General features: G+C 33.7%; 20 protein-coding genes, 2 long non-coding RNA genes and 1 pseudogene across 38 annotated transcripts in view; 12 read left to right on the plus strand and 11 right to left on the minus strand.

The window, feature by feature from the left end:
• Window positions 1–20,500: 20,500 nt before the first annotated feature.
• Window positions 20,501–21,143, minus strand: LOC106334308. The gene is made up of 4 exons (XR_001268580.1): window positions 21,074–21,143; window positions 20,934–21,009; window positions 20,636–20,834; window positions 20,501–20,564 (listed from the first exon to the last, which is right to left on the minus strand). It is a non-coding gene; the product is annotated as an uncharacterized LOC106334308 (long non-coding RNA).
• Window positions 21,144–24,947: 3,804 nt separating this feature from the next.
• LOC106334658 (ABC transporter B family member 1) lies at window positions 24,948–30,396 on the plus strand. Its single transcript, XM_013772974.1, has 10 exons — window positions 24,948–25,370; window positions 25,447–25,501; window positions 25,585–25,760; window positions 25,833–26,033; window positions 26,152–26,411; window positions 26,501–26,817; window positions 26,900–27,123; window positions 27,418–27,791; window positions 27,861–28,578; window positions 28,911–30,396. The coding sequence occupies exons 1-10, from the start codon at window positions 24,948–24,950 to the stop codon at window positions 30,183–30,185; spliced, it is 4,023 nt and encodes a 1,340-aa protein (XP_013628428.1). The 3' UTR covers window positions 30,186–30,396.
• Window positions 30,397–32,364: 1,968 nt separating this feature from the next.
• LOC106332279 (zinc finger protein 593 homolog) lies at window positions 32,365–33,663 on the minus strand. Its single transcript, XM_013770754.1, has 4 exons — window positions 33,585–33,663; window positions 33,331–33,530; window positions 33,008–33,070; window positions 32,365–32,600 (listed from the first exon to the last, which is right to left on the minus strand). The coding sequence occupies exons 2-4, from the start codon at window positions 33,519–33,521 to the stop codon at window positions 32,498–32,500; spliced, it is 357 nt and encodes a 118-aa protein (XP_013626208.1). The 5' UTR covers window positions 33,522–33,530; window positions 33,585–33,663; the 3' UTR covers window positions 32,365–32,497.
• A 4,170-nt stretch (window positions 33,664–37,833) lies between these two features.
• Window positions 37,834–39,380, plus strand: LOC106332889 (annotated as a pseudogene).
• A 7,803-nt stretch (window positions 39,381–47,183) lies between these two features.
• On the minus strand, window positions 47,184–47,470 carry LOC106334244. Its single transcript, XM_013772549.1, has one exon. It carries the CDS (start codon window positions 47,388–47,390, stop codon window positions 47,229–47,231), a length of 162 nt encoding a protein of 53 aa, XP_013628003.1. The 5' UTR covers window positions 47,391–47,470; the 3' UTR covers window positions 47,184–47,228.
• Window positions 47,471–50,116: 2,646 nt separating this feature from the next.
• LOC106329880 (RNA polymerase sigma factor sigF, chloroplastic-like) lies at window positions 50,117–50,654 on the minus strand. Its single transcript, XM_013768489.1, has 2 exons — window positions 50,482–50,654; window positions 50,117–50,410 (listed from the first exon to the last, which is right to left on the minus strand). The coding sequence occupies exons 1-2, from the start codon at window positions 50,548–50,550 to the stop codon at window positions 50,117–50,119; spliced, it is 363 nt and encodes a 120-aa protein (XP_013623943.1). The 5' UTR covers window positions 50,551–50,654.
• Window positions 50,655–53,880: 3,226 nt separating this feature from the next.
• On the minus strand, window positions 53,881–56,057 carry LOC106332775. Of its 4 annotated transcripts, none has more exons than XR_001268172.1 (7): window positions 55,908–56,057; window positions 55,591–55,744; window positions 55,409–55,488; window positions 55,139–55,325; window positions 54,832–55,056; window positions 54,298–54,752; window positions 53,881–54,178 (listed from the first exon to the last, which is right to left on the minus strand). It is a non-coding gene; the product is annotated as an uncharacterized LOC106332775 (long non-coding RNA). The 4 variants fall into 4 exon arrangements; XR_001268173.1 differs by having other exon boundaries at window positions 54,298–54,430; window positions 54,523–54,752; window positions 54,832–55,325; XR_001268171.1 differs by having other exon boundaries at window positions 54,298–54,434; window positions 54,523–54,752; window positions 54,832–55,325.
• A 1,345-nt stretch (window positions 56,058–57,402) lies between these two features.
• LOC106328096 (translin) lies at window positions 57,403–59,366 on the plus strand. Its single transcript, XM_013766461.1, has 7 exons — window positions 57,403–57,820; window positions 58,048–58,144; window positions 58,231–58,346; window positions 58,610–58,654; window positions 58,746–58,771; window positions 58,859–58,994; window positions 59,086–59,366. The coding sequence occupies exons 1-7, from the start codon at window positions 57,439–57,441 to the stop codon at window positions 59,193–59,195; spliced, it is 912 nt and encodes a 303-aa protein (XP_013621915.1). The 5' UTR covers window positions 57,403–57,438; the 3' UTR covers window positions 59,196–59,366.
• Window positions 59,367–59,516: 150 nt separating this feature from the next.
• LOC106328095 lies at window positions 59,517–62,416 on the plus strand. Of its 4 annotated transcripts, none has more exons than XM_013766459.1 (10): window positions 59,517–59,700; window positions 60,228–60,328; window positions 60,487–60,637; window positions 60,733–60,785; window positions 60,879–60,969; window positions 61,068–61,377; window positions 61,467–61,533; window positions 61,615–61,851; window positions 61,950–62,003; window positions 62,080–62,416. In XM_013766459.1, the coding sequence occupies exons 2-10, from the start codon at window positions 60,242–60,244 to the stop codon at window positions 62,248–62,250; spliced, it is 1,221 nt and encodes a 406-aa protein (XP_013621913.1). In that variant the 5' UTR covers window positions 59,517–59,700; window positions 60,228–60,241; the 3' UTR covers window positions 62,251–62,416. The 4 variants fall into 4 exon arrangements, with proteins under 4 accessions (XP_013621913.1, XP_013621911.1, XP_013621914.1 ...); XM_013766457.1 differs by having other exon boundaries at window positions 59,519–59,700; window positions 60,454–60,637; XM_013766460.1 differs by having other exon boundaries at window positions 59,526–59,629.
• Window positions 62,417–68,246: 5,830 nt separating this feature from the next.
• On the plus strand, window positions 68,247–68,814 carry LOC106334005 (indole-3-acetic acid-induced protein ARG7-like). The gene has a single exon (XM_013772377.1). It carries the CDS (start codon window positions 68,307–68,309, stop codon window positions 68,679–68,681), a length of 375 nt encoding a protein of 124 aa, XP_013627831.1. The 5' UTR covers window positions 68,247–68,306; the 3' UTR covers window positions 68,682–68,814.
• A 3,435-nt stretch (window positions 68,815–72,249) lies between these two features.
• LOC106335944 (probable LRR receptor-like serine/threonine-protein kinase At1g67720) lies at window positions 72,250–77,174 on the plus strand. Of its 4 annotated transcripts, none has more exons than XM_013774633.1 (15): window positions 72,250–72,380; window positions 72,478–72,575; window positions 72,759–73,290; window positions 73,600–74,108; window positions 74,192–74,324; window positions 74,402–74,473; window positions 74,558–74,626; window positions 74,714–74,785; window positions 74,866–74,931; window positions 75,024–75,187; window positions 75,264–75,635; window positions 75,708–75,776; window positions 75,861–76,047; window positions 76,117–76,252; window positions 76,672–76,998. In XM_013774633.1, exons 2-15 carry the CDS (start codon window positions 72,482–72,484, stop codon window positions 76,996–76,998), a joined length of 2,802 nt encoding a protein of 933 aa, XP_013630087.1. In that variant the 5' UTR covers window positions 72,250–72,380; window positions 72,478–72,481. The 4 variants fall into 4 exon arrangements, with proteins under 4 accessions (XP_013630087.1, XP_013630089.1, XP_013630088.1 ...); XM_013774635.1 differs by having other exon boundaries at window positions 72,494–72,575; XM_013774634.1 differs by having other exon boundaries at window positions 72,250–72,575; window positions 75,267–75,635; window positions 76,672–77,174.
• A 2,364-nt stretch (window positions 77,175–79,538) lies between these two features.
• On the plus strand, window positions 79,539–81,275 carry LOC106331809 (nuclear transcription factor Y subunit B-8). Of its 2 annotated transcripts, none has more exons than XM_013770224.1 (7): window positions 79,539–79,703; window positions 79,768–80,004; window positions 80,133–80,262; window positions 80,392–80,397; window positions 80,508–80,582; window positions 80,699–80,755; window positions 81,063–81,275. In XM_013770224.1, exons 2-7 carry the CDS (start codon window positions 79,784–79,786, stop codon window positions 81,099–81,101), a joined length of 528 nt encoding a protein of 175 aa, XP_013625678.1. In that variant the 5' UTR covers window positions 79,539–79,703; window positions 79,768–79,783; the 3' UTR covers window positions 81,102–81,275. The 2 variants fall into 2 exon arrangements, with proteins under 2 accessions (XP_013625678.1, XP_013625677.1); XM_013770223.1 differs by having other exon boundaries at window positions 79,549–79,703; window positions 79,784–80,004.
• Window positions 81,276–81,488: 213 nt separating this feature from the next.
• Window positions 81,489–84,704, minus strand: LOC106336269 (interactor of constitutive active ROPs 2, chloroplastic-like). 2 transcript variants are annotated; one of them, XM_013775053.1, is made up of 4 exons: window positions 84,469–84,704; window positions 83,658–83,705; window positions 83,294–83,474; window positions 81,489–83,053 (listed from the first exon to the last, which is right to left on the minus strand). In XM_013775053.1, exons 2-4 carry the CDS (start codon window positions 83,675–83,677, stop codon window positions 81,659–81,661), a joined length of 1,596 nt encoding a protein of 531 aa, XP_013630507.1. In that variant the 5' UTR covers window positions 83,678–83,705; window positions 84,469–84,704; the 3' UTR covers window positions 81,489–81,658. The 2 variants fall into 2 exon arrangements, with proteins under 2 accessions (XP_013630507.1, XP_013630508.1); XM_013775054.1 differs by lacking the exon at window positions 84,469–84,704 and adding an exon at window positions 83,793–83,817.
• A 7,954-nt stretch (window positions 84,705–92,658) lies between these two features.
• Window positions 92,659–94,296, plus strand: LOC106328823 (cell number regulator 8). The gene is made up of 3 exons (XM_013767348.1): window positions 92,659–92,989; window positions 93,313–93,515; window positions 93,855–94,296. Exons 1-3 carry the CDS (start codon window positions 92,704–92,706, stop codon window positions 94,089–94,091), a joined length of 726 nt encoding a protein of 241 aa, XP_013622802.1. The 5' UTR covers window positions 92,659–92,703; the 3' UTR covers window positions 94,092–94,296.
• Window positions 94,297–97,540: 3,244 nt separating this feature from the next.
• Window positions 97,541–99,414, minus strand: LOC106329012 (peroxidase 21). The gene is made up of 5 exons (XM_013767575.1): window positions 99,285–99,414; window positions 98,939–99,087; window positions 98,675–98,863; window positions 98,408–98,576; window positions 97,541–98,072 (listed from the first exon to the last, which is right to left on the minus strand). Exons 1-5 carry the CDS (start codon window positions 99,361–99,363, stop codon window positions 97,666–97,668), a joined length of 993 nt encoding a protein of 330 aa, XP_013623029.1. The 5' UTR covers window positions 99,364–99,414; the 3' UTR covers window positions 97,541–97,665.
• A 4,719-nt stretch (window positions 99,415–104,133) lies between these two features.
• LOC106328296 (E3 ubiquitin-protein ligase MBR2) lies at window positions 104,134–107,930 on the minus strand. The gene is made up of 7 exons (XM_013766713.1): window positions 107,714–107,930; window positions 106,522–106,657; window positions 105,533–106,222; window positions 105,039–105,451; window positions 104,826–104,924; window positions 104,593–104,730; window positions 104,134–104,491 (listed from the first exon to the last, which is right to left on the minus strand). Exons 2-7 carry the CDS (start codon window positions 106,622–106,624, stop codon window positions 104,339–104,341), a joined length of 1,596 nt encoding a protein of 531 aa, XP_013622167.1. The 5' UTR covers window positions 106,625–106,657; window positions 107,714–107,930; the 3' UTR covers window positions 104,134–104,338.
• A 1,314-nt stretch (window positions 107,931–109,244) lies between these two features.
• Window positions 109,245–110,610, minus strand: LOC106328566 (aquaporin PIP2-2-like). The gene is made up of 4 exons (XM_013767039.1): window positions 110,251–110,610; window positions 109,862–110,157; window positions 109,620–109,760; window positions 109,245–109,529 (listed from the first exon to the last, which is right to left on the minus strand). The coding sequence occupies exons 1-4, from the start codon at window positions 110,549–110,551 to the stop codon at window positions 109,416–109,418; spliced, it is 852 nt and encodes a 283-aa protein (XP_013622493.1). The 5' UTR covers window positions 110,552–110,610; the 3' UTR covers window positions 109,245–109,415.
• Window positions 110,611–121,924: 11,314 nt separating this feature from the next.
• Window positions 121,925–123,374, plus strand: LOC106335633 (aquaporin PIP2-2). The gene is made up of 4 exons (XM_013774209.1): window positions 121,925–122,292; window positions 122,406–122,701; window positions 122,804–122,944; window positions 123,030–123,374. The coding sequence occupies exons 1-4, from the start codon at window positions 121,992–121,994 to the stop codon at window positions 123,147–123,149; spliced, it is 858 nt and encodes a 285-aa protein (XP_013629663.1). The 5' UTR covers window positions 121,925–121,991; the 3' UTR covers window positions 123,150–123,374.
• Window positions 123,375–123,672: 298 nt separating this feature from the next.
• LOC106335634 (60S ribosomal protein L12-2) lies at window positions 123,673–124,465 on the minus strand. Its single transcript, XM_013774211.1, has one exon. The coding sequence runs from the start codon at window positions 124,346–124,348 to the stop codon at window positions 123,848–123,850; it is 501 nt and encodes a 166-aa protein (XP_013629665.1). The 5' UTR covers window positions 124,349–124,465; the 3' UTR covers window positions 123,673–123,847.
• Window positions 124,466–132,313: 7,848 nt separating this feature from the next.
• Window positions 132,314–132,832, plus strand: LOC106329881. The gene has a single exon (XM_013768490.1). The coding sequence runs from the start codon at window positions 132,314–132,316 to the stop codon at window positions 132,830–132,832; it is 519 nt and encodes a 172-aa protein (XP_013623944.1).
• Window positions 132,833–133,467: 635 nt separating this feature from the next.
• Window positions 133,468–136,594, plus strand: LOC106329511. 6 transcript variants are annotated; one of them, XM_013768194.1, is made up of 4 exons: window positions 133,468–133,826; window positions 133,916–134,068; window positions 134,158–134,364; window positions 136,490–136,594. In XM_013768194.1, the coding sequence occupies exons 1-3, from the start codon at window positions 133,512–133,514 to the stop codon at window positions 134,356–134,358; spliced, it is 669 nt and encodes a 222-aa protein (XP_013623648.1). In that variant the 5' UTR covers window positions 133,468–133,511; the 3' UTR covers window positions 134,359–134,364; window positions 136,490–136,594. The 6 variants fall into 6 exon arrangements, with proteins under 6 accessions (XP_013623648.1, XP_013623647.1, XP_013623645.1 ...); XM_013768193.1 differs by lacking the exon at window positions 136,490–136,594 and adding an exon at window positions 136,075–136,133; XM_013768191.1 differs by lacking the exon at window positions 136,490–136,594 and adding an exon at window positions 134,953–135,465.
• Window positions 135,905–137,390, minus strand: LOC106329882. The gene is made up of 5 exons (XM_013768491.1): window positions 137,378–137,390; window positions 136,507–136,631; window positions 136,332–136,410; window positions 136,030–136,223; window positions 135,905–135,943 (listed from the first exon to the last, which is right to left on the minus strand). The coding sequence occupies exons 1-5, from the start codon at window positions 137,388–137,390 to the stop codon at window positions 135,905–135,907; spliced, it is 450 nt and encodes a 149-aa protein (XP_013623945.1).
• Window positions 137,391–137,729: 339 nt separating this feature from the next.
• LOC106332585 overlaps window positions 137,730–138,582 on the plus strand; it is a 1,001-nt gene continuing 148 nt past the window's right edge. The window contains exons 1-4 of the mRNA XM_013771059.1: window positions 137,730–137,997; window positions 138,156–138,267; window positions 138,351–138,416; window positions 138,500–138,582. The exon at window positions 138,500–138,582 is cut by the window's right edge and continues 148 nt beyond it. Of these exons, the coding sequence (XP_013626513.1) occupies window positions 137,837–137,997; window positions 138,156–138,267; window positions 138,351–138,416; window positions 138,500–138,582 (422 nt within the window). The 5' untranslated portion in view covers window positions 137,730–137,836. The remainder of the gene's footprint in view (window positions 137,998–138,155; window positions 138,268–138,350; window positions 138,417–138,499) is intronic.

The raw sequence follows: 138,582 nt of genomic DNA on the forward strand, positions 1-138,582 counted from the left end.
ATCTTGGGTTTTTTTAGCTCATTATGGAGAGAAAGTGAGAGATATGTTGTGTTTAGTTCACAAGAATGAAAAAAAAGAACGGTAAATCGATTTTGGGAGCATTAAGAGCTTCAAATTGGTTGTTCATGGTGGTTGTGGTATTGATGACAATGACAATCTTGTAATTACTTGAAGATGATGAGGGTGAGAGAGTAAAGATGTCATTTTCGAAAAAAAAAAAAATTGATGGCATTTTCGTAAATTATATGAACTTGTGGGGTGAATAGGACAAAACCAATTTTTTTTAAAAAATGAGGTTAGTTTTGTGTTTGACTTTAAGTTGTAGGTCAATTTTGCAAAAAATTCTTAATTATATATGTAATAGTTACTGAATTCTCAATTATTCAATATATATATTTATTATTTCGTAATAAAATGCAAAATAATTAATAATGCGTAAAAATAGTTTGTATATACGATCTTCCTTCCGTCGAAAACACGATTCTACGATTCTTAATCTAGTAAATTATTATAACAGCTGACAGATGAACAATAACCCTTTGCCATTATTTATCCATGAAAAAAAAAGATTTACTTAAACCTATGAGGGAAGTGGAGAAATAGAAAATCATAAAAAGCAAGTAGTGCGACACATCTTAACAAATCAAACAAAGATGAATTTAGAACTAACATGCCAACACATGCATCCCCACCCGAGTATGTAAGATCTATATATTTAATCAAAATATATTATACTATTAGTTCCAGTCGAACGAATTAGTTTATTTAACTTGAAATAAAATGTCTATTAGATAAAAGTAAGATATTAAATAATTGTACAATTTTTATAACAAATCTTATGAGCTGACGCCAAGACATGGTAGTTTGACCATTAGCCAGGTAAAAAATTAATGGCTAAAAGCCTAAAACGTTGTTTCCGTTAAGTGTATATAGTTTTATTATATAATATAATAAAACGTGACTTATAATTTCTCAATTATTGGAAATTATTTGTGAATGTAAGTGGTATATATATTAAAATAAGTTGTTGGTATAAATCTGAAGTATAACAGGCTATAAATATATGATATCTATAAGACTATATCCAGTATTTTTTTGTCAGTTTTATACATCTATATTATTAAAACTAAAATATATTTTGGTACCGTTTGCAAACATGTATAATAATATAAATGAAAAATGTTTGAAAACAAGGATATTAGTCTTTTAGTAATTTTTTTTATTAGTCATTGTACTGAGAATAAATTAAATACTTTTTTTGTATTTTTTTTTAAAATATTTTGTCACTGGATTTAAAATCAATTGACATTATTAATTACAATTCCAAAGCTTATCTAACCATATCGATATTTATATATTGACTATTATTAAAATTGTACGAATATTAACTAAATCGTTTGTATTAAAAAGAGATAACTTTTTTCTCATATTACATCAAATTGTATCAAATTATAAAAAATTAATATAATATATGTAAAAATAAAAAAAAATTATTATCAAACATTTATATTATAAAATAATATATTCCAGTCTCTATGTAAGTTAATAAACATAAAAATATACAATAGGTTTTGTTATAAAACCAACGGTTTATGAATTTACTTGGACATAAGTTAAATCAAACATTTGTGCGGAGACGCGGATCAAGTTCTACTAGTAATTATTAAATAAATATTAATGGCAATTACTGTTTGTATGTATACAGAAACGGGAAACCCAAAGTAGGTTTATATAAAAAACGAAACAAATGTAGGAATGTTCAGATAATTTCATAACAAAAAGTTTGATCCGAAAAATTAATAATTTATTACAAACCGCTCTATCAACACTACAGGATTATGTATTAAGGACGAAAAAGTCATCCTAATTTTTTTGGTAAGCATGCTTTCATTAATCTGATAATAGTTTACATTATCTAAAAAACAACTTATATTAGTGTTCTCTAATTTTATAAATTATTAACGTTCTAAATATACAGAGGCCAATGGTGTCTAGTTAGACGTTTTATACTACTATTAAGATTCTGTTTTACTATATATTGATTGAAATTTTTTTGCCACGAATCTGAACTTTACCTATAAAACAGGATCGTAATACAGCTAGTAAAGGAACCTAATAATACGTACGAACCTGACAATTAAGATGGAGATTCGCAGAACCAAGATTCCTTAATCTTTACAATAATGAAACAATCGTGAAGGCACTTACGAAATTTCCAGCCCACTTAGCATATAATTAGTAAATTAAACTTCAAAAACAAGGAGCCAATTATTAAGAGCAAAAGCATATTACTGAAATAAAGGAAAATAATTGACATTAAAAAAATAAGAGCACGTGTTGGAGATTATGAAGTTGTGCTGTGATTTGCGATTTCGATTTTGGTTGAAGGCACAAAAAAACGTCTTCTTCTTTCTCAATTATTGTGTTGGAGATTGATAGGGTTTACCTTCTAAGTTCGAACTTATGAATAATTTTTTTTTGTTAATCAGAAAAACACTAAACGAAAGCCTGAACTATTATCTAAGAACCAGCGATGGTAGTCTAGTGGCATTTGGGGAAAATAACCTCAATACGGCGAACTCGGGTTCTAACCCCGCTGACTACACGGATATGGGCTATTGCTTTCGGCTCATTTGAATGCCTAGAATAGGATCTATCTGTGGGTTATACCTCCATCCGGAGGTTAGGACTGTGTCTTTAATAGATCCAGGTTTAACATTTTTCTTTTCAAAAAAAAAAACTATTCTTTGAAGCATGTGGAATAGGGATATACATTTTATCCGTTAAATTTGATTCGATTTGTTATTCATTTTGATTTGATCCGAAAAATTCAGATATCCGTAAACTTTCGAATCAAAGCAAATACCAAAAAATCAATATCACTTAAAATCAAAACAAATCACAAATACGAAAATTTTAAGAAGCGGATATCCGTTATGCTCCAGCTATATATAAATACATGAATATCTTGATTAAATTTAGAATTTTTAATGTATAAGGTTGTGTAATTATTATTTTAATAATATGATTTAATAAACTTCATTTACATTATTAATTATAAAAAAAATAATCAAAAAATTATTAAAATTATGACTTTTTCTTAAGTTTTGTCTTATTATTGTCACCTAAGTTTAAAATTTATAAAACATGTAGTTTCACTATTTCTTTTAGTTTTTATTTTATATATCATGCAAAAAATATATTTCAAAGAACAAATTTATACCAAATTTTCTAGATTATTTGTATTAAGAAGCATATAAGAGATACTCGTAAATATCCGTAAATATCCATATATTTTCCGTATATCCGGTTTTTCGGATATTCATATTTTCGAAGTAAAGCAAATAAAAAAATTAGATATTCGAAACATACGAAACAAATCACAAATACTGAAAATTCTGCTAGTATTTGATCTTTGTCCACCCCTAATGCGAAAGTCCATTTTTGCTATAGACGCTTACAAATTGCTAACCATAATTAATTAAATAACAGTGGTGAAGAAACTTTTTTGGTTTGAAGCATGATTCCCTACTTACAAAATGAATGTTTAACTATTAGATGATCATGAGTTGGTTATTTTATCGGTTCGGTTTGGGTTCGATTTGGTTAATTCATTTCTAGAATTTTTCCAGTTGAAGTAAACCATAATTAGTTCGGTTTGGATCGATTTCGGTTCGGTTTGTATTTGGTTCGGTTTGCATTCGGTTTGGTTTGTATTTCGGTTTGGTTTAATCAGGTTCCCTTAGTTTAGTTTTTTAAGAGAAATCATGTTTTAATACATAAACCCATGGTCATGAAAGCATCATGTTGATGATTATGAAAAAATAAGCTATGTAAACTAAATCCAATATAAAACTGAAACAAAACTTTTAAAAACACATAAAAAAAATTAAGAACACAATTAAATCAAAGTTAACTAAAGTAAACATTTTTTTTTAAAAACATTGTTAACAATGTCTTTTAAAAATAAACTACGTAAATTAAATCCAATATATAATAAAAACTTTAAAAACCAACAAAAAATTTATAAGAACACAATTAAACTAAAATTAACTAAAGTAAATAGAAAATTAAAAAACTCAACATCCTTAATAAATTTAATAGACTTTGGTCTTACGATTTTAGTATATTGTATATTGCTATTCAAATAATAACAAAAACACATTGGTTATTCGGTTCGGTTTAATTCGGTTTGGATCGGTTTCGGTTTGTTTGGTTGGTTCGGGTTGGTAAAATCATAAACCGAACTTTTTGATAATAGACTTTGGTTTGGTTTGGTTTGGTTTAACTCGGTTCGGTTCGTTTTTTTTTTCACCGCTAGGAGAGTATGAATGATTCACCCTAAACCGTTTTTTACACACGATTGTTTCAATTTTCAACTTGGTATCAGAGTTTTTGTTGTAGTTGCTAATCCGTTCCATTTACTAAATTTTAGAAAACTCACTCACAATAAAACAAACCCATATATTTTTGTTAAATAATAAAAACATTTAATTATGCATATTTTCAAAATATAAACACCATTACCTATATATGTAATTATACTTCAACCAATAAAAAATAAATTGGATAATATTGTTAATAAATTTTGCATTAAAACTATATAAAAAAACATTTATAAAAAAACATTTATTTTGAGACAATGATTTTATTCTACAACGATATTTAAACTGAAACTGAGCGAGTATGGTATTTTACGATATCTCAACCGAAATCTCATCATATAGCCACTTGTGATTTGTGAATATCTTACACACTAGTCATTTAATTTGATGCTAAGGCGATGATGCTGTCTCGAGTGTACCATCAATAGAGTAAATAATGCAATATCTAACCTATACGAGCTAGAAAGTCAATAATGCAATCTAGGGAAGAATTTCAAGAACTTTTTTTTGTAGAAAAGAGGAGATTAGAGTTCCAAAAGAAAGTCAAGGGATAGATGTGTGAACAAGCAATATTAAGGAATGCAACTTTTGGAGTAATTTTCTAGACCTCGAAACATCCAGGAGACAAAGTGTGAAATATTTACCTATCCATCTTATTTTTTTCGATTAGACAATTGATACCTGTTTATATTATAATGGATGATATACTACTTGGAACCATTTGACTAATCAAGAATACGGTGACTTAGGACCCGACTAGTTGAAACGCAGCGGTTACGGTTGCAGTTGCGGAAATTTGCGGATGCGGGTGGTTGCGGTTTCTAGCGGTTTTAGGAAATTTATATGACTGGTTCTGTGGTTAGAAATTGGTGCGTTTGCGGGATACTTATGACTGGTTAACTACCAAATATAACACTGGTTAAATAATAAATTAACAATTACATTTTATATAATTATAAAAATATCAAAAATCATAATATTATAATAAATATGAAAATCATATTTAGAAAGTCATAGTTTTAAATTTTTAAAAATTATAGAAACTATTTTTATTTAAAAAAATTATAATATTAATTAAAATATAATAGATATATTTTATTATTTTTATAATTCCAATTTAATTTTTTTATTGAATATTTTTATTTTTGTATTTATATGGTTTTTGAAAAAAAGAAAAACAATTATCCTCCCGCAACCGCCCGCAACAGCAAACGCTAGCAGGAACCAACTTTTGATTTTAAGAGGTTCGGAACGGTTCGAAACGATTTGTAGCGGTTTGTATGATTGTTTTGAAACGCTGTCAACCGCTACTAACCGCAAAAGCTGTGTTTGCGGGTGGTAGCGGAGAAACCAGCCAGACCCTTAATGACTTAGAATTCTTATAACTAGGGACAGGTATTTTACTGTTAAATTAGATTTGATTCTTTATTCGTTTCGATTTAATCTAAAAACTATATATATCCATAAGTCATTAGAGCAAATAAAATATTAAAAATCATCATCCCTTAAAAACAAAACAAAGTAAATCACAAATATTAAAAAAAAATTAGGGTCAGATATCTGCTCCGCTAGGTTCTTAATACAAATAAAAGTGTATCACAATTAAATAGAGAGTTGTAAATGTATAATTTTATATAGTTATTATTTTAACATATAAATTTAATAATTTAATTAATAAAATTACTTAAAAAAGCATTAAACTAAGAAAGAAAAATAAAATATTTCAGAAAACTACAATTTTCTAAAATTTTAAATTTCATAAAAAAATAATCAAATTTTCTTAATTTATGGAATATATAGTTTCAGTGATTTTTACTTTTTGTTTTATATTATGTAAAATATATTTTTTGAAAACAAAATTTTTAGATTTACTTGTATTGAACAAAATATACGAGATATTGGTAAATATTCGCAAATATTTGTAAATTTTTTGGAAAATCGGATATCCGTTTTGTTCGAAGCAAAGAAAATTGGAAACTCAGATCCTTAAACTACGTAACACATCACAAATAGTAAAAATTACAGCACTTAGCACTATCTGCTATGTGTCCACCCGTACTTATAACATCTTCAACCCCAACATACATTTTTCACCTATAAAATTTGGAGTGAGAAATATTTTAGTTCTTTCCATTTTCCGTTTCCTTGTAAAATAAAAATAAGATTACTTCATATATAAAATAAAAAAGTTTTTTTTCATTACTCTATTTTCACTTTAAATTGAATACGATTTGACTAAAACTGAACTTCGCAGTAAAACTATTTCATTTTAATCTTTTATCAAAAAAAAAAAACTACTTCATTTAAAAAAAATGGTAAAATACATTAGAATGTTATTATTCCACAAATGTTGGTTCTAGTTATACTAATTTCATCACAACAAATTCCGGAGGAAAAAAACACTAAAACCAATTAAGTGTCTGACCAAACACCTTTTAACACTAATTTAATGTAAAAGTAGATTATGATCTGCGCTAAAATGCAGAATAATTTTTTTTAAAAAAACTCTATATAATCACATTTTTTCTTTTTTTTAAAATAGGTTTTGCCATGAATCTGTAACCCAAAGTTCGTATCAAACTCAAACAAAAAAATCTGATCCGTACCTGGTCCAAAATATAAAAAATCCCAGAATAGGTCTCGTAGAGTAGTTGACCACATATCGAATTGATCAAAAAAAAAAGAGTAGTTGATCAAAAAAAAAAGAGTAGTTGACCACATATCGAATTCAAAGTGTTATTAGCCGAACCCGAACGGACAACACAAGAAACCAAAAAAAATCGAAAAACAGATCCGAAAGTCCAAATTAATCACAAATATAAATATTTGAAACATAAATATGTACTTCAAATATTCAGCTCTATAATTATTTTGAAATTATATCTAAAATAAGTATTTAATTTTTTAATAAGTACCTTAAATATCCAATTATATATAAATAATTCTATTTCTTATGTTTTGCTTTTAAATTTTGGATTTAACTTCAGATATATCCGAACCAAACCCATATAACCTGAATCGGAACAATGTGGTAATTTTATAGATTTTAGGATATGATACAAATTAGAACCAAAATCGATGTATTATATCTGAACCCGATCTGTACTTACAAATTTACCAGAATGAGACCTAGGATGTGATATAAATTAGAACTAAATTTCCAAATACCCAACATGTATTCCAACGTGTACCTGAACGCTCAAGCCTAACTTAAAGTATGTTTTATGTTTTGTTCAATTAGTTTTATATTTGATAGTCATATATGATTCTTTTTCATATTAATAAATAAAATATAATTGATTATTTACTTAACAGTAGTGTTAATATAAATTGAAGTCATTATTAAAAAAATATAGATTAGTTATTTAGTTCCTTAATTTTAGGTTAGTGTATATATTTAACAATAATTAAGTTAGGCATAAATATAAATAATTAGAAAAGGTAGTTAAGTGTAATGGTCCAACTTAGAATATTTGTAAGTAGATAAAAAAATAAAACCCTAAATTAATAGATTAAATTACTTGGAATCGTTTGGCTACTGAATAATATGTTGACTTCATGAAATTTTCGGGTTTTCTTCCACGAATATTGGTTGCTCAGATCATATATTAAATTCAATTCCAACAAAATGATATATATAATCAGTGGTGGTAGTCCAGTGGCGCTTGAGGGATATAAATCCAATACGGCGAATTCTGGTTCAAACCCCACTGGTCAAACGGATATGGGTTATTGCTTTCGGTTCATTTGAATGCCCAGGATATGGTCTATCCATGGGATATACCTCTACCCGGAGGTTAGATCTGTGTCTTTAATAGATCCATGTTTAACCTTTTTAAGTTACAAAAAAAATGATCTAATACAATTAATTAATTTCGTGATCAACATTTGATTTATGCATAAATCATCACGAAAATAAGAGGGTTTGGGGAAACAATGAGTGTCACTGCACCACTTTTCAAGAGAGGTATTTGAGTGGGCATTCTAGTATTTTTTGTTTGTCTCTAAATCAAATTCTACTATAATCATATGCAATGTATGGTTTGTGTAGAAATAACTAAGAGGGAATGATGATGTATCCTTCCCCCCCCCCCCCCCCCGATATGCGATTTCCTTTATTTGACCCGTACGTTCGTACGGTAACTTATAATTTTATAAATGTATTAATTTTAATATTATCGGAAATATTTTAAATACTTGATTTACATTTTAGTGCTATATAACTATATAATCTTATTGGTTAGGTTTTGTTTGTTCGATACTATTAATATATAATAATTTATTTTTTATATTCCATGGGATTTAATGGCTCGGATATTTAGAATATACTTGATTAAAGAGGATGTGTGTATTTATCGGTATCTTACGATTAAAATTAGGAGTATTTTTAATTACAACATAACCAATAACGAAAATATAAATTTATCTAAAATCGATTGCGTAAAGTATCAAACTATGGTAAATTTAATTTGTTAGTTAGCTAAATTATAAGAAGTAGTAATTTTTATTTTAATTAAATAAGAAAAATGTAATACATGCTTAAAATTAAGCTTATTAATTATTTTAGTGGCATACGATTGTAAATAAGTTGTAAATTTAATAAATAATTCTTATTTGTACTTCTATTTTAATATTATAGATAATTTATGCAATTGTTAATTTATAATCTCATTGTTTGGGGTGGGAGTTTGGACCACGTAGCTTTACATTATCACATGATAGTTTTTTTTGCTTTTAGTTATAGTTTTCCGTAAGCGAGAGCACATTATCTTTCATTAATCATGCAGTATTTAAAATAAAATATAAAAAGGGTTAACGTTGCTGAATCTCATCAAAAATAAAAAATAAATATACATAAAGTAAGCATCTCATAAACGGAAAAGCATTATTCACCCTTATTGAGCAATGAAATCAAACTATTATATTAGATAGTTTATAAAATGAACGGTTAAATACTACATAATTATAAAGAAGATTGTTATATTGGATTAGACTACGATTTCTTAAAACTGTTTTCATATATATATATAACCTTAAGGTGCATCCAGCCTAGCCTATGATAGACTAGACTATTTAGTGTTGAGAGTAGCGTGGAATTTACGTTTTTATTTGTTTGACCGAATTAGTTTGTTTTGTAATCGATTTGACTTCTTCAGGATATATAAAATTATTCTCGTATGTTGTTTTTAAATATCGAGAATTTATCATTTTTCGAATGTACTTGTCATAATTTGTTCAAATAATTTATGAAAAAGGTATTTTGTTAGCTAAACTAAAAATCGAGTAAAAGATAGAAAGACAATTCTGATTACAAATTTACTATGGGACGTACGTATCGAAACTTTATTGGATTTGATCTTTATTTTCTTTTTCCGGCCTTGGTTTGTTGCATGCCATTAACTGTGTATGTTCCTCTTAGCTATTTGATATTAAATGCTTCTGGCGATACTTGAATTCAACTGTTTTAATTTTATCCACCTACGAATCCTCTTTGTATGTTTTCAAATTTTACAGACGAGACGAATTGTTTACTACTCCTTCCGTTTCATAATACTTGATGTTTTGTAATAGTGCATAAAGATTTAGAAAATTACATTTCTCCAAAAATATATTTTAAAGATATAATTTTAAAATCAGTTAAACAATTATAAAAAGACAATAAAAACTATTTGGTTGAACAGTTTCCAATAAAGTTAAAGTTAATTTTAAAATTTCAAAACTTCATGTAAATTGAAACAAAATAGTCATTCTAAAACATCATCTATATTGAAACGGAGGAAGTACTGTATTTTATTGATAATATACGTTTTTTACTAGGAAACTACATGCATTAGATTCTTTGATTTTAGAGTATAAATATGGTTCAACACCTCGGCAGCTCAAGTTTTAAAGACGATAGACTAAAGGTAAAGATAGAAACTTTGGAACTTTGATATTTCTTCTCAAAATATATATTCCATGCTCAATCCTTTTACATCCTACTTTGTCTCATATATATACTAAAGCAGAAGAGAGACTCTGTATCCTCCTTAGGTTAAGATGACAGCTCAGCGACGTGGTCCTCTAGCACTCCAAACCTGTTGCTTAGCTGCAGCTGAGCTGGTGAAACCGTACTCTTGTCTCCTCTTCCTTTATTCTTGACCGTTGCTTCACTTTGCCTTTTCTCTGTTTCAGTCTTGGGCTTTACTTGACTTGAACCATTGAAGTGGGCATGCGTTTGAATTTCATCTCTGGGCTTAATATCCCCGCGCAAACTCGAGGTGGGTGGAAAGTCAACTCCGAGTTTGAAACATTGAGAGTTGAAGTTGTGTTGTGACAATGATTTGGTGAAAATATCTGCAATTTGCTGAGTTGTCGGTATGTGTTTGACAAGCAGAGTTCCATTTGCTACTTTCTCGCGCGCAAAGTGATAGTGTGTGGCGAAATGTTTCGATTTCCTATGCAGAACCGGATTTGCTGTTAAGTGCACTGCCGAGAGATTGTCACAGTAAACTTCAGCTGGCTCTGGATGAGGTAGATTGATACTCTTCATCATCAGACTTATCCATTCAAGCTCAGCTGCTGTATCAGATAATGTCATGTACTCTGCCTCAGTTGATGATCTTGAAACCGAATCTTGCCTTTTTGCTGACCACGAAATCAGATTTGATCCCATAAATGTGCAGAAACCGCCAGTTGATCTCCTTGTGGCATTACAACCAGCCCAGTCACTGTCACAATAAGCTCGAACCTGAGAATTTGTATCAGACTCAAGAGTTAATCCCATCTCCAGTGTTCTTTTAACATATCTCAGAACTCTCTTCAAGAGGTGAAAGTCAGCTGCAGTAGGCTTATGCATCTTCTGACAAACAAGATTGACCGCAAATTGAATATCTGGTCTTGTAAGCGTGAGGTATTGCAATTTACCGGCTAGACTTCTAAAATATGTTGGATTTGAGAAGTCTTCATCTTGATGAGGCACTCTGTCTATTTGTAGAGGAAGGGGGTAGGCATTGGAGCACAATCCGACATACCTGCAGCTTGTAGAAGATTTGTTGCATACCTCTGTTGATTTAAGAACAAGCCAGTTGGAGTAAACTGTGCTTGTATACCAAGAAAGTAACTGAGAGGTCCCATATCTTTCATCTGAAATTGCTTGCTGAGACTCTTGAGCAGTTGTTGAATGAGGGGTTGATCATTTCCTGTGATCAACATGTCATCAACGTAGAGGAGAAGGAAGATAATGCTTTTATTTTTCTGATACACAAACAGAGAAACATCACTGCTGTTGCAGAGAAAACCAAACTCAATCAAAAATGAACTGAACTTATCAAACCATGCCCTTGGAGCTTGTTTTAGTTCATAGATCGCCTTGTGAAGCTTGCATACATACTGAGGATTTTCCTTGTCTTCAAATCCAGGAGGTTGTCTCATATAAACCGCTTCACTGAGATCACCATGCAAGAAAGCATTTTTGACATCTAGTTGCTTAATGTCCCATCTTTCAACCACTGCAATATGAAGTATCATTCGAACAGTAGCCGTACGAACAACAGGGCTGTAGGTTTCAAGAAAATCAACTCATTCCTCTTGCTCATCTCCTCTTGCAACAACTCTTGATCTGAACTTTGAGAATGTTCCATCAGCGTTTAATTTAACTCTGTGAACCCATTTACAACCAAGAAGATTGACACCTTCCGGGGGTGATACCAACGACCAAGTTTTAGTCTCATCACAGTTGGTTATCTCTTCAGTCATTGCTCCATTCCATCCAGGGTGATTCAGAGCCTCCTTGAGTGTTCGAGGTAGCTCAGGTATGCCTTTCACCGCAGATAAAGCATAACGAGGATTAGGTTTTCTGATTCCAGCTTTATCTCTTGTGACCATGCCATGATCGTTTTCTTGTTCTTCAACAGGTTCAGGAACTTGTGGAAGTGGAGACCCAGCTGGTGAGAGAGAATGTTGAGACTCATTACCAGATTCAGATTCGCTTGATTCTGCAGGATGAAGATCATGAGGAGCAACATTGTTGTCTATGGCTGTCTGCATTTGAGTATGGATGACAGAGGGTCGCATAATAGACTGACTCTCTTCTTCTCCAGCATTACTATCAGATGAATCAGCACTCACCGGTTGTGCTGAAGAAACAGTCTGTGATCTCCAAGCTGTACTCAAAGCAGTTGTTGGATCAGGAACCAGATGCTGATAAGTATCTCTGTAAGGAAGTCTATCTTCATCAAAAAGTACATGACGATTGATGTAAACTCTTCCTGTTGGTGGATGATAACATTTGTATCCTTTATACTTTTCATTGTAGCCAAGAAACACACACAAAAGAGATTTTGGATCAAATTTATTCTGTGAGTATGGCCTAAGGTAAGGATAACAGGCACAACCAAACACTAGGAGAGCAGTGTAGACTGGTGCTTTTCCATTCAACAACTCATATGGACTCACCATCTTGTCATTAACCAAACTAGGAAGGAGATTACCAAGAAAGGCTGATGTGAACAATGCTTCAACCCACAGTGTAGTTGGCAAGTGACTCTGAAAAAGCATAGACATGCCTAGTTCTGTGATGTATCTGTGACGCCTCTCTGCGATCCCGTTCTGCTCGGGTGTATGAGGGCAGGACATGATATGTTTTATACCACATTCAGAGAAGTGTTGCGCCATGTGTTTGTTGACGAATTTTCCACCACCATCAGACTGAAAAACTTTGATTTTCTGTTCATATTGTGTTTCTACTTGTTGTTGAAAAATTTTGAAGATTGAGAACACATCAGACTTAGATTTCATAGGATAAAACCAGCAGAATCTTGAATAATTGTCAATGAATACAACGTAGTATCTGAATCCTTGAACCGACACAACCGGAGCATGACCCCAAACATCTGAATGTATTCTTTCAAGAACTCTACTGGACTGAAAATCTGAACTAGAAAAAGGAAGTTTACATGTCTTGCCTAGTTGACATGCTTCACACAGCGACTTGATGGTCTTGTTTATTTTAATGGCTTTTGTTGAAGATAGATGTTGTAGAACTTGATCATTAGAATGCCCCAGCCTCTTATGCCACACTACATCACTCGAGCTTTGTTGTCTTGATGAGTAGAACGACATGAACTGAGGGCTGTCCAAGCAGTAGAGACCTTTAGTTTTGTTTCCCTGACTGAGAACCTTGTGGGTTGCCTTATCCAGAACACAAACAGATGTTGAGTCAAAAGTTACAGAGCAAGGATAATCATCTGTAAGCATTGATACCGACAAGAGTGATTTAATAATCTCAGGACAAACAAGCACATCAAGAAGAGGTAAGTTACCTGTCTGGGTTTGAATAGACGCAGAGCCTATATGAGTGATGGGTAGAAACTCTCCATTACCAACAATGACATGATCTGTTCCAGAATACTCTTGAGATGTCTCAAGATGCTGAGCTGAGTTGGTGACATGATGAGACGATCCACTGTCTGGATACCACTCTGTGCCTGCTTGATAGTTTGTGGTAAGAACATTGGCCTGCGGTTGGTGTTCTGCAACAGCAAAGTGAAGATCGAAGCGTCTGTAACACACATTTGCTGGGTGTCCATATTTACCACAAATCTAACAAGTAGGACGATTCCCTGCACCAGCACCAGCACCATTTGAAGAGCGTTGCGCACTTTGACCAAACTGCTGAGGAAAACCTCGGCCTTGTGTTGTGTAAGAACCACGACCTCGGTATCCTCCTCTGTATCCTCCTCTTCCACATCCAGAGTAGCCTCCTCGGTTTGTATAGAAAGCTTGATGTGGAGAAACGTCCATTGTTGGCTGATAAGACTGCAACTTGTCTTCAAATCCAGTGAGTTTGTAGAAAATATCTTCAAAACATGGAGCTGGATAGCTATCCATAGCATGCTCTATTACCGCAGTTACTGACTCTTACTCTTTTCCTAACCCATTAAGAACTCCATAAATATTTTCATTCTCAGTGATAGGACTATAGGAGCCCCAATAGAGTCAAGCTGGTCACAGAGAGACTTGATCTCAGCAAGATATGTAGTCATGGTCTTGGTTCCTTTCACAGTGGTTTGTACTCTTCTCTGTAAATCTAAGCGACGAGTTGCAGAGACTCTATTGTACTTTTTAGCAAGAGCCATCCATACCTCTAGTGAAGAATGAAGACCATAGACCGTCTTGAGCGCATCTTCTGTCAGAGTTCCATAGATCCAAGCAAGAATCAACTGATCTTTCTGCAACCACTTCATAAACTCAAGGTTTGGTTCTTCTGTGACTACGTCGCCGTTTCACACCGTATGCGTTTCATGAGGTCGAGGAGTGGCACCGGTTACGTATCCAGAAAGCATCTGACTTGCTAAGAACTGCTCGAACTGAAGCTTCCATAAAAGGTAGTTACCTTCTTTGAGCTTCAAGGTAACAACTTGTGTTATAGTGAGCACCGCCTTGTCATCTTGATTTCCATCCATCGTCAAGCCTCAGGTTCTAATCCCTGAAGCTCTGATACCATAAAGGTAGAAACTTTGGAACTTTGATATTTCTTCTCAAAATATATATTCCATGCTCAATCCTTTTACATCTTGCTTTGTCTCATATATATACTAAAGCAGAAGAGAGACTCTGTATCCTCCTTAGGTTAAGATGACAGCTCAGCGACGTGGTTCTCTAGCACTCCAAACATGTTGCTTAGCTGCAGCTGAGCTGGTGAAACCGTACTCTTGTCTCCTCTTCCTTTATTCTTGATCGTTGCTTCACTTTGCCTTTTCTCTGTTTCAGTCTTGGGCTTTACTTGACTTGAACCATTGAAGTGGGCCTGCGTTTGAATTTCATCTCTGGGCTTAATATAGACCGCCGAGATATCATCCTGGGTCATCGGCACCAAAGAAAATTCAGCAACCTAATGCAAGAATGGCTCGCTTTTGAGTAACATCATCGACTTGTTCAATGGATTTGGAATCATTTGACTAGACCTAACCTTGTTTTAATTTTTTTTGCCAAGGTTAACTCTAGATTGTCTGAAACCTGTTGTAACTTTAACAATCACGCTTCATTTATATGAAAGTTCACATTTTGGCAAAAAAAAGAGAGTATAAATATGGGTTAGTTATATTGATTATAATAACCAACTAATTAGTTTGTGATTAGCTATGTATTCCAATTTCGTTTCTTTCTTGAAAGATGACTTTGGTAAATTTTCGGCATGTAATCTTTGCATGAGCATCCACATAAAACCAAAAAAAAAAATCTTTTTTTGATCTTTAATACTCTTTCTATTTCAATTTAGTTGTCGTTGTAAAATAAAATTTTTGTTCAAAAATAAATGTTATTTTTAGAATTTTAATACAAAATTTATTAACAATATTCTCTAGTTTATTTTTCTATTGGTTGAAATATGGTTAGATATATAGGTAATGATTTTTTTCAGAAATATACAAAATTAAAAGTTTTTTTTAACGTACGTGCATAGACATAAAAATGATAACTAAAATGAAAATGAAAAAGAGCGATTATGTATTTCGAACATTTAGGGTTTTAAAATAAGTAGTTGTCGCATTAAATAATGATCAAGTACATGTGGTGAAATAAGTCTGAACAGGTAAGATAAGTCAAAGCATTCATGCCAATGTGTGTATAACAGAAATAAATATATATGTTTATATTCACATGATCACGATATCGTTTTCAGTGTGTTCAGATGTAAATAGAAAGAAGCTACCGAACCTAAATGCAAACACCAAGAGCCTGAAAATTTAGTTTCTACAAAAATAAAAGAATAACCTTTTGGTTCTTCAATTTATTACCACTTTCCATTTACGTGAGTGTCCTATGTACCAATTCGTGTCTCCATGAGGTTAATTTTAGTGTGTTGTCATTTTGACCTCCTGGTTATCTGACATTTATATTCCTACGGCTACAATAATGAATGTTTGTTTGTATAGTTTCATGAATAGTGTTTAACACTCCAAACACAAAAGAATGTTTCATACTAAAAAAAACAAAGAAAAAAACTACTCCCTCCGTTGTGTCGTTTTAGAAAAAAAATTTTGTTACAAAATAAGTGTAGTTTTCAATTTTCAATGCAAAATTTATTAATTTTATGCAAAATTTATTTTTCTATTGGTTGAAATATGGTTAGGTGTATAGATAATAGTGTTTTTTTATTGGAAATGTACAAAATTAATTGTTTCCTTAATCCGTGTGCCGAAACCTAAAACGACACTTATAATGAAACAGAAGGAGTACTATTTAGTTCCCCTTAAAAAGCTAAAGTATATTTTAAAGTGCTGATTAAAATCCAACACATATCCTAACAATGCAAATAAATCCTCTCAAAGTCAACATACAAATTTAGATCATAAAAGAGTAATCAGTAAACCGTAAACGAAAATTATAACCAAACAAAATTACCACTTATCTTTTTCTTAAAAAAAATCAGGAAGAGATCTTTAGTCCTAATTTCTTCTCTTAATCTGAAATCAGCATTTGCTTTGAAACTAAATCATGTTTAGTCAATTTTTTTATCAGAGTTTGAAGTAAAAATGCAACATAACCAATCCATGCACTTAACCACTAGCCTATATATACTAGTGGCAATTATATCTTGTTTGGATCCAAAAGTGGCTGATCTAATTTTGTTTCAGGTGATACAGATAAAGTAAACTAAAACAATATTCCAAATATGTATATATATATTGTCTGGTTATAATCTGTCGCGAATTTTGTAACGTTAGTGACATTTTTTTGTAAAAAATATCTTTAAATTATTTATGGGAGTAAAGATAAAGCATGCATGCATCAGAAAAAAATGTGTCAAGGGCATCTCCACCCATGACACAAAATTTGGTGTTGATATTACACCAAATTTAGTGTTTTGGTGTCAAACCTTTTTTTTCATCTCCAACCATGACATCAAATATTATACCAAAAGTAATAATTTTATATTTTTATTATTTAAAATTGATAAAAAATTGTTTTATCATATTTAGATATTATACTTGTTAAATTTTCGTAGTTATATGTTTATAAAATTTATTTACATTTATATTTTTCGGTTTAACAATATTATACATTTTATTTATTTATTTTATATAAAATATTATATTTTAAAATTTACAAACTATTAATTATGAAAGCACATAAGAAAATAATATCTTTATTTTAACAGAAAAATTATTAGTTAGTAATAAAAGTTTAATTATATAATAAAATAAAAATGTTATTTCTCTCTTTTGGTGAATTTACATAAAGTTTTACTTATTTACTATTAAATCTAACTTTAAAATAATGTAATAGTATTAATGGTTCATTATGATTAAAAATAACTGAAATAAATATTATGATCGATATTTTAAAATTAAAATACATTACAAGATAAAGTAAATGATAATATATAATCATTTAGTGATTTCCTATTTGAAAATAAAATAAAATATAAAATTTCTATGATATTTTATTTTATTCATATAAACAAAATGATAATAACCACTTAGTGATTTCTTACTTGTAAATAAAATAAAAAATATTTTAATTATGTAAAAGTAATTTAAGTAATTTAAAAATACAAAGAATACAATATATTTATGTTTATTTACAATTTTGAACTGATTAATAGTAATAATTCAATCATATTATTAAATTAAACATAATAAAATATGCATATAAATATTTGGTGTGATGAATAGTATTATACCAAATTTGGTGTAATACTATTCACTCTACACTAGTGGGATGTTTTCATTTTTAGTGTCTCATTGGAGATAAAATCACACTTTGGTGTTTTAGTGTCCCATTGGAGTTAATATGGTGCATAATTCGACTGATTCATAGACTTTTTTGGTCAAATTACAACATCATTTATTATAGTACTCGAAAATTGTTTTCTACTTCATTTTCAAAGTCAAACTAGGTTTTGATCCACTCGATATTTATTTCTTAAAAAGAATTATAAGAAACAAAATTTGATAATTATAAAATTATGTGTTTAAAGTTTGTAACATATAATACATTTATTGTTTTGTTGACCTGACCCATATCTATACGATATAATCGCTAAATCCGGTGATCCGTATATAAACCACCACTATTTAAGAATCCGGTAAATCTTGGGTTAAATCCAAAACCCGTTATTAACCTATCATCTGGCACTAATTGACTCGTGAAAACTAAGATATATCCAATAATATATAAACATCATTAAATTAAATAAATTATTTAATTTATGATTTTTTATTTTGAAATTTTATTACTATAAATCATTAAAAATACAGAAGACCAAAATATATTGATAGTTTTTCATTATTGATAATTTATTATAAATTTATCTTTTTAATTTTAATGGAAAAGATGACACCAAAAAACAATAAAAATTTTGTTTATTGGGACAAATCATTACTATTTTGGTCATCAGATTCATGAGACACATATAGAGAAGATGATATGTTAGTATAATTTATTTATATGAATTAGTATAATATAGTTATGTATGTATAAAAATTTGATACAGTATAACAAAAAATATAGTATATATGGTAAAAGTAATGTATGAATAGTTAGAGAGCATTAACTATTGTTAGTATAGTTAGAAAAATAATTGAAAATATAAGATAAGACCAAAATTTTAATTGGTTAGTTAATAGGTCCAGCAACTTTGTTTAAGGAATTTTTTTAGGATTTCTTCTTTTTTAATAATATAGACGTAAAATTTTGAGAGTTTACTTTTCAACCGGACAAGTTATATGGTCTATCTAAGTTAACCTAAATGTCAGGACTCAGGATCACAGAAGCTTCGCTGCAGTCTGTACATATTGTTTCCACTTAACTGTTTATTTACAAACCAAGTGGGCCAATGACTGTTGTGACTTTCTAAACAAAGGATTTTGCATTTTACTCGACCAAATACATGTAAACAAATTAAATAATTAATTACGTTCGGAAAAAGAATAAAACTACTAATTAAGAGAAAGTAGTGTAGGATTCTTTTATAAACAAACGGGGAATCACTGATGCAACTTTCTGTTAAAAACAGATTCTTTTATATATGAGTTAGTTTAGCTGAAAATACTTCAAACTTTATATATATGTAAATCGATATTCAAATTTTTACCAGATAATATTTTTCCAACCTAATTCAGAATAAGATATGTTTTTTTTTAATTTATGAAAATAGTGGAACAAAAAATAAAAGGTCCGTGAAACATGTCAGAGTGAGGAAAATGAGAGGGGACTAGAAGTCAACAAAGCCTTTAAAATTTAAATAAAGTTTAGAGCATCATTTTCCCAATATCCCCATTTGGTTTCTTAATGATTTATTTAATAGTAAAAATTAGTTAAGAAATTTAGTTAAAAAACCCATAGATTTTGTGTCCCATTGGGAGTTTCTTAATCAATGGTTCTTAAAACTTTTTTGCATAATTGAAATATTACTTACTCAAATATTTATGCATATTGTATCATAATACTATGAAATACGTTCTCGTGAATCTCATCTTTGAGCACAAGAAAAAGTCTTAGAAGGAAACACAACTTTCTTGTTCTCCAAGTTCAGTAGTATGCACAAAAAGATAGTATATGACCGCCAAAAAGTCCCCTTACATAAAAACTTTTCTTTTTTTTTATATTATGTATCGACAAATGATAGCAATTTCTAATGCAGAAAATTTTCATTTGGCCACATTTTTTATTAAGTTTTTGTTCTGAGAAATACCAGATGGATTCAGGTTTGAGGCCCTTGATGTTGTAGTAACAGAGTCAGATAAAGCAAGCTTTGCAAGTGTCTTAAACTCTCCAAGCTTTGATCCAGAAGAGAATCTTCATGGAGATAAAGAAGCCCTCTTGCAACTCCTTCTATGATTATACACCTCACGCCCCAAGTAAGTAGCCAACGTTTGTGTTCATCTACAGATTCACAAAGAAAAAAAAAGGATTTATTTTTCCCTAGTCTGATAAAAGTCTTATAATAAAAATACATTACAATTGGTCGTGCCAAGGCTTACCGAATATAAAGTGATCAAGACTTGAATTAGGGACATGCTCTTAAACAAGAATCTCTCCATCTCCTTCATTACAGAAGCCAAGAAGCTAAACCAGATTCCTATGTTGGAGTCTCGTTAAGAGTAAAACCTCATTCTTGAACTCTAAGTCTCCTTGTCCTGACCCTCCAGCTAATCTCTTTACCGCTATCTCTTGTCCGCTCGGTAAAATCCCCTGAAACCGGTATGACATCATCGAAAAATATAGATGTTTTGAAAACATATTTTACAATGAAAAGTTCATACCTTGTAGACAGATCCAAATTCACCTTGTCCAAGTTTATTTCCCGCTGAGAACTCATCGGTTGCGATTAAGATCATGCCGAGATCAAATCTTAACATAGATTGACCATCCGAATCAGACTAGAGCAAAAACATTGGCTTGGAGAGCTTTATCAATTTCATCAAAGGCAATAGCTTTAGCTTTTCCCTCTTCAGCAAGAACCTAAACAATAAGTAAAATCCATATCTCAACTTAAAAAAAAAAACAAAAGAGGTTCTCCTAATTAAAAAACTCTCATCAATGTAAAAAAAAAAGAATCACCTTTGTGATTGCAGCAGTTAAAGTAGTCTTCCCATGTTCTACATGCCCAATTGTTCCCACATTTACATGTGGTTTACTGCAAGAAAGAACACCATTATTAAATCAAGCTGCAACCAATTCAAAAATACAATCAAACTCACTTTCGAGTGGATGTGGCCATCGATCTCCACAGAGAAGTTCTGAAACTCAACAGAGGAGAGAGATCATCCGATCGAATGAGAGATCCACGGAGAAGGAGACAGAGATAGATTTATCGAGTAGAGAGGAGGCTTAACGAAGTGAGATGGGGTTTTAGCTTTCGTTTGAACCTTGTAGGTGTGAAGGAGAGAACGAAAAGCCATCGTCGTCCCGCGGAGAACACAGGAGGAGACGGAGAAGACGAGGCACGAAAGAGAAGAGGAGAGAGAGAAAAAAATGCCTCATTATTTAGTTTGCTGACACGTGGCTTAGAAACCCCCTTTGTAATCGGTCACAGAAATCCTATATTAAGGATCGATAACTGCAATTTTCTTTAGTTTTGATTTAATTAAATGCTTCATTATTTTTAAAAACCCTCTTAAGAACTCTGGTTAATGGTGCTCTTATTGGAAAAATACTTTCATGGGTTTTAATTTTTGAATTAAGTAAAATATACTTGATGTATATTTTTTGTAGTGGTGCAAATGATAATTAGATAGAGTTCAAAAAAAGGAACAAACCTTTTACCATGTAATTGTCTAACTCGTGCGATCACCAAAAATAGTTATTTTTTTTTTTTTGAAAAAAAACCCAAAAATAGTTATTTACAAACTATAAAAATGAGCAAAAATATATACAAGAAACTAACTTTGAAGAAGGTCACCATGTTTACTCGATTCGGTAAGAAACCATGACAAGAGTTATTTTCTTTTTCGATTATGACTTTTTTTTTTGCTAAGAATATAAATATCAATAACCGAAATGAGGATGAGGTGACAAAATGCTTATAACAAAATATAAACCTTTGTATTTGATCTAACGGCATAAAAATTAAAAATACGGAAATAAAGGTAATCGGCACTCTAGCCGTTCCGTTCGGTAGCAAACAAGACTAGAAGTACGGATACAAGCTTATAAGATTTGCGTGAGAGATCGAGCCAAAATCATCACTAAGAGAAACCAAAAGTCACAAGCACTAAAAAAGCAAAGCAAACAAGAAATGATTTCCTCTCACTGCTCGAAACATATACCATTCATCTGAATTACCGAGAAGGCCCGCTCAAAAACTGTTATTTGTTCTGAGTTGGAACAACGATCCGAACAAAAGGTCTGGCACAAAGACGAAACAGAAAAACTATGAGAACTTAAAAGCGCTTAACTAACTCAAACTGCGCTTATCCCCTCAGCCGGTGAAGAGAAAGGGGCAACATCACCACTCCTACGCCGTATTTTTTCATTTAGAAGCAAATGAAACACAAAAAATTTGTGAAGACTTTGTATCCTAAAATAGAAAAGATCTGCAATAAACCCCATCCAACAAGCGATGTCATATCGTAAACACAAGGTGGGGATCAGAGTTAACACCGACTAGAGTCCACCGAATCAGTACAAAAAGAGTGGGCCGATAGGCTGCCTCCTCAGCAGAATTGAAATTCCATTGCTATCAACTCAAGGAGAATCTCCTAGTTTACCTTGAACAAATGAGGCACAGAAGCGACATACGGTCCAATTCGAAGAGGTCATGAAAATAACGAGAGGAGCTCCACTCGAGTAGTAAAATTGAAACGGTTATCAGTTTTACTTTACATACCGTATGATCTATATGAGTTTTGCATACTATATGCCACTAATTATAATATGATGTCACATTGTTAGCTGTTCTAATCAATCAGATATACTCTGTCCTCTGTTATTACTTAATTAATTGATGATGACAGTCAAAACTGTTAATCTCGGATTTTCTAGGGAAGAACATTTTACACTATGTCACAATACCTACGTGTAGTTTAAATGCTTGAAGAAAAATAAAACTTAAGAAAATGGGGAGACAATTTAAATTAGGATCTCTAGAGGCGTGATTAAAGCAGCTGAACTTCTTTCCCATAAAATATGGCTTTCATTATTTATCTTCCGTACCACAGTGTCTTACTCTGACTCTGATTTTTCCTATTTCTTTCCATTAAATAATCACAAAAACAATTCACTATCATTCATGACTTTCGTTTCTCCATATAGATTAAACTAAACCGGTTAGATTCGTTTTTGAATACCAGGTGTCTGCTAATGTGAACCCCATTATCTTCTAATTTGGTTAATGCTAATTATTGTATTTAACTAACAATTATAAATAATTAAAAAAGAAAAGGCCGTAATTAAGGGAAAGAAGACAAGGAAAATGGAGAATGTGTGAACATAAATAAATATATATATATTTTTTTTGAATTATACACAGTTTCCCCAAAGAATTTTCAGGCCCAAAGAACTAATCTGTGTCGCTGCGGCCCGAATGTTAAATTTCGCAGTGGCCGGGAATCGAAACCAGGTGGCGGTACTCACAACTGTGAGCCCTTTACCACCAGAGCTAGAAACCCCGGTTGAACATAAATATTTTTCTTACACACTACCAACTTTTTACTCCTAAACTCCTTGATATGTGATATCCTGAAAACCAAACAAAAGAGTATTATCATAATGCAATGTCCAACAAAACTCAACCACCAAAACTTGCTTATAATTTTATAATCCCAAAGACATGATCGGTTTGAAATAAAGAATATTTTTATTTTATTGAGAAAAGAGTCAAAGACATCGTATATATCGTATATAATTCATTATTCTACCTTTAACATTATCGTTGATGGTTTAATCTTATGCTTTGCAGCATTTCTCACTGCAAAAACATTTACACCATGAAAGTTTAATTTTAAGGGGAGTTGCATTCGAGCTGTGGTTCATAGAACCATCCATCAATAACTTTGCAGATATGTTCGTCCACATCTGATAGATGAAACTCCAAGTGGAATCTCTCCAATCATGCAAAATTGATCCCAAAAGTTTTTTTATATAATAATAGAACAAAATTCTACAGGCAATTTATGAAGCAAATGGTTTTCATTGTAAGTTTTCTTTAGTTGGTGATGCAGATTATGACTACTACTGCCCGCATTTTCAAGATCTAACAACAAACATAATTGATAATAATTGTACCTACCATAGTTGGTCAATAAGAAAAGAAGTGAATGTTTTCTTCTTTTTCTGAATCTGATGTTAAGAAATTAATTATACAGAAAATAAGTAAAAATTCCCTTTTTACAGTGACAATTTTATATACAAAAGAGCAGAACTGTAGTGAGTCAAAAACTTATCTCCATTACAGAACAGTGTTCTATGTCGGATTCCATCAATCTCATTCTCTCTCTCTATCTCTTCCATCATCAGTCGCTTTCTATGTTTTCTACGTATTAAGAAACCGAAATAACAAAATAAATAATTTGCTAAACTTTCTTTTTGCAGCAAAATAAAAAAGACCCACTAAGCAAACAGATCCAAGAACATGGAAACAAATGTGGAAAAGGAAATCAAAAACATCAAGCGTGGGCTGAAAAAAGTGAAAACCACTGCACGAAAACTCAATTTTTGGCAATCTATATATTTTCTTTACAAAATTGGTCAAAAATAAATACACAAATTGAGTGACTAACCAGATGGTAAAAATCTGTGAGAAGAGCATAAATACACAAATTGACTGACCAATAGGATAGTACTATATAAAAAAAATATCAAACCGTTAAAAAGGTTAATAAATAGAGAATTAATTAAATAACAAAAACGGAAGTGGGATTAGTGTGGGAGAAAGCATATAGAGCGGAGGAAAACGAAGATGGGATTATAAAAATAAGTGTTGTGAAGAAGAAGCTACGGTGTCTTAATTTAATTTAAATTTTATATATATTTATAAGAAAAAATTTAAAAAGAATATTTCTTTTTTCTTTTTCTGAGAGCTGTTGTGGTTTTTGAGGCTCTCTATAAAGCAAAGTAGCAAAACATATACACAAAATGTCCCAAGAATCTGTTCAGATAGAAGAAGAAATAAAGTCATTAGAACAATGGCGTTGGTCCGAAATGCAAGGACTTGAGCTTCTCCCTGAACCTTCCTCAAATAGTAACAAAAACTCAAGAAACCCAGAAACAGAGCTCCAAGAACATCCGCCGGAGATGGAAAACGGCGGTGGTACTCCTCCTCCTCCTCCTCCGGCAACAGCGGAGGAGCCTAAAAAAGCAGAGATTCGTGGAGTTGCGTTCAAAGAGCTCTTCAGATTCGCAGATGGGTTAGATTATGTACTGATGACAATTGGCTCTGTTGGTGCTTTCGTCCATGGCTGCTCTTTGCCTCTGTTCCTCAGATTCTTCGCCGATCTCGTTAACTCCTTTGGTTCTAACGCTAATAACGTCGACAAGATGATGCAAGAAGTTCTCAAGGTACAACAAACTTTAAATCTCTCTGTTTTTGTCTCAAATCATTTACAACACTAATCTAATAACTTTCTTATTACAGTATGCGCTTTACTTTCTTGTCGTTGGTGCTGCAATCTGGGCTTCCTCCTGGGCAGGTGAAAGAGAAATTAAAAACTTTTATGTTTCTTGATCCGTGAGCAAGATTCGATTTAAAAAAAAAAACTCGTTGTGTTAGCAGAGATTTCGTGTTGGATGTGGACTGGAGAGAGACAAACAACGAAGATGAGGATAAAGTACTTAGAAGCTGCTTTAAACCAAGACATTCAGTTCTTCGACACAGAGGTTCGAACTTCAGATGTTGTCTCCGCCATTAACACCGACGCTGTTATGGTTCAAGACGCCATCAGCGAGAAAGTAAGCTAAAATTTTTTTATCTTTTTTTTCCTCTGTTCTTCTTCCTCATCTGATCTGAATCTTGAATCTTAGTTGGGTAATTTCATCCACTACATGGCTACTTTTGTGTCCGGATTCATCGTGGGTTTCACGGCGGTGTGGCAACTAGCGTTGGTGACTATCGCGGTGGTTCCGTTGATAGCTGTGATCGGAGGAATCCACACCACAACTCTCTCTAAGCTCTCTAACAAGAGTCAAGAGTCTCTTTCTCAAGCTGGTAATATCGTCGAACAGGTAGAGTGCACAGATCCCAAGAACAAAAAAAAAAGTTTCTCTTTTTTTTTCTTGATCCAGTGATCAAAATCATGTCTTTACACCTGGGTTTTGTTTTGTTTGGTTTTGTTCTGAGCAGACAGTGGTGCAGATCAGGGTAGTAATGGCTTTTGTCGGAGAATCAAGAGCCTCTCAAGCTTACTCATCAGCTTTGAAGACAGCTCAGAAACTCGGTTACAAAACAGGTTTCGCTAAAGGAATGGGACTTGGCGCGACTTACTTCGTCGTCTTCTGTTGCTACGCTCTCTTGCTCTGGTACGGTGGCTATCTCGTCCGTCACCATTTGACCAACGGTGGTCTCGCCATCGCCACCATGTTCGCCGTCATGATCGGTGGCTTGTAAGCACTCTTCTCCCTGTTTTGTTCATCGTTTGATTAAAAAGATCGTTTTATTTTATTTTATTGAGTTCTTGATTCTTGTTTTAAAGGGGGTTGGGACAATCAGTACCGAGCATGGCTGCGTTTGCGAAAGCAAAGGTTGCTGCTGCAAAGATCTTTAGAATCATTGATCACAAGCCGACGATAGAGCGTAACAGCGAGTCCGGCGTGGAGCTAGAGTCTGTCACGGGTCTTGTCGAGCTTAAAAACGTTGACTTTTCGTACCCTTCAAGACCAGATGTCAAGATCCTTAACGAGTTCACACTCTCTGTACCCGCCGGGAAGACTATAGCTTTGGTTGGGAGCAGTGGTTCGGGCAAAAGCACTGTCGTTTCGCTTATCGAGCGGTTTTACGACCCGACCTCAGGTTAAACTAAATCTCCAAAATGTTCTGTTACTTCTGCTCGAGCATTGTTCGTTTTAACACGTTTTGATCTTGATCTCTTCAGGACAAGTTTTACTAGACGGGCACGACCTGAAGACACTGAAACTTAAATGGTTAAGGCAACAGATCGGTCTTGTGAGCCAAGAACCAGCCTTGTTCGCCACTTCCATCAAAGAGAACATACTCTTAGGCCGTCCCGACGCAGATCAAGTCGAGGTAGAAGAGGCAGCTCGAGTCGCAAATGCTCATTCCTTCATCATCAAACTACCTGATGGCTTCGACACACAGGTCTGGGTCACATGGTTCATAAATGGTTTTAGAATCTGTGTTCTTTAAATTTTTCATTAGTTTAATGTATTTTCGAAAGTCAAAAGAGTGGTCATGAAAAAGCATTTATAACAGAGCCACATGGGTTTGGTCAACAACGCATGTGACAAGTAGTTTCAGTCATGTGTGTTGACGAAGTAGACACTTTTATATGTTTCATGTGCCTCTTTTATGATTCTTTAACTCGAAGACCATCCACCACTGTTACAGTTGATTTTATTCATACTCATTTGGTAATGTTAACATAACGTTCAGGTTGGGGAGAGAGGACTGCAACTTTCAGGTGGACAGAAGCAAAGAATAGCGATCGCAAGAGCCATGTTAAAGAACCCGGCGATACTTTTACTAGACGAGGCCACAAGCGCTTTGGATTCTGAATCAGAGAAGCTAGTGCAAGAAGCTTTGGATCGGTTCATGATCGGAAGGACAACACTCATCATCGCTCACCGCCTCTCCACCATCCGCAAAGCTGACCTTGTAGCTGTGCTTCAGCAAGGAAGCGTCTCTGAGATTGGAACACACGACGAGCTTTTCGCCAAGGGAGAGAATGGTATCTACTCCAAGCTTATTAAAATGCAAGAGGCAGCTCATGAAACCGCCATGAACAACGCAAGAAAGAGTAGTGCTAGGTATGTTCCGATTCATTTTGCTTTGGTTTGGGTGATATGCTTTAATGTTATTCTACTTTGTTGTTGCAGACCGTCTAGTGCTAGAAACTCGGTTAGCTCGCCGATAATAGCTCGGAACTCTTCTTATGGAAGGTCACCGTATTCGCGGAGACTTTCCGACTTCTCAACTACTGACTTCAGCCTCTCCGTCGAAGCTTCTTCCTACCCGAACTACCGACACGATAAGCTACCCTTCAAGGACCAAGCCAACTCCTTCTGGCGGCTAGCGAAAATGAACTCTCCGGAGTGGAAATACGCTCTCGTCGGTTCTGTAGGCTCTGTCATCTGCGGCTCGCTCAGCGCCTTCTTTGCATACGTCCTCAGCGCGGTCCTAAGCATCTACTACAACCCGGACCACAACTACATGATCAAGCAGATTGACAAGTACTGTTACCTCTTGATCGGTCTCTCTTCTGCGGCACTCATCTTCAACACGCTCCAGCATTCTTTCTGGGACATTGTGGGGGAGAATCTCACCAAGAGGGTCCGTGATAAGATGCTTACCGCTGTGCTCAAGAACGAGATGGCTTGGTTTGATCAAGAGGAGAATGAGAGCGCGAGAATCTCGGCGAGGTTGGCTCTTGATGCTAATAACGTGAGGTCAGCTATTGGAGATAGGATCTCTGTCATTGTGCAGAACACAGCGTTGATGCTTGTTGCTTGCACTGCTGGGTTTGTTCTGCAATGGAGACTTGCACTTGTCTTGGTCGCAGTCTTCCCTGTTGTTGTTGCTGCAACTGTCTTACAGGTTTGTCTTCTTGCCCATGTTTCTAAAACCGAAGGTTAACCGGATAATTATTTGGGTCACAAATCGAAACTTAAATTATATATACATATTAATTTTTAATATAATAGACCTAAAATAATTATAGTAAATATGATACATATTAGAATAAGAACATATAAAACATTAGAAATATTAACTAAATTTTTTGTTCATCCTTTTATGGATTTTTGATAATTTGATAGTTTTTTATCCCTTTCAATAAATTGAAGACCCAATCCGACTTTATGATTGGTTCATCGGACTGGTTCGGTTTTAAAAACATTTGTTCTCATTTGTTTTGTCTTTTTCATCAGAAAATGTTCATGACTGGATTCTCTGGAGACCTTGAAGCAGCGCATGCCAAGGGAACACAGCTGGCTGGTGAAGCCATAGCTAATGTCAGAACAGTAGCAGCTTTCAACTCAGAGGCAAAGATTGTTCGTCTCTACACTGCAAACCTCGAACCACCACTGAAACGCTGCTTCTGGAAAGGACAGATCGCTGGAAGTGGCTACGGTGTAGCTCAGTTCTGTCTCTACGCATCTTACGCTCTAGGGCTATGGTACGCGTCGTGGCTTGTGAAACACGGCATCTCCGACTTCTCCAAAACCATAAGAGTCTTCATGGTTCTGATGGTCTCAGCTAACGGTGCAGCAGAGACGCTCACACTAGCTCCTGATTTCATCAAAGGCGGTCAGGCAATGAGGTCTGTTTTCGAACTTCTTGATCGAAAAACCGAGATCGAACCGGATGATCTCGATACCACGCCGGTTCCAGACCGGTTACGCGGCGAAGTCGAGCTGAAACACATTGATTTCTCTTACCCGTCGAGACCAGACATACAAGTTTTCCGTGACCTTAGCCTTCGTGCTAGAGCTGGCAAGACTCTGGCCCTTGTCGGTCCGAGTGGGTGCGGTAAAAGTTCGGTCATCTCCCTCATCCAGAGATTCTACGAACCGTCCTCAGGCCGTGTCCTGATAGACGGGAAAGACATAAGGAAGTACAACTTGAAGGCCATAAGGAAACACATTGCCATAGTCCCTCAAGAGCCTTGCTTGTTCGGCACGACAATATACGAAAACATCGCATACGGACACGAATGCGCGACAGAAGCAGAGATCATCCAAGCCGCGACGCTAGCCAGCGCGCACAAGTTCATATCCGCGTTGCCTGATGGCTACAAGACTTATGTCGGCGAGAGAGGCGTTCAGCTGTCGGGAGGACAGAAACAGAGGATAGCGATAGCTCGTGCCTTGGTGAGGAAGGCAGAGATCATGCTGCTTGATGAGGCCACAAGTGCTCTTGATGCAGAGTCAGAGAGGTCGGTGCAAGAAGCATTGGACCAGGCTTGTTCTGGTAGAACGTCCATTGTCGTGGCTCATAGGTTGTCTACAATCAGGAACGCACATGTTATCGCGGTGATTGATGATGGTAAAGTTGCGGAACAAGGTTCGCATTCTCATCTTCTCAAGAACTATCCTGATGGAATCTACGCGAGGATGATACAGTTGCAGAGGTTTACGCATACTCAGGTGATTGGTATGACGTCAGGGTCGAGTTCTAGGGTTAATAAGGAAGATGATGCTTAGTACTTGCTACTTTGGTCATATAGAAGAAGAGAGAACAGAGTGAAAAAAAAAAGACAACACGTACTAGAACATGTTCTGTATAAACTCTGCGAGCTCATTTTTCTTCTTTTTATGTTGTAATTTTGAGGTTACTTTATTTTTGGAACTACGTTTCAGAATTGATATAGTGTTATTATTATTGTGTATTATTATGATTAATCTAATTATTGTTCATCTGTGTAATATCAATTTATCCCTAAGCAATCTACGAGCCTTCCTAGTGAAGTGAAGATGAAAACAGTGGCCGATGCATAACTCTAACGAAAGATAAAAATTTGAGATCAGTTTAATCTTGATCATAAAATTATATTGTCCGTGAATGGTTTAATTAAATGTTTATTAATAATTATACATTGCAAAATTTGGATGCAAACATTTAGCATATACAAATTAATGGGAAAAATGTTTCTAAAAAAATCTTTTGATTATGATGTGCAAATAGAATCGTCAGATATAAATTTTCAAGTGTGGTGTTAAATGTAAATAAAACCGCTTAACATAGGTCCTCGTGAAAAAGAATGTAGAATTTTCAGTCATCATATTATAATTTTCATAATTGTAATAGAATACTAAATCAGTTTTAAGAACCCGTATAGTCATTGAGTGCACACGATATTACACAGTATACATATTCATTTGGTTTGTTCTAGATTTCAGGATAAGCCTAACTTTAGAATCATGAGATCCGTTCTAGACAAAAGAAGTGACGAAATGTGATCTTTTAAGTTATGTAATCGTATAGTTTTGATGAGTTTTTGAATGTTTTGGGTCTACAACTTAATTTTAAAATCTTCTTGTGGAGAAATCATGGCTTTTTTTAAGTAGATCATGATTAGTAAAGTAAATATATACAAAAGCTGATAGAGTTTTTTTGACAATATTGTCGAAAAGGGATGCTTTGATGTATAGACACACGAACATACGTGGGGAACAAAATGATGAAGATGAGAAAACAAAAAATGAGGAAAAGAAGATGGGTCCAAAAAGGACATTAGACGAGATGATGATGATGATGAGAAAACACAAAGCAAAAGAACAAAAAGAAATGAAAAGACAACATTTTCTTTTGTGTTTATATGACTTTCTATGAGAAATTCTTGATTTCGTTTCTTTGTGTAATACACGCGTGCGACCATAAATACATGTATGCATTTAAATGATGATGATGGCGACTAGTTTGTTTTAGTTGTAATGCATTTCATAAGGGAAGTTATAGTGGAGGATAAGAATTAAGAAGCATGTAGCTCTTCATTCGGCACATGTGTAGGTTTATCCACAATCTTGTTCAACAAAACTTTTGGATATAGGAACGAGTAATCAAAAAAAAAATTTTGAACAACTGTGGGATCCGGCGACTGGGATCAACCAACTAATTCCGCGAGTCTGACGGCATTCTACGTATTCTCGCCGTTTAAAGCAGCTCGAATGGCCAGCAGAGATTAAACCAGGATTTCGCCGTATTAGATTTATTTTTCCTCAAACGAATAATCAAATTAGTTTAATCTAAATTTACATCTACAATATACACAAAAATAATAAGGTGTAAAGAATGAAAAATGTATTAAAAAAATTCATTTTTGACCACCAAAATGGAAAAGGTCAATACTTTAAGTCTTTAGGTTCAGAAAATAACATTTTAAAATGTGATTTTCCCATAATGTATATAACTAAAATCACTATTTAAACTGTCATTAAATTGAAAAATGTCATGTTTTGGTTTGGAGATATCTAGTAGTTTCATATTTTTTAATATATCTAATTAGTTTTCAATATTTTAGTCATCCAGATAGAAAAAAAAAGATCCATATTTGATCAACTGTCTGGATTGATTCATACAATTAATTAATTATCAGTATGAGATTCATTGCATTCCTATGCTTATGCATGAACATGTGATGTTGCGGGAACAATATCTACTGCTATTTTGAGGTTAACAACGACTTACCAGTTTTGTATATAGATCGTCGCATTTATAAGGTTAACGACTTGAATAGAAATATCGCATGTTTAGGTCCATTTTAGCAAGAAGCGTTAGAGAAGTGAGAGCAAGCTCATTAGCAAGTTTTTTTTTTCGTTAGCAAGCTTATTCGGCACCATTCACAAGTAGAATGTTTCAGTGACATTTTTGATAAACGGGTAATCAGAACAAAACAAAAAAAAACATATAATTAATTTAGGAATTATATAGTTTAACTACTAAGGACCATCTACCAACAACAATTAGGTTCCATAAACTGTAGACTAATGAGAAACAAAACAAAACTGAAGTAAACTCAAGCAGCCATGAGCTTTGGACCATTGTCCGGCATTCCCATTCCAGCGGCTAAATCTGCATCGAGTTGCGAGTGTGGCGCTGGTCCATTCATTATCTTCATACTGCAACAATCACAAACAATCCAAATGGAGAAAACAAAGTCAAATCAGTTCATGCACACACACACACACACAAGTTATTCAAACCACATTACTAATTATTAGGCTCAGTTAAACTTCTAATCCAGGGGGACATGCGTAGATCAAGAAAACAATCAAAGAAAGGTATAAGAAAATAACAATTGCTCATAATTTTTCAGAGCTTGATTAACATCACAAGCAGCACATATTTAAGTAATAAAAATAGCAATCGCTCAGACTTTTTGACAGCTTGAACATCAGACGAGCAGGACAGATATAATGTCGTTAAGTCTAGTGACCGTTTTCGATATTACTATTACTACAAAAACAAACTTCCACAAGAACAAAAAGGAGAACCAAAAAGAAAGACGAGGAAGGATCCTACTTACCGCTTCTTATGTTTCTTCGTCTTGAAATGATCATCTCGCACAGACGCCTTGGAGAAGTACCGACTGAAACATATCAAGTCACGACAAAAAAAAAACACAACTGCATCAGACAAAACACACATATGCCTGATTCAAACAAAACAAATGAATCAATCTGGAACAGAACCAGAAAAATAAATGTCAAGGAACCAAACAAAGATTAGAGAAACATATCATTTTATGACAAAAAACACAACTGAATCAGAGAAACACAGACGTCTGATTCAAACATAACATATCATCAGAAAAAAAAAAAAAAAACTAGAATTAATAAAACATCTTACTCGCAATGCAAGCAGTAGAATTGACCCATCCCAGGCAAATCCTCGTTCAGCTCCAAAGGCTTTGTCTCCGTCTCAGGTTTACGCAGCTCAGTGTACACTAAATCGTCGCCTTTGACTTCGAATTTGTCACGGCGAGCTGTTTTGTGAGACAAACGCCTCTTCTTCACCTTCCTCGTCGGACATCTACCCATTTTATATTCCTAAGTGTTGGTGAAATCGGAATCGGAATCGTCAGTGTGCGAATTGTCACTTACGGTTAGGAGGAGATGGAGACGACGATGCGGAAGAGAAACCCTAGAAGAGTCTTGCTTTGGGTATAAATTAACCTAATTTTGGCGGTTTGAATGTAACCCAATGTGGCTGACATGAGGCCCATCTTAATGAAAGGTTTTACAAAGGCCCATGGATTATTAACTCGGCCTCGTTTACATTTTTGACAGCACGAAAGGATTTGTTTGATGAGTCATTTAAAATTTTAAATCCTTTTTTTTTTTTTTTGACAACACGAGTCATTTAAATTTAAAATCTGATTTACACTATAAGATTATTATGGAAGAGTCATTTTATAAGTTTAATAGGTTGGATAAAATTTGGAATAAATATGAAGAGAAATAGATTTTTGGACTCTAAAAACACATGAAATAAAGACAAATCTTACAAATTCATATCTGTAATTTCATAATTATGTCATTTATTGGATCAGAAGAAACAAATTCAACACAACGCAACGAAACATGATTTTGACATAATGTAAAAGGAGGAATGGAACACAATTACGCTACTCTTTGAGACATTTTTTTACTGTTGATTCTGTTGAAAAAAACATATTTATACTGTTAATTCACTTGAAAAACATACTTTCTCCGCTTTTTTTATATGTGAGGATTGTGCACATAGATTAAACATTTAATTTTCTAAACAAAAACATTATTAATTGTTTACCTAACCACAATTTAACCAATAATAAAATAGAAACTATAATAACATTGGTCATCTATTAATAAATTTTACATTGAAATTTAAAAACGTCAAATAATTTGGAACAAAAAAAATTCCTCTAAAACGTCAAATATAAAAAAAAAAACTGAGGGAGTATTAATTTACTTTTCACTCACGGAACTCACATAGTTAACAAGACAGTTCCTCATGTTCTTATTAGATAGACACTTCTTCGCTGCTTCCATCGTTCCATGGATGTGAAATCTCAATCAAAGTTGTTTATAAAATCAATAGTTTCTCTATAAAGAACCATACTTATTTTGTATCCTTCTTTTTCATAATCTACCCAAAGAAATCAATAACCAGACTTTTTCATAATCTGGTTTTCATAACCAGACTTTTTCATAATCTACCAAAATCAATAGTTTCTCTATAAAGAAATCTCAATCAAAGTTGTTTATAAAATCACACTTCTTAGCTTCTTTTTCTTTGAAATGTGCATATAGTTAGATATTAATACATGCACATTCTTTTTGGTAGTTTGTTGATATATGCACCTTACACACACGTATTGTTAGAATTGCGTGAGCCCATGTCCAACTATATATTATCCGATTAGTACGATATTGTTCACTTTGGACCTAATTAGCTGGCTCGCATGGATTTACTTTTGGGCTTTTTCCCAAAAGGTCTCGTACTAATTAGAGTTGAATATCTCTTTATATATTAGACATTTTTTGTCTAATTCTCCAACATGGGACTTAGTTTTGATATATCACATTTTTCCCCTCAAATTAAGGACCATATTCATCTCGTGTCCCACGACTGACTTTCAGGATCTTCTGACTTGATCTCTGCCACATACCTCCAAATCTTAACTCGATGGGTCCAGTTCCTATTCGAAGGGTATTTTGGTCTTCTTGCAGATTTTTCGTCAACATGGCTCTGATACCAATTGTTGGAATTGTGTGAGCTCATGTCCAACTCTATATTATCCAATTAGTATGATATTGTTCAACTAGTATGATATTGTTCAACTAGTATGATATTGTTCAATTTAGACATAATTGGCCGGCCCGCATGAATTTACTTTTGGATTCTTTTCCAAAAAAAACTTCGTTAGAATTGGACATCTAAATTTTTCCAATTTGATACTTAGTACCACTTATAAAAATAGGTCAAACTACTCAAAAATTACAACCATGTGCGATTGTTTCTTCTTGTATTTTAAAATATGATCTGATCTTTTATGAGTTAAATGAGCTTATTATGTATCCAAATAAAATACCACTTATATATTTCAAGCATCACAGTTATCTTAGAAATCAAAGTAGCATAAATAATTAAATACAAAGATAGGAACGAATTTACAATACAAGATTATTTTACTATTATCTGAATCCACTGATTATAGTTTGTCCATTACTTTCGTAAACATTTTTTATGAGTGAATAGATCTAGCTATTAATAAAATAACCAAATGCATTTAACCTTATAAGACTACTAAAACCGGCATATTTACATTGCTTCTATGATTAGGTCGCATTCAAGACCGTGATATGTAACTGAAGTTGGTTTCTTACAGGATGTATAAGTTGAGTGTATATTTATATTTTTACCTTAAATTGATTCAGATTCGGCTAGTCTGGACTCTAGTCATCAAGTGGTCAAAGATGAGAATTGACACCCTTTTTGTTTTCAAAGGCAATACATCACATCTATCTTATTAAAACTCATGTACATATTAAATTTATTTGGAAACATGTATAGCAATTTTTTAAAAAGTTTGTTTGGAAACATAAATTGTAGTTTTAAAAAAAAAATTGTTTGAAAACATGGATAACAATTTAAGAAAAAAAGTTTGTTTAGAAACATAGATTATAATTTTTTAAAAAATAGGTTTGTTTGGAAACATAGATAGGAGTATATTAAGAGAAAAAAAGTAATGTGTTTATATTGTTAAGAAAATTTGGAAGTCCATTATACTATGAGAAACTATCTATCTGGTACCTAATCGGGTTCGGTTCAGATCTGTTTGGATTTCAGGTTTCCGGGGTCAAAGATTTCAGCATCATTCTAATATTTTTAAATTTCAGTTCGGATTCGCTTCGGATTTTTGCGGGTTCCGTACGAGTTCGGATAACCCATTTAAATTACTTTTAAAATTTTAAAATTCATTATATATTTATATACTTTAAATTTCTCAAAAACTATAAGCAAATAATATATTAAATATAAATTTGAATAACATAAGTCAGAATACCTAAACTTAACATATAAACTATTTTAGTTCAAATATTTGGATAGAGAATCAATAATTATTTTAAGTATTTTGCTGTTTTAAGAATACTTTTAATATTTTATATATTTACTATTGATTATTTGTATATATTTTTCAAGTATTTAAACCAGCTTAAAAGTATCATATATATTCTAGATGTTTTATATATATTAAATCTAAAAATAATTAATATATATAAGTATATAAATCTATTTCAGATACATTCGAGTATTCGGAATACTTCGGTTTGGTTTCGGTTCTCTAAAAACTAAAATTTTGAATAATTATGATATTTAATCAATTTCAATTTAGATTTGACACTACTTTTTCAGATCAATATCGGTTTGGTTCTTCACATTTGACTATTTTGCCTAACCCTTATAATATTGACATGAAAAACAAATATAAACATATTTTTAAAAATACATCCGGGCGATCAAAGTCTAGCGTAAGATTAATATATTATTTTTCAGGAACTAGGTGCCTTCGTGTCTCTTACCATCACTCATTCACTTGTGTCAAACGAGAGTCAAACGCACACTGTCGCTGACCTCAGCCCCTAACAAATACACACATGTATAGTATCATACTATATGAAGATGAATATTATCATGTAACATCAAACCATAAAATAATATTCAGTAACAAATATAATAGAGAAAAAGACAAAAATAGCACTAAATCAAGTTTTTGTTCCCAAACTAGCACTCAAAGTCAAAAGTCACAAAAATAGCACTTAATGTTTTATCAAAAGTCACAAATTTAGGGTTTAGAGTTAAAGGGTGGGGTTTAGGATTTAGGGTTTAGGGTTTAGGGTTTAGGATTTAGGATTTAGGGTTTAGGGTTTAGGGTTTAGGATTTAGGATTTAGGGTTTAGGGTTTAGGGTTTAGGATTTAGGATTTAGGGTTTAGGGTTTAGGGTTTAGGATTTAGGATTTAGGGTTTAGGGTTTAGGGTTTAGAGTTTAGGGTTTAGGGTTTAGGGTTTAAAGTTTAGGGTTTAGAGTTTAGGGTTTAGGGTTTAGAGTGGAGAAATGAGGTTTTAGGGATAAGATTTCAAATTTTGAAAAATAAAAAAATTAAAATTTTCAAAAAATAAACTTAGAAAGGTGCTATTTTGGTCATTTTAGTTTTTGAATGCTATTTTTGTGATATAAATTTAGAAATGTGCTATTTTGGAGATTTGCCCAATATAATAACAATAATCCCTCGCACAAACCAACTTTCCTCTTCCCTATAAATACACACACACATTTGCCTCCACTCCCTCTCGTTCAAACATTTCATAATCCTTCAATTACAATATTTTCTTTCAAAAAAAAATCCTTATCTCCAACCAAGAATGGGAGAGGTCAGTCAGTGGCTTTCTATTATTCTTTTGGCTTGATTTTGAAATTTTTGTTATCATAACTATTCTTGATGCATGTGTTTAATTATTTGTGTAGAAACAAGAAGGTGCCAAAGTTGAACAAGAGAAGCAGACAGCCACCGTAGTCGCTACTGAGACGACGGACAACAAGCCAAATAGCGCTGGAGGAGATTCTACGGAAGCCCCGGCCGCCGTGGCTGTTGCCTCCGCCTTTGTTTACAAAGTGGATATGCACTGCGGAGGCTGCGCAAAGAAGATCAAGCGAATGGTGAAGCACTTAGACGGAGTGAAAGATGTGACGGCGGATATGAGTGGTAACAAGCTCACAGTGGTTGGAAAGATCGATCCGGTGAAACTCCGGGGGAAGTTGGAGGAAAAAATGAAGAGAAAGGTGGTACTTACCAACCCACCACCACCATTACCGCTCAAAGTAGACGCATCTGCTGCTGCCGCCACCGCCGTTGGAGAGAAGAAATCCGACGGTGTAGATAAGGCAGCGGCTCCTCCTCCTCCTCCGGCCGCTCCCAGAGAGGTATGGATTTAATCATTATTATTTTACAGTAGCTACTAATAAAAAGTAGAACAAGAAACTAGTATGTATAACTGATTTGGCTTTATATTGTTTTTGTTCAGAGCTTGGTGGCTTTAAAGATCAGACTACATTGCGAGGGATGTATTGAGAAAATCAATAAAATAATATTGAAAATCAAAGGTAGGGAGATTAATAAACATACGAAGTTGATTTTTTTTTCCTACCTCCAAGTTAAGACTAAATTTAATGATGCTAAATACTTTATGTTATTAACTTGAAACAGGGGTTGAAACTGTGGATGTTAAAGAACTTGTGCCTCTCCTCACAAAGAAACTCAAAAGAACTGTCGAACCTCTTCTCCGGCCACAATAGACGACGGAGCCGCCGAGAATAATAAGACAGAAGCTGCTGCTCCTACCGCAGGAAACAAAGAAGGTCCTGCCTCCGGAGTTAGTGAAGCAAAGAAGGAAGGAAACGAACCCGGAGAGAACAAGAAAGGAGCTGAAAGCACCGGTGAGAATAAGAAAGAAGCTGAAGCCACCGGAGAGAAGAAGAAAGAGATTGGAGACGGCGGAGAGAAGAAGAAAGAGACTGGAGACGGCGTTGAGAAGAAGGAAAGTGGCGGTGGAGGAGGTACACCGGTGGCGATGGTGAATAAAATGGATTATTATGAATATTCGTATCCGACGGCTCCAATGTATTTGCAAGAAGGACACGTGTACAGTCAGACGTATTCGTTAGAAGAGAGTTATTCAGGTTCAGGATACAATTACATGAGTGAGAGTTACGTGCCATACTCGCATCCTAACATGAACGCGCCTCCTGGAATGTTCAGCGACGAGAACCCTAACGGTTGCTCCATTATGTAAATGTAAACATGGACTTTGAATTGTATATATACGAAAACTAAAGCTTGGAACATTAAAAAATGGCAACTTTTGATAAACTTTTGAAATTGATAAACCTAAAGTTCCTTTATTAGTTCGTTCATTTGAATAATTAAATGCCTTTGTTTCTCAAAAACAAAAACTAATGCTTTACTTAATTTTGCAGCAACTAGAAAAAACACTGTAAAATGATGAAAAGGAATATAATAGTAAAAAGGAATATAATAGTAAGTATTTGTTAAGACCAGAAGACCAAAAAAAATCACCTAGTGGTTCCGCTAGAGTTGGCCGTATTCTTAATCACCTTTTGGATCTTTGAAGTTTATGCAATTACCACTTTCTCTCTTGTGTTTACTTTGTGATTATCTCCTTTTAAAGCTTGATTATGCTTCAACTTATCATGAGTTTAAAGTGTATCCAAGATGATTTGTGACATCCTCTTGAATCTATGGGCTATGCTGATTTAGGCTGATTGAGTGAAAGGGTAAAATGTATAGTGTTAGATTACATGTTTCCTTGCTATCTAAGTGTTCTTATGGCTAGATTGGATTTGATCATTCTCAATCTAGATTTTAAATGGTTTTATGACTTAAAGTGTTTGTTAAAATGGTTGAATGAACTTAGTTATGCTCTAACTTGACTAACAAAATGGATTTAATGTTAAGATTACTAAATAATTATTAGACTTGTTTCAAATATATGTTTGAATGTGATCAGACCAAAGAAATTTAATGATTAATGCATGATTACATAGAGATCTTTGTCCTAGAAAAGAATAGATCTATCTCCGTGTTCTAGACTTGAGGATTTTTGATGATTGCTCGCTTGCTATCTTAACTTAGAACAGCATTACCAGAGCTCCTAAGCAATAGGGTCCTTAAGGAAAAATTATAAAATATTGGGTGGGTCCCACCAAAAAGAGAAATCGGTCACCGAAACCACAAAATAAAGACCGATCTTTTTTCTTTTCTTGCACTATTTGCGGATCCCACTGACACGTGGCAACCCGCGATTAATGCGCCTTTTAATTTTTTTTTTAATCAGACAAAAAAAATTAAAAAAACTTACCTATGAAACCGGCACACCCATTTCAGCGTTAATCATATGCTATTCGAACTTATTCAACTGAGATCAAATGCTTAAAAGCCCATGGGTCCTCTTTTAAACCATTGATTAAAAGCTTTTGATTATTTTATTTTCTTGAAACTAAAAGCTTTTGATTATTTGTCTTGGTATTCATCTGTTTGATTTAGAGTAATTTATAAACTCTTTGAGAACACTTATTAAAAATACATTAAATTTTTAGTGTTTGAATTTTTTTTTTTTGGTTGGTTTGACACCTCATATACTATATTGGTATTGAGAGTAAACTTAACCCACATAAAATACATGCGATAACGGCATCAAAGTTCTCTTTTCCTAAGATATCTATTTTCTACATTAAAATTTTGAAGATAGCGAGTACGTAAAAGACTAGGCTTGAAGTGATGTAATTCGAATATTTTGACGAGAAATTCATTAATAGATATCGTGAAAGCAGCCTTTATGGTCGCATTCAAGACCGTGATATATGTTTAATCATAAAGAATACAAGAACATATGTTGCGGGTAGCGTGGAAATCTCCTCTATAGGCAGATAATTGCATGTGTACATGTACGTGTTGCCAAACTGATGATCACTTCTTGTCGCAATAGAGAGAAAATAAAATAAACAAGAAAACTGATTTCCCATGCTATCGTCAACGCTTTCTTAAGCATATGACCCAATTTTTTTTTTTTTTTTTTTAAGCATATGACCCAAATGGCCAAATATTAGGTCTCACGTAACGATGAACTAGTGGGAGATGTTAAGAAAGCGACAATACAAATAAAGTAAAGAAGTTATATCACTCGGGGCTAAAGAAGATGAAATAAGCCAAACATCTTCTGTGTTACCAAAAAAAAAAAAAGAAGCCAAACATCTTCTATCTTCTATCGTTTAGCCTCAGTTTTCAAAAAGGTATGTCTTTACCTAAAAATGTATTTGGAATTTTTTGAATTTAATTAATATTAGAGAACCGGTATTAAATATCTACAAATATCATCAATTTATTTAAAGTAATATCATGCATCTGAATGATCAATTAGTCTATTTAATCAAAATGGGAATCCACTAAGATGTTTTGTCGTTGCTCAAACATATTGACAAATATTAAACTAGTACCTAATAATGATGATGATAATATGAATTAGGTGATAGGTTGCAAAATCCAATCAAAGGTCACCCATGTCTCCTTCATGGAAGTTGATCTGGCAACAGAAAATACAAGTAACTCAACGGTTAAATAAATTCAAAATTAGTGGATGTGTATTTTGTGGTTGCAAACTAAGTGGATGTGTATTTTATTGTTACTGCATTATGATTGTCACGTAGACATTGTCTGAAATGAAACAACAAGTGGATTGGCTCAAGTTATGGATAATAAGTGGATTGGCCCAAGTTGAAGACTTGATATGCTGATTATGTTAAGAGATGATAAGTTATCCAAACAAGTGAAAGAGACTCAAAGGAAGAGGGAACTGATTTGTTCATATTGTAACAAAAATACTTTAGAGCTCTACGGCTAACTCTACGTCGATCCGTTTTTTTTTTCATTTTTCAATTTATTCACTATAAACTCTACTAGATATATACTGCAAATAAATATAACTTTATTGAATAAAAGTCATTTCGTAGCCTCGAATCTGATATCGTTGTTGGTTTTACTAAGATTCTTATCGTAACTTTTATTCTCAAAAAAAAAAAACTTTTGTTCTCTAATTGTTCATAAATTCAAAATAGTTTTAAGATCAACATTTTAAATAGAAGTGTAATGCAATAAAAAAATGTATCTACAAGATCACTCACCTACCAGTCTTTTTTTGGTTTTATAATAGAATGAATTTGACTAAGACCACGTGGGCTCTTATAGGTCGTACTGAACTTCTTTTCAGAATTATTTTCCATCTCTGTTCTCTCCATCTTTATTTCTTCATTGCGTCAGTCAATGTTGTTACTCCATTATCTCTCTTTCGATTCCATGGTTGGAAATTTTCAGTATATATCCAGAGTTTGCAGCCGTACTAAATGATTTGTTAGCGTGTGGAAAAATACAATCTTCCTGAATAATCTCTTAACTATCATTAGTTGAGTAACATTATCATTTTCTTTTGTTTTTGTCATCATTTTCTTTTGTTTTTGTCATCATCACTTAGGAGGTTACCTTTGAAACTTCAAAGCAGTCACTGAGAATAATTAATTTTGTCTTTTACCCTCAACAAATCAAGTAATATGATCTCTTAGTTTTTTTTTTTTGCGTGTGTGTGTCAGCAATGCATCACTAAGTTTTGCTTCTTTTCTCATAGTGTCAAAGTTTGCTTCTAATTCCATAGTGTCAACATATTATTAATAGGCCATGTTATAAGTGAAGTGATTAATCTGTATATGCATGGAATATAGATGGAGTTGATTAAATTGTATTTTCATGTGTTTTACTATCCATTAACTTCTATAAAATTAGGTTTATACGAATGTTATTGTTGTGTCAACAAAATATTAATAGGTTTTGTTATAAGTGAAGTATTAATCTGTATATGCATGGAATGTAGATGGAGTTGATGATTAAATTGAATATTTATGTGTTTTTACTATCCATTAATTTCTAGATGAATGACCATCTAGTGGTTTATACTGATGTTATTGTTGTGTCAACAAAATATTAATAGGTTATGTTATAAGTAAAATAATTAATTATATGCATGGAATGTAGATGGAGTTGATTAAATTGTATATTCAGGTGTTTTACTATCCATGAACTTCTAGATAAATGACCATCTAGTGGCTTATACTGATGTCATTGTTGTATATCATTATCCAAATTCAAAGTTCAAACATCCACGTTTCAAATAGAAATAACAAAACTCCGTGGTAAATTTGATAATATTCACTATTCACGTTTCATTGTTGTTTCCCCGCTACACCAACAAATGCAACTTTTGCGGTTAGTAGCGGTTGTTGACGTTTTGCAACAATTACAGAAAACACTATAAATCGCTACAAATCTCTTTGAACCTCTAAAATTTAAAAGGTGGTTACAACTAGCGTTTGCGTTGCAAGAGGATAAAATATTTTTTTTAACCATATACATATAAAAATAAAAATATTTAGTTAAAATTTAATATTGAAATAATATAAATACTAAAATATATATAATATTTTAATTTATATTATTAAAACAAAAGTATTTTCTATAATTTTTTAAAAAAAATTAATAGTGTAATTTATAAATATAATTTTTATATCTGTTATAATAGTATGATTTTTAATATTTTTATAATTATATAAAATATAAATATTATTAATTTATTATTTAACCACTGTTGCGTTTGGTAGTTAACCAGTCGTAAATATCCCGCAAACACACCAATTTTTAACCGATGTACCACGTCATACAATTTTTTTAATAATGTTTTAAACCGCAACACCCGTATTCACAAACGCTCGCAACCGCACTCGCAATCGCTAGTTTTGAGTTTTACATGGTCCCCTTATTTAATATAGCAGAAAATGGGTAGTTAGTATCAACTCGATTTAATATATTACCGAAAAGCGTCAATATTGTATAGTAGTCATAGAAATTTAAGCAAAAGAACATTCGAATGTATACATAATTTCTTTTCTTTTTTTTTGCTAAAGGTATACATAATTTCTTAAGAAAATTATTTGTTGAAGGAAAAGTCATTTGCGACTATCTAGCCAGGGAATAGAGAAAGGACAAGATTATCACTTGCAGAAGAGACGGAGTCTATCTGCGATGATTCCGAACCTGATGATGATTTTGATGTGTTTTATTCTGAAGCAGAGAATTTTTCTATCTTTAGAATATGAGACAGCTTCTATTTTTATTCTCATTCAGTGATTTATGTAATGAATGGAAGCATTAAATTCGCGGAATTCATTTGCGTTTTTCTTGAAAACCGTTGTTGTCACCAATCAACTTATACAGCTGAGTTGGCTTGGGCACGGATCGGATATCCGAGTTTTTGAAGGTATTTGTGATTTTTTCGTATGTTATGAATATCTAATTTTTCGATTTGCTTTGCTTCGGAAAAATATAGATATTCGGAAAAACGGATATCCAGAAAATAAATAGATATTTGCGGATACTTACGAATACTTACGAATATCTCATATGTTTTCATTAATACAAATAATCTTAAAAATTTGATACAAATTTGTTTTGTAAAATAATTTTTTGCATGATATATATATGATAAAAATTAAAAGAAGTAGTGAATCTACATATTTTGTAAATTTTTTTAACTTAATTAACAATTATAATAACAAAAAAATTAAGAAAAAAAATATAATTGGCATAAATGTGTTTTTTTCCTTTTATGTAATACTTTTCTATAACTAATAATGTGAATATAATTTATCAAATCATATGTTAGAATAATAATTATATAATTTTATACATTAAAAACTTTAAATATAATCAAGATATACATATATTTATATATTGCTGGATCGGATCGGATATCCGGTTCTCAAAATTTTAATATTTGTGATTTGCTTCAATTTAAACAGATATTGATTTTTAGTATTTACTTTGCTTCGAAAATTTACGGATATCCAGAATTTTCGGATCGAATAGAAACGAATAACGAGTCGAATCAAATCTAATGGATAAAATGCCCAGCCCTACAGCCGAGTGCGTATTTCATGCTAGCTTTTAAAAAAAAACGCTTTATGTTACCAATCATCATTTTTTCTAACCATTTGCGTTTTTCCAAATAAAACAAAAAGAATAGTTCGCGTTTTTCGAAATAGTACATTTTTCAAAGGACCGCACATCTCATTTTACAATCAACCTATACCCAGCGATCCATTTACAAACCGCAGTCGACAACATTTTTCTATTTAAAAATTAATTAATTATTAACACTTTATTAACACCATATACTTTAATAAGTAACATGTTAAATATGCTCTTTAGTTTAAATTCCTGATAATTTTATCAATGATTTACTTTAAAAATGTTTTATAACTTTTAACTTATTTTATTGTTTTCAAATATAATCATAAAATAATTATACATAAAATACATAAACGATAGTCAGTTTGATTATAAAATGATTAAATTATTTCATATAAACTGAAAATACCAAAATTAAATTACCAAAACTAGGAACCATTAAATACCCAAAATAAATCATTTCCCATTTCATCTCGATTCCGGTTCGTTTATTTTGAGTAATTCAAGTAAAATATCGGCTACTTTAGTTATATTATATATCATTAATATTTTGATATATTCAGGTATCTTTTTTGTTCTCGGTTCGGTTCCAGTTATTTCAAATATATAATATAGAAACCGTTTGAGTATGTAAAGGTTTCAGTTTCTATTTCACTTATTTTGGTTTTGTTCATGTTTGAATCTTCGGTTCTCATTTTTTGCCCATGCATAAACCTATCCTACACTATAAATACTTAACAATAAGTTTAATCACTAAACACTAAATTCAAATGTAAAATATATATTTACTATATATTATATTATTTCTATCTAGTTACTGGTTTTTAAAATATTATGATATTATTACTAAGCAAACAAATTCAATTTTAAATTTTATTAATATATTTTTTACATTATTTTTTTCTATCAAAACATCATTATTTTTATCAAAACCGCACTACCTTTTCTATGAAATCCGCACTTGTCCCGCAAACCGCATGAACCGCAGCTGCACCGTACCGCATTACTTTTTTATGGAATCCACACTTGTCCCGCAAACCGCATGAACCGCAGTTGCACCGTACCGCACTCTAATTCCACACCGCTTATATTATCAAAACCGCGGTTACCATTCGGACCCTTAATATTGAAACATATTTTTTAATCCTTAGTTTTTAAATTAACAAAAGGAAATTTTGAATATGCAAAAAGGCCAAAAATAAACAATATATATATACAAAAGGCCAGAATTTCCCCACGTTTCATCTATTTCCGGTACTTTAGGGCTTCACGCTGATTGCTTTGGCAGAAAATACGTCATCGATTTGTGTCCAATTATTTTACAAAAACCCCTCAAAATAATTCTTGAATTACAAAATTGTAATTTGTAAAATAACCCTTCTTCTTATTTAAATTCTGCAATACATATTATGAATTTTAAACAAAATATCATATGAATTGGCACATTTGGTGATGTATAAATTGCTTGTAATTAATTTAACAAAATATAATTAAATTGCTACAGTTTGTGATGTATCTCGTAATCAAGTGCGTGTTCATGGATTCGATTTTGCCTTCTTACAATATTCTTTTTAAAATGTATACTTATAGCTAAAGTCGGTTGATGCTACGTAATTTTTTATAAAATGCTATATAAACGAGAAATATATTAATGTCTTTAAGTTTGCCAGAGGAAATTAATATATGGTCCTCTTAATCTTAGTCATATATGCAGAGTTGTTTTGTATACTGGTCTTCAAGTATGACAAAAAGTAAGATGAAGTTGCCTTTGACACACATAAAGAAATTTTACTTTAATGGTGTATCACTAAACTAAACACTCTCCTTTTCAAAAAAAAAAGTAAGATGAAGTTGCAACCAAAAAAGGAACTACTCTAACTATTACGTATGCACATAGATATATGCATATATTAATTCTAAAACTATGAAGATGAAAACCCCAGATAACCCAAAAGAACTTGACATACATTATGTGGATTTTGAATTCAGATAATGACACAATGAGTAAGTGCAAGAAAAACTACTAAATTACATTTCTTTCGAGCGAAAAAAAGAAGAAAAAATAGAGTAATAATTAAGTAGAAAAGGAAAATAATTTATCCAAAAAGAAGCAATCAAGAGTCGTTGCGGTCGTGGTTGTTGTCACGCCAGCAGACTAACATAGCGATACAACGGCGTAGAATATAAAACTTGGTTCTTTGTTTCTTCACGACATGACTGCACTTTTGCCCGAACGTTTTGCAAGGCTCGCACGTGCTATTCTCCTCTGGTGCCATTGATTGTTTCTTCTCTCCTAGTGCCAAAAACTCTTAAAAAAACAAAAAAAAAAGGTGCAGGAAAGGGAAGAGCTTGAAGGTTTCTGCTTATGAGCTTTGATTTAGTAGAAGAGACACAAATATGGAGAGTTTAGTATATAGTTGTCAAGTTGAGGGGGCAATCTTTGTCAAAAACTCAACAGTATGTTTTTTACTAAGGTCCAAGCCATCCAAACGCGGTGAGTATTTACTTTGTTTATGTTTGCATGATATTAAAAACTATTTTAAATTGCATCCTTTGACTCCAAAATATTGGAGACTTTTAAGTTGTTGTATGTTTTTTGTTTTATACTAGTTAGGAATAAACCAAGGAAACTTAAATCAAACAAAAATAGAATGAGTTATCATTCTTTTTGAGGTTGCTTTAAAATGATTCTATAGACACATGTTCTGAGGTCCCGGTAGTGGATATTGATATCCTTCAGCAAAAGGATAATGTTGACTCATCTTCAGCAGCTATCCATCAAAATGAAATACATCCCAAAGCAAAGCTCTCTCTTCCAACTCCAGATTATAGTGAGCCTCAGAAGCATATTACAAAGATTGAAGGTCTCGTACATGAACTTGAAATCACTCCGGCTTTGCAACCTACTTTAGAGCAGGAGAACTCCACTGCTTCGCCAAACTCTGTCACCACTTTGCCCATATTAGTAGATTCACAATCTACTCCCACTGCAACACCTATTATGGAGTCTCCTCCATCAATCATTACCAACACTAAGGTTTGTGAAACTTTAGTTGTTGATCCCTTAACCACATCATCTAACCCTTGCGCATTTGAGAGTCCTTCTCGGTTCGAAGTGTTAGGTGATGTGGATGAAGTTGTGACAGAGCCATCCAGCTCGCTCAGCTTGACAAGAGGTGGGAGAGAGACAAAACTTCCTATTAAATACCAAGATATGGAATGGAAGACTAATCGAGGGAGAGGAAAACGGGGTCGCCGTAGCCGTGGTTCTTATCACTAGATATTGTCTTTCATTGCTTTATTGGTTATTCTAGTCTTTACCTTTGTCGTTTCATAGGTTGAGATTCAATGATTCATGAAGCTTGTTTCATGCAAACTTTATCCAACTATAAGATTTATAGTCTTATCTTGTAATAGTTTATGTTTTTTAATTTGAAAGCATTTATTCAAAAAAAAATAAAAAATAATGTCACTAACTTCAAAGTAGTTGACATATAGTATATGATATTAGCATTTTGATATAAAATTTGAACGTTAATTTAAAATCAGTTTGAGTATTTAGTTTTTACCAAAATAACCCATTTAAGTATTTCTGGAAAAAAAACTGATCAAACAGATGTACTATATACAAAGCAAACCATGTATGACTATGAAAGATCAAACAAAAACACTATTGAGATACACTGTTATGTTATGTCGTAAGGGAAAGAAACAAGCACTATGCAGAGTTGAAATTTATTTTGTTTATTTATTTATTTAATTTGGTAGACATCTAATGTATATTTTTTGTCGACATCTATGTAAAATCAAGATTGAGCTAATTAATGTTCGAGGCAATTGCCGCATTGGCATGCGCCTGAACGTGAGTGGTCGTCCGTGTAAGCCGAACCCTACCATCTGTTACAACTGTTGTCTTCATTGCAATTTATTGGGTTCGTACTACATTACCTTTACACGCTTTTCCTGAAAATTTACGAATCAAATTTAAATTGCACCTTCAAAATATACATGTAAAAAAGCTCAGAGTACACAATTTCAACAATATACTATTTATGTTGCTTATTGCTTTCAGCATTATCAACCATATTCTGTAAAGATTAATTTGGTTGTGGATGTCAAGTCTCTAATTATTATAAAGAAAATAATATATATGTGGCTATCCAAAAATGTATATAACATTATTGTTTTTAACGTTGTTCAAACATGCTAATAGCCAATTTGTAGAGAGCAACTTTATCATTTCAAAATATACTTGTAGTGATTTTTCAAAAAAAAAAACAGTATAATAAAACTAGCCAACAGAAAATTTCAAAGCTCGTAAGTTTCAGAAGACTTTCAGAGGAAGTTTAATATCATGAAAATGTATACGAACACTAAAAAATTAAAGTTCATTCATTTCTATTTGTTTGTATTAGAATAAATGCGGGGGTGTTCTACTGTAGAATGAACATGTGAAAATGTTGCGTCAGAAGACAATTCAAAAGTTATAAATCACTCAGAGAACTTGCAATAGGATATAAACATATATAGCATATCTACCTCAAAATGGTTGAAAATATATACCCATTCTTCTACCACCAGTATATTTGTAATGAATTAAATTAGACGCTAATATTTTAAGATATTTTGTTTTTGGTGTAATATTTTACGATATTATATTGTTGAAAGTATTCTATAAAGCTTTATAACGGATCTACAAGAAAATATATTCATTCTTATAAATTCGATATTAATATAGTACATTTTTTAGTCAAATCAAAACATGCTATTGAGTTAGTAAATTATAAAGCAGCTCCAGTTTATATAATTTAAACAAGCATTATCACAATTCATTGAATTTTTAAAATCATTAAAAAATCAATGTAACCATGAAAGTGGATCTTGGATACAACTCTTATCCAAGAAAACACTATCATCAAAGGTATATATTATTGAGTATATTATTTTGTACACACACACCATATTGTTATTAATAGAAGAAAAAAACTATTGTCTCCATGAGCTAGACAAGAAAATCAGCATAAGCACTGAGTCCATGGCTGTTCATGTTCTGCTTAAGCTTGTACAATGCCCTGCTCTCTAGCTGCCTTACCCTCTCCTTAGACAGTCCATAAATTTCTCCTATCTCCGACAACGATCTCTGTTTCCCACCACCAATCCCAAATCTCAGCTTGATGATCCTTCTCTCCTTTGGACTCAGACTCAGTACGTTGAAAAGATTCCTTACATGGTTCCTCATTATCTGTTTCCCCACGCTCATTGCTGGTGTTTCAATCCCACTGTCTGGTGTTACTTCCTATAAACGAAGTAAACTGTTTTTAACATGTTGTACTCGGGTTAAAGTAACATCTTCTATAAGGGTTTTACCTGAAAAGCGGTGTCCTGATCAGACCAAATGGGCTGTTGCATTGAAAGAGGTGTTCTTGTATTGTACATAAGCTTATCCAGCTTCTCTGTTGGACACCAACGTGGCTAGCGAGTTGCTCTTTACTAGGACGGTAGTTTCCTTCCTGGATGCACGTTTTTCTGGCTTATGATACTTTGCCTAGTAGCATGTACACGTTCTCCTGTATTAACATGAGTAGGTTTTATACTAGTTCTTACTTTATCATCTACTAGTTGAGAAAGATCCATGGTTCTAAAAATATCTGTAGGCGGGAGCCTAGGCAGCAAATCGCTCCTAACCAAAGTGATTCTCTTTAAATCCGATTTGTTCGACTCAGAGCGGTTTAAACAATTCTAAATCGATTGTGATTTAAATAGAACTAAATTAATATAAATATGTTAAATTAAACAACAATGTTAGTTTAAATCCATAATTTTGTCTAATTTATTTTGTTTAGTATATCTTATTATATCTTATTTTAATAATTCTTCAAAATAATTTTATAATTAAACCCAAAACCCAAAATATCTTTTATATATATATATAAACTAATCAGCCCTGGGATGGGAACAGTTACATGAAACGGGGACGGGAAACAACAAACTTAAAAAATTTAGATACGGGTACGACATAGAAACAACAACCAAATTATAAGAAAATATAATAATATACATAAGTTAAAATATTAAAATCTGAAACACAAGTTTTAACAGAAGCAAACACATTTGATCAAAATACTAGACAACATCAGAAACAACAGTAAACACACTTGATCAAAATACTAGACAGCAACAGAAACAGTAGCAAACACACTTGATCAAAATACTAAACAGCAACAGAATAAGCTAATCATCTAGTAACTCATTTTTGAAATCCGGTTCATCTAGTGAAAGGTCAGCAAACTCCAAGAATCCTACATTTTCCGTAGAATCAAATCCATCTCCACCAACGTCCCACATCTTGGTCTTTTCAGCTTCATATTGATGAGAATTCCTTGATAGATATCTTAGGTTGTTGTGGATGAAAACCAACTGTTGAGCACGACTAGAATTTAACATGTTCTTTCTTAGTGAATGAATGAATGAGTAAGTACTCCAGTTACACTCAGCACATGAAGATGAACTAGGCTGTCCAAATAACTTAAAAGCTAAAGTTTAGAATAGAGGAGTTTGAACACCAAAGTTATCCCACCAACTTTTTGGATCCATAGTAGACATCACTGAAATTCATGTTAAATCTTCAAAAGGACCACTCTTCATCGAGAACAATGCATGCTCCTCCATAACTTTCATGTGATCCTCATTGCTTGGAAACAATCTTCGAAAGCACTTTATCCTTTCATGTAAATTTTCTGAATCTCTATGTGGACCTTTTCTTGCCAAATCTTCATTCAGCCAATCATCACTATAAAATCTACAAAATACAGAACATGTATATAAACATACATGTGACAGGAAAAATGAAATGATAAATCATATATTAAAATTTTAAAATCATACTTTGGATTTAAAGAATGAGCTAGACAATGTAGGGGAGTGTTATTTTTTATCCAGCGAGCCACCAAAATTTCATAAACAACATCGTAGAAGGGACTGAATTCAGACATTGAACGCTTTTCTCTCTCTTGTAAATCTCAGCTTTCACCTTTTCGATCATAGGATCCCACATCTCTTATACCAAGTGAAGACTTGGCTTGTCGGTGTCGCAAAATCTAAGCATCTCATATATAGATCTTGTGAAATCTATAATATAAGATACCTTTTCCCACCAGCCATCATCCACAATCTTCTCTTTAACAAAGCTTGCTTTCCCAATGTCATCATCTCTGTAAGTAGACCATTCTTCACTTATAACCATGGCTTGAAGACCCCTTTTGATAAGCTTCAATCTCTTAAGCATCACAATGATTGAGGCAAACCGTGTATCAGCAACCTTAAGTGATCTCAGCGGACAGAACTCACCAAAAATTGCTAGTCTCATGTTGTGGTTCATGATGAAGTTTTTTATTGCAAGGGCATCTCCATGAATTTCAGTATACACTCCTCATATGTTTCTTGATTTGCTTCCACATTCCTTGCTGCACAAATATTTTTCAAAGCGAGATTGAGAGTATGAACAATACATGGTGTCCAATAGATGTGAGGAAACCTCCCCTCGATAAGGTCTCCAGCCGCCTTACAATTTGGTGCATTATCAGTGATGACTTGTACAACGTTTTGATCACCCACTTGATGAATAACTTCTTCTAACAATTTAGCAATGAAGAATTTATCTTTTACCTCACCGAAACAGTTCTCAGCCTTGAGAAACATATGACCACTTCCAGAAGTAGCTAGGAAATTAATCAGAGGTTTTCTTACAGGATCGCTCCAACCATCACTCACAATCGTCACCCCTCTTTCCTTCCATGTCGATTTCAGTGGCACTAACAACTTCTCAACATTGTTCTTCTTTTGCTGCAATAAAGTTGTTCGGAGTTTATTATAACTTGGAGGTACATACCCATCGAGTTTGCTGGCAGCAGCAAACTGAGACCGATGATAGCTAGGATTTCTTGCAAGATTGAATGGCACACCTCCTGTTAAAGCATCCTTGCAATTTCTTGATCCAACTGATCTCTAGCTTGAATACCAAATGATGCAACGATTGGTGAAATACAAGATTTCCTCTTCTTAGAAAGAGATTCACACGGTAAATGAACTGCTCTACGTTCCGACTCAGATATCTTCAGCTCAAATTCATTTTTCAACTTCTGCATTGCAATCTTGTCAGCCATTGTTGATCTTCTACAGAGAGAAATCCCCTGCCCTTTCAGTGCAAGTAAATGCGCTTTGACTCTAGAATATGATCCTTGCCGAATCTCATTAACAAAACTGCACTTAAATCTCCATGTTCCTCTTGTTGCTCCTAGCTTCTCTAGTTTAGTTACATAATTCCATAGTGGAGGCTCTTCTTTTTCACTTGATGAATTGGTAGATCCATTACCAATGTTGACAGTTTCAGTTTGAGAGTTCATCTTCTTAATCTATCTAAAATCACAGGTAGAAAACATATGATACAACAAGTAAATCAGAAACACAAGAAGTCACATATGCTCATATACAGAAAACACAGAAAAAAAAATCAGAAAGTTGTATAAATGAAATATAATTCAAACCGTTTGAACCAAAATAAATAACAAAACACTAAAATCAGAAAGAGACAAGAACTTCTTACGTGTTGTGTCTTGTTGCTGACAAAGAGAGATATGGTTGACACTTGAGAAATCTATAATATAAGTTACGTTGTCACTAGAGAGAAATATGGTTGAGAGTCGAAGAGAAAGACATGGAGATGGGAGTGGAAGAGACTAATGTGGAAGTGGAAACGACTAAGAGACTATTATTGATAAACAACATCTTTTATTACATCTTTTAATACTTTCAGAATTAATAGAAACAATTTAAAACAAATATGGAATGGTTTAACGTTTACACTTCGTAACACCAAAAATCAAATAGATACGTCTCTTTTGTCTTGAAAATTCCCGAGACGTCTCCGGTCTCAGACCAAACCCGTCCCCGGTTAGTGATGCCGTCCCGGGTTCACGGCACATGTGTTGGGGACGTTTCCCAGCCGTACCCTTCCCCCTGGCGAACCCGGTACGCGAGACGGCACCCAAGTGGGTACCCGTGCAATCTAGTATATAAATCAATAATTAGTTAACGCCTAGGTTCCACCTAGAGCTTCTAGTTATAGCCTAGCAATTCCTTAACATTGGAAAGGTGTTAACATTTCCCTAGCAAGAGTGTACTTACTGGCAAACGGATTGTCCTGGAGTTTTGAAAAATAGACTTTCTTATGGATTGTCGAATCCACCAGTAGGCGTAAGTTGCGAATCTGCATCCGGATTGTGGTTTGAACTTCTCTACACTCTTCATTAGCCCCATGCTTCCTTCATAAGGAAGCATCATCAGATATGGCTCACAAGTTAGATCACTCTATTTAGAGGACAAGACCAATGTGTTTTGTTTGAAGCTAACCAGCAATAAGTCCTGAAAGTTGAGTCCACAGTTCTGATACTGTTTAGCTATATGGACTACCAGACGTAAGTTTGATGTGATCAGCCTTTCCCGGCTGGTTCTGCCACGGTGGATTTCAGATTTCAAGAGAGGACCACTTAGTCCCATAGCTTCAGCCCATTCTCCTAACGTTGGTTCACAGCCGTTTTGAGATTCTAGTTTAGCTTTACCTTCTCCAGCTTTATCAAATGCTGATTATATCAAAAGATTGCAGAAGTTTGCATCAGGGAAAAGCTTCCAAGGACACAGGGAATGGGTGAAGCATGAAACCTGTATATGTGTTATCAGTTCAGCTTCCTCATTAGCAGTTAGAAGTTGTTTTGTCTCAGGTCCCCACAAGAAGAGCTGGAGCGCATCATCAGTATCAAACCCTTGTTTCATCTTCTTCTTGGCATTAGTTTTCTGAGGAACATAAACCTCACTGTCCAAGCTGTTTGGTTTTGGAGCGCTTCTGTTCTTTGCTCGTCTCTCCAGTAGGCTCTTGGATTCGCTCTTCTGGTAAGGACATGGAAAAGCTATAACCAACATCCATAAAACAGAAATGTTTATAGCAAAACTGAAGATGAGATAGACAAACAAGGCTTAAAGAAGCAGCCTATATGGAAGTGCTTCAGAGTCTTGAGCTAACAATGCAGTAGCTTGCTTTGAAGCTGATAAAGCCTTGCGAGCTAGTGCAACCACATGCATCACAAGGCGGCTCCGCGTCTTCTAAGGGAGATATAACTGTTGGCAACTGCTTTTCAGCTGTTAAAGGAGATGTCAACCTGCAAAAATGAAAAAAAGGTTACATCATTAAGAAAATCAAAAGGATGAGTGAGATTTTACTTTAGAGAGAAAGAGACATTACAAATTCCATAAACCAGCAGACTGAAGCAACTGCTGTTCAAATTTCTCATCTTCATCAAACTGCCTCCTCTCCAGAGTCAGCTGAAATTTCAAGGAACCAAATAAGGGTCGGTATCACTTAATAATAGACTAGAAAGTTGAAAACTTTATGATTAAAGAGAATACGAGTGCTATTAAACGCACCTGAGACGTTCTGTCTTCTCTTAATGCAAGTGACAGAGGCGTAGACTCTTCTCGTGGCTCTTGTGAGAGAACAGACGCAGGGAAATGTCGAGATAGAGAAGCTAAATGACGTGAGTTAATAATAACAGGAGTTGCTGTTTAATTTGTTCATGTACTGCAAAATTCTCATCAACAAAAAAAAACACACATCAGAAAGGGCTAACACAAAAGTTATTCTCGAAAAAAAAAATCAAGAAACATTGTGAGGAGCCATGTCAAATCAATGGGAAGACTTAGCAATTGTAAAGAAGAAGAAGCAAAGGCACAAGTGTGTATACCAGAGGAAGGAGAAGAGAAGCCGCTTTTGAGATGTGTCTTCGTCGTAAACGTAAGGAGATGAAGAAACCAAGTTACTCGTAGCTTCCATTGAATGGCTAAGGACAACGAATCATAAACTCATGACGAGCAGATAAGGCACTAAACATGCTCTAAGCTCTCTCGTGCTGCTGCCATGGAACTCCAGGGTCCAAATTTTTGTTCCCTAAACCCAAAGAAGGAAACCCACGGTAAGGCCCAAATTTCCCAAAATGTAATTAGTATTAAGATTTTTTTTTGTCAACAATTAATATTTGGGAGAATTGGTGAAATAACCAAAACAAAAGTAAAAATTAAATTTTTAGAGAGAGATAGGAAGAGAGAGAATGGTGTTTTATTTTTTTGTTGGTTAGGGTGTAATTTCTTTTTAGGGAGAATTGGTGAAATAACCAAAACAAAAAAATATCATTAAACAAAATTTCCAAAAATTGTACACACAAAACATACAAAATTATCATTAATTAAATGATTTATTCTTTTTGAGTTGTTAATACAAAGCAGTGTTTTGAAATCCGACCCGGATCCGCGGTTGAACCGGTAAACCCGGTGACCCAGAAAAAATCCGGTTTGGGTTTTGTGAAAAATCCAATATTTAGAAACCCACAAAAACCCGTAAAAACCCAATAAAACCCGGAACATGATACCGGTTGAACCAATAAATAACTTTAACTTCATTTTTTAGTTTTTAATTATGTTTTTAGATTATGTTTTATATTATAAATTTCCAATTAAGAAATTAGGTGATGATTAAAAAAAAGTTAGGTTTTCCCTTTTCAATTTTATATTTGTAATTTTTAGATTTTGATGAAAATTTCACTATGCCATCTGAAGAAAATGAAATGAACGATGGTAGAGAGAACCAAAATTAGTTGATGTGATTTGGTGTTAGTTTATTTTCGTTATTGACAATTTATTACAATGATCTTTTACTTTTGGTTTATTTTGTATTTGAAGTTTAGTTTATTATTCACATTACACATTTAAATATTTATAAATTTTATATCTTGATTTTTTTAAATGTCATACATCTTACCTTGTTAGAGAAATTTTAAATAGTTTAAACTATTTTTTTGATATTTTGTATGTCAAATGAAAATAAAAATATAAAAACTAAAGTTAATTATTTTCTAAATGTTTTTAAACATAAAATATATATACATATCCAAACTATTATTTTACTTTCTTAAAAAACATTTACAAAATATTAAACTTTAGTTTCTATATTTTTATTTATATAGCTGATAGATTATTATATAATAAAATTAATTTATTTATTAATCTGCGGTTCAACTGCGGTCGACCCAGTGATCCAGCAACCCAGTAAGTCGTCCGGTTCAGTATCCGGGTCGGGTTTAAAAACATCGGTACAAAGTAAGACTTGAAATGTAAACATGTATATTATTTCGATTTGGATTGGTTAAGTAGTTCCGGTTTATTTTCATTACGGTTCATAAAGAAGAGAAAAAAAGGAAGCGGCGCAAGTTAACATAAGAAATGATGAACTCAGCGTACCGAAGCGTTCACTTGACAGCGTCTCGTCTGATAAACCCTAACCCCATCTCCTCTTCCCTTCTCCATCTTCTCCCTCTCTACTCCTGCACCCACGCTGCTCCTCCTCGCTCCTCTCCTCTCCGCCGTCGATTCTTAGCAACTCCTTCCTCTTCCTCTTTCTACATTCCTATGGCGGCAGGAGATGACCAGGTCCCTCCACCGGAGTCTCATTTGCTCGAGAAGCAGTTCGAGAGCTTCCGCGTTCAGCTCGAAGAGTCTGCAGCTTTGAGAGAGCAGATTCGCGCTGTGGTTATGGAGATTGAGTCCGCCACGAGGCTCATTCAAGCTAACCTCCTTCTCGTTCACCAGTCTCGACCCATTCCCGGTAAATGATTTAGTACTGCTCAGGGTACTTGTTCTTGAGGAAAGAATGAATCTTGGCGTCACTTGGTGTTCTGGGCTTGTCTCCGGACACGAGCTGTGTACTTGTTCTTGAGGAAAGATTGGATCTTTGAATCACGCATTGACATTTTGTGCTTAAAGGTTTTCACTTTGAAGCTGTATGGTTGTTACTTGTTACTAATGACGTTGCTGTTTCTGTTGATGGAGCAGAGATTATCGAGAAAGCTAAAGAAAAGATCGATGATTTGAAGAAGTTTTACGGTCGGCTTGCTGAGATCCTTCAGAAGTGTCCTGGACAGTACTATAGGTAGATCTAGTAGCTTCTACATGTGGTAAGAGTTTTGTTTCTTGAAATGGTTTAGTTAGTGATGAAGGTTTTTGTGATTTTATTAGGTACCATGGGGACTGGAGGAGTGAGACGCAGGCAGTGGTCTCCCAGCTTGCTTTTATGCACTGGCTAGAAACTGGAACTCTTCTTGTGCATGCCGAAGCTGAAGCAAAACTTGGGTGTATGTCTCTTGATCTCAGATTTACTCTTTCCATGCTGTCACGACAACCTTAAGATATGATTTTTCACAACTATTGAGTTATTGATCCTTACAATGGATGATGATGATGCCTAGGTTTGTTTTCATTATGTGGGTTTACTGCAAATCTGGAGTAGAAATCTTTTCTAATTACGTTCCTTTCTTGATGAAAATAAGCAAAACAAATGTTGGTCAAATCATCTGTCTCATTTAATTCCACTTCATTATATATCTATATATTTCAGTGAACAGTTTGGAGTTTGGACTGGAGACAGAAGATTATCTGACTGGTATGTTTCTTATAAAGAACTTGTAAATGGGTCTAGCTGGGAGTCCAATATATATTCTGATCTTCAAGCTTTTCTTTGTAAAAATTTGCAGGAATTTGCTTCATGTCAAACGATTTGGTATGATCATTAACCATCATCTCAGTTGGTTTAGGAAAACCTTTCAAAAAGTGAAAATCTTAAAATATGCAAATGATGTTGGAGCAGCCTAGGTACGTGGTGAATAGAGTAACAGCAGGAGACTATGACTGCCCGAGAAAGGTGATGAACTTCTTAACGGATCTTCATGCAGCCTTCCGCATGCTCAACCTCAGGAACGATTTTCTTCGCAAGAAATTCGACAGTAAGTCTACCTCTTTCCAAATTGTATGATATATATAGTAATACTTAGAGCTAAGTATGAGATGGTGGTGAACATAATGTTTTTTTGACAGGTATGAAATATGACCTAAGGAGAGTGGAAGAAGTATACTATGATGTTAAGATCCGAGGGTTGATTTCTGGTGAAGATCCTCCTCCTCCTAACGTCCAAGCCCAATCCTAATAAGTCTTCACTCTTTTACTCTCGTTGCGACTTTCTTTAGATCTTGATGTAACGGCAAGGAGTTTATTTCTGTAAAACCAAAACGGCATAGATTGTGTGTCTGGAAAACCAAAACGGCAACGAATAGACAGATCCTTTTAGTTTCCTGAAAACGACAAGTGTTTTACCGTACACTAAGTGAACAGTGGGCCTTGTAGCCCATGTTTATCTTTATAATCATCATTTAACGGCGTTAAAAGGAATCCGCAAACTTTTCCGTTAACCGAGTCAGAGTGAGAGGATAAACGTTCATGAAGAACACCTGTCGTAGTTGCGGACTTGAAACGCACGTTATATTATGACTTACGCCACTTTTGGATTTCAAACTCATTAAATAGAGCTCTTGGAATCCGCACAACACTCGTCCAGCACAAGAGTCGCAGTTCATCATCTCCGTCAGTGTTCCTCTCTCTGTCTCTCTCAAGATTCTATGTTGAATGATCTCCTCTACAGTTATACTTAACTAGTATGTATCTTAGATTCTCTTACTGATAGATCGCAAATGTATGTTTATCTGATTAGGAGTTGAGTTTAAGGATGTTAATTAAAGCTGAGATTTTTTACCAGTTAAATATTTGTTTTTTTCTTTCTAGTATTGTGTATGTGTATGTGTCAGTGGCCCACTTTCTAGGTAATTATCTTTTTGTTCTTTCTCTTTTCCATTGCATTCGATTTGTTGATGACTGTAATAAACAATTTGTAGCTGCTCTCAAAGTTTCGATTTTTGTGTTTATCGTAAAAGATAATCCGACAGATATCTTGTCTATTAAAATGTCTGTTCTTATTTTTATTTTTCAATCTGGAGGCAAAAAGTCATGTTTTTTTTTTTATATATTTTTGAGAGAACATGAGTCTTGTTGTGTATTTGTTTACTAGTATTTTAGTATTATATGGATTAGGAAAATTTCAAGCTAGGTTGGTGTATAGGGAACCTACATTGTAGCGTTCTTTTCGATTACTTGTGACCTGTATGTACTTTGTGAATATTTGTAGTGTAAGAAACAAACATGGACTGGACTGGAATAGTGCCTCCTTTTGGGATGGACCCGAGACCTTATTCTCCTGAAACTTTTGCTGGATTCAAGTGTCACAGTGTGAGAACATGTTCTTTCTTCTTCTTCTTCTTCTTCTTCACTTGTGCATTTGAATGAATGTATCTTTATGACTTCTAATCCATCTTTATTTTTTCTTATTTTACATACATCGCTTATCTTGCTAGGTTGTTGATGAGAATGTTTGCCATTCAATGAAGGACATGAAGAGCTTCTTTATGGAACCTAAGCATGACAATTTCGCCGTGGATAGTTTCTTAGGCCTTGGTATGGAGAATATGGGCTTAATAAGCTCCAAGATGGAAGAGTTTTCACTTGGACTTGACTTTAGCTTTCTCCCAGATGAGTATGGTAATTCTGTTAATGCTTGAATGCTTTGTAACATTGTGAGTGAGTGTATAGTATGATTGGTTCATGACGGAGCTGTCTTTCATTTTATCTTTAAGGTGGTCTAGATCCTTGGAGCAAGCAAGATAGAGAAGCAGGTTTAAAGCCAGAAGTATGTGTTCTCCTCTCCATTACATGCTTTCTTTCTTGGCCATTCATGAAAATTAACGAACATCCTTATATTGCTATATAACTCATCTCGTAGATTCTTGATGGGTTTCTGGATGAAGTTGAGGACGTGGAACATATCTACGCATCTCACCATCCTCCTTCAACTGCCAACCATTTCCTTCCAGGTAAAATCTTATGTGATTTTAATCATCTCAATGCTTCTCTGAGCAATACGGACGTGGTTTACACACTTTTACAATCTATTCGATAACTTTACTTGCAGAAACACAAGTCAAGAAGGAAGTATCTGAATTAGATGGTGAACCTTATGGTCTTATGACCTTCAGCACAGAATCTCATTCTCCTAGTGGAAGCATCGGACTCTCCGAGTGGTCAAAAGAAACAGCTGTTCCACATGCTGAATCCAGTGGAAATGTTAAAGATGGTTTTGCTACAACAAACTCAAACGAGATGCACTGGTCTTCTTATGAGTCAGAAGATGACAGGAAACCACTATCCACTTTACTACTAGGCTCTTGGGTTGGACGAGGCAGGAGTCGAAACAAGAACTTGCTCAACACCCGTTGTACTAGGTAAAATCTTGTCTTGTTCCATTCTTATAATCCCACATAAATCAGATTTACTAATGAAGCTTGTCTTGTTCCATTTTGCAATGTTGCAGTTTAGAGTCTTTCGGTGAAACAAAGTCTTGTTTGTCTTATGACTTCAGGCCTCGGAAAGAACCTCTGGTTTGCATTACTCTCTAAGACTATCCGAGTGTTTTCACATTATTTTGTTAATCTAATTTTAAGAACCTGATATTATTGAAGGAGAGTACATTGTCATCTGATGATCCAATAACTTCATCTGAGAGCGAAGATGACAAATCTGTAACAACAATCAAATCCAAAAGCAGAAGTGACAGGAGAAAGCATCAGAGGATGTGGACTATTGATGAAGTGGTGAAGTTGCTTGATGGTATCTCTCACTTTGGTCTTGGCAAATGGACTGATATAAAGAACCTCTTCTTTCACTCCGCATCGCACCGCACGCCTGTTGATATCAGAGTATCTTTTTTCACCATCCACCTCATCAAAACCAATCTCTTCCTTTTTTTAGTAGTGATTAGTGTCTCAGCTTTCTTCTCCTCAAACTTATTATGCAGGATAAATGGCGTAATTTACTGAATTACAGTAACAAGCATAATGGTGATGAAGAGGTTTGTCTTTTCTTTTCTTTCCTTTTGTTCAAGTTTTGAGAAATTCTCTGTTTAATACAGTTTTGTGAATTCTCAGGGTGCAGAAAAACAACGGTGGTCAGCGGGTCGCACTATCCCTAAGGATATACTACATCGTGTAAGAGAACTTGCTTCACTCCACTCCAAGTCATTGTGTGACTTTCATGGCTCCTCAAGAAACTCAAGTATGTCAAGGAAGAAGAAGAATAAGAATAAGAAGAGGAGTTGATAAGTGTTGATGGAGAAACTCTAGTAGATTAAAATCGATACTGAGTCATTTGAACTGTCCTCGAAAGTTTAGGTAGTCTGTAGGATATCAGTTTTATTTGCATCTTCTATGTGGATATATGAAAACGAGAATGAGTACTCCAATTTAGTAAAGCTTTCTTTCTGTATGGGAACTCTGGGAAACACGTTCTTATTGATGAAAAACACCAATTAGTCAATTACAGGATAAAATACGAGCTGTTAGAGTGAATCTCAGATCAGGTTCTCATAGCAATCTTAATCTTCATATCATGTCAATCATGACCAAAGGAAGATTCATGGCATCTCACACTTTCTACCACATCAGCAGAAAATACAAAGGACGATCTTATTTAAAAAACGAAACATTTCGAGAGCAAAACAAAGGACGATCTTAGTCAATGCAAATGTTGACTTCTTCTAATTTTCTTTTTTGAACTAATAGGAGCTTTGGATCTTCTTCCTTTTTTGTAACTGAGGCTAGGAGCTTGGATCTCAGAGCACTATTAATCCTAGCACTTCAGATGGGGTTCTTAATTTTTTTTTATTAAAAACAAAAAAAACAAACCAATCACAGACCGCCACGTGTTAGTGGGACCCGCAAAACAGTGCAAGCACTAAAAAACACCGCGTTTAAATAGAACGCAGAGGCGACAATGTTTAGTTTTTATGTGGGACCCACCTACTATTATAATAATTTTTTTAAGCTCTCCCACTTAAGTGTTCCCGTTGATGCTGCTCTTAGTGCTTTGATATCTCCCTAATCCCAAAACTCATCTGCACTAACGCTAAAGACATGATATCTCCCTACGAGCACAAGAGGACCAACCCCTAAATTCTAACGTATGTAAAATATTATTTTGTTCATTTCCTCTGTATTTACTGTCCTTCGCATTCATGGTTTCTTGCAGTAATCAGTGTCTACATTCTTGATGAGGAATAATACCTCTTAGAAATCGGAAACAAGAACGCATGTTGGCTAGAATAAGATTTTTTAAAAAACAATTTGCATATAAGATTACATAAATACCATGTAATTGGTTCAGTTTCAGATAAGTTTACATAAATATATTTTTGGAATTTTTGTTTTGAAATATGATTGTGTTAGATTGTATGATACTATATGTATGCTCGTTTTAGTTTAATTTTTTTATTTGTGTTTGGTGGTGTTGTCCCATCCCTACAAAAAGAATATCATTATTATTTTATTTTATGTTCTGTTAGAAGAATACTGTAGTATCAATAATTGAATCATCCTTAACGTAAATAAAGTACTATAATGTATACAGTAGTTTTAGAAACCTAAATACAGACAGAAATTTTTTGGTAATGATTATGGGTCCGTTTTTTAGCTAAAGACCACGAAAGCTGGAACTAGGCTGGAAATTTGATCCGGATCCGAAAATTCAAATTTATACTGATCTAAAAATATTTAATCCGAAACCGACTGAAAAATTATAAGTATTTAACTGGATCTAATTTTTTTTACCAAAAAATGGATCCAAAAAGAATTGACTCGAATAGATCTAAATTCAAAAAGTCCAACCTGAATAGACCCGACTTGATAAGAATTGATTCATGCAAACAAGTATATCCAAAACGATAACTTTATGTGTTATATTTTCTATATTTTAATTTATGATTTAGTTGAGTGTCTTTTTGTTTATGATCTTCATTATTATTTATGTAATATTTTTAAGTATGAAATTTTAAATCCCTAATTTAGAGTTTACAAATATTTAATTTCAATTAAAAATTATTTTATTTCAGTTATTAGTAGTTTATTTTGGTTATTAGATAAATATGATAGATTTCAGCTAAATTTAGATGGAATTTAAGTATTTCGAGTTCTAAATACCCAAACCACACCGAATTCGTTACGTACCCTAAAATTATATGTATTCTACAAGTATTTTAATTATAGATCCGAACCGACCCAATCCTGAAAGAAACCAATCTAAACCCGAAGAAAAAAAAAATTCAAATATTTAGTTGGGTCCAAATGTATAGGATCCAAATAATCTCGATCCAAAAGAAACCGATCGGAAGACCCAATGCCCAGAACTAGCTGGAACGGTCAATTCAAGTTCAAGTTCAGGTCGTTACAAGTTGAGTTGTGAATTATTGTAAATATATTAAAAATCATAATGTGGACTTTTTAAGATGATCCCTCGAATTGCATTTGCTTATATAAAAAGTAAATTATTTAATTGTTTTTGAATTGATTGTATAAGTGATTATGCAAAAGTAAAACCTTACATGAGGTGGTATTAACTTTACATATAAACAGACATGCAAGCTTATTGTGAGGTGATTCATGAGTTATAGCATTCATGATTCAAACGGTCTTTTATGTAACATTGGATATAACAGCAAACACTCTCTAACTTCTTTCTTGTGCCCCAATTCGATCGGAGGGGGGCAGTGGGGCACGATCTTCAGCTTGCTGGTCCATTTTTGAATTCCAGTCACTATCGAGTATAATAACAATGTCTGTTGTTTGCAAGTTCAAACCAAAGACTACCGGCAACGCACGTGTGCTAAGAACAACCATGAAGACTTGTGTGACTTGTGATGATGTTCAATGAAAAAATAGTTTGGCCCAGCTCAAAATAAAAATCAAATCGCAAAAAAATGAATCATAAATTTGTAACCTTAGAAAAAAATAAAGTTAATAGGAGAAAAATATATATTTAAGCCGTGTTCGTTTGTACATCTGGAAGATGCATCCAGATGGTCCATCTAGATGTCTTATCCAGATGCTCCATCTGGGTGTTGTTCGTTTTTTCATTTCGTCCATGCATCCAGATGAATCATCTGAATGCAACTATGTTCGTTTGCTTTTCATTTTTTAACTTCCATCTACATCCAGGTGGACTTGTTAATAAAATAATTAAAATATATTTTTTTACGTTTCGGCGGAAAAATAACATTTTTACGGTTTTGGGTTTTTGAGGAAAAATGTGTTTTTGGCGAAAAAGTGCATTTTTGTGGTTTTGGCGGAAAAATACGTTTTTATGGGCTTGGCGGAAAAATACGTTTTTGCGGTTTGGACGGGAAAAGTGTGTTTTGCGGTTTTGGCGGGAAAAGTGTTTTTGACGGGAAAAGTTTTTTTCACGATTTTAACGGAAAAAGTTTTTTTCGCGATTTTGGCGGGAAAAGTTTTTTCATGATTTTGGCGGGAAAAGCATTTTTGCGTTTTCGACGGGAAAATACATTTTTCCGGTTTTGGGTGGGAAAATACATTTTTTCGATTCTGGCGGGAAAATGCGTTTTTCCGGTTTTGGCGAGAAAATGCGTTTTTCCGGTTTGGGAAAATGTGTTTTTCCGGTTTTGGCGGGAAAATTCTGTTTTCCTGTTTTGGCGGGAAAATTGTGTTTTCCGGTTTTGGCGGGAAAATGCGTTTTTTCGGTTTTGGCAGGAAAAATCAATTTTTCGGTTTTGGCAGGAAAATTCCGTTTTCTGGTTTTGGCGGGAAAATTCCGTTTTCCGGTTTTGGCGAGAAAATGCTTTTTGCGGTTTTGGCCGAAAAATGCTTTTTGGAGTTTGGCGAGAAAATTCATTTTTTTTTTGGGTTTTGGCGAGAAAATGCGTTTTTTTTTTGTTTTGATGGGAAAATGCGTTTTTTCGGTTTTGGTCGAAAAGTGTGGCTTTACTGGTTTGGCCGAAAAATGTGTTTTTATGGAAATGTGTGTTTTACTTTTTTTTGCGGAAAACGCATCTTGCGGTTTTGGCGGGAAAATGTGTTTTTCAGTTTTTGCGAGAAAATGCATTTTTGGTTATAGCAGAAAAATATATATGCAAAAAATTAGAATTTAGGGTTTGAAAATAATATTTTGATTTTAAAAGGTCATTTTTGTCATTTATCATTTTGGACTGAACTAGATGCTTCTGCATCCAGATGCATCATCAACACTCACCTCCATTTGCGTGAGAATTTGAGATGAGTTTTTAAAAATTCAACTGGGTGATCCATCTGGATTTAACATTATAATGCATAAAACGAACATCGATTTCCATCTAGGTGAGCAAACGAACAGGGGCTAAGTTAGCACATGTTTCATGGTTTTGAGTTCAGTATTTCTTACCCAGCATATAAACAAAATTGTTATCCTTTATTATAAGCTGATAAACTTAATTAAAGATTAAATTTATATATTTTATAGTGTTTTATATATATTCTCATCCTAATAAAAAAGGTTTAGATCATTTTTAATTAGTAAATCTAAATTCCAAACCATGTACTCTAAACTTAGAAGGCAATTTCTACATGTTATTTGGCCCGATATTCTTTTTCTATCTTCAAGGAAAAGGGAGAAGTACTGTATAGATAACATCATAAGAGTTGCACATGCTTGCATTAAATTAAAGGCAGAAGTATCCAGCTTAGTTTCACAATAGCAGTCGTTGTTACTGAATTTGACAGACTCAAACCAACTGTACAAAACACACACACAACACAAACATTACAGAGAATCTGAGAGAGACATTTTGGAAGAGAAATGGTGTAACAATGAGGTTCTCTTACTCACTTAGAAGCAAACATATTTGTGAGTTCTTAAGGGGATGAACCCTAATCAATGATACTCTCTTTCTCTCTTATTTTGGACCCTCCAATATTGACACTTCTCCATCTATGTAACCTCCCAGGAGACAATAACCATTTCATCATCTCTATCTCTATCTTGTGAACTACATTCGTCCCCGTCTACTTGTACGGTGCTTTTTGATCGATTAAAACTCACATGTAAATGCTAAGTTACCTTATCATACAGATTCATAATCAGAGTTTATATCTGCCAAGTATAATCCTGCTCACATTTAGCAACATCATTGCAGAGTTCTGTAGTACTCCATGTAGACAAGTCAAGAAGTGATCTGATTCTAGAGCCAAGCATTTCTGCAGATCAAACTGATGCATGAATCATAAACCAGGGTCAACTTTTGATAGAATAGATTAATATACTTTACCTAAAAAGTTTTGTTGCTTTTTCATTTAAGTATTAGTTTTGAAGTTTTACTTTTTATATTCAATTTTAAGCAGTGTCTTTTTTTCTTTTAAGTTGCATTCCTACATAAAAATTTCAAATGATTAAAAGAAAACAACTTTAAGGAATTAACCTTAAATTCCAAGATATTCGTCTCCAAGAGTTAAGAAAAAACTTAGCATAGATCTTTAGTCTAATTCTTGCGGGAACACATGTTCCTATCAACTTTCTCCAAGAAGATTTAGACCCATCCCTGGACTCCTTCCTTCAGATCTTATCTCCTCTCTATCTCTGCTCTTATTCACTCATTGTCTTGTGGAGTAGTCTTAACCCCCCCCCCCCCCCCCCCCCCCAAAAAAAAAAAGATAGTCTTGGTCATTGAGTTTCGGGAAACCCAAGCTCCACGTCCTCTTCGCATAGCAGCTGACCATGCATTAGCCATTGTTGCATTTGAACCAAGACATGGCTGGGTGCCGCCGTGGCGGAATCCATTTCTTGATCACCACACTCTCTTGAATATCATCTACCATATGCATTTAATTTCACCGTCCAACTCCTGAGCCAAAAACACGAAATAGACTTCTTCTTCCTTCACATTCCTCAATATATCGTCTACCATCTGCATTTCACTTTGGTGATTTATTATCAAATAATAATAACAACTATTATCCACAAATTTAGTGTTTGCACGTATTAGCATAATAACCAATCACAAAGCTGTAAAAAATATTGAGAAATATTTGTATCCATTTTTCATGATCTGTCTAATTATAGAGTGTGTGTGTTCGTACAATTTCGTATGAAAATGCAACTTTATGAGCAAAAATGATTGAATAAAAGTACTGTATCATTTTAAAGTTGCCCATATCTCACCCCTTTTGGCTACCTGTCATGTTCAAACATTTAATGAGGAGCTCTGATAACTCTACTTCATATATATATAAACCCATTCTTCACCTTGTACTCTCATCCAAAGATACATCCTCTCATCACAACATTCTATCTATCTTATCTATAACTTACTATATATCAATCTTCTCCTCTTACTAAAATGAAGAGCAAGTTCATCAAGTCCTGCGAAAAGAAACTGAAAATGATGACATGCAAAGTCATAACCCCTTGTACGTTTTGCAAGACATGCTGCCAAAGAATTTACCAGGCGTTCGAGAAGAAAGCTGAGGTGATACCAAAGGATGTCCCTAAGGGACACTTGGTTGTCTATGTAGGTGAGGAGTCCAGGAGGTTTGTGATAAAGATCAGCTTGCTTACACACCCACTCTTCAAGGCATTGCTGGATCAAGCACAGGATGCTTACGGTTTCAGTGCTGACTCCAGACTATGGATTCCATGCGATGTGAGTACCTTCCTCCATGTTGTGCGTTGCGCTGGTGCTCCACGGCGTCAGAACAAGTGCATGTGTATCTAGGAAGGTTCTTGTACTGGGAACTCGAGACATTCATTGATTTATCCGGGTCCACGTTTCCCAAAGAGAATGTTGGTTAATGCTAAGCTATTGCACTACACTAAGAATGTAAAACTTTTTGTATTGAATGTCAATAATTCAGCTGGGAGAAATTGTTATTAGCTAAATGGCAAGCAATAAACTCATTTAAAGTTATGTATCACACTTCTCCATCTCCAACGCCACACATGAAGCCACTAATGCCCGAGCTTGTTACTCAATAGAACACATTAAAACATGAAAAGTGACTGAAGAAACATACAAGAGAGAAAGCACATAACAGTTTCACCTTCCCACACATCTCAAGACAAAGGCCGAGCCGTCTTGAGAGCATTGTATTGCTCCGGGAACACGTTTGCAAAACATATGGCAGATTCGGGTACGGGCATGAATGGAGATGAGAATCAACGTCCATCTAGTCTAATTAAAATTGAAGTACAAACTTGCCTAATTTTTAAGTGATTTCTTACAAATTTTTAGCTCCTTTTTAAAGTAATTTTAACCATTTCATTTATTATCTTTTCCAAATAATTCGACAATATTTATTACAGGAATATAAAATAAAACTTACATATTCTAAGTGGTTTATTACATTTTTACATATATTTTTCACTCTTTCTAATTACTTCATTAATTATATTTACCATAATAATTTGATAAAATTTAATTTTACGTGTTAACCATAACAATTTCACAAGTTTGAATGAAACTGATTCATTTATAAAAGAATTCAACCGGTTAATTTTTTTTTTATTTACAGAATCAGTTAGACATGGGTATCCATGTATTTCGTTGGTTATTACTCCATTTGTTTCTGAATAAGTATCAGTTTGATATTTTTCACACATATTAGGAAAGTGGCTGAAATATATGTAAGTTGTTATTAATTACACTTCTTTGACCAATAGTATTTGAGATAAATAAAATTATTTATAAAATCAATGCAATTTGTAATTAATTTTCAGCTGAAAGTAAGTATAATTTGCATTGTATTTGTAAAGTGACACTTTTTGTGTAACGAAAAAAAAAAAAGTTAGAATGATACTTATTATGAAATAGAGGGAATAAAAATTTTTGGATTGAGTTAGTTTGTATGAACCTAATAATATCCAAATAACTTATATGTTTATAAATGTCATCAAACAACTTATAAAAAAAAAGTAAAAATTAACACCTGCACGCCCCCATTACTTACCTAATTTTAAGTGATTTCTTACCTTTTTTTCATAAATCAAGTCCTTAATAGAAACCACCAAGTTTACACACAAAGAGATGGTTTAGTTTTTGTCGGAGTGTTCACACAATAAAAGGATCTTGTCATGCAGTGTTTGCCTCTTAACAATTTAGTACAGATGATCCAAATGGAGAGAAAATACAAATAGAGTTTTGACTGAATAAAATAATAACAATATTTCGAATACAATTAGGGTTTGAAACGTACTTAAAGAAGAGAAGATTCTAGCGCCTATTGGGAAATGCAAAAGAAACATACTCCATTTTAGTAATGCAAGAGACAGAGTGCTCATTGGCCGATGCGACAATGGTTTAGGAAGTCGATAAAACAGTTAAACACTCATATCTCAAGTTTGTCTAATCTTCCTAAACCCTATGGTGCCATCTTCTCAATGTTTGACGGTTGCTGGAGTATTATTAGTCTCAATGCAAAAAAAAAATATTTTACCTTTTAATTGATCCATGCATTTTATTGGCGTTTTCGAAAATAAAAATATTTTAGCCTTTTTACAATTTTCAATAGAGTAGCTTGACCAAAATAAAGTAAAAAACAAGTTCAACTATATCCGAATAAAATCTGACTATCTGTATAATTAAGATATTGATCACATCATGCTTAGGAATGATTAATTAAATTCTGGTGTTTAACCCTAATTGATATATCTAAATTTCTTATTCAAACCTTTTTCAAATCTATCTACAAGATCACACAACTTGAAGTCTTGAACATATCCATGCTCTGTTTTAATCTATCTACAAAATCTTTTTACCACTTATTTGCCAAAAAAATTATAACATTGATTGATGAATTTGGATTTGTCAATTTAGGCATGGGCGTTCGGATCTTCGGGTTGAGTTCGGGCCGATTCTTTCGGGTCCAGGTCTTTTTAGGTTCTAAATATTTAGACCCAATAGGTACGTAGAAATTTTCGGTTCGGGTTGGTTTTTCTCGGGTCCGGGTCAGTTCGGATCTATAATTAAAATACCCATAAAATACCCATAATTTTTTGGGTCCATATCGGGTCTGGATCCGGTTCGGATATTTAGGATTTGAAAAGAACATGATATACCCAATTCTATCAACTTTAGTTGAATATTTGTCATATATATCTAAAATTTTACAAAACAACTTAAATGAAACTATTAATAATTAAAATAAAATATTTTAAAACTCTAAATTTTACATTTTAAAGCATATTACTTAAAAATGTTAAAAAATAATAACAAATGTTGTTCACAAAAGATATTTCAACTAAATCATAAAATAATATATGTAAAATAGAAAAAACATCATAGTTTTAGATATACATGTTTTTAAGTCGAGTACAAATCGGTTCTTATCGGGTCGGGTCGGATCTATTCGGGCCGGTTCTTTTCGGGTCCGGATCTATTCGGATCGGTTCCTTTTCGGTTTTGGTTCTTTCGGGTAAAAAAAAATTAAACCCAAAAAATACGTGTAAATTTTTGGTTCAGTTCTGGATTGGGTATTTTTGGATCGGTTCCGGTTCGGGTATTCGGGTCCAGGTTAAAATGCCCAGGACTAACGAAGATGATATACATTTGTCTACATTATTGTTAATTAGAAAAGGACTACAATATTTCACTCAAGTTATATCTTACATTTTATTATGTTAAAACATTATGGAAAACACTGAATTTCAAGTTTTCTAAATTTCAAACATTATAAAACAATACAATATTTCACTCAAGTTATATCTTACACTAGGGTCCATTAGTTAACGATCAACTTTTCTATTTGATGTCGATAAAGAGAGTAATTAATGTTGTTTATTTCCTTCTTCTTCTTAGGATACCAAAAACACTTCGACGTATACGGTTCAAAACAAAAACCTATCTTTGTATCTGTGTCAATATAGTCAAGTATCTTTGACCAAAATAAAAAAAAATAAAAAATCAAGAATATACCGAATAAAAACTGAATTTCTGTCATTAATCAGATTTATGTTTAGCGTATGATATTTCAGAATCACGTAGTTTTAGAATATTATCGTTTTTATCTGTTACAAATTATCATATTCCCCTTAAATAAACATGTAGATAGAGATGACTATAAAAATTCGTTTAAATATCCGGAAATACGAGACGACACCGTTTTGGTAGAAACAGCAGTGGACTGAGAATCCTCTACGTTATGGAAAGTTGGACCACACATGATCTGGACCATTAAACTAAATGTGAAGCCATAAGAACCGTTAGATGTCAAAACTCGAAGCCAGTAGAGTCCAGGCGAAGATGGACCCCATGTTTTACCTTTAACACCTTTCTCTCTCTCTCCCTCCACTGCGGTGTAAAAGCTGCTCACATAAGAAAAGCAAACACTTAACGAGGAAGAAACAAACTCATCTCTTCCACGCCCCCTTAAGTGTTTTTAATTGTGTTAATCAGATCTCTCTCAAGAGTTTAAGACAAGTACTTAATAACTTTAGTTTCTGTTTCTGGGAATCTTCATTTATTCCCTAACTTTTCTGAGATCACATTCACTTTTTTTGTAAAACTGTTAAAACAGTGTTATGTCCGAGCAGGAGATGATGAGAGTCTCACTGCTTTTCTCGTGTCTGCTAGCTTCAGCTTGTCTCTTCACTTCCTCATCTGCTCAATCCGCAGGTAATTGTCTGTTTTTGAGTACTCTCTGATGTTTTCTTAGTAAGGTTTCTCGTTTATTTTGAAAATCTTGCCTTTTGTTAGTTCCCTGAGTTGAGATTTGAGAAAAAAATGGAAACTTTGTGGGAATTGAAATTGATTCTAACATAAGGACTCAAACTTTTGTTATTGTGATGATGGGGACAGGTTTTGTGAGCTTGGATTGTGGAGGTACAGAGCCCTTCACCGACGAACTCGGACTTAACTGGACACCTGATGATCATCTCCTCTATGGATCAACCGCTAACATATCTTCACTCAACGAAACAAAGACTCAGTACACAACTCTGAGACACTTCCCTGCCGATTCAAGAAAATACTGCTACACTCTCAATGTCACGAGCAGGAACCGTTACCTCGTGAGAGCCACTTTCCTTTACGGCAACTTCGACAGCAACAATGTGTATCCCAAATTCGATATCTCCCTGGGAGCAACTCATTGGACGACCATCGTTATCTCCGAAGCCGCCACGGTTGAAACGGCGGAGCTGGTGTTTCTGGCTTCTAGTCCTAGTGTTAGCGTTTGTTTGTCCAATGCCACGACGGGACAGCCGTTTATATCCACTCTTGAGCTTAGACAGTTGAATGGTTCAATGTATCTCACTGAGTTTGAAGACAAGTTTCATCTCAGTGTCTCCGCACGGATAAACTTCGGTGCAGAAACTGAAGATCCTGTGAGGTTAGTCCGTTTCCTTAGATAGATGTTTTAGAAAAAAAATATTTCACAATGTTTCTTATGAAAAAAATTGATAATTGCAAAAAATGATGCATTTATAATAGTGATTTAATGTGTTTCTTAATACTCCCACACATTAATAAAATCATTAAACTTTCTATTATACCCCTAATGAATACACTGTTTTATTAAATTTAAAATCTACAACAATATTTAAAATGAAACGGAGGGAATATATGTGAAGTGAGGTAGTAGTTCATAATCTGCTTCTTGAGTCCACATTGTGCTGAGAGAATAAGTTGTTGATTGCAGGTATCCGGATGATCCATATGACAGAATATGGGAATCTGATTTGCTAAAGAAGGCTAACTATCTCGTGGATGTTGCTGCTGGTACCATGAGAGTGTCAACCACATCACCTATCGACAACGGCGCGGTGATGGACAAACCTCCACAGAAGGTTATGCAGACGGCTGTGGTGGGTACCAACGGGTCCTTAACTTACAGGATGAATCTTGAAGGCTTCCCTGGTAACGGCCGGGCGTTCACATACTTCGCTGAGATAGAGGATCTGGCTGAAGATGAGTCGAGGAAGTTCAGGTTGATTCTGCCTGATCATCCTGAGTACAGCAAATCTATTGTTGACGTCAAGGAGAACACTCAGAGAGCGTACAAGGTTTACGAGCCTGGCTATGTAAACATAACCCTTCCTTATGTGCTCAACTTCCGGTTCGCTAAAACGGCTGATTCCTCGAGAGGACCTATTCTGAATGCTATGGAGATTAGTAAGTACCTGGAGAAGAGTGATGGTTCTGTTGATGGTGAGTTTTTTGCGTTTCTTTTTTTTTTGTGGGTTTAGTGTTTAGTCTTGTGGTGTCTTTAAGAGGGTTGATGGTGTTTGCAGCAAGTGTTATGGCTGATTTTGCATCTCTATATTCTTCAACTGTATGGGGTCAAGAAGGTGGTGACCCATGTTTACCGTCACCGTGGTCGTGGGTGACTTGCAGTTCTGATCCACAGCCAAGAGTTGTTGCTGTGTAAGTAGCTTTATTTGAAGCATGAGCATCTTATGATGGTTCATTATTTTTTACTTTGCCTTTGTTAATTGCTTCAGCAAGCTGTCGGATATGAACTTGACCGGAGAGATACCTTCTGAACTGACGCAGTTGACTGGTTTGGTTGAGTTGTAAGTTACTTTACTTTTGTTATCTTTAGAAACATATAGATGTGTTTCTCTGTTATTGATGTTGCAACTTCTTGTCCATGGCAGATTGCTTGATGGGAACTCTTTGACAGGTTCAATACCGGACTTCTCTAGGTGTCTAAACCTGAAAATAATGTAAACAACACACTCTCTTTAGGATCTTTCGGGTTGTCTATTTGTTTTGTATGTATGTTGATGAATTAAAATGTTTTGATGTGGCAGTCACCTAGAGAACAACCGACTAACAGGAAAGATCCCTTCCTCGCTGGCTAAGCTCCCAAATCTTACGGAACTGTAAGCAACTTAGAAAAGGATCTTAACTGATATGGTGGTTGGACAATGATTGTGTTCTTAACTTGCATGATGGTTTGCAGGTACTTGCAGAACAATATGTTAACGGGGGAAATACCATCCAGCCTGACCAAGAACGTGATCTCGAAGTAAGTCTTTTCGTCTGATTCAAGTACAGAGTTGAACTATTTTAGCTAGATCAGTACACTCATGTTTTCTTCTATGTGTGTATATTGTGCAGCTTCTCTGGGAACTATAATCTTAAAGAAGGTGGAGATAAAGGGAGGAAGCTCGGTGTCATCATTGGTGCATCAGTTGGTGCTATTGTTCTCCTAATCGTCACCATTATCTCTCTCATGTGCATGTGCAAATTAAAGGAGGATAACAAGATGAGGAAAACTTCAGGTATTTTGTTTTACTCTTTTGCATCTTGTGTTTGGATTAATGTTACTCACCTTTTTCGTTTTTGGTTTACTTTCAGCAGAGTTAACAACTCGTCCCACGCATGTTCAAAGAGCGTCATCTACCTTGAGTGAAGCTCATGGAGACGCTGCGCATTGCTTCACACTCTACGAGATCGAGGAAGCCACAAACAAGTTTGAGAAGAGGATTGGGTCAGGAGGTTTTGGTATTGTGTACTATGGCTTAACAAAAGATGGGAAAGAGATTGCAGTGAAGGTTCTTGGGAATAACTCGTACCAAGGAAAGAGAGAGTTCGCCAACGAGGTTACATTACTCTCAAGGATACATCATAGAAACCTTGTGCAGTTTCTTGGTTACTGCCAAGAAGAGGGAAGAAACATGCTCGTGTATGAGTTCATGCACAACGGGACTTTGAAGGAGCATCTTTACGGTAAAAACATATCCTTCTTACTCTTTATTTGCTGCAACAGTTTCGCTTTTAACGTTATGTTTTCTTGTTCAGGTGTGGTACCACGAGACAGGAGAATCAGTTGGATTAAACGGCTTGAGATAGCTGAAGATGCAGCCAGAGGTTCTTGCGAAACCTTATTACAAAACAAAACATAAAGAGTTCTTGATCTCTCTGAGTATCTGATTTTGAATGTGTTTGTTGTAGGGATCGAGTATCTTCACACAGGATGTGTTCCAGCGATCATACACAGGGATCTCAAGACAAGTAACATCTTACTTGATAAACATATGAGAGCAAAGGTTTCAGACTTCGGTTTGTCGAAACTCGCAGTTGATGGAACCTCACATGTCTCCAGCATTGTCCGTGGCACAGTTGGATACCTAGACCCTGAGTAAGCTATATGCGCATGAACTACATCACATATCTTTAACTTTGACACTAACATAATGCTGTTATTTAGGTACTATATCTCGCAGCAGTTAACGGAGAAGAGTGACGTATACAGCTTTGGAGTCATTCTTCTTGAGCTTATATCAGGCCAGGAAGCCATATCTAATGAAAACTTTGGTGTCAACTGCAGGAACATAGTCCAATGGGTTAGTTTTCATCTTCTAGTTTTCTTGCATTCAGGTTTTTGGTTTTTGTTTTGTTGAGTTCTAATATATAAAGGATTTGGACTTATCCACTTAGGCATGGGTATTTCGGGTATTGGTTTGGTTCGATTTAGTTTGGTTTTCAGTTTTTTTCGGTTCAAGAAATATAGGATCCGTGTGAAATTTGGTTTGGTTATTTCAGTTTTCGGTTACAAAGTTGGGAACCGGCTAATATGAAGATAATTCCGGGTCCAATTCACTTCCGGTTTCACTCCGGTTTTTGGTTAATTCTAGTTTAAAAAATCTGATACTATAATTTAAAGTTGAAAGTTAAGAAAAAATGGTATCATAGTTTGTTCGTTTGTTGGTCTAGAAAGAGTTTATTATCGGTCTTAAAGTGGATTCGGTTTGGTTTTGTGTAGGCCAAGATGCATATAGACAACGGGGACATAAGAGGGATCATAGATCCAGCACTAGCGGAAGATGACTACAGTCTCCAGTCAATGTGGAAGATCGCGGAGAAGGCGTTGCTGTGTGTAAAGCCTCACGGGAACATGAGACCGTCGATGTCGGAGGTGCAGAAGGATATACAAGACGCGATAAGGATGGAGAAGGAAGCTTTGGTGGGGAGAGGAGGGATGTCGGATGAGTTTTCAAGGAGCTCGGCGCATTCGTCGTCGTTCAACATGGGAATGCGTGATAACTATGTGTCTATTGATGAGTCTGTCTTGACGCCAACAGCTCGGTAGTAGAGGAGTAGAGGATTCGGGTTTGTATAGAATGCATGATGCTTGCATAATTGATATATTTTTTTTAGTTTTTGAGGGTAACAATATGGTTTTTGAGACTCGAGCTTGCCAGAAATGCGTCGAGCTGTTTTTTTTCTTTTATAACTTCTTGGTGATTTATTTGGGGTTGTGAAATATATTAATGTTATTATATTCCACGTTAAGTTTTAACTCGAAAATTATTTCTCGTTTTTTTTGTTTTATTATATTGTGAAACTGAATTCTGTGAATTTTATAGTCATTTTTATAATAGTTTTGATCGAGATGAACTTTTGAAATCTCAATATATTAATCATGAAGCATTATACATGTTTTGATATAGCTACGTGTGTCATAAATTATTAAAAAAATAAGTTGGTTAATATAAATATATAATATGTTTTTTTATTAAATTAAGTATCAAATTAATTAGTAGTGTACAAAAGAAATTTTTTTTTTCTTTAAATAAAAGCTACGGAATTACTTAATATGGCTAACATATATATGACAATTAATGATTATGAATAATACATATTTGATAACAATTTTTCTAACTTCTTTTTTTTGTTTAATTTTATACTATTAAAAAAAATTAAACGATCACGTTACGCATATAACAAAAAATAATTATATTTTTTCTTATATGTTATATTTTGAATTAAAAAAACGATTATAAATTACTAAAATTGGTAAAAGTCTCACTTTGAAAATTTTGTGATCAATAGTTTAACTTTTTTTTGTTCAAGCAAGATACAAATGATCATATATCGTAGGGGTGGGCGTTCGGATACACGTTCGGGTTCGTATCGGGTATTTCAGTATAAAGATATAGAACCCGTTTGGGTATTTCTACACTTCGAGTCGGGTTCGAGTATTATATGTTTGGGTTCTGATATTTTGGGTAGGGTTCAGATATTTAAATATTGAAGATAAAATAAATAAATTATTCATTGTTTAAGTTTTTTGTATTTAAAATATATTTTAACTTAAGTGGTTTTCTAATTTTTAAAAGATTAAACTATTAATAGGTTTGGAGATAAAGACAGTAATTTAGTTGTTGTTTTGAAATTTTAGATGAAACTTTTGTTAATGCAAGAAACAAGAGCTTGATATGTATTTTAATTGAGTAGCAAATGATTTTGTCCATAATTATATGAATATTAACTAATTTTGAGCAATAAACATCATTAATATATAAATTTTGAATAAAATGAGAGAAGTAAACTAGAAATATAGGGTTAAGTATACTTATGTTTGGTTATCTTCGGATATCCATTTGGGTTAGGATATTACACTTTCGGATTCAGATATTACCCGAACTGTGAAATAAGTAATTTTTGTTGTTGTTCTAGAATTAGATGATTTTTAGACCGAGCTGGTGAATATATGAGTCTGTACTTATATTCTATAACAACTTGATATATTAGATTTGAAAGCTAACCTGTTAATATAGTTTGCCGGTGGTTTTTTTTTCAAAATTTTGATTCTTAAATATGTATCTAGAGTGAAAATAATTTTTACAGATGTCTATTTTTTCAAATTGACACTTATGTAATTCACCGAATTCATAGAAAAAGTTAAGAAAAATAAACTTAACTCATATCAATGAAACAAAGACGAGAACGAAAACATAATTTTATAGAGGTAGAAAATAAAATCACTTATGGAGAGTCAATATTAAACAAATTGAGAGCATAAAACATAATCTCCTTTTGTCGTTATACAATCAATGTGCCTATTTGGTTCTTGTGATTTGTGTCAGCCGCAAAACTTAATTTCTTTCTGTGCATATGAAGTCTTAAAAATAATTAAAATAAGATAAAATACGTTAACTCTTCAACAACAATGATATATTTAAGAGACCAACATTTGTATTCGTCATTTTATAATCGATAAATATTGCAGTATTTCAAAATGTTCAAACCATTTAATAAATAAATATTATAAAAACTCATCCGCGCATGAGCGCGGATTATCATAGTATGATAGTAGTTGTCATCCTTAGAGAATGAAAAAGTAAAATCCTTCTATTTTCTCCTCCTCTGCAATAGAATAACTCTATTATAAAATAAACATTTGGGACAAAACATACCAGTTACTATATTTTTGTGAAAATTATAGGAAAAAAATAGATATGAGCGGGAGATTGTCTTACCGACCAGTATTATTTGTATATCCAGCAACAAAGGAATATAATTTAATCCGTCCATAATATCATGATTTCCTTTTAGACAGTGCTAACTAAGCAACATTTTTTATGTTAAAAAAATGATTTTACTTTGGTTATAACAAAAGTTGTTGAACGTTGTGTTATCTAATGCTTTTCAGTGCAAACCAAAATAAACCAACTTTTTTTATTTAAAAAAAACAACAAAAATCAGCTAAAATGGTTAAATAGTACTAGTAACTTTAAAGATTAGGAAGACAGGTGGCAAGAGTGGATTTGGTAGAATATGAACCAGCGAGGAAAAGAAGAAGAGAAAGAATATAAAATATTAAAGGAAAAAAACGAACGGTGGTGATAAAAAGAGAGAAAAGTCAGAAAACCTAAATATCTCAAATCGCAGAGGTTCTCATCTCTCCAGCGTCCGATCAATCTCTCTTCCCAGCATATCCTTGCTTCCTCCTCCAATCAACACACCTCTCTATTTCACTCCCGCGCCTTTTTTTTTCGAATTCTTCTTCTGGTAATTCAAACCATCTCCTCTCTCCATTTTTGCTTTTGTTTAATCTCTAATTGGGAGATGTTAGGGTTTGTTTGTGTTAGATGGCGGAGTCGCAGGCCAAGAGTCCCGGAGGCGGTGAGAGCGGCGGAGACCAAAGCCCTAGGTCGTCGTCGCACGTCCGCGAGCAAGACAGGTTTCTTCCGATTGCGAACATAAGCCGAATCATGAAAAGAGGGCTCCCTGCTAATGGTAAGATCGCTAAAGACGCCAAGGAGATTGTCCAGGAATGCGTCTCCGAGTTCATCAGCTTCATCACCAGCGAGTATGCCTCCCTTCTTCCTTCCTTTTTCTTTTTCTTTTTTTTTTGTTTTTTTTTGTTTTTGTGATTGAAAAAGTTAAAAGGTCTTTTTTTTGGGTTGATGAAATGATCATTTTTTTTTGGATGAGCAGAGCGAGTGATAAGTGCCAAAGAGAGAAACGGAAGACCATTAATGGAGATGATTTGCTTTGGGCTATGGCCACTTTAGGTTTTGAAGACTACATCGACCCCCTCAAGGTTTACCTCACTAGATATAGAGAGGTAATCTTCTGCTAGTTATGGAGGAGTACTTAGTCTTGATATTTCGTGAAAAGTTCTTTATTTTTTCAACTCACTTACTCTGTTTTTTTGTTTTGTTTTTATCTACGACTTGAACTTGGAAAATCACAGATGGAGGTCAGTGGTTCTTCTCTTCTACATTCCTAATACTTGTAAACATGTTGATTGTTTTTCGCGAATCATCTACTATTGTGGAAGTATTGATTCTTCGCTCATCTCCTCTTTAGGGCGACACAAAGGGATCAGCAAAAGGTGGGGATGCAAATGCAAAGAAAGGTGGCCAATCAAGCCAAAATGGCCAGGTACTTGTCTCCAATATCCCATCCCATGCCTTTTTGTCTTTGCATTGAAGAAATCTACCTGCGCGTTTCCCTTTAGTTAAGACTCATTTTAGTCTGACATAGAGTTTGTTTACCAGTTCTCGCAGCTTGCTCACCAAGGATCTTTCTCGCAAGGTCCTTACGGCAGCTCTCAAGTAACTTTTCCTCTCCTCTCTTTCACACACATAACGATACACACCCTTCTCTTCTTTCTTCTTGTTCACTTAGTATATCCCGCTTCGTTACTTACTCATCAGATTCTTAAGCGCCTCATTTCCTCTGTATCCATAGCTTAAACAGAATCACAACACCTTACAAATCAATAATCATTTTTCAGCTACACACATAACAACACAAATCGTTAAACCATGTAAAGCATCTTATGTTATGTGTGATTAGAGCTCTACAGAACAAAACTATGAAGTAAATATCCATATATATGACTTTGGTATGTAAATGTAGGGTCAGCATATGATGGTTCCAATGCCGGGCACAGACTAGTATCATGGTGTTCCCACACGGCTCGTCTGTATATTATTGTGTTGTTGTTGTAAAAGGATGCTTTTTTGCTATGCATAACTGTAACAATAATCATCTCATTGTTTGTTTGTTTTCCTTTGGATTGTTCTGAACAAGTCAAAGTATTCTTATTTATATTTGGTTTGTGGATTGTTTCATGCAAAACTAGAGTCTTAAAGGCCATTCCTATAATAGTAAGACGAACAACTGTTAATATTAGTCTGAATGAATCAACAACTGCTAGTAGGACCAAGTCTGGAAAGTCCCAAGCCACAAAGAAGGAGCCCCAGGCTGATTGTCTCAACTTCTAGCGCAGTGATGAGGCTAAGTAACCTGCAACTTAAGCTTTGATTTGCACTTGCTGTCCGGTTCACAAAACATAAATTGGTAACAACAAAGATGAGATTCATCAACATATGTCAGAGTTTGAGCTTAGTCAATAAGAAAAAAAGAAGTGAATATAGTTCGCACCAACAACGACAACAAAGCTTACAACATTAAAGACAACAATGGTAGTTTTTTTTTCCATACATTAGTTATCACTTCTGGCTCTTCTTCAGTAACACACCAAACTTCTTAAGCATACTCCCATTCTTCTTCTTCGGCGAAGACAAATCATCATCAGTTTCGTCCATATACGGCGACATCATGTTCACGTTCCTCCTCAACGGACTCTCCAGCGACCCCGTTCTCTCCACGTACTTCCCATTAACGTTCTTGTTACCATCAGAGATCATAGTAGCTGCTGCTTCTGCAGCTTTCCTCCACTGATCACACTGAACCTTGAGTCTCCTTAGCTCACCTTCTAGCTCCGTGTTACTGACTTGTGCTGCCCCTAGCTCTTCTATCGCTTTCTCACCTCTCTTCGCACTCTTATCCGCTTCTTCCTTCAGACTCTCAACCCTCTCTAAGGCCTTGTTCTTCTCGCTCTGCACCTTCTCCATCTCGCTCCTGAGGCTCTCGTTTTGGGACATTACACTCTGCAGCTCCATCTCCTTGTCCATCAGATTTGATTCCACCTTCTTGAGCTCTCCTGTAACCTCACGCCCTTCTGTTTCTTTGATTTTCAAGTTGAGCAACTCGTTTTCATCAGCCAGTATCCTCACCTTAGCTTCCTTATCCATTAACCTTTCATGCAAAGCCTCTCTTTCACCTTTGGCTCTCTTCAGTTCTTCCCCTAACTCAGCCTCTCTCTCATAAGCACTTCTTATCTGCAACGTGCTCTGGACATACTCTTCTTGGTACCTTCTCTCAGTCACTTCCACCGCAGATTTCAGGTGGCTAATCTCATCCCTCGCAGCGTTTACCTCTTCTTTGAGCTCTTCCACTGATGACGAGTCCTCCTCGAGCTGTCTCACGAGCTTCTCTAGCGACTTCACCTCCGATTTGGACTGCTCCAGCTCGGTTGTAAGGGCGTTACAAGCTTCCGACACCTTCATACCGTCCGAACGCAGCATCTCGAGCGTCAAGTTAGCTATCTCTAACTGCTTTTCGGTTGATGAAACAATCTCATGAGCTCTAGCTTCTCCTTCCTTTGCGTCATACAGTTCCCCTCTAAGTTCCTCAACAAGAGACAGCATCCTCAAGTTCTCAAGGGACTCAGATTCGGACAGCTGTGCTTTCAGTTTCTGAACTTCGCTCATTGCAGAAGCTAGAGAAGTTGAGTCCATGGCATGCTGTCTCTGCATTGCTTCGAGTTCGGACTGCCATGTTTTGTCTCGTTCCTGAGAGAGTTTGCGAAGCTCGTCGATTCTTGAGTCCTCGGAGGCGTTGATCTCCATTAGCTGATGTTTTGTCTCGTTTGCTTCGTCTTGAGCTTCTTTCTTTGAAGCTTCTGAAGCGTTTAGCTGTTCCTTTGCCTTCTTTAGCTCCTCTTGCAGGTGAGATATCTGAGATGCTACTTCGGGTGTTCTCCCTGTCCGTTTCTTCTGAATCTTGCATTACAAAAGCAACAGAAAATACAAACAACTCAACTACACAGACAACTTTTGATGTTTGATTAGCTGTTGTAAGAAGCAATACATAGACAAACTTAAACATCTAAGAGAGCTTTAGCAGAACCAAGATTTGAGCCCCATGCTCTCAACAACACAAGCTAATTCTTGTGAGACCAGTATGAGTCAAATCATATAGGTAATGATCAAGAAAAGCAAGGTGCAAAGAGCTATAAGTACCTCATTTACAGGGGTTCTTGGAGAACGGCGATCAGCAACTACCTTTGGGCTCTGAGCTTTTGGTGTCCTTGTTTTTGGGTTGGGAGATGAAACCGGATCAGTTTCTGCAGTTTTGAGCTTACGAGCAGTTCTAGGAGTTGCTGTAGGAGATTTCTTATGAGGCACCTCCAAAGATCCCGGCCTATCATAGTCACAATAAAAGCTAAAGCATAAGCAAAAAAAAAAAAGACAAAAGAGGCAAGTACAAGAACCATTAAAAACACCCCAAGAACCATTGAAACCAACATTTAAACGGATATTAACTCCAAAGACCCTAAGAGAAACATCATCAGAGAAAGCTTTAGACGAGAGTTAAGATTATCACCTCGGTTTTGGAGACTGCATTGCTTAGTATTAGAGTTTCAAATACCTCCTGTGAAGAAGAAGAACATGAATGTGTGAGAAAGAAGCAAGAAACACACACACAAATCTATATTATATGATAATTACAAACATATACAAGTATACAACAAACTCAACAGAAGTGCAAAGCTTAAGCAAGTATACAAGAAAGGGAAAAAAGCCTTAAAAACTACACAAATAACATTTTACCATAAAAAAAAAAAACTACACAAATAACATTAGCTTCAAAGAGACTCCATTTAAAACTAACTACCACTACCACCAAACCATTACAACAAGACAAACATTTAAAGAAACTGTTCACAGTCAAGAGAAAGGAGATGTTTCCATCTAATCACATAGATAAGCCGCAATTACAAGCAAAGAAAGTACATTTATATTCCACTTATGTCTTTTTTTAGTTGTCAAGTCATCTGTTTTGTCTTCAAATTTTGGAATCTTTCGTGGGAGAAAATAACAATTATTGTCATTTTCTCAGAAAAACAAATTTGAAAAACAACAGAAACCATTTGCTTTTTCTTTTCCTTGAAAGCATTATAAAAATATTTTTGGCTGAATCTTCAAAGTTCAAGAACAAAAAAAAAAGCTGTAAATTTTCAGAAGAGAGTAAACATGATAATTAACATAAACCCTCAGAGATTTACAGTTTCAGCAGCATAATAATTGCATAAATCAACTGATTAAGCACACATAAATTAGGATTTTTCAAACACACCAAAGAGAAAAACTAATTGAAAGAAGAGAAAGAAGTAGTGGTGTTCGATGTTTTTCACCTGCAAGCAAACCTGTGGCTTTTAGCTGCTTCCTCTTTTGGTCTGGACTGCTTGAAGAACAGAGAGAGATCGGAGATGCCAAAAAAATGGAAAGATTCACACGAACTAACTTCCAAGAGACTTTGTTATTCAGACAAAATGAGCTTCTGACATCATCTTCTTCCTCTTCCTCTTCCTCTCTCTGTCCCTAGTGTTGTTCTCTCGCTGGACTCGAACTGTTACAATTAAACTCCAGAAAGAGAAAGAGAGAAGAAAAATAGAGTACTATGAAATTATTATTTTACCCCTTCAATACCTTTTGTTTTATATCAAAATAGTCCCTGTTTTATTTACCCAGTTCTCTTTCCGATCTTGAATGATTTAAGTTGTCTAGAAGTACACGTGAGAACGTTATATTAATGTTAGGTTATGGATAATTAAGGTTTAGTATAAATCGAATAGTCCTGTTATGAAACGAGGTTGAGACTTTTGAGAAAACCGTAAAATGTAGTACTATTAATTTAATATATTATGGAGATAAATCATTTAAAAGTGATTTCATAAATACAGTAATTGAAAAGTTAGGAATACCTTATATACACACATGTATAAACAAAAAAATGATGTAAATGTATTTAACCTATCAGGTTTATTGGTAATTCTTAATGATGAAAATGTATTATATAGTACTTTTTTTTTTTGAAACACTGAAAATGTATTATATACATGCAACAAAAATCACGAGTATATTGGAAACCCCGAGTCATGAAACAAAAGCAGGTTAATGCTCTTTTACTATTAAAGTAGGAAATTGTATTATTTATTATGGTCAGAAACAATTGGGAATGTAAATGGAAGAATTTGCTACACCCTCTACATTTCCGTTTAACTGTGGTTGTAAGCTAAAATTTTCGTTTTAAAATAAGTGTCGTTTTATAATATCAATGCAAAATTCATTAACAATATTTTTTAGTTTAATTTTTTATTGATTTAAATATAATTAGGTGTATAGATAATACTCCATCAATTTTTAATTGTAATTAGTTTTGTTTAAAAACACGAATATTTAGAAAATTATTATTTAAAAGAATATATCATTTGACCAATTAATTCAACCAATTATTAAAAACCTAACATTACTTCATTGGTCACACAATATCCAATAAATGAAAAAGATGCATTGAAATTTGTAAACTACTTATATTGTGAAACAAACTATTTTTGCTAAAACTACTTACATTTAGAAACGGAGGGAGTAATGTTTTTATTTTGGAAATATACGATATTAAATATATATTTTAATCTGTGTACATAAACCTAAAACAACAATTAAAATAAAATAGAGGAAATATAACTTAAACAATTTTTTATGACTAATTCAAATGATTTAAGTAAATGTTGATGATTGTAGTTGTTCTAAATAGTAAGAATATTCAACATTTCGTATTTTTTAACTAGTTTAAGATTCAGCTTGATACCTATCTGATTATCAAACATAGGAAAAAATTGCCACAATTTGCAAAAAAAAGGCATGTTTACATCAAGAAACTTTTAGAAGAGTTTTTAAACTTTTTTTTAACTAGCCATTTAATAGTTTTTCATTAATTGATGAACTTTAACAATTGTTAGAATCACCTAATTACAAAAGAACTAAAACACGGTCAACAAAAAGTTCAATAGAAATTTGTTATTGCTTTGTCCAAAGGCGACAAGGCGTTATATTGTTCTAAAAATCGGCCGCTCTGTCGCCTGGACGTTACGCGTCACTCTTCCGTCCCGATTTATGTCAAATCGGTTAAAAAATCAGATATCCGATTTTCTCCGCCTAGACCGCCTAGCCGCTTAATCTATTTTTTTTTTTATTTTTTAATTTTTAATAATATTTTTATTTATTTATTTGATCTAAAATTTTATAAATATCATTTATATTCATAATTTTGATGAAAATTACACTATATTAAGTTTATATATTCTATTTGTGTGTTTTATACAATTTTAAACATGAAAATGTATTAATGTTATACACAATTAAAGATTAACATGTTTTATAACATAGTAAACAGTCTAAAAATTCCGCCCCGCATAATTTTCGATTAATCCATGATCTTTTCTTTAAGCGCTAGGCCCAATCCGACCGTCCGATTAGCGCCTAGCGCGTTTCCGAACAGAGACCGCTGTATACCAATAAAAGGTTGTCAGAAAGATACTACCAATACAAGGTTGTCAGAATTAAGATGCAAATATTTAAATACATTGACCATTAAACACTAACACCGAAAGAATACAATTCTCAATAGTTCAAAAAGAGAGAGAATACAATTCTCGTGGGATACTTTCATCAAGTTAGAAGAAACGAGGAGTAAACCAGTAAAACGAGATGTAAACTAAATGAATTGAAAGATAGGCGTCAGAGTCACGTGACATTTTCGGCCTTCATATGGCTGGTTAGTTTTTCTTTTTCTTGGTTAAAATATAAAAAATTTATAGAGAGAAAGCACACATATACAATAACAAAGAATTTAACTAAGCAACTACGGAGAAAAAGAAGAAAAACCAACACTTAAACCAACACTTCATATGGCTGGTTAGTTCGTGGAAGCACTTTAGCCTATTGGTTAAGGTTTAAAGGCTTCTACACCCAGGTCTGGGGTTCAAATCCCAGACTATGCAATTTCTTGCAGATTATAGGATGCGAAGCTTTCGGAGGTTCCAGAGTACTGTAAGCAAAGCCGTTCGTTGTGGTCGCCTGTTGTGGTGAGAGCCTGTCCATCGAGGATGTCGTACATGCAGAACCGTCTGTGGTTTCAAGTGTTTCGGGGAGAGCTTCATCGTGGAATCATTATTCGTGGAAGTATTCATCATTATCGCATATGTTGCAGGTAGTTGATCATCATATCTAATAGATTTAGAGATTATATGATGATGTAATGTGTTACCCAGCGTTAAAAAAAAAAATCTAGCAGTCAAATAAACAATAAAACCCGGAGCTACTAATCGAAAAACTGAAGTCGAAGCTTGACCAAAACCGAGCATTGCCAAATGGTGATGATACATTTGATGAAAACAGAGACCATGTCTTGGTAATTTTGTTTTCTCCGTAACGTTGCTCCAATTAACGTTGCTCCAATTGATTGATATCACCTCCATACAACTTTGCAAACTCAGTCTTCAGAAATCACGTTTCCCAACTACCACCGGCAGTAGGAGACACTGACCTCCAGAAACCACACAACTCTGCTCCAACAAGTAACTCCAAAAATGCCATCTGGAAAGACCCGTCAAGACTTCAAGTAGCCACACTTATTTGGCTCGACTTCGGAAACTAACGCGAGCCACAGCAAAAAAAAACAAGTACGGTGAAAGCCACATTTTGTTATTGTTGCTCCAAACCTACAACACGGACCGAAGATTAATCCACCGATGCAAGCCAAGCGATCCAACAGTAGTGATGGGATGATCAATCTTCACACGAGCCTCCTACGAAGAACCGTCACTCCAATGACCCAAAGGAACTCCGAGTAAACCGTCTCGCGCTAACACCGAGAACCCGGAGCTAGCTCCAGAGAGCCTCACAATGTATGGTTGATTAGTTGCTAACGCTAATATTATGAGTCACACAGCACAAGCCCCTATAGTTTTCTAATTATATTTTTAATTGTTTGAATAAATCAAGGTTTAGAAATGCCTTTCTCTGTATACTTTAGTATACTTTTGTATATATTAACTCCCATCCTCTACCTTTTTTGCCAAAAAGATGCACCTAATCCCTCCTATAGATTAACGCCTATATACACACATTAAAATAAAACTTTTAAATCAGTCAAATTAAATTCAAGAAATAGATACTCGAATCATATACAACAAAGCCAACTCCACGATAAATTATCCAACGAATGAACAGAAGTCGACCGCATAATGTCAAACTGTTAAGTTAAGATAGACTAATATCACTGACCCAACAAGCACATATAACAGCTATTGAAAAAAGGTAAGAAAAAAAGTTGAATCGGACTCCTAAAAACCGAAAAATATAGATTGGAAGAAAGATAAAACATCGATTAACTCATTTATTTTTTATTTTTTATGATTTAGTTTTTAATTTGTATATACTTTGGTGAAGTAGTACTCACATATCTCTCTCTGCTCCTGAAAGTTCCTTCTGTTCCTGAAAGTAAGATTTTTTAAAATGTTCACGTTTATTAAGAATTCAATAAATGTTTATAATTTAATTTTTCTTTTACTTTATTATACACTTTCCAATAATTTTTCACCAATGAAATTTAATCAATTCAAATATTTTCATTTAATGTTTCTTAAAAGTATAAAAAGTACCTTAAACAGATAGGAAATCTATCTTTGTGGAACAAGTAAAAAATCTAAAACATTTTATTTTCGGAAACGGAAGGAGTATCTTAATAGGTTAGGTATAGTAGTTTGGGACTCCATGCATTACTGTGTTTCTCTTGTCGGGGATCCTATGAATTCCCGGTTGCCACCGCAATAGGTAACCGAGAGTTAAATGCAACCAGCCTCTTTATTATACTCTATGGTCATAGTGTATGTAATTTGATTTATGACATTGATATCCCCAAATTTTGGTCGGTCCATGAACTGTTATTCCATGTGCACATGTTGTTTTGACGCTATTGACCTTGACAGTCCATTATTGTCCATATCTTAGACTAGATAATCTAATGACCACAATGTATGGCGTTAATTATAGATAACCGATGATCATGGGCTACTTAATTACATCCGACTATAATTATGTCAGTTAAAATAACTGATTTTAAATATATTTGTTGTGTGTGAAATAGTAATATAGATGACTGAGCTCAGTGAGAACTCGGACACGAATATGATCGGGTTTTGTGACAGAACTCTCCGAACAAAAGACAAGAAGACAATTTTCAAGAACACACAAATGGTTTGTAAGAACAATTTCAGTTTCTTAGTTTACACGTTAGAGGATTCAAAAACACGCTCATTCTTATCTTTGTAGTTTAAACACGTTCAAAAAGAGAAGTTTTCACTTTCGTCGTAGGATATATAAATTTTGGTGGTCGATGTATGGACCAGTAATTCGGATTGGTACAGTTAAATTATAAATAGGGTCATCAAATAGGATCGTCAAACAGGATCGAACAAAAACATATCACCATTCTTGTTTTTTTTTGCTACATAACTCAGATTATCAACATTCTTGTTTTGTTTGTGAAACAAAACGATGACCACAGCTTATATTTTCATATCGCGCGGTTTCAATCACAATAGTGGTTCTTAAATCTTAACTACATTACAAGGACTCTTGGCTATACAAATTAATAAAAAACATGCTATTATGATTAATACCATGCCACTTTAGCAACTATTCTTTTCTTTTTTTTCTATCAAACCTTTTTCCTGAATAAAGCTTAGCAGTTAGCCCCTAACCATAAAAAAAGTTGTTCACCAAAGTAGCTGCACTGGCTAAAGAACCCACACCATCAAAAGCCAAATGGGAAACATAAACACAACCGATATAATACGTAACACCAAAGCGGCTTAAGATAGAAACACAACAAGTGTAGAACTATTGAGATGAAGCCATAGAAATCAGAGGAGACATTCGCCGAACTACTGGCAAACACGTGCCGCATCAACAAATACATTAAAATCAAGAAATGTAGCTACAGAGGTGATCACGTACTATCTTGATGGGTATGGATAAAAAGTAGTTTTATTTTTTCTGCTGATTTTGCAACCGATATTTTGTTATTAATGATCCGATGCTACTATTTTTTACCAAACCAATCCATAGTTATTACATGACAACGTAAAACTCGGTAGCTATTACACACCGTTATCTATAATTTAGTTTTTATATACCTAAGCATAAAATAATATTAGTTTTTTCGCATTTGTTTTTTACATTTGGGAGAATTTTACTGATATTAAAAAAAGAGAAATTTCTTTAGATAATTTTTAGTTTATTTTCACAAAAATAAATCTATAAATATAAGGAGGAAAATGATCAAAGAGGTTTTATTGAAAAGTAAATATGTATTTATACTCTTAGGGTTAACTAATCTAAAACTTAGGGTTTAAAGTTAAGAGTTTGGAGTTTTGGGATAAGTTCAAATTTTTAAAAATAAAAAAATTAAAATTAAAATTTTCAAAATGAAAAAGTTCAACTTTATTTATCTTTCAATAAAGAAAATGACCAATATAGTCCATTTTTATTTTCAAAATTTAAATTTAAATTTATTTTAATTTGAAACTATATCTTCAAAACCCCATCTCTTAACTCTAAATCATAAATTTAGATTAGTTAACCCTATAATATTAATGTATATTTACTTTTTAGTAAAATTTATTTTGGTCATTTTTCTCGAGAGAGTTATTTATGTGATAAAAACTTAAAAATGACTATTGAATGAAATTTATGTTTATTTAACTAATAATCTTTAAAATAAATAAATGATTTATAAAAAAAAAAATTATTGTATAGTTAATGATATTAAAAATAAATATATTAAATTGCACTGAAATTTTCAAAATGATTTGTTTTATAACAAAAGAATATCAAAATTACATTTTCTTGAAAATAGCACTAATTTTTAAAAAATTGATTAACTTAAACATGAGGCAGGAGGAGTTGAAGTTCGCGAAAACCTATATTTTTGGCGGCGGAAAAACGCGAGGGAGACACCTAAAGAGACTCGCGTCATGGGTCAAGCGAGGATAAACCGGTCAAATAAACCCAAACCGGAAGCTAATCGGACCGCCAAAGATGCAACGGAAAGCCACCGACGTCCGAGACTGTTTGCGTGGAACCCCGTTTGGCGCAAATGGAGAAAATCAGAGAAGAGATCATCAGGTAAATTCTGATCAGGCTGCCGATCAAAACTGTTTCGCTCCCTCTCATCCGATCCAGGCTTCGCAAAAAGCCAGCTCGATCTGACCCTGCGGCCACCGGTTAACCGGAAGCTAATAGTATCTTCAGATGTGACGTATTCATTACACTTTGTCATTAAACTGGTCGACATGAATGGCGAGAGATGTTTGAGCTGACTTGTTCCATACATGGGAATTTGGGTTCAACTCCTCGGATCTTCCAACGGTTTAGTTTGTATTTCTCCACATGTCGATAAAGACCTTGTTTTCTTGTGTAACCCAACCACCAGAGAATCCAAGCTATTAATAGAGAGAAAAACTCCAGTCTTATGGATTTGGCTTCGATCACCTCACCAATGATTACAAAAGTAGTGAAGCTTGTTGCTGATTCTAACAATCTTCTCCACGCTTGCGTCTACTCCTTGAAGGCAAACTCGTGGAGATGGATCTGTGATTTGAATTACCACATCAACCGCTCCCTTCCTTCCCGGTGTGAAGCGGAGAGTGATATTAGCATTTGATATTGTAACCCAAGAGTTTCGAGAGATGACATTTCCTGATGAGAAATGTCCAAATAGTGTCGTTGGGAGTCTCAACGGGCGTCTCTGTGTTTTCAGTAGATCATACGATTTGCGTGATGATATTTGGGTGATGAATGAGTACGGTGTAGCAAGTTCGTGGACCATAATCCGGATCAGCTTGATGAAACCGGTGTGTTCGACCAAGAACAGTGATGAGGTTCTCCTGGCGCTTGATAAAGACATGGTGTTTTGATCAGCAAAGTACTTTATCTCGTACAAACCTTGCAAAAGAAATTATTATTATTATTATTATATATACGCAATTTTTTATAGATATCTAGAACCTCATTTATCATATGAAACTATGCCAGCATCTTGCTCTAATGTTATGTGAGAAATACTCTCCTAAGTGATCTTCTTTATTGAGTACGTGACAGATTCAAGTTCGTGAAACAGTCAGTGGAGACTGTTTTTGACGACTCGCCCAAGATATTAAGAGTTTGTAACTTTGTATCCCGTTTACTCCTAATGAAAACATGTTTATCTTTGTTTTTGTCTCTTTTTCCATAAAATTCTGTTGTTGTCTTGACTAGGCTCACGTTAGTCTCTTCTAGTGCTCTCACTCATATACAGTATGTAAAGAGAATTGTAAATCTTTTTTATATTTTCCCACGAGATGAAGTTCCTCGTGGACCTTAGATAGGCCGAGATCTTAACGGGCTTAGAAATATTTTTTTAAATCATAAAAGATAATACTCACGAAGGTGTTTTTTGACCATTTCCAATTCAAATCACTTGACCCGTAATAAGAGTCTATTTGTCATCTTCTCTTTCAGATCTAAAAGGTTTCTTTCTAAATATGGCGGGAGAAGACAACAACCGCGAAGCTCGACGAGGCGACGACCGTGAGGAATCGAGTCCTCTCTTGCAAGGCAACGACACCAAGATCTACTCGAAAGAGGACGCGAAGAAGGCGCCGATTGTGCCTCCTCCCGCGGCGGAGGAACACGGCTGGACGGCGGATGGATTGCCGGTGACCGATGGGAGCGTGATCGGCGAGCCGATCGGGAGAAATCAGTGGAACTCCGGTCTGTTCTCCTGTTTCGGACGAAACGATGAATTCTGCAGCAGCGATCTCGAAGTTTGTGAGTGTTTTTTTCTTGTCTTCTTTCTATAATTAGGGTTTTGAAATTGGGGGAATCTTGAAATCGATTGAAATTGGAATTAGTCTGATTGTAATTTGTTGAAAGAGTCAATCTTTTGAGATGGATCGATCGAAATTGATTGAAATTGGAAATGATCTGATTGTGATTTATTGAAAGAGTCAATCTTTAGATCGTTCAGCTTAAATATGGGTCTTGAAGGTTAAGCTTAATAGGCAATCGAGAGAAGAAACCTCAAGATGAGATGTTATGTGGCTTTTATGAAACTTTTAGTGATGATGATGGTAATGGCTTTCTTTTGTTAGGTCTTCTTGGAAGTGTGGCTCCATGTGTGCTGTATGGAACTAATGCAGAGAGGCTTGGGTCTGCCCCAGGAACCTTTTCGAACCACTGCTTGACGTATTCAGGGTTGTACTTTATTGGGAACTCTTTGTTTGGGTGGAACTGCCTTGCTCCATGGTTCTCTTATTCCAGCCGTTCTGCCATTCGCCGCAAGTTTAACCTTGAGGTATGTTTTCTTTCATTTGGAAACAGACAAGTGAATTTGAGAGAAAAAAGGTTGTCCTTTGACAAGAGATTGATCAACTCACGTCTTTGTATATGTTCTTGATTGCTTAGATGTTGACGAGTAGGGACTTAGCCCCAAGAGATTGTAGTTTGTGTACCATCGTCGCCTGGTTTCGTCAGAGGCCCTGTAGTGGCTCTAGTTTTAAAGGGCTGTCTATTAGCCTTTAGGATAGTCTCATTTTGCATCCTTTTTTGTTTTTTCTTCCCATTATCGTTTCTTCTAATGAGAAATTGCTTCTCCTGAACCTATCTTTTGTTTTCTTTTTTGGGTAAAAAACAGGGAAGCTTTGAGGCAATGAACAGGTCGTGTGGCTGCTGCGGAAGCTGCATTGAGGACGAGATGCAAAGGGAGCATATGGAGACGACTTGTGACTTTGTGACACACGTCCTTTGCCATACATGTGCCCTTTGCCAAGAAGGCCGTGAGCTCCGCAGGAAGGTTCTTCACCCCGGTTTCAACGCTCAGTCTACCGTGGTGGTGCTCCCACCAAGTGAACAAACCATGGGCCGTAAGTGAGTCCAGTGGTCTGAATAGCACTTGTTACATATATAAACAAACAAGTGTCTTTGTGTGGAACACGAACTATCATGTTGTCTCTTGCTTACTTTTTTGAATAAACTCCTTCTACGTCTGTAATTTGTCGCGTGTAAAGATCTTTTCTTCTACGCACTCAAACATATGTATACCTTTATTGTTAATGGTATGTAATATTCATTTGTTTCACAACTCGTAAGGTGTTAACATAGGGGTAACCGGATTGGTTTAACGTAACCGAGTTTCGAGCAAAGCTTTTCAATCGAGGAAACACATTTTACTCTATTAATAAAGTTGGGATTATAAAATTTTAAAATTTAGAGTTATTAATTTACAAAAAGTCATTTTTTACATTTCTCTACTTTTAGATTATATTTTTTTATAAAATAAGAAAATAGTTAACTTTGTCTTAGATATATTAATTTATATTTAAAAATTCGGTGTTTATATTTCGTTTTTTGGTTCTACTATATGGTGTATACGCTATATGTTTCATAGAATTTAAATGTAATTTTAGATATAATTTTACTAAATATTATTAAAAAATATATCGAAGTGTAGAAATATATATGGTTTCATTGTGAATTTAAAACAAATCTATATTGTTATTTGTGAAATAACTTTTCGCAACTCAAATTCTCACGTTAAAAGTTAGAGTAATTAATATCATTTATACTCTTAATAAATAAAATATATATTAGCTTAAAAATAAAATGAATTCAAAATTTATTTGATTAGATGTATATATGAATTATCTTTTTATTTTAAAATATATTATATTTTGGATAATTTTTATCATTAATAATTTAAATCACTTATCTAATCAAATAAATTTTAAATTCATTTTATTTTTAAGCTAATATATATATTTTGTCGTTATCTGCAAAATATTTTTAATAAAATTTTTTTTTAAAAAAAACTAAAAAACCGGAAACAGATAACTAAATATTAATCAAGCACAAATTTTATTTTTATATAATTGAAAATAGAATATTGAGTGATTTCTAATATTATTTATTAATAATAAATATAGTGTATAACGAAATTTTCAAAAAAATTATAGTATGTAAGAATTTTCAAATGAAAATATAAATAATAATTTATAATTGTAATCTTTTAATTAGTAATGTATGTATTAATAATTAATTATTAAATGCTCATGTTTGCATGCAAAGGGTAAACATTTAGTGATACAACGCTTTGTTTGTACTTATATAAACCTCATATACATATTCTTAATTTATGATTTTAGCTACACTATATATATATATGATTTTCTAAAAATTATTATCCTATTATTTTATTGATTTGTATCGTACTTTTAACTAGCCCAACTCAAAACTGAAGAAATTTATTAATTTATTGTGTTTATTAATTAATTTAGTATTAATTTTTAGAGCTTCTATTGAATGGACAAACAAAATGTAGAGTATCTCCTGGGGATTTTAACTCGTTTATACAAATGTTTTGAAAACCGTACTGGACATTGACTCAGTAGGGTGACTGAGTCAATGGTTGGACCGGTCTAACCGGTTCAATCGGGTTTTTATTTTATTTTATTTAATTTAAAATATAAATTTAAAGTATATATAATTAATTTATATACTTTTAACTTGTACTATAATTGTGAAAATAATATAAAATATTGTAAACTAATATAATTAGATAATTATAATAAGTTAATTGTATACCGGTTTATTGTAAATTGTATAATTGTTTTTTATTTTTACTTCAGTTTTTTTTCAACCGGATTTTGATATTGAACCGGATTTTCCAAAACTTCATTCAATTCGAGGAAGAAAGTTTTTTTATCGATTTTTACCGGTTTTAACTGGTTTTAGCGGTTTAATTCAAATCTGGTTTTTATAGTAACCCGTAACCGGCAATATAAATGAGTCACTGTTCAACCAGTTTGACCAGCTGGTCTGATCCAGTTTTCAAAACACTGGTTTATACTCATTGCAATTAACTCTACTGAGCCTACCCAAACCCTTAGGGGTCATTTTAAAAATATAGTGTGATATTACATTGAGGAGAGGACATTTTAATATAGGCCAATTAGCGTGTTTAGTAGCAGGTTGATCTAATTGCAGAGATTATAGATGTGACTTAGATTTTAGAGTTGCTGATTTTATAAATGAATATTTGTTAACTTTGCATAGAATTATATTATATTAATATAGAATTTCTTTAAGTTTGTAGAGAATTTGTATATTTAGAAACTCCATCAAATTTATATTATAATATCACTACCGTTTGGTTCTCACGTCACGTAGCAAGGTACTTCATAGCAAAAGTTTCCACTAGAGGTTCATCATAGCAATTATCCTACAATTTTATTCTTCAAGATTCAGTCATATTCTTTAATCATATATGCATTATCTCGTATTAATTGCATTAGATCCATTGTAATAATAGTTGGATTAATTAGTGATTAATTTGACTCTGTGAGTTTACTTTACAAGTGATATGACTTCTTTAACTTGGTTTTTATACATGAGTTCACGATAAGAGGTCAAGATGTATACCTTTCTACTACCATTAATGATATTTGCCATTTCTTATACAAATAACTAAACAAGTCTATAGTTTGACCCCAAAAAAAACTAAACAAGTCTATTAATTAGACAGCAAATGAGACTGCCCAAATTATTTGCCGATAATTTAATAGAAACTAAGAATAAAAATTCTTATAATAATGTAAATGATTGTAAAGAGAGATGTGACACATGGAGAAATACCCAACTCGTTTGGCTTCTCACAACTAAACAAACACGATGATGATGATTTGGCTTGTGGCGTCAACAAGTTGATAAACAATAGTTAATTATTTTCCCCAAGTTGACCACTATTTTTTTGTAAGATACTTTGTTTAAATGGTAGACATTGTAGTTAGAAAATCTCAAAATTGTGTAAATTTCAAAAACTGGAAATCAGAACCAATTGATAAATTAGTAATTAGAAATTAATAAATTGAGCTATGTTTTTAATCTTTGATATATTATTCTAGATCTCATCCTATGTTTGATGTTAGACTTTTAACATGTTTTGTAAAAATGGTCATTAGTTCTATTTAGTCTCCAATTTGATAGTATTGTATGATTGATAACATATCTTACTTAGATGTCAATTACTGGAAGATGATATCATGTTAAGTTCTAAGAACTTTACCATATATATATCAATATATATAGTTCTAAGTTCTAAGAACTTTACCATATATATCAATATATCATCATACTTTCGACGTTGAGTTCTTAACAAATTCTGTATCTACGTACGTATCATAATGATGTAAACTAATGATCTAGTTTTAGATGATTTTAAATCACTCCCGAATACAAACAAATGATTAAAAATGATTTTTAAAAACTCATCTAACACACAAATGATTGGAAAAAAAAACTCATCGGACCTTGACGACTTTATTATATCTCAATCCATAACGATTTGATATTTCTTCTTATTGAATTCAAACCATTAACATACATAGTTACATACATACATACATTCATACACACGCATATGATTATTATTATCTTTCACAACATTATAATCATTTAGAGTTCACATAACGACAATCCTTCCTTATCTCCCCTTGGTCACCGGTGAGAGGGTTGGTCTCGGACAAGAGCCTGACACCGCGTGAGAATTGTTCATGGAAGTAATCATTGTCCGCAGCCATCTTGGCCACAAAAGGTGCCGTCCTCGGGTCGCTGGCTAGCTCATCATCGATGACCAGGAGCCCTTTATGAGCCATGATGTTCTTGTAATACATATTGTCCACAACCATGGGAGTCTCACGGTCATTACGGGAATATAAGACTGCGTTCGGGTCCGGGTTTGGACTTGGGCAACGATTTTTCAAGTAAAGGGCGTAATCTGGGTCTAGAGTCGGGTCAATCGTTGGGTATAGCCGGTGCACTAGATTAACGCAATGGACCCTACCAACGGAGTGAGCACCTACGATAATATAAGTTGACTGATGAGTAATAGTGACAGTCATTTTTTGTAACACTCATTTCTTTTCTAAAATCGTGAAAAAAACAAAAACCAAAATATTCATCCTGGTAGTGTTAGTTACCATGCCCTGAAAAGTTTGTGTTGTTTTATTCACATAGCAATAGCTTGACATTTTACGAAGATTATAATCTAATCAGATAATGACTTAAACTAATTACATCATTATCTCATTCTAAATAGTAGTTATCTTAATATTTCCGGCTCAAATCTATTGGTCTGTGCAGCTAAAAGATGGTTACTACTCAGATTTGCTATAAGGAATTAAAAGTTGTTACCTAATAGAGCAACGGTGGCTTCAACATCGATGCCCATGGAGTTAAAGTTTGAGAGAACGGAGGAGAGGGAGTCATTGTGGTTAGGAACTAGAGTCTCAACATCACTCAAGTAGCTTCCTCTACTGTCTCTCCTTCCTGTCTTGATCATATCTATCTTTGGCCCTTTCAACTATTCATTTCAACAAAAAAAAACAGCACCACAATTATAAAAACAATTCCAAACTAATTTAACCTTAAAATGCATATAGGTAATATATCTATAATTACCATGACAATACCATCTCTAGCAGAGAGAGCAACAATATCAGCGCAAGAGACTGTGGAAGGACATTCTTTCTCAAGTGCGTCTTTGATAACCTTAACGTACTTAAAGTTTCTCATACCAAAACTCCTAGTTGACTTTTGCTCAGACTCCACACCTCTCGCTGTCTCTAGTAGCAGTGACGCATCACACGACTACAAAGAGAAGACATGAACATAAATAAATCGTGTTTTGATATTATATTATGAGTAGATAAAACAGTTAACTACCTTGACGACGCAGTCATGGAAAAGATTACGGAGCCAAGATACGGCTGTGTTACCGTGTTTGTAGTAAAGCGTCTCCACTTGTTGTCTGATTATCTCTTCCGCTCTAGGACAACTCTCTCTGTAATAATTCATCTCCAGTTCCGCATTCCCTACAATTTTATCAAAAATCTATAAATGATTCGTTTTCTCTACATGCGTGTTAGCGATTCTATCATTATAAAAAGAAAATATTTGTTGAGTTTTTACGGTGGAAATTAAATGACTAAAAAAATGTGATATTTGAGAGGCTTTTTTTTTGAACCACAGAGAGGCATAATGTAATTAGAGCAATGAGGAATATTATTACCGATATGGAAGATGGAAAATAACTGTAATAACAGACAAAAGAAGGCCAAAAGACAGAAGGGCATCTTCGCATTCGCCATCTCTCTCTCTCTCTCCCCCTTTTCTTTTTCTACTTTGTTGATTGGTGCGTCTCTTTATGTGTACCAAAGTAGGGTTATATAGAGAGTTCAAGGGACTTGAGTGTATCTGTGACAAAAAAAAAAAGGGACTTGAGTGTATTATATAATTATCTTTATTTATTAGCCATAGTGGTTGCCCATATTAATTATTCACTTTTTGTAATCATCGGTTGTTTCTTAATTATAAATTATAAACACATATTAATACTGAAATTTATAACCACTAGCTACGTGAACTCAATAGTTGTTGAACATGTGAATTCAGTGAGACTTGATTTCCTTTTTCTTTTCTTTTTTTGTCACAATGAGACTTGATTTCCTATTTTATCCTATAATCATACAAAACTAATTAGTTTGGCTTTTCACTTCTGTTCTATTATAATACAAAACTGTCCTTTTCCTCTACTGTTCATTTATTAATTAGCCATCCCCATACAACTCCATGCTCCACAAGCAAAGCAGATAGAAAAGGAGGAGATATAATATGAATTACGTACTAACTAATTGATTGAATCGGATTGAGAAAAATAGAATATTTACATTATTTTTTAATGCTTGCGATGAATATGAATATTGCACATCAACGTCTAGAATATGACCAACTCTATTAACTTACAACCCAGGCTTACAACCATGCTAATCCCTAGGTATATACTATATGCTATATATAGCCTATTATATTAAATTCGAAAGTTCATTCACTAGTAAAAAATTCTTGTTACCCTTCACTGCATAAAGCTTGTACGACCATTTTTTATAGATTCTCACAGCTTACTGACATTTTACCTTCCATGTGAAATATATTACCTAGTTGGATTCATAGTTCTCTTTAGAAACTTATTGCTTCGTTTCTGCAGTTGTAACAAAAGTAGAACGAGAGAAATGGACTAGCTAGTCACAAGTATGTATATGCATGGCCCATTAATGTACTGCATCATGGCAAAATTATTGGATACATATTATATAAAAATCTCTAAAGATAGCCACAAATATAAAATTTTAATTATCTGTAACCATTAATTAACCAAAATATAATTCAGATAAAGTTATAGACTCTACAGTATAGTCTTATAATATATATATATAGCAATAATTGAATATATTGTTGGAAAATGGGGTTGAGGATTAGATATTCGATAGAGACATTTGTGTGATGTTAGCATTTTTTTTTTCTCAAATCGGTCATGCATGCATACTTTTAAAAGAGTAGTTACTCTTCAAATCTCGAGTTGGATATGGTCTCCAACTCGATCGGTAAGCTTTTTATGAGTCGGGCTGCAGCATGATTGTCATTCCATGGTCAAACTCGAACATTATGAGAAGTCTTCTCAAATATGAAAGATGTTTTAGTAGATGCTCAACGATCACATGAACAAGAACTTACTAAATCACTTGGAACTTTGGAAGAGTTTGATTATGATTGATGTCATGATATTTAAGTTATCTTTTATAGAGATACATACATCATACATACAATATGATTAGTATTCAAAAAAATAATAAATGATTAGTATTCCGGTCTTTGGTCCAAGTGATCTATCTATACGAGTTTTGAGCATGTGTAGCCGTAAGACGTTTTACGTCATTTCGGACCGAAGCCGTGTTAACGTTTATAATTGTTAGAATCGAATCATAAAAATCTATACAGTAATACTGTAGAATAAAACATATAAAGAATTAAATTAACAAAGAAAATATTAATTATACAACAATATTTTCTTAAAAAATCTAATCAAGTTTTATCATTAAAATTGATAAATAACTTTTAGATAAAATATTTAAATTATTCAATGTATTTTATGCCTATAATCAAGTATGGTAAAATTTAATCAAAATTTTAAAAATATATTTCAAAATTGCATTCAACCTATAATCGCCAATCAATCTAATATTACTCTATTTTCTTTAATAGTTAACGTTTGTCTACATTTTTGTCACATAGGCAAACTCATGTTTTATAGTTAGAGATACCTCAGGTGGCCTAACGGCAGTACTGAAGGGATTATCACACACGACTGCCAGAAGTCGCGGGTTCGACACTCTGTCGGCGGGGTGGTACTGAAACCTTTCCAAAAAAATCCTAAAGGGTTTTTCTGGATGCGGGACATTTCGGGGTGGGGTCAGTCACTATAAAAAGTTTACCAACAACAGTTTTTAACCGGGGCGTCTAGCTCTGGTGGTAAAGGACTCACAACTGTGAGCACCGCCACCTGGGTTCGATTCCCGGCCACTGCGGATTTAACATTCGGGCCGCAACGACACAGATTAGTCTTTTGGGCCTGGAAAGCCGTTGGGGAAACTGTGTTTAATCAAAAAAATGTTTTATAGTTATATTATGATGTTATAGTAATAGATGATGCCTTTGATTTTGAATTTTTTTTTTGCTGCCATAAGCGAATGTTCTTTTTCTTTAAACTGAGGCTGCACTGTTTCGGACATGTTCTTGATGCAAAATTAATTCGTTTATCGATGTTAAAATGGGATATTTTGACGTCACTGAATGTTGTATATCATCATCAGCCGCTCATCCGTCGACCACTTTATCACTTATGTAATAACACACTCCACAAAACATTTGGTGAATTTGGTTTATATGCATTTATGGTGGCACTGAGAGTTGCTTTTTGCTGGACGTTTACGAGTCTAGACCTATCTTATTCAGCAACTTCAAATCGGTTGCCACTATTTCAACTTAGTATTCATAAGGAAAAAAAAATTATAAGGAAAGATGTCTCATTTTCTTATTTTCTAGTTTGTCGTATTAAGCTAAAATTTTAAATACATTTCATCACAATATGCATGTAGTACGAAATTTTTATAATGCAATTTACTAAACCACTGCTTTTCCAGAGCAATATAAAAAAGCTCATACGTATTATTTCAGAAAATTTATAATTACAAGAATTTTAGTTTTTTTGTTTGCTTAAAAATCTTGCATTAATAATACTTCTGTTTTAGATTGGTATCGTAATTCGTTTTGCAATGACAAACAATTCATTAGTTTTCTAATGCATTTTTAAAAGTATACTCATAGTTTACTTAACTTGAAAGCATACAATATTTTTTTCGAAGATTCCTTGGTGTATTATGAATGAATTAATTGAGAGCCATTAAGTTTGACATTTTAGGCACTTGCGTAATCGCATGCGCATTTGCAAACCACTAATAAAAAACCAAGGATCCCACTTTCTTGACCGATGGCGGCTGTTGTCCAATCCATTCACTTCCACACATAATGCTTTGTTGCCGATGCTTCACTTATCTTCAACACTCATTATGTATATGATCCCCCACCCTAGTTTTTCTCTACATCTAAAAGTATGTGTTTTTTTCTAGATGCTTATGAGAGTACTGATCCTCTTTCACTAATAACAATGTATTTACTTTCTAAGATTCCGAGCGTTTTGTTTAGTTTAATTTGTAAATATGTAATAAAATTATAAAACTAATGATTTTTGTTTTTAAATACGAAGTTTTGTTTAGAAAGATTGAAATGCAATATTCTTGCAATGAATCTTGATCATATATTTGGAATAGTGAAAGCGGGCGTGGAATAAAGGTTGATGAATGAAAAAAAATAGAACACAAATTGCTAACTGACATGTTAAATTCTATCTAAATACATTTCAAAAAAAAAAGAAAATCTATCTAAACAAGAAAGGTTATAATCATTTCCCTAGGTTTCGACGTTAAGTCCATTGTTGTTTCCGATATCAAAATATGGGATCGGTCTTGAGACATGAAAAAACTACGGTATAAAAACTGAATGATCCATACATATATAATTCTTCTGTTCTGAAATATAAGATGTTTTGGGTAGTACACACTTATTAAAAAAATTATTTTTTACCTAGAAAGTATCATTGAAATTATAAACTAAAAACTAATCAACCAAATACGAAATATAACTATTAAATTTGATTGGCTACACATAAAAGTTATTCTAAACATCTTATATTTTAGAAAAGAAAGAATATATGTTTGGATAATTTGGAAATTGAATGATCCGTGTATATATATATATATATATATTATTAATCTGAGTACTGTTTTGGACATGTAAAAAGGGTCTAAACTAATCTGTAAGAGCATCTCCAATGTACACCTCTATATTTTTTTCTAAAACAGAGATCTCTATTATAGAGGTGAAAATGCTCCAATGTATGCCTGTATAATAGAGTTCTTCTATTTTAGAGAAAAATATAGAGTAAAATTATTTTTTACCTCTATATTTAGAGGTAGAAATATCATATCTCTATATTTTCTCCTATAAATAGAGAAACTCTATTATAGAGACATACATTGGAGCATTTTTATCTCTATAATAGAATTTCTCTATTTTAGGGAAAAATATAGAGATAGAAATAGGGGTGGGTTGACTTTATAAATAAACTGATAAACGACGATTTTAAAACATCTAGATAAATCATATTTATGATACTGTAAACTGAAGCAAAAGTTTTTATATCTTACCTATTTTAAGTCTGATGTAGTAATTGATTTAGACTTTATACAATCAATAGAACCCCTTAGTGGTCTATTTTTAAATACCAGTCTATTCTATGCTTGATTTCAATAAACACTATAAAAAAACGAAATGGTTGAACGTGGCCTAGGAAACTCAAAACTACTAAGCTGAATTTGTTTTATGATCTCTTAGTAGGAAGTTCTGAACTACCGTCTTAGCAAAATTGTATAGTTAACTGATGGTTGGAAAATGAAAGATGTGACTTACAGAACTTGAGAAGAGCTTACCAATCCTCAGGGGAAAGTCAAGGGAAATATCACCTCTTTGTCATAAAGAAGATTTCCCTTCTATTTACAACCCATCACTAAGACAACTTATGTTTTTGTTTTTCTTTAAAAAAAAAAACATGCACACAGAAAATATAACCATAAAGCAAAGGAGGTAAACTAATAATCTAAATACAGTTTATTATGGGTTTTTAGAAGAAGCATCTGGTAAAGCAGGGGATTTGCAGATAGGGCAAGAGTTCTTCATAGACAGCCATTTCTTGATGCACCCACCATGGTAGTCATGACCACACCCTTTAACCTCTCCTAACTCTTCTCCTTCCACGTACTCCTCCTAATCATTACCATTACCAACATCACACCATTAGCCTATCTTTTAACTTCATATAACCTTCCACTTGCACATAAAAATGATTTAGAAGAAGCAATCTTTACCAGGCAGATTGCACATTTTCTTAGCTCATCCGTTTGATACAAAGGGTAATATGTGGTCTCTGACAAGCAACTGGAGATTGAGTTGTTGGATAGACCAGTGTTGACACTCCCAATCCTTTCTCCAAGCGCAAGAAGCTCCTGAAGTGTGTCAATCATTTTAGATATGAATATCAGTTGCAAGACTTTAAACTATTGTAAGGCTTAAAAAGACTTGAGTGTTTTGTAAAATTAACCTCATAGGTCATGTCATCTATGTCCAGCCTCATGTCTCTGTGGTGATCAAGCATATTTCTGGATCCATGCTGCAGATGGTGATCTACAACCATAAATCCCTGCACCAAAATAAAAAATATTCAGAGGCTGGTCCCATCACTTGCTACTAGATATGCACTATATCACATTGGCTTGAGCTTCGAAGCTAGTTGTATAGAAAAGGATAACCAAACCTGAGATGAAAACCGTTCATGGAGAGCAGCTTCATCGATATGAGGCTGAAACCTCTCATAGGAACTCCTGCGTCTCCCTGGGCGACCGTTGCTACGCCATGAAATGTGAGGTGGTGGCCTTAGATGCCTAGAAGGGTATGTCTCATTAACAAAATGAGACCTGTCTGCAGAAGAAGATGCTACATGTCCCAACCGCAAACCGTTTGATGAAGCTCTATAGGTAGGTGTTGACCTATGAGAGAAGCGGGAGCTGCTTGGAGATTGCGTTGAAGTTCCGGGGAAACAGTGTGAAGCTGTAGAGTTTCTGTTTCCGGTTATCCCCTGGTGATAGCCAGAGGTATCACCAGATGTGTTGTTAACAACACTTCTCCCAGGAAGAAAGTTACTTGTCTCTGGACTAAAGCCATTTATATCTGCAAGATAAGAGTTAATGTGGTTAGAGAATGTAGACAACAACATTTGAATCTCAAGAGGGATCATGGAAGTTTGCATACCTCCGGGAACAGGGGAGAGTCTAGGACAGTTCCACCAGTCCTTATCTCTGTGAGATGCCTGACCAGGAAACTGACCTGAACTAGGATGCTCAACATTGTGGTGTGTAGGATGAGAATCAAGGCCCGTCTCTAAATCAAGTGTAGGACGGCTCCGGACATTCCTTGAAGAACTCTCTCCTCTGATAGAGAGATTATTACTTCTGTGAGTTGGGTCCATGGGCCACGGCATGTAATGAGGATCATGATCATGAGTTATTGATTTTCCCATGTGCAACTCCGAGGGGAAATGCATGTCTGAGGAAGCTCTGTCACCGTGGTACTGGCTTGAGCTACCCATTTCATAGTTGGAAGCATCATATGGGGCTTTCCGCTTCAGTGATCCTCTCATATTTTCCATAGGTAGATCAGCATAGCTATCATTTGACCATGTATGGCTGTTGCAGTTCGAAGCAGATGCAGATGTCACATAAGTTTCATGTGGAGCAGAGACTGCTGAGCTCATGAAAGGAACATGGGATGGGCCCGAAGTGCCTGGATTGTAATGTGGCCTCTCCACACCATGACCTGGAGCAGTGTAGGCATTTGGTCCTGTAGAAGAGTTCCAATGTGAAGAAACTGGCACTCCTTCACTCAACAAGTTTTCTGCTAGATAAGCATGCGGTCTGTTGTTCTCACTGGTCCCAGATCTTTCTGAGAAAAGGTGGACATATTAATAATAATATAAGATCAGAAATTTCATGCACAGGGAAAAGGTAAAGGATAAATGTGATGGTTATAACATGTTGCCTCCTAATTCTCACTACCTGAATCTACCCATGAGGGAGAACCACATGGAACTTCTTAACCTAAACATAAGCATGCATCATCAACTCAATATCTCTTCCAAAAAGTTGAGTATCAAGCTCTATAAACGGAGAACGAGGTTGAAAGATAGAAATTCAATCAATTGGAAACAGAGTAAAGATCTATATGAATGTACGAATAGTTACCTAGACTCGTATATGGATGCTCTGGGTGTATATGATTCCAGCCTTGATCATGTTCATCATCATCAAAAAATTGGGATGAACCAGGAAAATGTCTGTGCCCCATGGAGGATTACACAAAGCTTCAAGCTCAGAGTCCCTGCACAGAAAATCATCTCAATATTTAAAATTTATCTATAAAAACATTTGCAAGCTCAGAAATGTTTTTATTTTCTTTTAATTACCAAGCAAACTCAGTTTTGGTTAAAAATCTAAATGTTGTATACTGAAGAACCTCACTAACGCTAATTTTAAACAAACGAGTGTTTCTTCAAACCCACACATATGAGCATACTCAAGCTGAAAGTAAGGAGATTAAATATGAAGAGAGAAGACTACACAGTTTTAGGAAGGACCTTAGAGAGTGCAGAATGGTATATTGATAGAGATATTCTCAAATAAGTTAAAAGTAATTAACACTGGAAGATATTCCAGATATATTATCAATTACCTCAACTAGTATATACATGTGTCAGTTCATAAGTACATGTATTCGTACAGATAAGAGTTTGTAAATAAAAAAAAGCCACTGCAATACTGCATTATAGTCGTCAAATTAAGAGTGTTCGCAAGCACACTAGCACAAGAAGTTCATTTACATATAACATACACGTATTGAAGAGCATCAAAAGAACAATATATATCATTTGATAGTGATCATTTCACCTTCTATCAACACATACCAACGATGACTTGTACATTGAAACAAAGATACTCAAAGTAATGTTTTATGTCACAAACTTAATACTTCCAATGGATCGGTATAAACTTAATAAAGCATAAACCTTTAGTTATTGACCCAACCAAAAGTTCTCTCAATCAACCAAGAAGGTCTGCAAGCACACCCACATGTGCACGAAATATAGCAGCCACCCCAAATCCTATGTGTTACAAATGCTAGCATGAGGGGCTAACATCTGTTGGACAAGTTTTAAGAAAGCAAGAAAATTTGAGTCTGAATCACGGACAAGATCACGATCAGACACGAAGTAAGATCGCAGGAAAAAGTCACCGATGGAAAAAAGCAAACAGATGATCGGTGACAAAAAAAGATATTTGATTAATTGCAATCGACTCAGCATATACACACACACAAACGTTATACGAACACGAAACGTCAGCTCAAACAAAGGATCGGAGTCAGAGAGAAACATACCACGGAGCGCGCGCGCGGCGATGGAGGAAGGAGACTGATCGTCGGAGGAGGAAGCAAAAGGGAGGAATGGATTCGTAGAGATGACGCAGCTTCTTAGAAAAAAAGGAGAGGTTTTTGAGAGAAAAAAGTTGCTTCCTTTTTTTTTCTTTTTATTTGTGGCAATGGAAGAGGAAGAGGATCGGTTTTTATATTTTAAAAAAGAGAAAAGCAAATAATTTTTCATCATCAAAGGAAAAATTAGGACGAAACATGCGATTAATAGCGGCGGTTGTGCACGTTGCCGGGAAATTTAGACCACTTTCACCGGCTACCGGTAGAACCCGTTCAATGTTCTTTTGCCGACTAAACCCATTTATTATGTGTCGTGAGTCGTGAGTCGTGATTAGGCATATTCCCTGTTATTATGGGTTGCAATTTTTTCAAATTTCAAACCTTTCACGACAGGTCGAAGCTGATGAAGAAACTTCTTTTTTTTTTGGTTATTTGATAATGGGCCTATTTTGGACTATATATGGGCCTCGACTGGATTTACCAACAAACTTGTGTGTCCATCTTGTTATACTTTATGATTTTGCTATTTCAGAAGATGACCTTTGTATATTTAAGAAAGTGACACATTGTTTCAGATACCGTTCAGTTCTGATCGGGTATTTCGGGTTTCAGATATTTCGGTATAGAAGTCTAGAACCTGGCTGGTAATTTTACATATCGGTTCGGATTCGAATATCTTTAGTTCGGTTTTGGGTATTTATAGTGTATGTTTTACAGATAAAAAAATTAGTATTTTGTTGGTGCTTAAGAATGTAGAGAAAAAAAATATCGTAATGGTCAGCATGAGAAGAAAGTTAGGATGTACCAACGAGATCTCTTTACACATCTTCATCTCACACAAACAAATGCGCTTTGATCTCACTCTTGAAATCAGATGCAGAAGAAAAACAAAGCTTTTCAAATTTTTAAGATTCTATAGAACCACTAGGAAAACTGCGATGCAATCAAATTCTACATAATTAAATCAGTCTCAATTTCAAAAAGGCTTAGCTTTGAATTCAACAATTTCAACTGATTGCACAGTCGGCTAAACTAAACGGAGAATGAGAGATGTAGATTTAGTGTTATATATATATATATATATATATATATATATATGTATATGTATGTTCGGGTATCCAATATAACCGATTGGGTTCGGTTATCCGGACATGCTCATATCAAAACCTGTTCAACTACTTTGCTATTTCGGTTATATCGGGTATTTGACGTATTTTGAACCATTACAAAATCAAGTTCTTTATACTTTAAGGTAGTAATAGTGAATGGGAATGTCAACACAAAATAAGCGTTCACTTTCATGTACGTTGGACTAGAGTTATCCGATTTTAGTTTATTACTTTAATCTCTTAATCCTCTTCATATTGCTAACCTGAATCAGATGAAACTTATAAGTTGGAAGTATTGAACCATTGTAGAGTATCTAAATCTTTGTAACATTTTATTTTCTGAAAATGATGATGGTAATGAAAAAGGAAAATTAAAAGCAGGCAAAAACAATATGATTTCATTAAGATTGTTTTCCCCGATCACACAAACATTCATTCACATATATCTCACACTGATGCCAGAAATTAGAAAAAGACAATAAGAAATTAAAACTTGCCAAATTTGTACACACACCATAACAAACATTTTGTAATTGTTTTTCTTAGGCCGCACTTTTGAAGGACCCGAGGGACTTGGAACCGGAAGCTCTTAGGACGAATTGGTGGTAAAATGCAGCAATCGCAGCTCCAATGAATGGTCCAACCCAGAATATCCACTGTAAATAGAATAAACCAAAAATACTCAATTATTCTCACATCATAAACATTAATTATAGTGTGATTAGCTTCTACTAAAAGAGACATACGTGGTCATCCCACGGCTTGGACTCGTTGTAGATAACCGCAGCTCCGAAACTCCTTGCCGGGTTAATACCGGTTCCGGTAATCGGAATAGTGGCCAAGTGAACCATGAACACCGCAAACCCTATCGGAAGTGGCGCCAACACCTAATTCATAACCACAAGTATAATTAATTAGTAGCTCGAGTTATATCATATGTTAACTAACGTTCTTATAGTTACTACTTATTGATGCTAAAAATACTTACGGGAACGTGGGAGTCTCGTGCGTTTCTTTTGGGGTCTGTGGCTGAGAAGACAGTGTAGACCAGAACAAAAGTTCCGATGATCTCTGCGGCGAGTCCAGTCCCTGTGCTGTATCCGTCGGCTAGAGAGTTGGCTCCTCCGCCGTAACGCACGTAGTAAGCGCTTTGGAAGGCTTTGACAAACCCAACTCCACAAATCGCACCTAAACACTGAGCCACCATGTATAAAACCGCTCTAACCAGCGATACCTTCCGGGCCAAGAACAAGCCGAACGTCACCGCCGGGTTTATGTGACCACCTTCATAAAGTTTGGGGTCAATGTCAAATAAACTATAAATGAAAAGGGTATGTTTGTTAAAACTGAACCGGACCGGTTTTTGTATATTAATACCTGAGATACCGGCGGTGCAATAGACAAGGATGAAGATCATGCCGCCGAAAGCCCATGAGATACCGAGGATTCCGACGCCTCCGCAGTCGTCGCCTCCTGCCTTAGTGTCGGAGGAAATCTTGTAGCCGATGACAGTCAAAACGGTGACGTACAAAAAGAGGAGAGTGGCTACGAACTCGGCGATGACTGCTCTGTATAAAGACCACTTCGTGAGCTCCTCCGCGTCGAAAAACGGAGTAGGCGGTGGGTCTTCGTAGTCCCTCGCCGTGACTCCCTCTGCTCCTTCCACATCTTTAGCCATTTAATATATTTCTGTTTAGGAAAAAATGTGTTTTTGGTTATTATGATGGTGAAGAGATGAAGAAAAGTTTGTTTATATAGAGTGAGTTTATGCATACATATGAATAATTGTAAGCTATACGTATGTTGTTATTTGATTATATTACAATAATGTTTTCATTGGTAGGTTATGGTTATTCTATTACTCGTAAATGAATATAGAATTATATATGACGATTATGATTATTTTGGTGGAAAACTAGCTTGCACTAATTAATTACCTAGCTAGCTGTCTTGATATATAATCTAAAACCATATATACTAATCATTGCTCCATAATTAATATTATCTCTATTTCCAAATGATAGGTTTATGTTTTCAGGCATGTTAAAACATATATTGAAATATAATTATAAGAAACATTTTTATGAGATTAACAATATTTAAAAAAGTAAATTTATAGTAAGTCGACAAATACAGTTTTTTCAAAAATTATAGTTTACATCGATCTTATTGAAATAATTTTTAAAAATAAATAGAAAATGCAAACAAAGAAAAAAAGTTCGAGAAGAATCCTCCGCCATAAAACCCTCTTTCGTTATCAAAATATATTAGTATCTTATTATATAAAACTTGGTTCTTCAAAGTTGTTAAATAACATGATCGCGACATGTCTCAATAATTTTTTTAAGATTGTGATATGTGTCAAATATATGATCTCTTTTCTTAGAATTTAAAAGAGATTTAGAAAATAAAAGTTATTATTAAAAAATATCTTTTTACGATTCTTTTTAAGATTTTGGAAAAGAACAATTACTATTACATAGTTTTTCACAATTATATTTTGTTAAAATTATTAGATAGTAATTTTTATTTTTTTAATCCTAAACAAGTAAATAATTGTAAAAAGTTATTTAAAAGTAATTTTTTTTGTTTTAAAAATATATAAATTTCGTTTTTAAAGATAATAAAGAAATAAAATTGTAAAAGAAAAATATTAACTAAACCAAATCTAGAAAAAAAAACGAATTATAAAATACTACAAGTACAAGAAATTATTTAATAAAAATCATAAAGTAAAACTAACTATAAAATAAGTAATATTTATTTTTTTAAAGCCTAAACAAAAGAAAATTCTAAAAGTATTACTATTATTTTACTATAAATAACAAACTTTCCTTTTTATAGATAATTGTATGTTAATAATTTATAAACAAAAAAATAGCTACAAATATTTCACAACTATATTTAAGTTTTAGCTTCCGCATATTATTTTCAAAAAGTAAAATAGTATTTTCGAAAAAAATATTACCAAAGTATTTTCTTTTAATTTCTTGATACAACTCATTTTTTCTTATAATCTTATTACATTTTATGATGCTAATGCAATTTTTTTTCAATTATGATGTGTTGTCGTATATGAGTATGTATTAATATGAAAAATATGTGTTTGTACGTATAAGACAAAATATAAAATTCGTTAAACAGAAAATTTTATTAAAAATAAATTAATTTTATAAAAAAATTAAACAAAAACGAATTATAGTATCCTACCAATACACGAAATTTTTTAATGAAAAATATTAAAGAAAATAATTATAAAATAAGTAAGTTTCATTTTTAAAAAGTCTAAATAAAGTAAAATTGTAAAACCAACTTTATTTTTCTAATAAATAACTAACTTTCCTTTTTCATTGGTAATTTTGTTTTTAGAAAATTATACACCAAAATAACTTCAAATATTTCACTCGATATGATTGTTACATGTGCTAATAAAAAATAATTATATTGTTAATGTGTCAATAAAAACCTGTCATTATGTGAAACTAACTTTTGTTTCCTAAAATCCTAAATAAAATAGATTTATAAATAAAATATTTTTTCGTTTTTTAATCTTGACCAAATAAGAAATATCCTTACAAAAGATAATTGTAAAAGTCTATTTAATAGTAATTTTCACTTTTAAAATTTAATGATAAACATAATACTAAAAATTATTTAATTAACAAAGAAAAATTGTTAAAATATTTGTGTTATTGAAAAAACAAATTTTGAAAATAGGAACTTCTAAAAAAAGTTAATATTAACTGAAAATAATTATTCGATAGTAATTTTATTTTTCCAAATCCTGAACAAAATTAAATTTTAAAATATTATTTAATATTAATTTCCTTTTCTAAAACCCTAAAAAAACTTGGTTCTTCAAAGTTGCTAAATAACATGATCGCGACATGTGCCAATAATTTTTTTAAGATTGCGAAATGTGTCAAATATATGATCTCTTTTCTTAGAATTTAAATGAGATTTAGAAAATAAAAGTTATTATTAAAAAAAATCTTTTTACGATTCTTTTTAAGATTTTGGATAAGAACAATTACTATTACATTGTTTTTCACAATTATATATTGTTAAAATTATTAGATAATTATTAGATAGTAGTTTTTATTTTTTTAATCCTAAACAAGTAAATAATTGTAAAAAGAAAAATATTAACTAAACCAAATCTAGAAAAAAAACGAATTATAAAATACTACAAGTACAAGAAATTATTTAATAAAAATCATAAAGTAAAACTAACTATAAAATAAGTAATATTTATTTTTTAATAGCCTAAACAAAAGAAAATTCTAAAAGTATTACTATTATCTTACTATAAATAACAAACTTTCCTTTTTATAGATAATTGTATGTTAATAATTTATAAACAAAAAAATAGCTACAAATATTTCACAACTATATTTAAGTTTTAGCTTCCACATATTATTTTCAAAAAGTAAAATATTATTTTTGAAATATTACCCAAGTATTATACAAGGTTGTTAGACCCTTTCACTAGACTATTAATGTTTTGGTTTTATCTTAAATTTATACTAACAATATATTACCATATATTTTTTTAACAATGATTTAATCAATTTAATAGGTGATATAACTAGATTTCCTAAATTTTCTAAGATTTGCCTTAAATAAAATATTTTAAATTTTTGTGACATGAATCAAAGCCTTATGTGATACTTATATATTTGCTGATCATATCTACAATATAGCCTAAAAGATAATTAGCTATATATTAATTAATAATAAATAATATTCATTTCTTTCATGTAAACAAAACATTGTGAGATTCACGAGTGGACATTGTGAGATTCACGAGTGGACTATCATTATTTAAACACATGACATATAGACTACGCAATCAGAAAATAATTACTTACGGTTTTAACAATTTATGATTCACGACTTCACATAGTTTTGACTGGTAAAGCTAAAAATACACATATCAGACACATATCAAACCTACTAAATACACAAGTTTAACAATATTGATTTTTATATTTGTATATAGTCCATAGAGTTTATATTAAAATGATTTACAGTTATATATTTGTCAACCTTAGAGCAGTGTCCCTAAATGTGTATATATGTAGAAGGATAATCCTAAACTCTAAATCCTGAAAATAATAAATTCATATACTGGTGTATAAAATATAAGGTCAGTGAAATTTTTTCTACCTTAATATATTTACAAAATGGTTCAACTGATTCCCCTTAATAAAATGGTCCACGCAAGCAGTGCCGGTCCTAGGGAATCCAAGACCAGAAGCAAGTTACAAAAAAACGGCCGCATGTCTCAGGGTTCGAACCCAGGTTGGACAAAGAGAATCTCTAGTTTCAGATGTTGCAACTAAACCAAAGGAATTTATTGATCATTTGTGGCCGAAATTATATTTATAATAATGCGGCCGGAAGCCACTGCTTCCTTGGCTTGGCCCACGGGCCGGCTCTACTCACGCAAGGTGCAAAACTGCTATAACAATCACAAATGTTTTCATCTGTTCAATAGTATAGATATTCTTAATACTGAAAAATGTGAATCACTCAAAAATGTGAATAAAAATGTGAATTATTAATACTGAAAAAACTGAATCACTCATATATTCTTATAAGAAATATTTAAATTTATCTGAATTATCTGATATTTCATCCAAAAATAAAAATATGACTTTTACCTGAATTATTTAAGATTATAAAGTGAGAACCAAACCAGAACCGAATTGAACTCAAGATTTTAATAGGTTTTTAAAATTGGTATCTAAAACAAACTAAAAACCAAAACAACTAAACTGAAACCAAACTCAAACTTATAAATAACAAAACAGTTCATATATTTCTTGAGTAAAAAAATCAAAAATCAAAAATCGAATCGAAACCGAACTAAAACCTTAAAAAGAACTGAATCGAAACCGAACACGTAGCTTTAAACATATTAGTGAACTAACAAACAATAAGTTTATCAATAAAAAAATCCGGCGCTTTTAAGCGCTTGTTAAAATCTAGTTACATTTTATGATGCTAACGCAATTTTTTTTTCAATTATGATGTGTTGTCGTATATGAGTATGTATTAATATGAAAAATATGTGTTTGTACGTATAAGACAAAATATAAAATTCGTTAAACAGAAAATTTTATTAAAAATAAATTAATTTTATAAAAAAATTAAACAAAAACGAATTACAGTATCCTACCAATACACGGAAACTTTTAATGAAAAATATTAAAGAAAATAATTATAAAATAAGTAAGTTTCCTTTTTAAAAAGTCTAAATAAAATAAAATTGTAAAACCAATATTATTTTTCTAATAAATAACTAACTTTCCTTTTTCATTGGTAATTTTGTTTTTAGAAAATTATAAACCAAAATAACTTCAAATATTTCACTCGATATGATTGTTACATGTGCTAATAAAAAATAATTATATTGTTAATGTATCAATAAAAACCTGCCGTTATGTGAAACTAACTTTTGTTTCCTAAAATCCTAAATAAAATAGATTTATAAAATATTTTTTTCATTTTTTAATCTTGACCAAATAAGAAAAATCTTTACAAAAGATCATTGTAAAAGTCTATTTAATAGTAATTTTTCACTTTTGAAATTTAATGATAAACATAATACTAAAAATTATTTAATTAACAAAGAATTTTTTAAAAAATATTTGTGATTTTGAAAAAGCGAATTTTGAAAATAGGAACTTCTAAATATAGTTAATATTAACTGAAAATAATTATTTGATAGTAATTTTATTTTTCTAAATCCTGAACAAAATTAAATTTTAAAATATTATTTAATATAAATTTCCTTTTCTAAAACCCTAAAAAAACTTTAAGAGAATATTTGATATATTTTAAAAAATCATAAACAAAAGAAATTTTATCAGATTTTTAAGTTCTAACCATAATAAAATTGTTAAAACCTATTTGGTAATGTTTTTGAAAATAATTTGATGATGAACATGATACTAAAAATTACTCCCTCCGTTTAAAATTAGTATTGATATGAATTGTATAAATAAATTTTTTTAAACTTATTTAATAATAACTAGAAATAATTATTTGATAACAATTTATTTTTTCTAAAATTTTATAGAGAAGATAATTGTAAAAGTTTATATGATAGTAATTTTCCTTTCCTAAAATCTTAAACAAAAAATATAAAAAAATATCCAAACAAAAATAAAATTTAAAATTATTTAATAATAACTAAAAAATTAATTCGATGACAAGTATGATGTTAAAACTATTTAATTAACAAAAATAAAAAATTAGGATGTCGTCATGATTGCTATTTATGTGTTTGGTCATACGAACATCATACAAATGTTTGATATATATTTTCATGTTTGGTCATAAAAAATAGATTATTATTATTATTGTCACCGAAGTGATTTTTATATGCATTTTGTCAAAAAAAATCAAGTTTCATCGCCATTTTATTAAATTTTTGTTTTTACTATGTAATATTTTTCTACTTCATTTTAATTAAAATGTTGTTATAGAAATATATCATTTAGAAATAATAAATTAAGAAAATTATTAAGCATCGGATAAAGTTAATAAAATATTCAATTTTTTTCATTCTAATTCTAATTCTAATTCTTAATTCGGGTTGGGTTGGGTTGAAATTAATAGGTTGAGTTTTTTTCTAGCACTAAGTAGAAAGTTTATAAAAATTCACTTATGCACATTATTATAAAATACAAATATTAACTGAGATTTATGTTTAAAAACAAGTTCTTAATTATAAAATAAGTCTCACGCAATATACGAAAAAACAATTCTAAAAATATAATAGATGAGTCTGTAAATTTTTTCTTGCTGTCAAAAAAAAATATATATAATAAATGATTTATTACTTTTATTTCTTTATTAAATTAAAACATCAAACAAAACCCGTTTCAATGCACGTGCTCCTAGTTGCATAATAAACTATTCTTTTTGGCAAGCAGAATTTTCATATCCGTTTGTTAGCAAAATGATTTTCATGATATTATTTACGTAGTCAAATAATCAAACTGTTGAACTATATACTACCTTTCCATCTAAAAAGGTATTTTCATAGCAAAAAAGAGATTGTAATATTAACTGATGATAGTTAAATAGTTATTGTTTTGCCTTTATAAAAAAAAGTTATTGTTTTGTTAACAAAGGTAGAACTCGACTTTATTTTGGTTAGCCCTTTTTCAACTTAAACGAAAATTGGTTTAAACTAATGTTACTGATCTTTTATACTTGATCTGAACTTATTTAAGATTTGGATAATGTAAAAGAATAATTGTGTAGCTATTAAGAACAGCGACTTCTTAATTCTAAATGTATGGTAGATAATGGAGTTTTATGGTTAATTTAACTTAGCCTCGCCGCCCCACACCTAAATGTAACTATCATTTGGACCGACCCTAATATACTATATGCGTCTGTATTTTTTTCCCTTGTCCTATGTCACGAGCTGTGTCCATCCCCTACAATAATATAGGCTGTCACTCTTTTACACACACAAAAAAAATAATATGAATCTTATCATAAAGTTATAAGTTGAAAACTTTGAGATAGCCAGATAAGATTGATTAGAGGTAAAAGTTCGGATGATGTCGATATATTATACCATTCTTCAGTTGCTGCTTGTATCTTGTATCTACAATCCCTCTCTAAAACGAGCAAAGTAGCTGTCGATAAAACAAAAACTCATAAGTTGATTGATCTACATGATGTTATTAGTTAGTTCAGTAATTTAATTTTTTATCGCCTAAATTCATTATATCGTATACTTAAAGCTGTTACAACTTTTTCCGTCTAAAAAATTGGATTACTAAAAGAATAAAGAAACACTAGACCCTGATCCGCGCGCCAGCGCAGATATGAATTTTCAATTTTCAATTATTTATTTTATTAAATGATGTATTTGTAATATTCGTTCATATTATATTCATTAAATAAATATTTTTTTTGCATCTTAAACTATCTATTTTTTTACGAATGTGTGATATCATATAAAAAATATAAAAAATGAGTATATAGAGTTAATTAGATAATTATAAAAACAGGAAAAAAAAATTCGTGTGCGATATCATATAAATAATGATCCGTCCAGTTAATAAAAATCATGATTTTTATATGTGTAATTTTTTTTATTTTGACCATTTCCTTAAAACTATATTAAATTTTACATATTTTAATTAGAATATTTTTAATATCTTTACCTTTTTATTTGAAATGCTACTCAATATTTTTAAAAAAATTATAACAAAATATTTTAAAAATACTTTTAGAATTTGTTTGAAAAATACGAAAATTACATTTTAAATTAAAATTATCCTAAAATATGATAAGTTTTGATGTAAACGAAAACTCAAATTATGTCAAAAATAATGATATTCAATGATAATAACAATTTTAATTGATTATTTTTTAAAAATACATTAAAAAAAATATTGTTTGAAAGAAAATTCATTTCTCTTTCAAATATAAAAAAAAATTATAATTAAATAATAAAAAATATAAATAAAAACCATAAATTTAGCAAATGACAACTGAGTTATATTATGCTAAAATTTTCTTTCTAACAATTTACTATTATTAAAATTATGCACGTAAGGATAACTCATGAGTTTTTTTGGTTGATTAACTGACATTATGTCCAAATTTATTTAAGGATATTTCATTAGGGTAACTGAAAAAGACAAACAATAAAATAGGAAGTTTAAATTCATCTAAGCATATTTCATTAATTTAACTGAAAAGATAAGTAATAAATTAGGTAGTTTTATTTGTTTTAAGATATTTCATAAATGCAACTGAAAAAGACAAGAAAAAAATAGAAAGTTTAATTAATGAAGTAACTACATTTTAAAATGAGTAATTCTTAATTCTTTTTTAATAATATAGATACGAAAGTCCAAACAGAAGCTTAACGACAATAAAGCACCGAAAACCAAGACGTAAACAAAAGCTCAAGATAAAGACAGAGGAACCACACATCAGCACTTATCTTTATTTGTCGAAATAATTATTTAGCCAACGAGGACAACCTTGCGCTTGCGCTACACAAGACGGTAATCAAAGGTCTACAACAATTTTCGCAATCTCATAAGCTCTTCTATAAATTGTAGTGAAAATTACAGAGGCTTATCTTTTGCGAATCAATAACATTTACTCCCTTCCATTTCACTTAAATGGCGTTTTAAGAATTTTCTACTTCATTTTAAATGATATTTATAAGTTTTATACAAATTAAATGTTATTTGATGTCTGTGACTCTTTGCGTTATACAATACTCATTCTGTTTCAAAAAGATACATATTTTAGATTTTTCACACGTTAAAAAACACATTAAAACTTGATTGTAAATGCATTGTTTTTGTGAATAACAATTTTTCATAATTTATAGCCAATAGAAATCTAATAAATACCGTTAATTTTTTGAAATTTACATTTTTTTCATTAAATAATACATTGAAAAAGTAAAAAATATTTTTTTTTGAAACATTTTTTTTCTAGAATGTGGATCTTTATGAAACAGATGGAGTATAATGTTTTATTGGTTAAATTAACTATAGTTATTGATATTTTTATACAAATGAACTAAATTAAATTAATTAATAACTTTTTTAATCGGTGTGAAGATTCTAAATGTTGTTTATTTTTGAGACGGGCAGAGCAAATAAAAGACTTCCGACGCAGGACAAAATATATACTGTATCTAGTAGTCTCAACTTACTATTTATAAAACTGGGTGATAGAAAAAGTCTATTTTAGGGTTAGGTGCATTGCATTAACATAATAATTACACGGACAGGATAAAACAAACGTCCTCTATTCAAAGGTTCTGTTTCCACTAGGGCTATAGGGCTGGACACGGATCGGATATCCGGATTTTTGAAAGTATTTGTGATTTGCTTCGTATGTTATAGATATCTAATTTTTCGATTTGCTTTGCTTCGGAAAAATACGGCTTCGGAAAAATACAGATATCTGGAAAAATGGATATCCGAAAAATAAATAGATATTTGCGGATATTTACGAATACTTACGGATATCTCATCCGCTTTGATTAATACAAATAATCTTAAAAATTAATACAAATTTATTTTTTAATACTTTTTTGCATGATATACAAAATAAAAACTAAAAGAAATAGTGAAACTACATATTTTGTAAATTTTAAACTTAGTTAACAATAATAACAACACCAAACTTAAAAAAAAAGTTATAATTGTTTTATAAATTTTTTCTCTTCTTTTTTATGTAATACTTTTATATAAGTAATAATGTGAATAGAATTTGTCAAATAATATGTTATAATAATAATTATACAAATTTATTCATTTAAAACATGAAGTATAATCAAGATGTATATATATATTTATATATTTCCGGATCGGAGCGGATATCCGCTTCCCAAATTTTGATATTTGTGATTTGCTTCGATTTTAACGAATATTGATTTTTAGTATTTGTTTCGCTTCGAAAGTTTATGGATATCCAGAAATTTTGGATCGAATCGAAACGAATAACAAATCAAATCAAATTTAACAGATAAAATGTCCTGTCATAACTTTCCACTAAAGGTCAAAATATTGTGGACGTTGGGTGTGCGGCGTGGGTCCAGTATACCGCCATGTATCGGCACCGCCCATGCAGATTAAATCCAACTTCGGTTCCACTCAACCACAACTATAATGCCACGTACCATAGACCCCACAAGTCGTCAACAGTTATTTGCTCTCTCTCTCTCTCAATTCAATTGCAATTTTCTTACGTATATTCACTATTATTTAGATACTGAACAAAAGATACTAGAAAAAGTGAACATAGACAAAAGGACCGTGATATTTGCGATTCAGGATAAAGATCTAGTAGGTATGGTACTGAGACCAAAGACATGGCCTTCTTTCAGATTCATGAGCTCTGAAATTTTTAAAGTATTTGGCCAAGATAGAACGGTGGCCAATGGTTAAAGAAGAAAAGATAACAAATAGAGGGTCATTACTCATTACCCAAAGTGTCACTACCTCTAATAGGCTGCAGTCATACGTAGCTTATGTAGGGCCAAGTTGGTTAAGTGATCTCTTTGATGGTGAGAAAACGTAACCCTTTTCTTTGTGGTTGGAGATTTGATGCGAGGATGTTGTCGTTTTTTGAGAAGTCTAACTGTTGGAGCACAAGGAGGAAGAAAGTTTTATTGTTGTTGTTGTTTAATCTAGTTGTTGTTCAAGATGAGAGTAAGCTGTGAACTTGTATTGTAAGATTAAAAGAAAATCATAGATAGATGACAAAAAAGAAAAGGACAAAAGGACTTTGGTGTTTATGGCTAATGTTTTGCCACGTCAATATAACCTTATCGTTTTAGCGACGCCTCTCTGTTCTTATTGGAGTAAATAATTCCATGTCAGCAATGTGCACTTTCTCGCTCTTACTTTATTTTTCATCCTTTTTAAAACATTATATATTACCATTGTAAGAATTAAAAAAATACATAGTTGTTAGGAATAAAGAAGGGATGAAATTCACATAAAATGAATTTTTCATCCTTGTCGCTTTCTATTGAAAAAGTAAAGCCTCAAACATTCGCGTACATATTTTTACGAGACTAAGCATGAAAAGATGCAAGAATAATCCAGACTAAGCATGAAAACACAGGAATAGTGTTGTGCCACGATGTAAATAAATACTTCTAATGTTTACAAATGATGTTATGAATATTTATCAAAACTTCAAACTACGTATGCATGTGGCGGGTACAGCTTATACATATAAGGCATGTTTGTATGATTGTATTGTATCATATGAATATTTATGAATATGTTGCTAAAAAAAAAAGAATATTTATGAATATATAGTTATCTGTTTTAAAGAAGTATTTATAATTATCATTATTATTTCTGTTCATTCCTTGCTTTTGCTCACGTTTTAATAATGGTTTTTGATGGTTTGTCAACGGTCAAAATTTAATGACGTGACATGGGGACCTTGATCTCTCAGTATAGAAATTCATAAGAAAATTTAATCTTATAGCAATTCATAAATAGTAGTGTCAATTTCTATATAAAGAGAACCTTTTACTCATTTCTTACAACCACAACAACAACAATTCATAAAAAAACTAGAAACATCATACATACATGGCGAAAGACGCGGAAGGAGCAGAAGGATTTGCGGCGAGGGATTACCAAGACCCGCCGCCTACACCATTTTTCGACGCGGAGGAGTTGACAAGATGGTCCTTATACAGAGCCGTCATCGCCGAGTTTGTAGCCACTCTTCTCTTCTTGTACGTCACCGTTTTGACTGTCATTGGCTACAAGATTTCGTCCGACACAGCCGCCGGTGGAGTTGAATGCGGCGGCGTAGGAATCCTCGGCATCGCTTGGGCTTTTGGTGGCATGATCTTCATCCTTGTGTACTGCACCGCCGGTATTTCAGGTATTACTAGACCAAACCAGCCCGGTCTACACAACCGGTTCAGCTATTTAAAAACATTACAAGTCGACCTTTTGTTTTATCATTTATTTAACTTTGAACCCTTTTATGTGAAGGTGGTCACATAAACCCGGCGGTGACGTTCGGCTTGTTCTTGGCTCGCAAGGTATCGCTGATTAGAGCGGTGCTATACATGGTGGCTCAATGTTTAGGTGCGATTTGTGGAGTTGGGTTTGTCAAAGCCTTTCAGAGCTCTTACTACGTCCGTTACGGAGGCGGAGCCAACTCTCTAGCTGACGGATACAGCACAGGGACTGGACTAGCTGCAGAGATCATCGGAACATTTGTTCTTGTGTATACTGTCTTCTCAGCCACAGACCCCAAAAGAAACGCACGTGACTCCCACGTTCCCGTAAGTATTTATCGTCAAATAAATTTCGTTATTTTAAATTATTAGGTAACATCATATATAGTTTTGATACTAATGAATTAATATGAATGATGAAATGAAAAGGTGTTGGCGCCACTTCCGATTGGGTTTGCGGTATTCATGGTACACTTGGCTACTATTCCGATCACCGGAACAGGAATTAACCCGGCGAGGAGTTTCGGAGCTGCGGTTATCTACAACGAGTCCAAGCCGTGGGATGACCACGTATGTATATCTTAATTGAAGCTAATGAGACTGATTATATTGTTTAATGGGAAAATAATTGGAAATGTTTTTGGTCTAATTTCAGTGGATATTCTGGGTGGGACCATTCATTGGAGCTGCGATTGCTGCATTTTATCACCAATTCGTCCTAAGAGCTTCCGGTTCCAAGTCACTCGGATCCTTCAGAAGTGCGGCCAACGTTTGAATTCTGCCCCACACACATACATACAACAAAAGTGGTTACTCTTTGTATAGTATTTCGGCAAATGATTTTTAAAATATGCCCTCCTTTCCCTCGTGCGTTTTTCTTTTTTTTGGTTCCTCTACTTTCTATTTGTGTGAAATCCAATCAATGGAGTCTAGTGTTTTACGTTTTCATCTTCGCAATGTAAGTTCGTTTACTTAGAAAAAGGTCACTTTGCTTAGCTTATTTGATCTTCCATCTTCCATCTTCCAATCCTCACCGGATACTTAGACTAACCAGTAAGAAAAGCATTCAAAATAAATCTTCAATGGAGATTTTAAGAGTGGATGAAGAACAAAAACCCCTACGCAAATTTTGACAGGAGCAAGAGCACAATATAGAAAATGTAAAATGAATGGCAACTTCTGTAAACCACAGTGTTCCTAGGCTAACCAATCTATCGTCACTCTACTCATCAACCTTATGCATTATGTACTAGTGATTACACCATTTGATGAACATAGTAAGTAGTCTTGCAACAAAAAAAGCTGCAATACAATTTCGATTCCTAGGCCAAAGTTTCAACCATTTCAATTTAAAAGTGATCATCAAACAACAGCATACGACAAAACAACAAAACCAAAACTGACTCGTTCTTAACCGAAACATAGAAGCTAAATAAAACACAAACACTTGTTGTCCCAAGTTCCGTTTTATCCTCAATTCTCAGGAATCTCAACCTCACCTTCTTGAATCTCCTGCTGAATATCCTTGGGGTCTTTCCCATCAACAGTACACCCAACAGACACGCACGTCCCGAGAATCTCCCTCACGGTCCCACTCAGCTCCTTCGCGATAGATCTCGGCCTCATGATCCTCGCGATCTCGATCACGTCATCGAACGAAATGTTCCCGTTGTGCTTGATGTTCTTCACCTTCTTCCTGTCTCTCTCCGGCTCTTTCAACGCCTTGATCACCAGCGCCGCCGCCGACGGAACCACCGTGACCTTAGCCTGACGATTCTGCACCGTAAGCTTGACGGTGACGCGTAGGCCTTTCCACTCCTTGGCGGTTTCTTTCGCGATGTCTTCTCCGATCTTTTTCGGGGCGAGACCGAGCGGACCGATCTTGGGGGCTAGAGAACTCGCTGCTCCGACTTCTCCTCCGGTTACGCGGACGTACACGTCCACGATCTGGCTCGGGTCCAACTTTGGAGGCATGGCTGTCTTTTGGTGGTTTCTTCTTCTCGAGGAGGCGCTTGCTTGAAGAAGATGATGGGGCTTTGAAGGAGATTCGAAGATATGGAGTCTCGAAACTAGGGTTTACGAAAATGGAGTTAATGACGAATTTACCCGTGTGTGTTATTTTTGATATCCATTCGATTTTTTTATTTTTTTTTGCAAATTATTTCATTTTTTTCTTAGGATTAATTAATCGGGTTTTGAAGCAGTTCAACAAAAATAATTCGGTTTTTGGAATTTTGATATATATATATATATATATATATAATTTACTTTTTATTCAGATATTTATACATAGAACTATATAGAAGATTTAGTTTTATTTGGAACGGTTCGAGTACCATGTTACTTTGAAAATAAATAAAAAAATCATTATACATCATTTTTATTCAGATTGGGTTCAGGAGTTTATATTATTTAAAACAACTAAAATAACATAACACACAACATAAAGTATACTAAACTGAACATCTAAATTAGTTGTTTTTATTTTAGATATTTATTTTAATTACTGAGTATTTTATGATATTTATGAAGAATTATATCGGGGGTTGGTATGAATCTTTTGAGTTTTAATAAAATCTAAAATCTAAATTATATTAGGAGTTGGTATGAATCTTTTGAATTTTAATAAAATCTAGAATCTAAAATCCAAAATGTTATTGAAGAAAACACAGTTAAATATTCCATTTATGTTGATTTCAGTTTGGTCCCAATTTATTTTCCAGGTTGGTTTGCATTTGACTTTTTGTCCAACCTTAATCTTAGACTTAGATTTGTATTCTTTGTAAGACTAATATAGGCTGATCACTAATGAGTGTCGTTAAACAAAATCCATTTGAAGAAATTCAAAGAAAAAAACAACATCATATAATCATCATAAATTGATGTTGGTTGGACTTGGCCTGTTTAGGATGAGATAAGGCTTGCGATTTGATAGTCCTCATAGTTATTTATACCCACCCTCTAGCCATGAAAGTGATTTATAAAAGCCATGTACCAGTAAATGATTGTCACTCCACAACATGATCCACTTCCGCACTAGTTTTCTCAGAAAAAAACATAACTAATAAGAAAAAAAAACATTGATACCCAAGAACCGAACCAAACTGAAAGAATCAAAACTAAAACCATTTTTCAAAATATTCAAATGGTTTATGTTTTTGTATCCAAAATACTTGTACAAAACCATAATAAAACTAAGAATTATATGGTAAATTGGTAGGCTTTTTCTATCTCATATATAATTTTAATTCAACAGTATAATATTGTTTATTTTGAGATTAAACAGCAAAATATATATAGATTTGGAGGTTGATTGTTTTCAGTTTCTAGATTAGTTTTTGGTTTTTGTTTCTTCAAAACTCATTTTCTATCCAATTTTTGATTCCCTAAAAATTAGGAAAACTGATTTTGTAAAAAACTAGTTTTAAACCAATCAAGATTCTGACAAAAAAATTTCCTATAAAATAGGGAAACTGGATATTAGATCTTTTGACCAAATTTCAATGAAAACCCAAAAGCCATGTTTTGGTGGTTTTGTAAAGGGTACTACGATTACTCTTATATATATTTTTTCTTATTTTTGTAAATATCAATATAAAATACATGACCATTATATGTATATACTTTCTATCTTTTTGTTTAAGTAATTTTTTTTAATAATGTGAAATAATTTATTTTTATTTCATATATGTAAAATAAATTTAGATATTTATTTATAATACTAACTAACTGTAAACTAATTGTAAAAACTAGTTATTAAATTCTATAAGTATAATTATTGAATAATTATAATAATTATTAGACATGCAAAAATAACTAAAAATTATAAAAACATAAAATATTTTTTAATAACCAAATAGAATATATTAATTTTTAAAATAAAAAGTTGCCATTCAAGTTTTAAAAAATAAAAATAATTTAGATATATTTCTGATTTATACTTTAGTATAATGTAAGTTTTTTTAATAAAATATAGTAATTAAAAACACATTAATGTATTTTTATGTTTTAAATAAGAATCTCAATATTTTGATCAATTTTAATAGTAACTTCTAAATGTTTAATTTGTATTTTTGTTGTATTATTTTAAAATAATGTATTACTTGTTTTTTGAAAAACTTAAAAACTACTGCAAAACCAAAAACCAAAATCAAAATCTAAAAACCAAAAACCAAAATAAAAAGCTGAAAATCAAAAATAAAAAGCTAAAAACCAAAAACCAAAAACTAAAAACTAAAATCAAAATCTAAAAACCAAAAACAAAAACTAAAAACTACCCCAAACAATCATCACCTTGGTTTTAGATTCGATCCTAAAATATCATACTAATCAAAATTAACCATCTTTTTTATATTAGACATTATCAATATTAATTTCTGATATGGAACTTGAACTGATATCTCAAATACATATTTAAAATATAATTTATAAATTGAATATTCATGTCCTTAAATATATAATATTATCCAAAGTTGAAATTACCTATCCAAATATTTTATTTGAATCATATGAAATCATCAAAACAATTTATCCATTTATCTTTTAAGATCATAATATAAATATTTTAATTTAAACTGACTGAAATTATTTGACATATCTGAACTGAAACAAAAAATTCCAAGCATTAGACGATTTTCAATTTTATTATCTAAACCAAGCTATAAGAGTTAATCCCTAATTATGTAAGTATCTGATAATTTTCATGGACAGAAAATAACTAAAATTAAAATCCAAATACTAAGAAAAATAAAACATATTTATATTTGTCATACAATTCATTGTTAATATAATACATTGCCACATTAAAATTATGTATAAGTTCATAATATTTTTTCTATCAAAGCGTACTAAAACTTTGTTAATGTTATTTTAAGAAAATCATATTATTTATTTATTTTTATTTTATTTTCTGTTTTAAGTAAAACTCATGTAGTTTATTAAGAATTACAAAAAATTTACAAAAAAATTTATATTTATAAAGAAGAACAATCATTAGAAACTATAAAATTAAAACTCCATAAATTAATAAATTGTGTTTGTTAAAAATCCCTAATCACCGACGTTGACCTCTGTTATCCTTCGATGGCCGGAACGTCGGAGCCACCACTGGTGCCTCCAGTCCCTCCCGACCTTCTGTTCCTTCATCCTCCTGCTGTATCTGTCGTTTCGACGGTCTTTTCTTCTCAAGCCATCAAAGATTCGATTATGACGGAAGCCTCACCGGTTGCCAACGAAATTGCTTCCTTGCCTGTTGTGTCTGGTGCTTCACCAACACTTGTGGTTCCTCTTTCAAGTTCTTCTGCCCCGGAAGATGCTTTGGTTGAAAATCTGTCGGAAAAACCTGGTTCCCCTTCCAGTCGTTCTGGAGAAGTTCTACCTAAGGGCTGTCCTACTCAAGGTTCTGAGTTTAATTGGCTTAGCAGATCTAAAGCTGCAAGACAATTCCCAAAATCATCTATCCCCGTAACTCGTACTGAGGAAGGTGTACCGAGGGTAAAGGTTCCAAATGCAGTGTTTGAAAGAGGCGTTAAAGCTCACTCTGATTACATTGTTGGTATTTTCTATGGTAATGCCCCTTCCTATGGAAAGATTTGGGGAGTCCTAAACTATCTATGGGAAAAAGATAGAAGAGTAACGATTCACAATTTCTCGAAGAATGCTTTTCTGTTCTATATCTCATCGGTTTCTCTTAGACAACGGATCCTTCAGCAATGATTGTGGAGGGTTGGAGACTCTCCCTTCTTTGTAACTGAATGGAAAGCCTCCTTCAGTATCGACCCTCCGTCGCTGCAACGTGCTCCGATCTGGGCTACTCTTGACAAGGTTCCCTTTGATCTCCTCACTGACGAAGGCCTGGAAATTATCTCAAAGCCTTTGGGAAAGATTGTTGATGCAAAGTCATTCTCGAGTGTCTCTTCAGTGGATGTCAGTCATTGTCGACTTGACTATCAAATTGCCTACCATTGTAGAGATTGAAAGGGAAAACATATTGGTGGATGTTCTAGAGGTCACGTACCCTTGGCTTCCTCCTCTATGTCCGGTTTGCAATGAGATTGGGCATAAAGCTAATTTTTGTCCTACTCGCAAGTCCCAATCTTTGGACCACGACAAGGTTGGAGACAAGAAATTCTCTAAGTCCCGCAAGGACTACTGGAAAGCTAAGGATAAAACTAAAGAACATGTTTCTGGTACGCAACATTCCAAAGAACCTCCCATCCACGAGCAAACTGTGCCTGTTAAAACTTGTATGAGATCTGTTCTTGCTGATTTGGACCACTCGTCGGGTACAGCTATAGTAGCTGGAGATCCGGAGCCCTCTAGCTTTGTTTCACATCCAGTTGATAATCTGCCTTCCTCCCCTCCTCAACCTATTGCCCGGGAGGTGGCACTAGTCTCTACATTGGCAATTTCTTCCCTGGAAAATACCCAAGCCGTGGATGAGACTGTGCATTCTCTTGTACCTACTGTTCTTTCGAGCCAACCGGCTCCTGTCTTAGAAACTACTCAATCGGAGGCTCCATTCATGCCAACAGTGAATGCAGTTCCAATTAATTCTGTGGTCGATGGAAATCAAGAAAAATTTGCAGTGGTTTCTGCGAATCCGTTTGCTATTCTCGATCAAGAAGATGATCCACCTTCTGCTTTGAAGGACGATGAAAACCTCTCTTTAGTGGTCTCTTCTCCAGTGAATAAGCAATCTTATTCTCCTCCGACTATTTTTAAGACCCAGAAGAATAAGAAGAGAAAGCTTGCTAGAAGGTCCCCAAACTCTGGTGGTTCGCCTCCCCTCTCTTTAGGGGGTTGCAAACCCCAATAATTATATATATGTCAGATACATTTTTTTGGAACGTGCGAGGCATTAATGATTTTTCGAAGCATAGACCTCTGTCTTCGTGGATTAATAAAAGGAGAATTTGCTTTGGTGCTCTTTTGGAAACGCGTGTTAGCGAGGCTAATAGTATGTTTATTCTTTCGGTGTTGGGGCCGGAGTGGAAGCTTATAGCTAATTATCAGTATTCGGACCTTGGTAAGATATGGTTTTCGTATAAAGATCCTATCAAGGTGCAGCTTTTGTTTGCGGATTCTCAATCAGTTACTGTTAAAGTCTCGCCTCCTGAATCTTTTCCCTTTTACTATACCGTGGTTTATGCTTCTAACGGATTAGAAGATCGCAGGCAGTTATGGATTTCTCTGAGGGATACTGCTGTTGCTTTTGATTTATCTTCTCACCCTTGGATGGTGTGTGATTTTAATGAAATTCTAGACCCCCGGGAGTCGTCTAACACTACCAATATCACTTCTACTAGAGCCATGCGTGAGTTTGCCTCTTGCTTATCGGATATTGGTCTCTTTGATCTTGCATCACAGGGTCCTCATTTCACTTGGTCAAATCACCGTCCGTCTGATCCTATAGGCAAGAAGATTGATAGATGCCTAGTTAATGATCGGTCGCAGCTGTCTTACCCTAAAGGTTTTTGCTCTTTTGAACCGCCAGAGTTCTCTGATCATACCCCGTGTCATATACGGCTTACCTCTACCAGGCCTGAGTTTGGGAGCCGTGCTTTCATGTTTCCGAGTTATCTAGCTAATCTGCCATCCTTTGTTCCTACCATCAAGGATTGTTGGATCCAGTTAGGAGCTCATGCTAAGAACCTGACTTCTCTGTGTTACAAACTCAAGCAACTTAAGTCTCCTATAAAGACTCTTTGTAAGAAGAATTTTAGCCAAATTGAGAGAAGAGTGCAAGAGGCGAAGGTAGTTCTGGATTCGCATCAGATTCAAGCTCTAAATTTGCCTTCTGAAGATAATATTGCATTAGAAAACTAATCCCGGGAAACTTGGATGTTTTTGCGGCTCGCGGAAGAAATGTTTTTCCGTCAACGATCTCGTATCAAACGGTTGGAGGCTGGGGACTTGAATACCCATTTCTTCCATAGTATTACCTTAGTCAGGAATGCGTATAATGGGATTACTTACCTTCTAAGGGGGGATGGTTCATGATCACAATCTCTTAAAGAAGTTCATCAGATTGCAGTTGCTCATTTTGCTGGTGTTCTATGTACGCTGCGAGGATCTTATTGTCTCTTCTTGCCAAACTATCTCTCTAGGGTGGTCTCAGCTGTCTGTTCCGGGATTCATAAATCATATCTCTCTGTTCCGGTTTCAGTTGAAGTGATCAAATCTACGCTGTTCAAACTCTCTCTTAACCGCACGCCGAGACCTGATGGTCTAACAGCTGAATTTTTCAGATCAACGTGGAGTTTTATGGGTGAAGAAGTTTGCTCTATGGTTTTGAATTTCTTCAACTATAAGTTCATGCCTTCGGCCCTCAATTCCACTTCTCTTATCTTGATCCCTAAAAGACCAGGAGCAGAGAATATTCAGGATTTTAGACCGATTTCCTGTTTGAATACCTTATATAAGGTCATCTCCCGTATCTTGGCTGATAGACTGAAGAATGTGCTTCCTGATTTAATTCTGCCGAATCAAACATGTTTCATCAAAAACAGATTGCTGCTTGAGAACGTTTTGCTTGCATCCGAGGTGGTTAATAGATATCATAAGAAGAATCGGCCAGCGAGAATTACTCTGAAAGTTGATATTTCGAAAGCATTTGATTCTGTTCGTTGGGATTTTCTTCTTGCAACTCTCAACATTATGCAGTTCCCCCCCTGATTTTGTTGCTTGTGTTCGGGCTTGCATCACTACTCCTTCCTTCTCTCTGAGCATCAATGGCATTACTGATGGGTATTTCAAAGGAAAAACCGGTATGAGACAAAGTGATCCTATCTCTCCCCTGTTGTTTGTGGTTGTAATGAATGTCTTATCTTATATGCTGAATCGAGGAGCAGAGGATGGGATTTTTTGCTATCATCCTGGTTGTGTAGATGTCAAGCTTACGCATCTTGCATTTGCAGATGATTTACTGATTTTTCTTGAAGGTACAAAAACTTCTCTAGCAGGGGTTTTCACAGTTCTGTCCCAGTTTGAAAAATTCTCATGTCTAGTTAATATGGCTAAAACTTCGATGTTCTCCTCTGGTCTTTCTGATCAAGTACAATTGAATATCCTTAACCGGTTCAAACTGCGCTCCCTCCCTCTTCCGGTGAGGTATCTCGGTTTACCTCTCTGCTCCAAGAAATTATCAGTCAGAGATTGTGATTCGCTGCTTGCTCAAGTTAGAAGGAAACTAAATTGTTGGATGAATCGTCATCTAAGCATGGCTGGTCGACTTCAACTGATTTCATCTACTATTCCAGGTATTATTGGCTTCTGGACCTCTGCCTTTTGTATTCCAAAAAAGGTTTTAAAATTGATTCAGAGTTTGCTCTCTTCATTCCTTTGGCATGGAAACCTCGATAAGACCTCTGCTAAAGTGGCTTGGGATTCTCTATGCTTCCCAAAAATGAAGGAGGCTTAGGCATCAGAAGTCTTTCCTCTTGGAACACAGTGTTTGGCATTAAACTGATTTGGATGCTCTACTTCCGTGCTGGTTCTATTTGGGTTGCATGGGTCAGGAATAAATACCTCTCATCAAGTTCTTTCTGGTCACTCAACTCCCGAAACTACTCCATTGCTTGGACGTTTCGAAGGCTTTTAAAGCTGCGACCTATAGCTTTACCCTTTCTGCGTATTGTAGTGCGCAAAGGAGAGGAAACATTATCCTGGTTTGATCCTTGGACACCTTTTGGTGCGCTGATAGATTATTTGTGGTCTTCGGGGCCTGCTGATTTGGGAATTTCTCTGGATTCTCTGGTTTCATCAATAACTCAAGGTTCTTCTTGGATCCTAAGACCGACCAGGTCTGAAAGACAAGTGAATCTCCAAGTTTACCTATCTATCTTTTTCCCCTGTTTCTGGTTCAGACTAGCTATTTGGAAGGTTGGGGACCGTATTTGCTCTAAGTTTTCTATTAAGGCAGTATGAGAAAATATTAGGATGGCAAGACCTCCTGTTTATTGGGCGAGATTCATTTGGAACCAAGCTCTTATACCTAAGCATAGAATAACCTCTTGGCTGTTTATGCTGAACCGCAATCCTACAATGGATCGCTTGTTATCTTGGGGAATAGATTTGGAGAACTGCTGTCTTCTGTGCGGGAACTCCCCGGAATCAAGAGATCATTTGTTCTTTCTATGCCCATACTCTTTTCAAGTCTGGGAGAACGCTATTGGTGTGTTGGGTTTCATTAACCCTCCTGTTCAGTGGGAGTTGGTTCTTCACTGGTTATCTTCGGTCAGTAATCCTGCCCAGCTGGCAGCGATTCTTCAATTATGGCATGGCTCTATCTATGTCATCTGGCAAGAGCGGAATGCACGTTACCATAATGGGGTGACAAAACCTCATTTCATGTTATCTAGAGAGGTCATCAAGCTCGCAAAGGATAAGTCGACGGCTATGCGTAGCTGTGGGTCAGACTTTGCTTCAAGTTTAGTGGCTCTGTGGTCTTCGTTCTGATAATGTAGTCCCATGTTGCTGCATTTTCTTTGTTCACTTCCATGGCTATCGAAGTCATTGCGACCCTACCCCCTTTGTTTCTTTTTAAATTTCAATCTGCTTTTCTTTTAGTTCGTTGTTTTAAGCTTCTCATGTACTCTGTTTCCTTTTAATATGAAAGCCACTTAAAAATACAAAATAAAAATAAATTGTGTTTGTCTTAAAAAAATTATTTTGAAATCCAAAATTTTTCTCGGAACTATTTTTAAATTGATCATTTATCATTTTAAATATTAATTTAATTTTTAAAATTCTAAACCACAATTCTCAAATCAAAATATTCAATTTAGATTAGTATTTATCTCTTTAATAAAATATATTGGTCGTTTTTTTAATTTGTATGTGATGTATTTATAATAAAAACATTTTTAGTATTATCTTAAACTTTTGTTTAATAAAATAACATATTTTAATTTATAGAGTTTGTATATATAAATTAATAATGTTAGAAAAAAAGGAAAAGTGAGATTCGTATTTGTATTTTAAACCTTTTTATGTATATATAGTGTTTAATTAAAAATGGAAAAGTGAGATTCGTATTTGTATAAATAGGAATATTTACAATGAAAGTTATTTTATTTATTGGCCTTCACTTTTCCCAATTGAAGCAGAGAGGGGTCGAGGGTTGAAGAAAGCAGTGATGGATGCATCTTCAAGTTATCTCAAACCATGCTCAACAAGAGAGACGAAGAAAGCCATGGAGGTCGTTGTGAATTCAAAGCGGAAGGCCGAGTTCGAGCCTGAGGAGGAGGAGGAGGAGGAGGAGGATGAATGGGAAGAGAGCGATGGTGAGATTAGCGAATCTGAGATGTTACAGGCGCCTGAGTGGGATGTAGACAGCTTCGATGGTGTAGAGTATTACTCCTCTCCGGATGTGCAGCTTTCCACTTTATCCGACGAAGAGGAGGCCATAGAAGACTACAACATCATTAAACGCCAGCTTATCGACAGCAAGGTACGTACGACCTCTTTTTTTCTTTTTTTTCTTTTTTTTAGGGTTTGAAATCATATGAAATTGATATGATAGTACGATTGTGTGTGTAGGGTTTTTACGCTGATCCAAACCGAAAGCATATCTATCACTACAAAGGAATCTGTCCAGTGGGTTTGGACCGGGTCGCACTTCCCGACAGAACGTTTCGTGATTACTGGGAAGAGATGGTTCATGTCTGTCTCGAAAGACACAACCTAGACAAGGCTTGTTCTGTTTCTCTGCTTTTGTACAGACAAGTAGTAGTTATATGTACATTGTGTGAATCATCCTCTCTTTTTTTTTTTTTTGGAAGGATCCCAAGGTGGAGTTCGTTGAAGTCGTGAGAGGTCATTATCGCGGAGGACCCAGATCCAAGTCATACATTACTTTTATGGCCAGGGAGAAGCCAGATGGGCCTCTTGTTGAGTATCAAGCCAAGGCTATGGTTACTCTTGATAGAAAGAGACACCCCATCCTGTGCAGACCCACTCCTCCTACACCAAACCCCCCTTAAAAAAAGGTATTTTTTTATATCTAGTTAGTTTGTCCATGAACATACTGCATCTATGTCATTTATGCTTTTTGTTTGAAGCTACGCACCATAGAATGGTATTTCTGTATCTGTCATATACATCAAGGGTGGGTACGATTTGAATATGTAAATCTTCATGTGCATGAATGATTCTAGACTAATGAATTGGTAAATCTCCTTTTGCATACCTCTTCTAGTAAAATTAAAACAATAATTTTGTTTCGAAAATCGCTTTCTGCAGCTTTAAAAATATGATTTAAATCAATACAACATTGACTTGTTTTTTTTTTTTTTTTTTTTTTTTTTTTGTTATCTTGGGGGAGGGAACTCGCAGCGTATCATGGGAAGTCAGATTTAGGGGTTGTGACATTTTCTTTTTTGAATGGCTGTAACATTTTAACTTAAGGTTCTTAATACTTTTTGTCCTCACTTATATTTTGTTTAAGAATGACTGGACCTTTGATAAGGTGCGCACCTATGATCAGTTTTTCAAGAAATTCTTATTAGGACTAGTGCTGCTTTCAATGTTATTTGATTTTAGTTTGTTAATCTATGGATTTTTTTTGTGGATTGTAGCTTTAAGTTATTAGTGGTCCGTGCATGATAAAATCTTTTTACCCGCTCTAGACATCCTTAAAGATCTTCGGATAGATGTCTATCGAGTCAAGCAGCACGTTCTGATCATGGGAGTATTGTTAGTTATAGTCACAAGTGTAAATGCCTTTTACGGTTTGTTTTGGCATTTTATAGACGGTTTAAGCAGAATCATCATCAATTTTGTATGACATGTTGCGTTTTTTGACATGTTAATCTATATTATAAATGATGATTTTTTTTTTCTAAAGAAAGTTTAACATGACCAGGAAAAATGATAAGCAACTAGCATAAGATGTAAATCAAGAAAACAAACAACTTTCTAATCCATAGAGTTTACTACATTCTTTCAGTGTCATTCACCGACCTCAATAACCATTTGCAAAAGAAGTAGCAAAATATCCCCACAAATCTTCTTAAATCTACCATTAGCTTAGCTAATCAAAATGTGGCCAAAAGATTTTAAAACTACCATCAGCTGGTAGAAACAATCTACATTAAAATCTACCATTAGCTTAGCTAATCAAAATGTGGCCAAAAGATTTTAAAACTACCATCAGCTGGTAGAAACAATCTACAATAACCTTGGTTGCCAAATGTAGTAGTACCCCATGAGTTCTGAGCCACCACAAACTCTACTCCATCATCTGTTATGCCTCTTGCAAGAACAAGTAGACCGTGTTCTGGAGTTACATTATCTAGAGCCAGTGGCACATGATAGATTCCCTACAAAAAAAAACAAAAACATTTAGTGTTGATATATAATGGATTTGCTTTTATTTCAAGTAAACAGAAAAAGAGAGAGAGAGAGAGAGAGAGTAGTTTACTTACCATTCCAACATCTTCAAAGACCGGAAAGTTATTTATAACGATTCCCAAAGGTGTCCTCTCCAAAGTGTCATAAACAAATGTTCTTGAAGCATCTTGTCGTTGCTCAAAGTGACCTGTGGTCGTCCCTCCGTGCCCACGTGCTCTTTTCTACACAAAGTTTTGTTAAGTTGTTTAGAATGGTATGGATAAACTTTTAAATATACATGGAATATATATAAATACACTTACTCCTCTGAGTCCTACATTTCTAATGTAGTTGATCGGTATGTTCAGGTTTCTGAATGAAAAGCCTTTGGCCTGGGTTTGGCTTTGGATATGATTTGCCAAAACAAGGTATGACAAATCACGATGCTGGGCAATGGGTTTATCTTTGTTATAAGAAGCTTGTAGGAGATGTGTAAAGACAACTGATCCACAAGTATCTGTGTATCATAATAGGCATGCAACAACCACAATATAATAGATATACAATTAGTTTTTGGCTTGTAAACAATTAATAGTAGGAGAGCTGTTAAAGCCTAAGATAATACCTTCTCTTTGATTTATCGGATCACCGATAAGCCCTGAGGTAGTCCAGTCTCTTTGAATACTGCTACCATCACCAAATGACTATTTGTAAATGAAAGAAAAAAAAAATGTTAAAACAGGTCTCACCACATAATAAAACCATGCATGTTTAATTTGTCAGCCAATTATAAAATGTACCGGTATCTTGGTTTGAGGTTCGACTGGCTCAGCTTGCCTTCCACCTACTTGTCTTCCATGTCCTAGCTGAGCTTGTCCTCTCCCTCTCCCCCTCTGCTCAGCTTGTCCTCCACGTCCTTGCTCAGCTTATGTTAATTGTTCAACAGGTTTTTTTATTCTATCTTGCTGAACCAACTGTCCTCCACTTCACGTGAACCCAATTCTCAGATTGGTTACTTGATCTCTCTTCAAAATGCAGCAGCTACTGAAGAAGCAAGCGGGTTATGATATCTTCCTTTTCTCAAGCCATTAGATTCCACAAAACGAAATTGGACACATGCTTGCTTGGTTTAGAGTACTTGATTTCCTTTTCCCGATCCTGAGTAAAAATCTTTGAGATTCAAGTCCTGCGGATCATGAGAGCCAAACCATCTTCTCATACTTAGTCTTTCTTCCGAATGACCTTTGAGACATCCTTGAATTTCATGAACTTGTAAAGTTTGCACCTTTTTTCTAAAGCATGCACAAAACTTGGAGATTTCTACTAAAGTTTCCACCTTTATACCACTCAAAGATTCAAAATGTTTACTGTTTGTTTGTTCACATAAAGAGTAGCACAAGCAGATTCTGGAAACTGGAAACACACAGATTTGAAAGAAACAAACAAGCAAGCAATGTATGAACAAGATGAAGAAATAGGGTCACGTACAACTGAAAGCTACCCTTTTTGAACAACTGAAAGCTATCTGAAATGCAAATTATCACACCTTTTTTTTTCTATTTCTCAAACTCTTTTTCTTGCTCCTTCATCTCTCTAAACTCTTTCTCACACTATAGATAGGGGAGTGACACGACATGTCAATATAATCTCTGTTTACTAACCTCCTCGTACGGTCCCCTCTCATTGGCTCATTTTAGAGCTTTTCTCTTCCAAAACAAACTAGAGGCATTAACTAAATGGATAATTAGTGTAATGTAATTTCCACCAAAATAAAGAGGGAAAAGCAGAAGAAGCAAAATAATTATTAAAACTTAAATAAATACTGTAAATACGCAATTTCATATTATGATCTTAAAATGAATCTAAAATATACGAAACTGAAGAGTTATTAACTGAACCAAGAATAAATTCCGATTTAAAATGAAAGAGAGATAAAAATTTAAATATATCCGATATCCAATTAGTATTAATCGAAACGATCCAGACATTAATAACCCGAATAACCGGTTCCAAACAGCTGCCCGAACCGGTTCTATTACGATGTAGTTGAAATAATCTCCGGTTTGACAGAACCGTCTTTACTTATCTCAATCGGAAACAATCAAATCGTCGTCGTCTCCTTGATCGGGAATGTTGCCTCTGATGAGGGAAGGAGGAAGGATGGCGGGAGGATCTGAGAGAAAGACGATACTAGTGGGTCTGGTTCTAGCCCTTGTTCTTGGCGTCGCTGTTTACTTAAGGCTGTGGACAATCGATTACACTCTATCGTCTGACGACACAGAACGCTTAAGGTTCTCCTCTTCTCTTTTCTCAAATCGGAGTTGTATTTGCTACAAGTATTGGGTTTTTGTGATACGGGTTCGTTAAAGTTTCAGACTTTATGTTTTCAATCGCCTCTGAATAGCTCAGCTGTGTTTATATGGTTGGTGATGTTTACATTGGTGTGTAGGAGACAGTTTGATTTGGCGAATAGGGAAGCAGTGGATGAATCTGCAGAATGGCGGAGAATGTTTGACAGTGAAGCTGAGAAGGCTTCTAAGTGTAACTCAGAGCTGGCACTGGTACTATCTTCTAAGCTCCTCCTCCATGTAGAAAAAGTTTTCTTCTTTTTTTTTTAGAGCATTGTTTTTTTTTTCTTGTACAGATGAAAGAGTCGTCTGGGAATGGAAACGCGTTTACTCTCAATCAAAAGCTAGAGTCATTACATAAGGTGACATTACCATTTCCCAATAGACACTCCTTATAATATTGGATGCTTGTGGGCTCATTACTTCTTTGCTCTCTTGGGTTTAGGATAATGCGGCGTTGCTCGGTGAGATAGAGACATTAAAACAAGAGCTGGAAGCTTCAAGGTTAAAGTGCCGTTCAAGACAGGC

The sequence above is a fragment of the Brassica oleracea genome, chromosome C3 (assembly GCF_000695525.1).
Source record: "Brassica oleracea var. oleracea cultivar TO1000 chromosome C3, BOL, whole genome shotgun sequence".
NCBI classification, from domain to species: Eukaryota; Viridiplantae; Streptophyta; class Magnoliopsida; order Brassicales; family Brassicaceae; genus Brassica; species Brassica oleracea.

Bases quoted from the DNA above. Each gene is read 5' to 3' on its own strand.
- LOC106329882 (XM_013768491.1), bottom strand. The intron at 136,411-136,506 runs GTACATTTTATA...ATTTACAAATAG, and splicing joins AACCTCAAACCAAGATACCG to TCATTTGGTGATGGTAGCAG. The intron at 136,224-136,331 runs GTATTATCTTAG...TATGATACACAG, and splicing joins TCCGATAAATCAAAGAGAAG to ATACTTGTGGATCAGTTGTC.
- LOC106329880 (XM_013768489.1), bottom strand. From the start codon at position 50,550: ATGTACAATACAAGAACACCTCTTTCAATGCAACAGCCCATTTGGTCT. The intron at 50,411-50,481 runs GTAAAACCCTTA...CTTCGTTTATAG, and splicing joins ATCAGGACACCGCTTTTCAG to GAAGTAACACCAGACAGTGG.
- LOC106334005 (XM_013772377.1), top strand. From the start codon at position 68,307: ATGAAGAGCAAGTTCATCAAGTCCTGCGAAAAGAAACTGAAAATGATG.
- LOC106332279 (XM_013770754.1), bottom strand. From the start codon at position 33,521: ATGGGTAGATGTCCGACGAGGAAGGTGAAGAAGAGGCGTTTGTCTCAC. The intron at 33,071-33,330 runs GTAAGATGTTTT...GATATGTTTCAG, and splicing joins TTCTACTGCTTGCATTGCGA to TCGGTACTTCTCCAAGGCGT. The intron at 32,601-33,007 runs GTAAGTAGGATC...TGATTGTTGCAG, and splicing joins ACGAAGAAACATAAGAAGCG to TATGAAGATAATGAATGGAC.
- LOC106336269 (XM_013775053.1), bottom strand. From the start codon at position 83,677: ATGCAGTCTCCAAAACCGAG. The intron at 83,475-83,657 runs GTGATAATCTTA...TGACTATGATAG, and splicing joins ATGCAGTCTCCAAAACCGAG to GCCGGGATCTTTGGAGGTGC. The intron at 83,054-83,293 runs GTACTTATAGCT...TTGTAATGCAAG, and splicing joins CAAGAACCCCTGTAAATGAG to ATTCAGAAGAAACGGACAGG.
- LOC106334244 (XM_013772549.1), bottom strand. From the start codon at position 47,390: ATGGCACCAGAGGAGAATAGCACGTGCGAGCCTTGCAAAACGTTCGGG.
- LOC106335634 (XM_013774211.1), bottom strand. From the start codon at position 124,348: ATGCCTCCAAAGTTGGACCCGAGCCAGATCGTGGACGTGTACGTCCGC.
- LOC106335633 (XM_013774209.1), top strand. From the start codon at position 121,992: ATGGCGAAAGACGCGGAAGGAGCAGAAGGATTTGCGGCGAGGGATTAC. The intron at 122,293-122,405 runs GTATTACTAGAC...TTTTATGTGAAG, and splicing joins CTGCACCGCCGGTATTTCAG to GTGGTCACATAAACCCGGCG. The intron at 122,702-122,803 runs GTAAGTATTTAT...TGAAATGAAAAG, and splicing joins CACGTGACTCCCACGTTCCC to GTGTTGGCGCCACTTCCGAT.
- LOC106334658 (XM_013772974.1), top strand. From the start codon at position 24,948: ATGTCCCAAGAATCTGTTCAGATAGAAGAAGAAATAAAGTCATTAGAA. The intron at 25,761-25,832 runs GTAAGCTAAAAT...CTTGAATCTTAG, and splicing joins AAGACGCCATCAGCGAGAAA to TTGGGTAATTTCATCCACTA. The intron at 27,792-27,860 runs GTATGTTCCGAT...TTGTTGTTGCAG, and splicing joins GCAAGAAAGAGTAGTGCTAG to ACCGTCTAGTGCTAGAAACT.
- LOC106329511 (XM_013768194.1), top strand. From the start codon at position 133,512: ATGGATGCATCTTCAAGTTATCTCAAACCATGCTCAACAAGAGAGACG. The intron at 133,827-133,915 runs GTACGTACGACC...TTGTGTGTGTAG, and splicing joins GCCAGCTTATCGACAGCAAG to GGTTTTTACGCTGATCCAAA. The intron at 134,069-134,157 runs GCTTGTTCTGTT...TTTTTTTGGAAG, and splicing joins AAAGACACAACCTAGACAAG to GATCCCAAGGTGGAGTTCGT.
- LOC106335944 (XM_013774633.1), top strand. From the start codon at position 72,482: ATGTCCGAGCAGGAGATGATGAGAGTCTCACTGCTTTTCTCGTGTCTG. The intron at 75,636-75,707 runs GTAAAAACATAT...TTTCTTGTTCAG, and splicing joins TTTGAAGGAGCATCTTTACG to GTGTGGTACCACGAGACAGG. The intron at 75,777-75,860 runs GTTCTTGCGAAA...TGTTTGTTGTAG, and splicing joins AGCTGAAGATGCAGCCAGAG to GGATCGAGTATCTTCACACA.
- LOC106328823 (XM_013767348.1), top strand. From the start codon at position 92,704: ATGGCGGGAGAAGACAACAACCGCGAAGCTCGACGAGGCGACGACCGT. The intron at 92,990-93,312 runs GTGAGTGTTTTT...TTCTTTTGTTAG, and splicing joins CAGCAGCGATCTCGAAGTTT to GTCTTCTTGGAAGTGTGGCT. The intron at 93,516-93,854 runs GTATGTTTTCTT...GGTAAAAAACAG, and splicing joins GCCGCAAGTTTAACCTTGAG to GGAAGCTTTGAGGCAATGAA.
- LOC106328296 (XM_013766713.1), bottom strand. From the start codon at position 106,624: ATGGGGCACAGACATTTTCCTGGTTCATCCCAATTTTTTGATGATGAT. The intron at 106,223-106,521 runs GTAACTATTCGT...ACCTTTTCTCAG, and splicing joins GCATCCATATACGAGTCTAG to AAAGATCTGGGACCAGTGAG. The intron at 104,731-104,825 runs GTTAATTTTACA...GACACACTTCAG, and splicing joins TAGATGACATGACCTATGAG to GAGCTTCTTGCGCTTGGAGA.
- LOC106329012 (XM_013767575.1), bottom strand. From the start codon at position 99,363: ATGGCGAATGCGAAGATGCCCTTCTGTCTTTTGGCCTTCTTTTGTCTG. The intron at 99,088-99,284 runs GTAATAATATTC...ATAAAATTGTAG, and splicing joins ATTTTCCATCTTCCATATCG to GGAATGCGGAACTGGAGATG. The intron at 98,073-98,407 runs GTAACAACTTTT...ATATTATCGTAG, and splicing joins AGCCACCGTTGCTCTATTAG to GTGCTCACTCCGTTGGTAGG.
- LOC106328096 (XM_013766461.1), top strand. From the start codon at position 57,439: ATGATGAACTCAGCGTACCGAAGCGTTCACTTGACAGCGTCTCGTCTG. The intron at 58,145-58,230 runs GTAGATCTAGTA...TGATTTTATTAG, and splicing joins TGTCCTGGACAGTACTATAG to GTACCATGGGGACTGGAGGA. The intron at 58,655-58,745 runs GTATGTTTCTTA...AAAAATTTGCAG, and splicing joins GACAGAAGATTATCTGACTG to GAATTTGCTTCATGTCAAAC.
- LOC106329881 (XM_013768490.1), top strand. From the start codon at position 132,314: ATGGCAAGACCTCCTGTTTATTGGGCGAGATTCATTTGGAACCAAGCT.
- LOC106328566 (XM_013767039.1), bottom strand. From the start codon at position 110,551: ATGGCTAAAGATGTGGAAGGAGCAGAGGGAGTCACGGCGAGGGACTAC. The intron at 110,158-110,250 runs GTATTAATATAC...AACTTTATGAAG, and splicing joins TTGCACCGCCGGTATCTCAG to GTGGTCACATAAACCCGGCG. The intron at 109,530-109,619 runs GTATGTCTCTTT...TTCTATTTACAG, and splicing joins CCAAGCCGTGGGATGACCAC to TGGATATTCTGGGTTGGACC.
- LOC106328095 (XM_013766457.1), top strand. From the start codon at position 60,242: ATGGACTGGACTGGAATAGTGCCTCCTTTTGGGATGGACCCGAGACCT. The intron at 60,638-60,732 runs GTAATTCTGTTA...TTTATCTTTAAG, and splicing joins CTTTCTCCCAGATGAGTATG to GTGGTCTAGATCCTTGGAGC. The intron at 61,378-61,466 runs GTAAAATCTTGT...GCAATGTTGCAG, and splicing joins CTCAACACCCGTTGTACTAG to TTTAGAGTCTTTCGGTGAAA.
- LOC106331809 (XM_013770224.1), top strand. From the start codon at position 79,784: ATGGCGGAGTCGCAGGCCAAGAGTCCCGGAGGCGGTGAGAGCGGCGGA. The intron at 80,583-80,698 runs GTACTTGTCTCC...TTTGTTTACCAG, and splicing joins AATCAAGCCAAAATGGCCAG to TTCTCGCAGCTTGCTCACCA. The intron at 80,756-81,062 runs GTAACTTTTCCT...ATGTAAATGTAG, and splicing joins GTCCTTACGGCAGCTCTCAA to GGTCAGCATATGATGGTTCC.